This window comes from Varanus komodoensis, unplaced genomic scaffold (genome assembly GCF_004798865.1).
Source record: "Varanus komodoensis strain SLA01 unplaced genomic scaffold, ASM479886v1 scaffold3, whole genome shotgun sequence".
Taxonomy (NCBI): domain Eukaryota; kingdom Metazoa; phylum Chordata; class Lepidosauria; order Squamata; family Varanidae; genus Varanus; species Varanus komodoensis.
Window position 1 is genome coordinate 19,281,615 of NW_025335761.1, and position 144,179 is coordinate 19,425,793.

The 144,179-nt window shown below is 41.5% G+C and overlaps 3 protein-coding genes across 3 annotated transcripts in view; all 3 read left to right on the forward strand.

Annotated features, from left to right (window-relative positions):
* Window positions 1-22,698: 22,698 nt before the first annotated feature.
* Window positions 22,699-52,540, forward strand: LOC123026289 (cytosolic phospholipase A2 epsilon-like). The gene is made up of 20 exons (XM_044435725.1): window positions 22,699-22,771; window positions 28,327-28,463; window positions 31,388-31,519; window positions 32,763-32,803; window positions 34,539-34,581; window positions 35,051-35,108; window positions 35,724-35,923; window positions 36,005-36,091; window positions 36,722-36,759; window positions 39,054-39,201; window positions 40,155-40,291; window positions 40,947-41,169; window positions 41,964-42,078; window positions 42,215-42,352; window positions 44,655-44,762; window positions 45,836-46,027; window positions 48,540-48,706; window positions 49,868-50,054; window positions 51,439-51,646; window positions 52,405-52,540. The coding sequence occupies exons 1-20, from the start codon at window positions 22,699-22,701 to the stop codon at window positions 52,538-52,540; spliced, it is 2,568 nt and encodes an 855-aa protein (XP_044291660.1).
* A 1,655-nt stretch (window positions 52,541-54,195) lies between these two features.
* On the forward strand, window positions 54,196-89,902 carry LOC123026290 (cytosolic phospholipase A2 epsilon-like). The gene is made up of 21 exons (XM_044435726.1): window positions 54,196-54,343; window positions 56,786-56,914; window positions 64,794-64,894; window positions 65,616-65,688; window positions 68,352-68,488; window positions 70,894-71,022; window positions 71,932-71,972; window positions 72,451-72,463; window positions 73,670-73,727; window positions 74,220-74,383; window positions 76,967-77,004; window positions 77,596-77,731; window positions 78,938-79,074; window positions 79,828-80,050; window positions 81,206-81,320; window positions 83,452-83,589; window positions 83,940-84,047; window positions 84,865-85,056; window positions 86,205-86,374; window positions 86,493-86,676; window positions 89,703-89,902. Exons 1-21 carry the CDS (start codon window positions 54,196-54,198, stop codon window positions 89,900-89,902), a joined length of 2,634 nt encoding a protein of 877 aa, XP_044291661.1.
* A 13,117-nt stretch (window positions 89,903-103,019) lies between these two features.
* Window positions 103,020-144,179, forward strand: part of LOC123026366 (cytosolic phospholipase A2 epsilon-like) — a 49,561-nt gene continuing 8,401 nt past the window's right edge. The window contains exons 1-16 of the mRNA XM_044435899.1: window positions 103,020-103,046; window positions 104,222-104,308; window positions 111,072-111,144; window positions 118,626-118,762; window positions 121,381-121,509; window positions 123,378-123,418; window positions 125,166-125,208; window positions 125,783-125,849; window positions 126,403-126,572; window positions 126,695-126,790; window positions 128,115-128,152; window positions 129,484-129,619; window positions 131,828-131,964; window positions 132,853-133,078; window positions 133,693-133,807; window positions 137,476-137,613. Coding sequence (XP_044291834.1) covers window positions 103,020-103,046; window positions 104,222-104,308; window positions 111,072-111,144; window positions 118,626-118,762; window positions 121,381-121,509; window positions 123,378-123,418; window positions 125,166-125,208; window positions 125,783-125,849; window positions 126,403-126,572; window positions 126,695-126,790; window positions 128,115-128,152; window positions 129,484-129,619; window positions 131,828-131,964; window positions 132,853-133,078; window positions 133,693-133,807; window positions 137,476-137,613 — 1,660 coding nt within the window. The remainder of the gene's footprint in view (window positions 103,047-104,221; window positions 104,309-111,071; window positions 111,145-118,625; window positions 118,763-121,380; window positions 121,510-123,377; window positions 123,419-125,165; window positions 125,209-125,782; window positions 125,850-126,402; window positions 126,573-126,694; window positions 126,791-128,114; window positions 128,153-129,483; window positions 129,620-131,827; window positions 131,965-132,852; window positions 133,079-133,692; window positions 133,808-137,475; window positions 137,614-144,179) is intronic.

The window sequence follows — 144,179 nt, forward strand, 5'->3', positions numbered from 1 at the left end:
AATGTCCACAGTGCAATATGTTGCTTGCAGTATGAAAGAGGTAGATTCAGTATTTCTACAGCTGAGCTGAAGCGTCTTGGAAGGGATTCTATTGAAACTGCTCTGTACTGTTTGCTTATTCTTATTTATTAGATTTATATCCCACCTTTTTCTTAAAAAACAAAACTTGAAGTGGCTTGCATCATTTGCCTCCTGCTGCTCTCAATCATATCCCCGCAGCAACAACCCTGTGAAATGGGCTGGGCTGAGAGTCTGTGACTGGCCCAAAGTCACCCAGCTGGCTCCATGAATAAGCAGCTTGTGCTGTACTGCTTTTGACAATGTATTTTAAATGTAATTTAAATTGAGATATTAGTGTTCCTATGAAAACCATTTAGTTTTTTTTAATGACCAGCATAGGAATAACACAATAAATCTATAAATCAAGTCTCAATATTTTCTTGTTTTTCTTTTGCCCCCTGCCAGCAAAAGAGGGCAATTTTGCAAAATATATTTTATCATGTTTGGGCAGTGGTTGCCGTTTCCCCCCAAGAGCCTGAAAAAAGGGTTTGCGCTCACATGAAGCAGTGCAAATCCCAAAGCTCAGGCACAGCCGTGCGAGGAGCAGCAAATTGAGCATTCCCCCACCCCAGCTTCCTCCAGCAGATGTGCTGCAGCTCCACTCCAGCCACTCTCCCACCATGGCAGCAGGACAAGAGGGAAGGGGGCTCCCACATGTCCCACAGAACTACAGCAGGGATGCTTTCATGCTGTGGCATTCGCTGCAAGAGAGGATGAATGGCAGAGCTACCAGGAGCAGCTGCCTGTTTGGAGGCACGAGTGAGCACGCGACACTCCCGTTCTGGCAAATGCTGCAGGGAAAGAGCAGCTGGCAGGGGCCCTGCAGCAGATAACTGCCCTCTGCTTCCCTCTGAGGGCAATGCTCAGAGTAATACTGAGGACTGGGAGCTGCTGTTAGCCACACACCGTCCGGTTCAGGCTGAGAACCCTTTCCACAAGAGCTGTGGATGTGCAGGCCCTCTGGTGACTGCGCTGGCTGGAGGGATCAGCCAGCGCAGGTCTTCAGAGGGCAGGCGGTGGCAGCAATGGGGTGCCGTGAGCTAGGCGTCCCCTCCCAAATGAGACAGGCACTTCAGCATTTATTAAAAGAGTCTTTATTCCATACAGCAACAATGTATTCACAAACTCCGAAACACGCACTTCAGATGGAAAGTTGATCCCTTGCTCTGCCCCTGTTCACCCAAAGCGCTGTTTATGAATCCTTCGGGGCTGTTCTCTGGACCGGGGCACACTATGAAAACTGACTTTCTAATTGGTCAAGCTCGCGAGTGCATCAATGGGCCCTCGCGTCCATGTCTCCCGGGACATCAAGTTCTCCTCCTGAGAACCCCTCTCCAGCCTGTTCTCCGCTGACTTCTTTCCCACAATCAGGAGTAGGAGGAGGACTCAGTGGTTGCCCTTGAAGTGCTTTGATCCAGAGCTGGCTTGGGCAGGCTCACTGGAAGGGTTTGGACAACCGGGGCCTCACTCGTCTCAACAACTCCAATATCAGAGTGAGAACTCTGAGCCATGGCTGATTCAGCTATCCACTCCCCCTCCTCCGAGTCTAAGCCGCCATTCCCACCATCTGAGCGCATAACATGGGGTGAGGACATGGCGTGACAGGAGGGGATGTGCGGTGGGGGTGAGTGTTGGCAGTAGCAAGTGTGCATGGATGGCTTTCTGCCTCAGGGAGTGGCAGAGTGTGCACCAACGCGGACCCCAAGGGTGCTCATTCTCTGCTGCCATTGTTGAGGGTACAAACACAATGCCACCGAGCTGCCAACACCGTTGCTGCTGCTGCTACTGCAGTGGCAGCAAAACAAGCAAACCAATAAAAACTTAAGGATGAAATGGATTTCCTGTTACTGCAATCCTTCCCCACTGCCAGAAACTGATGCAGGATTTCCATTCTTGTTGGATAATTTTTGGTGAAATGGTAACCCACCTTCAGTAGTTAAACATAGGATGGAAATTTGCAACAGCCATTCTTGCTGATATGTGATATTTTCAGAGGAATTCACTTTGCCAAGCAGAAACTTATTTGCATTTTATTTTCCTGGATTTCTAACCATCCAGATTGGACTAGGAGAACCGAGTTGCTACATTTACTATCATATCTTTAGTTACCCTTAAAATATTAATATTAAAATTAAAATGTACTGTTAGGTACAATGGCATCTATGTTGTAAACAGTAATTAAATTGCCCAATTGCCTCCATGTGGGTGCAGCTATTTGAATCCTTCACAAGTGGATCCTCAACACAAGGAAACTGTGACACAAGCGTATTGTAGAACTTCACATTACAAGGCACCAAAGATGGGAAGGCAACCTCAACATTTATCCCTTAATCCTTGGGAGGACAAGTGTATTAGTCATAGGAGCCATGATGGATCAGACCAAAGGCCTGTCTGCTCCAGCATCCTGCCTCCCACAGTGGCCAACTAGATGCCTCTGGGAAACCCACAAACAGGATGTGGGGACATTGCTTGCTGTTGTTCCTGAACAACAGGCCTGTTGTCTCTGATCCTTGAGGTAGAATCTAGTCATCATGATCACTTAGTGGCCATTATGATTTTTCTAAGCAATCTGAAACCCATCTAGGGCTGGCACAGGACATTTTGCTGGCTAAGGTAACAGACATATTGTTTCTACTTCATTTCATATGCAGAAGTCAACATGGGTGGACAAGTTGATTGTTTCCTTAACACTGGTGATAGTACAGAAATTCCTCCTCCTCCTCCTCCTCCTCTTGTTGTGTGCCATCAGGTTGCCTCCAACTTATGGTGACCCTATGAATAAAAGCTCTCCAAAAAGTCCTTTCCATGATATTCCTGTTCAGCTCTTCCAAGTTCAAGGCTGTGGCTTCCTTTATGGAGTCAGTCCATCTCATATTTGGTCTTCCTTTTCTTCTTCTGCCTTCTACTTTCCCTAGCATGATGGTCTTCTCCAGGTAGTTTTGCCTTTTCATGGTATGTCCAACGTACCTCAACTACTAGGGAAAGCTCTGGCCCGGTTTGATCTAAGACCCACTTGTTTGTTCTACTGTTGGTCCAGGGTACTCACAAAGCTCTCTTCCAGCACACTAATTTTCTTCCTGTAGGCTTTCTTCACTATCCAGCTTTCTTACCCCGTACACAAGTGATCAGGAACACAGTAGAGTGGAGGCAATAAAAAAAATTAGGGGCACATATTGCACACAGCCAGGTCTTCCAACACTTCACCACCACGCTCCAGCAGTGGCCAACTCACTCACGTGACTGCCTCACGCTAGTCGGGCTGCCCCTGCTCATCACAGTGAAGCCCATAGTAACGTTCCCAGTAAATCCCCATGGGCTGCGTGAAGAAGTGCTTCAAGTGCTTCATACATATCATCAGCCTGGATTTAAACACTGTGATAGAGCTTTTTTTCAGCCATCTCTTTCCATGTTTACTTTTCCTGGGTTTCACTCCTGTTTTGATTAGAAGATCACTCAGAAAACTGTAATGGGCCTTTTTTTCTGTCACGCAATGCACTTAGCTCCTTTCTATGCTGCATCTTAAGACTTCGTGCTTCCACATATGATATATTATGACCTGTGAGCTCAACTAGCCAGTTTGTTCAGGTAAGTGATATTTTCCCACAGTGTGGGATGTTGTGCATATCCTTTTGCATTGACATGGCTAGATTGCTTCATGACTTCCACAATATGTTGGCCAGCACTTCCCCTCTAAGTTGGTTTTGGAAGTGCACATCATATCGAACACTTCTGTAGCTGAACCAGAGAAACTACTGAAGAATCTCTGTCCACTATGTGGGTGATCTGGGCATGTTGACAGCATTAAATGAGAGCCAGAGATAACACTGTTGCACTTGAGGAGGAGCAGAAGGGAAACTCCAAACCATCATACTCTGTGTAAAGAGAGAACAAAGGTCTTCTTATCCAAACAGAAGCAGGCCTCCATAATTTATTTCCATTATATTTCTGAAAAAGGCCATCTTTGCTTTACACCGAGGTTCACTTGTTCTGTGTCTCTAGTCTTGTGTAACGTCACTTCAATTTTCACTTGCAGTTTTTGGTGTGGCAGCATTCATTGGGATGTAAGCAGAGCTGTGCTGGATCAGAGCAAATGCTTCTTTAGCCCAGCATTCTGCTACCACACCAATGGACTAGACGCCTATGGGAAGCATGCACCCAGGAGATGCGCGCTGTAGCACACTCCTGATCTGCGTATTCCTCAGCAACTGGTGTTCAGAGACATACTGCTTCTGAACCTGAGGGTCACATAGAAACTTTGTGACTAACACCTTTTGATGAGCTGTGTGGATAGGCAGGGTAGGTAGTCCTGCAGCTTTCATTTCATGACATGCTTTTGTTGGGTTCAGTGCAAGTTCATTTCAAATGTGCTTTAGCCCAGCTGTAATTTCTCTCAAGTTCCATCTGGCAGACACAGAGCATCCCTGCTATTAATATACCTCCTTAATCAAGTATATGCATGTACTCAAAAGACAGAGGTTTTCTAGATCATGAACCAAGAGGCATGCTGTGTTGCGAGGAGTTATCTTTTACTTCGTGTGTGCTATGTGCTGTCAAGTTGTCTCTAACTTATGGTTGCTCTAGGAATGAAAGTCCTCCAAAATGTCCTATCTCTAACAGCTCCACTCAGCTCTTCCAAGTCCAAGGCTGTGGCTTCCTTTATGGAGTCAATCCATCTCAGATTTGGTCTCCCCTTTCATCTTCTGTCTTCAGCTTTCTCTAACAGGATGACCTTATCCAGTGAGTCTTGTTTTCTCATAATGCCTCAGTTTTGTCATTGTTGCTTCTTTTAATTTATAAAAAGGAAAGAATAGAGATAAAATATCAACTAAAGCCTGGTTTACTAGAATATGCATTTCTGTGCATAACTAGAGAGCCTTGTCCCTTAGACATAAATGTAGATAGGTTGGGTGTGCAAATCAGTCGTGAAAAAGGTGAGATACATATTCTCCTCCATTTTGCCCTGTCTGAGTAGAAACTCCCTCACCTGGTGTGTACTTTGGTAGCTTCCACAGTCTGATGTTGGCAAGCCTTGCCTCAAATTACTCATGGGTTTCTCAAGCACTGGCTGTAAATGGGATAATCCTACCTAGAGGACGTAAAAAAAAAAATTATCTGAATTAAGAACTGAGCTGTAGGCTAGGGATATTCTGTTACATATTCTTTTGTTCCCTTTTAAAACTGGAAAGTAGTATCAGGAAATGGGAGAACTGTCCAATTTTCCCCAAGAAACCCCTCCTCCCCTCAGAATGACATTATATTTTGCCATTGCCTCATTGTGGGGGCATGAGGGAATAATGGTGACTGGCCCTTGCCGGCTGCTACAACAAATTCCAATGGCTGCTCCAGGTGCTGGCAGAAAGTAAATTGAGAGAGTGAAAGGAGTTTAAATGAGGGAACTACTAACAGTGCCAAGCTGATGGTGGCAAGCATGTCTCTGGAACATTTTTTAAAATAAAAATCCAGACGTTGCACATATTGAGGACATCTCTCACTCAAATTTTTGCCTCTGGAAAATAAGATAAGATTCTGTCAAGCTGGATTCCACTCAGGCTCTCCTTTTTTCTGTCATCATGATCATCACTCCATTTATACTTAGCCTTCTCAAGCTCCCCTACCAATGTCACTCCATTCTCAGGCTGTGGAAGTAGGGACATGCTTCTGGCCATTTTTGAGTGTGTGCCTGCATGTAGGCCCCTTCATGGATCACTGCCTTGTTGTGGTAAAGGGGCTTGTGTAGCTCAATGAAGCTATGAGCTATGCCGTGCAGGGCCACCCAAGACAGACAGGTCATAGTACAGAGCTCTGACAAAGGGTGATCCACTGGAAAAGGAAATGGCAACCCACTCCAGTACCCTTGCCATGAAAACCCAATGGACAGTATCAAAAGGCAAAAAGATATGACTTCAGAAGATGAGCCCCTCAGGTCAGAAGGGTCTAATATGCTACTGGGGAAGAGCAGAGGGCTAGGACTAGTAGCACCAGAAAGAATGAAACGACTGGGTCAAAGCCAAAAGGACACTCAGTTGTGGATGTATTTGGTGGTGAAAGGAAAGTCCGATGCTGTAAAGATCTATACTCCATAGGAACCTGGAATGTAAGATCTATGAATCAAGGTAAGCTTGTTGCTGTTGATGTTAGTTGCGAAGTCATGTCTGCCTTATTGTGACCCCATGGACAACATTCCTCCAGGCCTTCCTGTCCTCCACCATCCCCCGGAGTCCACTTAAGCTCACACTGACTACTTCAGTGACTCCATCTAGCCACCTCATTCTCTGCTGTCCCTTTCTTCTTTTGCTGTCAATTTTTCCCAACATTAGGGTCTTCTCCAGTGAGTCCTTCCTTCTCATTAGGTGGCCAAAGTATTTGAGTTTCATCTTTAGTATCTGACCTTCTAAAGAGCACTCAGGGTTGATCTCCTTTAGGACTGACCGGTTTGATCGCCTTGCAGTCCAAGGGACTTGCAAGAGTCGTGGTCAAACATGAGATTACAAGACTGAACATCAACATCTTAGGAATTAGTGAACTAAAATGGACAGGAATGGGTGAATTTAATTCAGATGACCATCAGGTATGCTACTGTGAGCAAGAATCCCCCAAAAGAAATGGAGTAGCCTTCATAGTCAATAAAAGAGTAGGAAAAGCAGTACTGGGATACAATATCCAAAACGACAGAATGATCTCAGTTTGAATCCAAGACAAACCATTAACGTCACAGTAATCCAAGTTTATGCCCCAACCACTGATGCTGAAGAGGCTGAAGTTGACCGGTTCTATGAAGGCCTACAACACCTTCTAGAATTAACACCAAAATGTGACGACCTTACCATCATGGGGGATTGGAATGCTAAAGTGGGAAGCCAAAAGATAACCAGAATAACAGGCAAGTTTGATCTTGGAGTACAAAATGAAGCAGGGCACAGGCTGGTAGAATTTTGTCAAGAGAATACAATGGTCATAGCAAACACTCTTTTTCAACAATACAAGAGATGACTCTACACATGGACCTCACCAGATGGTCAATACAGAAATCAGACTGACTATGTGCTCTGCAGCCAAAGATGGAGAAGCTCTATACAGTCAGCAAAAACAAGACCAGGAGCTAACTGTGGCTCAGATCATGAGCTTCTTGTTGCAAAATTTAGGCTTAAATTGAAGAAAGTAGGGAAAAGCACTAGGCCACTCAGGTATGACATTAATCATATCCCTGATGAATATACAGTAGAGGTGACAAATAGGTTTAAGGAATTAGATCTGAGTGCCCGAAGAACTATGGACGGAAGTTCCCAACATTGTACAAGAGGTAGCAACTAAAACCATCCCTAAGAAAAGGAAATGAAAGAAAGCAAAATGGCCGTCTGAGGAAGCTTTACAGATAGCTGAGGAAAGAAGGGAAGTGAAAGGCAAGACAGAAAGAAAAAGATACCCCCATGCATATTTGTCTCTTGAGAAACCTATATGCAGGTCAAGAAGCAACAGTGAGAACTGGACACGGAACTACTGATTGGTTCAAAATTGAGAAAGGAGCTCGGCAAGGCTGTATACTGTCGCCCTGCCTATTTAACTTATATGCAGAGCAAATCATGAGAAAGGTGGGGCTAGATGAATCACAAATTGGAATTAAGATTGCCGGGAGAAATATCAACAACCTCAGATATGCAGATGATACCACTCTAATGGCAGAAAGTGAAGAGGAACTAAAGAGCCTCTTGATGCAGGTGAAAGAGGAGAGCGCTAAAGTTGGCTTGAAACTCAACATTAAGAGAACTAAGATCATGGCATCCAGTCCTATCACTTCCTGGCAGATGATGTTTGTCCATCATTTTTGATGAGGACCTTGACATCTAATGGGTTGTGAGCTGTCCATGGTGTGTCCGCAGGTGGCTGATAAGGCCAATACAGGCACGGAGTGTTCTGCCACATGTCGGGCAGACATGTGTGGGCACCACTGTTGCAACATTTGCAACTCTGGCTTTACGGATTGCTTGCTTCTCTTGTGCTATGGTTGTCCTTCTGGCTTCAGATGTTTGGCAGCCTTGGTGGATCAGTGTGCGCCATGTCAATTGGTCTTGTGCCAGGGTCTCCCAGGAGGTGGTGTCGATAACCAGGGACTTGAGAGAGGCTTTCAGCGTGTCTTTGTATTGCTTCTTTTTTCCCTCGTGCAATCACTTTCCTTGAGACAGCTCACCATAGAAGAGCTGTTGGGGATGCGGTGGACTGGCATCCTTGCAATATGGCCTGCCCAGCGTGTCTGGGCTTTCATCAGCAGGGTGTGAACTGATGGCAGGCCTGCTCTGGAGAGGACTTCTGTGTCTGCCACCGAATCCTCAAACGTTTGCGGAGGCAAGTCATGTGGAAGTGGTTCAGTTGCCTAGTGTGCCTCCTGTATACAGTCCAAGTTTCACTGGCATACATTAGGGTACTTAGCACTACTGCTCAGTGGACTTTAAGCTTTGTAGCAAGGCTTATTCCACGGCGGTCCCACACTTTGGTCAGCAGTCTGCTGAATGCAGAGCTTGCCTTGGCGATTCTGCAGTTGACCTCAATGTCAATTGTCACTGTGCGGGAAAGGGTGCTGCCAGGGTATGTAAATTGATCCACTGCTTGCAGCTTTTGCCCCTTCACTGTGATGGTGGGCTCTTGGTGTTGGGCTTTTGGAGCTGGCTGATGGATGACTGAGAAATATAGTCAATTAAAGATACAAATGCATACGTAAATAAAATAGTGGTTCCTACGGTGCCATGGGAATGATGCTGTATCATGATGCAGCATCCTTCCACAGAGGCATTAGGGGTCAAAATTGATCCTAGTGCAGGCAGTGCCACAGTCTGCAGCACTGGCAATTTAAACAAAAAGAAAGAAATGGGAAATAAACCTTCCACTACCAGCAATTAGACACAAATTTTGAGCAATAACTTTTTAACTATTTTCTTCAGCTCATGGAAGATGGTTGTGCTTTTATCTACCCTTTTTGCCCCCCCCCCACCAAGCTATTCAACAATTTGTAAGTGGCCCTGAGTCAGACTTGGGTGGTATCTATGTATCAGGAATGTCCTTGCAGTATGTATACAAAATGCATGTACCCCTGTTCGGGTATAAGGTAATGATCAGAATGTAGTTTCTACTGTATTGACGACATGAACTTGTGTCACACCAATGCAACTGTGGGAGAAGTAGGAGGAGCCAGGAACCTGGGAAATGATGGGAAAAGGCCCTTTTAAAATGATAGATTCCCCCCCCCCACTATCATTTTTATGCACAGCGGCAAATGAGAAAAAAAGCAAAGTTTGTTCGAAAAGGAAGGGGGGATTGACAGCTCCTCCTGCCCCTTTGCAAAAAACTCATGGAAAAAGAGGGGGAGGCTGTGCTGCTGTTTTGTCTGGCCTGCATGACACTCCTTCTTGCAACATTACACCCCATTCCGCATCCCACTGAAACCACTCCTCTGCCCCACAGAACAGGAGCACAAGTTTAGCACACACCAAAATATGTACCATGGGACAAATGCAACATATAAAAAGTCATGATATAACAGGCTTGAAGAAGTCTGGGATATAGTGGCAACAACAGTGCAACAGGATGGTTTGGGATGAGTGTCATCTGTCTGGTATAGTTGGCAATAAAAATGCCCACCATGTTGTTTCACTATGCCTTGTCATGGACCAGGGTTTAAAATTAACCTTATAGAGTATGTTTTCTGCTACAGGGAAAGGGAAAAATAATAATTTTGTTTAAGTGCTCATTATCTGAGATGGATCAAAAGTTCCCAGGTATCTGCTTCATATGTTGCAAACACAGGAAGGAGAAAAAGAGGAGGCAGACAGCAGGAGAGAAATTCAAAGATTACCTTTCACAACATCATTTCTGTAGACAATGAGTCTCTTCCGTTTGCATTAATTGGATGGGTTCCCTCCTCCACTGGAGCAGGAGAATATGGGTTGGGATCGTTTCTCTTCTGCAATCCTGGAGGGCGGGTCTTGGGTTGGTTTTAATACAGCTTCTAAGCGACTCTTGCCAGCACAAAAGCTGTAAATATGTATCGGCAGCGTCAGCCAACTGCGTTAACGAGTGATGCTGCATATGCCTTGAAGTTGCCTACAACCACATCATGCTACAGTTCACATCAGGTAAGGGACTCTTTATGGCAAAAAGAGCCAATGGCTTTTCACTTCCAGAAATGCACATGCTGCTGCTGCTGCTTCTGGGGCATTCAGAAGACAGCAGAGATAGAAGATGTTGGAAGGGAAGCAGGTTCCAGGTGGAGCATTCAAGGATTCTGCTCCTTTCCTCCTCCCCAGCTGCTCAGACAGTACTGTGGGTAGCTTTGCATCCAGCCCCAGAGAAAGGTGGGGCACACAGGGACGCATGTCCAGATGCTCACCAAGTCTCTAAAGGTGAAGATTTTGCTTCTGTTCAGTATTGATCAAGAATGTACTCAGATTTGCAACATGCTCCATATTTGGAGCAAAGAGAAACTTGATGTTTCAAAACAATGAAATGTGGGAGAAAATAGACTGATGGGTTCATGCATTGAGGCACAGAGCTTGGAGTGCTTAGCTCTAGGAAGTCTAGCTTTAAATCTGGCTTTAAATTCAATCACGTTGGTGATGAACTAGAACAGCCACTTCTTGTTTCTTTTCTTTTTTTCTGACATGGTCCTGGTGCTTAATAGCTGTGCAGCAGGCAAGCACACCATGCCAAGGAATATTTGCACCAACTGAATTTGAATTTTGGGCAGATAACTGACAATTTAATTTCAGTTTGCTTTGGATCAGAATTTGCTGAAGTCATATTTTGTCTTTATGTGGATGAGAGAGAAAGTTTGACAATGGAGGATGGAGATTTTCTTTTGCCCTGTACTGTGAACCTTGAGGATGATCCACCATTAGTCCAGGAAAGATGTCAACAGATCATTTATTCTTAGATATTGTTTCCAACTGCTGACCTTTTGGCAAATTGAAGTGGCTTTTGATGCTGATATAGGGGCAGCCTAGCCGCAAAAGGAGTGCTGTCTATGTAGTTGCTTACCAGTAGGGTCATCACAGAAGCACCCAGGTGTTGAAGGAGGACCAGCTAGAACTTTGGGAATGGGAGTAGGGAAGCACCCCCAGGGTCTTCTGACTTAGCCAGCCAGAGGAGCAGGAGGGGAAAAAGCTGGAGCCCCAGTTCTTACTTAAGTGAGACAGATGTTTCCAGAAGTATCATCCACGGTGTGTTTCATTCATTCTTATCCCTCCCCACACACACAATTTAAATTGAGTGAACAGGTACCACTGAGGGAAGATGCCAGGTGAATTATAAAAACCCAAATCTTCATGCTGTCATCACTTAAGCCCAGGCTGGGTGATTTCAAGCCAAAGGACCAAATCTGGCTCTCCAGGGGTCACTAGCTGACTACAACCCCTTCCTCTAGCCCCCACTTCTTTTCCTCGCACTACTGATTATTGGGTAGTTTCCTTTTGTTCGGTACGCTTCTTCTGCAGGCTGGCACATCTCTCCTACAGTGTAGGGACTGGCAGTAAGAGCTTTAGGTGCAATCCTATGGCTGACAGTTGCTGTCTGGACGGCCTTAGGAAAATTCAGGGTCCCAGCTGCAGTCTTGAAATGCAGTTTCAAGTCCCAGAAATGCACTCTGGGACTTTGAATTCATCTAGTGTGATTCTTTCTGCACTGACCTGAAGACAGGTGACCAATCATGGAGTTGGCACTGGGAAGGCATTCTGCGGGTTGGGAGGGAAGGAATGTGGCTCTGACTGGCAGCACCTCATCCTGTCTCCTCATGAGCAGACGCAAAAGACTTGGGTGACAATTGGGTGTCTTCTGCAGCTGTGGAGAAATGTCAAAATGTTCCTCAGTATGAAGCTGGTGATCCTCTAAGTATGAGGGTTGTGGCTGGGCCACACTGCATCATTGCGTTCCATTCTGGGCTCCACATTAGAGGAAGGATATAGCCAAGTTAGGAGTCAGTGCAGTGCAGGGCCACAAGGATGGTGGCCGGATTGCAGGGAAAGCCATATGAGGCAAGACTGAGGGAACTGGGTCTTTTCAGCCTGGAGAAGGGGAGACTCCAAGGGGATCTGTTGCGTGACATATAGGGGATCTGTTGGTGACATAGGTACATGAGGGGGTGTCACGCAGAAGTGAGTAGAGACCTGTTCTCCCCTGTGGAGGGCAGGATGTGTTCCAATGGATCAAAGTTCAGGGAACCAAGGTTCACTTTGGATGCCAGGAAGTACTTCCTGTCAATTAGGACCCCAAGGGTACGGAATGGGCTTCCACAGGAGATGGTTGAAGCCCCATCAGTGAGGGTGTTCATGGACAAGCTGGACATGCACATGGTAGGTATGTCATGAGCAGAGCTGGCTGGAGCCGGGGGTCAGACTAGATGGCATAGGAGGCCCCTTCTGACTCGCTCTTTTTCTATATTTCCATACTGCTCAGTAAATTATGTTGGCATTTTGTTTCTAGTCTCACCAGCCCATGGAATAGAGTTACCAAATATTCTCCAAAAATTAGTTCAGCTCTTGAGCTGAAAGAGTTTCCTTACCCCTGACCTATGATGTATCACCACTCAGCTGTGAACCCCATTAGGTAAATTTGGACCAGTTACCCATTCTCAGCCTAACCTACCTCACAGGGTTGTTGTGATGATAACATGGAGAAAAGGAGGAGGATTGTGTAAGGCATTTTGAGTTCCTTGCAGGAAAAAAGGTGGAGTAATACATATTATAATAAATAATATAAATAATCTCTGCTGAAATCAGTTGTGTTCATTTCCGTGAAGACACATAAGAATTGTAATGTTCATTTGAAAAGATTGCATCAGGTCAAAGCGAAGGGTGCCCTTTTATCATTACTTTGTCCTTGACATGTCACTCAGCTTTCCTACTCCAAAACATACCTCCAAAGATCACCCACTCATTGGTTGCTGAAATGCTGGCTGTCACTTGTTACACCCAGGTTTCTGATAAGAGTTTCAACATTTATTTCTGTGTGTATTTCAATACCCTAGTATTAAATCATGATGAAGTTAGCTTATATGTGTTACCCCTCCCCCACTTTTAAAAACAGGTTTCCTCTTCTATTTCCCCCCAGGACTATGCTATGAATGCACATCTTAGGGAATGTACGGGAGCTGAAGCCTTGAATGAATGCAATGAAATGCAGTGGAATTATCACTGCAAGGTACTGTGAGGATTTGGAAGAGGGGAAAGGGTGGGATGGAAATATCAAAAGACAGAAGGATGGAAGGTGGGCAAATGGCCAAGAATTTGACTGTTAATGATAACAATAATTTTGCAAGGTGTGACTGAGACACCTTTGCATATATTTCCTTTGTCAGTATAGCTGCAGTAGGCTTCCTTCCTTCACAGTGGTAATGGCCCTACAGTTTTAAAGAATGTCTGTAGCAATGCTCTGATGTGGTAACTCATATTTAATAGCAGTTTGTTGGGTCATTCTCTCACTGGCAGGCTCTAAGACTTGTTCCGGGAAGCACTGCTGATTATGACTTGCACATTTGCTTGCTGTGGATGCATGCTCTACACAGCGAGGGTCATTAAAGAGCATTTAAAGATATATAGGCTTATGACTGAGGTGTGGAATTTAAAGGAACAGAGATGTTTGAGACATTGAAAAGAGAAAGACATGGACAGCCATCTGAGTGGGATGGTGTAAATTGGTGTCCTGCAATAGCAGGGGTTGGACCCGATGGCCTTCATGACCCCTTTCAACGCTACTATTCTATGATTCTATTAATTTGTTCCCCCCAGTTAACTCCACTCTTGAGAATGATAAATGCCTTCCAACTGTTGAGTGTTCAGCAAATAGCTGCCATTTGATATGTGAAAATTTTGCAACATCTAACGATATCTGAGAACTTCTAGAGGGATAGCTAGCTTTTTACAATATACTGTGAACAACTTGCAAGAAAATGTTATTGGATCTCAAATAATTTCATACACACACTCAACAAGTTTAAACAGGCCAGTTTTGCAGCTTGATGTCAAGTTTCAAAAAGGAACCTGTCCAGTGGCAGCTAAGAGTTAGTGTGGTAGGATGTCTGAGAATTTGGTTTTGATTCATTTTAATTAATTCAGATCTGCCCTGTTTGCATGGGAACACCATTTTCAGAAAAAAGCTCACATGTTCTTGAACTTACATTTGCTATACAAGTACTTTAGAAAAATGCACACTTTAAAAATGCACATTAAAAAATCTATACATGTTAAAGTTTAGCCTGCATGGTAGGGAGAAATGCACGTGTAAATAATGCATTGCTGCAATGCACATTCTTTTTGTTCCAATAAAAAGAAAAACAGATCACACTTGGGAGAGAGCTTCAAGGTTGGAGAAGTTCTGTAAACCTGACCATCACCTTCTCATTCCTAGTACATGGCTTCCAGTGCTGCACAGCAAATGCAGTGGAGAAGAGGCATGCAAACTTATCAGACAGAGGGCAGAATAAGAGCAGCACCGTGCTGTGTTGTGACTGCTGACTGGCCAGCAATGCCCCATGCGGAGCAGAAAAATGATGCCAGCGCTCCGTATAAGGAGGCCCTGGCTAGATCTGTATGACATGGAGACATCCAACCCACTTGCACTTTTGGCACCCTGCTGACTCAAGAGCTAAAAGCAGGCCATGTTGGGGAGCAGGTAGTACCATGGCTTTCATTTTGCAGGAAGATTGTGATTTATGAGTGCTGTTGCTGCTATTGCTTCAGCCAGGAAAATTAGTGTTGATTGGAGCCTGAATTCCTTCAAACGATGCAAACAGTGGCTAAAATATGCACAATTTGTAGACATTTTGTGCAAACTGAACACATTGTTGTGGGAACTTACATCAATTTCCCTGGCTGAAAAAAATGCAGATTGCAGGCACTTTAAAAGCAGACAACGACTTGTGGCTCAGCTTGCAAGAAAGCAAGTTAGCCCCAGCTCTGGGAAGAAAGGCTAAGGCTTGGAAGGCAGAGATAGGCCACTTGACTGGATTTTGACTCCCAAACAAATTTCTAGCACCTCCACATGCCATGTCAATCACCAGCTTCATGTTTGCTTGGCAGTGACCTTGCCTCCAACATCCCCAGGCAGGGATAGGCTAAAACCTTTGTGCAACTAATGGCAGAGCAAAAGGAAATAATAGCTGCATATTGGTGCTTTTGTTAATTCTTTATTCTGTCATGAAAATGTTGGTGACACTTTCAGCCTGCTTTCCTTAATTCCAAGCTCAGCAAATGGAACTTGACAGGATACACTAGCAATCATTCTGCAGTAACAGGCAATGAATTGCTATGGCCAGTGAGGCACAAGCACCAACAAAAATGACATTGCACTCACATAAGGACCGTCAGAGCAGTGCCAGGAGCACCGGTCCACTACAGGTTCCCCCTTCATCAGTATGGAACCTGCATGGGGCCCAAGGGGTCCCTTCTGGCCTCAGACAGGAGCATCTATGAGGAGGCCTTTGTCAGGTTGAGGGTTTCCCTCCGAAGGTTTGGATCAGCATGAGGAGGGCTTGGAGGTTTCAGATTTTAATTTTGTTTGCTGGAGGTTTTAGTTCTACCTTTTGGCTTTGGAGAGAAAGAGTAAAAAGACCAGCGCTTAAGCCTCTTTGACACCCTTGCTTGGGGCCTTTGCAGGAAGGATATAGAAGTACCTCAAGAAATTATTCCTATGCAAATCTTGTTACTGTCATGATTGGTGTATTAAAAATATGAGAGGAAGTGAAGGCTGAAATTTGAGGAAAATTGTACTAGGCGGATTTTGACAATGTCCTTGAAGAGCTAGATGGTAGGTCTACTTATATGTAAATTGCATAACAGTGAATAAGGGAAGGCCAGTTACACCAACATGGAGAGTATTACTGAACAAGATAAATGTGATTAGACTACTTACAAAGGTAGAATTCAGGAGAATGATTCCAGTATAATTCCAGTAAGTAGAAAAGAAAGGCAAGATGAGGTAGCAGAGAAGGTAGGAAAGTTGACTGACAGGGTTGCTGTACTATTAACAGTTGCATGACAGACAGAAATCCGCAGGGTGAGTTTTTCCAAATATGAGGCAATTGAAAAAAGTGTGTGTTTGTGTGTGTTTAGGACAGGGGGAATTATATCCTCTCCACCCTGAACTTTTGCCTGTCAGGTGACTGCCCTACTGTTTGCACAGTTCAGTGCAAAATAACATTTAATACTCCATATAATGTATTTAATACATGCAACAACAAAGCCTTTACTAAACAAAGGAAGTATTAACCAGAGATTCAGTCATCAGTAAGCAGAAGTTTTCCAATCTAAATAGTTTCTGCCTTAGATACTTTCTCATTCAAATTATGTGGAAAATACGAAGAATTGTCTTAAGAAAATGAAAGGACACAGGCAAAATTTCTTGTAAACTGCCTAGAGCCAATGGGAATATGGTGGTATATTAAAAATACAAATAATAAATAGATAAATGAATAGGAAGGGGAAGCTTACCAAATAATAATATATACCATAAAATACTTTATGAAAATAAGCCATGTGTAGTTGGGGAGCAGTCCTATGGGATGCCTCTGACTTGGAGGATTATGGGTGCCCTATGCAAAGAAGAGGTGGGTAGGTGGAGGTCACCTCAGTGCGTGTAGCTCTCTGCAAAGCAGCAAGATGGCCAATATTGGCTGTCTAACAGGAAAGGAGCTGAGTGCTGCCTGGGCATGGCACCTCTTGGAACACCGATCTCCTCCTCACCCCACCCCCTGGAATGCCTCCCAAATGCCTCCCCTGAGGCTGCTTTTGCAACCTTGCCAGTGCAGTTCTTTCCATGCTGGCTGCTGGGGATGTCAGGTGGGCCCTCAGCTCCAAGATCAGTGCAAATTTCTTGACATGGAGCTGGATCCAAACAATCCCATGGCCATCTAGGTGCCTGGGAACAAGTAGTGAATGCACTGTAGGACTGGGAGCAGACTGAACTATTCAACTTACTCCCCTGCCTGCAGAGAGTCAAAGCAACCATCACTGAATAATTGGAGAAACACTGAGGGTACAATCCTACCACACCTGTGGCAGATGCCCATAATCCTTCAAGGCTTATGAGCATCCGGAGGCAGAATGCTCTCCTGCCATAATACCTATTCATTAAACTAAAAGAAATGAAAGCAGTGTCAGGCAATTCCAGAATAGACAAAATCAAAGGAAAAAACTTGTGAAATTGTCATGTTTATCCTAGTCCAGTCATGTCTTGAGAAGCAACATGTCTGGTACAGGCATTGTGTTTCCCTCTTCCTATACTGGCTTGTATTTGAATGAAAGGCAGTATGTATGTACTCTGGGTGTGTATGTGTGTTTGTATGCACACACACAAAGTGGGAACAAATTTATTTCTCCAAATTCTCTCCTGAAAAATGTTTATGGGAAATATTGGGCTCCAGTAGGGATGTGTAAGGAATCCCTTTTGGGAATGAGGATCCATTGGATTCCCTGGGCTGAGCTTCCTGGACTCCAGTCCACTTGGACACAACTCTGAGTCTGAGTTCCTGGTGAGAGTGCCCTTTGTTTGTGCTGCTGCACATGATGCTGAAGTAGATGCAACCTTCTTTTGTGCAACTTCACTCTGTGAGTGTTTGTGGACATCCTCTTGGCTCAGCTTGCTTTATAAGTCCAGGCCAAGCCCAAGAGGAAGTCTGCAAACCCTAGCAGGATCGATTCCCTGCAGCTCTGATGAAACCCTGGTACCCAGTTTTATTTAAAGCAAAGCTATTGAAACAAATGGTATTTAAGTTAGGTTACCATGAAAAACAACCCAGTCCCTAAATAGCCTTTTGGTCCCTCAAGATTTGATGAGTGTGCTCAGCATCAATATTTGACAGTGAATCTTCTGCAGAATTGACATTTTACCATATTCTACAGCTGACAGTAGAATTTGAAACTGGCATGTCTCAGTAGTCCAAATCTGCAGGAGAAATGAGCCAATTCACTTACAGAACGGTTCTTCAGCTCCTAGGTAGCATCTAGAGGGCTATAAGATGTTTTATATTCCAAAATACCAGGTCAAAAGAGTTCCAACCTAGGATTTGGTGGTCCATGTTGGATCTGTCTCCCTCCATCCCCACAGCAGATACAGAACAATGCATACTGGTTACTTTTCCAAAGATGTAAGAATGACCTTGGACAAGACGTCTGGGGATATTCTAGGAGAAGGGAAGGAGAGAAGAGCTCCAGTGTCAGCAAGTGCCAAGTCCAGGCTGAATTATCTTCAGGAAGTAACCAAAGGAAGAAACCAGTCAAGTCCAGATGTCAGGCCACAGAGCTTCTCGTGGCAAGCATCCAGGTCAGGCAGATGTACCAAGAGAGTGGTCCACGTGGCTAGTTGAAGGAATCTGTTGAAGGTCAAGGCAAGTGCAGGGTTGAAATGCCATTGTCTCCAACAGGCTCTGGCTGAGCTAAGTTCAAGTATAGCTAGAAAATAATTTTCTAGCGTGCAGCTAGAAAACTGAAAATGGTTCAGGTTCAGAGAGTTAGATTGGCTCCCCATTGGACTGTGCTCTGAACAACAATGACATTTGTCATTTTGGATCAGAGTTGAATTCCAGTTTGTGGATATCCATTTTTGAAATTAGATTGATCACATTACCAAAAGAAGAAAAAAAAAGTGAGGTTCAGTTCTAGAATGTCAACACGAAAGTACTTGTTCTGTTGAAATGAATTTAAGGCCACTCTGGCACAAGATCATCATGCCCTGAGACTTAATGAGCCTTGCAAGGATCAGTCAATATGTCCTCAACCTGGAAATCTTCAAAGCTTGACAGCAGTTTTCCATTTACATGCAGCAGCATAACTGCTCATGAAAACTAAGTGTTTGATCCATATTGTACTTATTTTAGTTGAGTTGTACTGACAGCTGCTTTGTTTCCTGATTCAGCTCTGGTCTTAATTTTGAAAGTCCTAACTGGATCAGGATCTGGGTCATTACTGGGACACTATTCAGATCTTCTTGCCTCATCAAGCTAGCTAGGCAGCTTCGAGAACAGGGCAATATGCTGCCCACAGGCTCCAATGCACATTCAGACAGCAGGCTTAGAGCCCACCAAAATGTACCATCCTTCTCTCCTTCAAAAAAAGAAAAAATACTGCTGGCAGTTGGAATTGCCCTATAATACTTTTCTGTGAGTTCAGTGTGTTGGGATCAAACCCTACCTCTGCTTTGGGGCATATTACTTGTCCTTTACCACACCTTCAATCGCTGCCATTTTGTCATGGTGCTTGGACAGTTCTCCAAATTTCCAAATGTGTCCATGGCCCCACAAGATAATCAATTCTTGTTCTAGAGCTTTCTTGGTGGCTGCACTCACCAAGAAAGTCCTGGCAATAGAGATTTGTCAGGCTCCAAAAGTTTACTCTTTAAAATCATACATAAAAGGCTTTTAAGGTATTTGAATGAAAGTTTTAATAGCCCTTTAAGCATTTTTAGCCTTTATGTTGAATTGCTGTTTTTCCTAATATTTTTAATGTTGCTTAAATTAATGTTTAGTTTGGATTTTAAGGAGTATGTTAAATATTGATGATCTCTGTTTGACATCTTGAGTTTCCTATTCTTCTAATCTCTCTATTCTACCTTTTAGGGAAATATTAAGGGTATCAACCTTAAAATAAGTTTTAAAATCTTCACTGAGTGAAGAAAGTAATTTTAAAAAGAGGAATCCTTGGAATTAAATTAAATCTTGATTCCCTAACATACTTACTGATTTGACACAGTCCACACGGGCAGAGTATTCCTACAGCTGCTAGAGAACAGTGAGGCAGCCCAGAACTACAAGTGCTCTGGCTTCATAGCTGGGGATCCAGCCCTGATGCCTCTCTACAACCTTGGTGGATGCTCTGAAGCACTACACTCAGAAAGCCAAAGTCACCCTTCTATCACTTTGCAGGGTAGAGGACGCATGGAGATGACTTTCACCTCTGTGCTTCTGCTTTGTAATCCTCCAAATGCAGTTAGTAGGGTTGTGATGAAGCTCCATGAAATCCAGCCATTTAGCATTCATGGACTTCCTCTTATGCTCAGCCCTGAGAAGAACTCTGAGCACTTGGAGGAGGCTTGCTCAGAAAACGCTTGTGACTACCAACCATCTTCCATGTCACGTGTCACATCACGGGGGCATCAACAATGGCTGCTGCACATGGCATGGAAAGAAGGCACATCGCGGGGGCATCAACAAGGGCTGCTGCACATGGCATGGAAAGAAGGCACATCACGGGGGCATCAACAATGGCTGCTGCACATGGCATGGAAAGAAGGCACCATGTGCAGTGTTCACATGGGGTTCTATTCTTGGCAATGCTGGGTGTGCTCACCAAGGACTCAGGCTCATGATGGCTACAAAGTGGACTGGAGTCTGGGGAGCTAAGCCTAGGGAATCCAACAGATTCTCACCCCTAAAATGGAGTCCTCACACATTTCAAGTTATGAGTACCCCAACTGCATTGTGCCCTCAGTTACTTAAGGGCTAGATTGTCCTTCTCAGCAGAGTTCTTTTTATTCCCTTTGGTCAAAGCTGAAGTTATACATGACAGCACCTGTGGTCAAGAGGATAGGGAACAGGGGGACCCTGTTTCAATGTGGGATGAGTCATGGACTAAGAGTACAGCTTATGTTGAGGGTGAGAAAGACAGCTGCTCAAGGCTGCTTGGTTGGATTTCAAAGGAGGATAAGGAAGAGCAGGAGGAATGCTTGGAATGTGGGCCACTCCCAGACAATGAGATGAGAGAGGTGGACAGGCTTATCTCAAGGCCAGGCTCCCCAGGTGAGCAGGCAGTCTCAATAGAGTTGACAGGATGGAGCTTGGAATGTGTGTGGGGGGGGGAGGGTCAGAGACAGAGGAAGTGGGTACAGCTCTCAACCACATGATACAACACTGGCAGAGAAGGGTGGCCCAATTAGAGGATTGCCGTACAGAGAGGTGTGCTCATTTTCAGAAGGCCCCTCCTGGAGGAAAGTTCTTGGAGGTGAATACTAGTTTGACTTCAACAAACTGTTCTTTGCATGCTCAGAGATTCCTTCTGGGTGATTGTGCTTCTGGAAAATGCTTTGGTCAATAACGAACATTTTTCAAGAAAGGTCTGTGGCCTTTGAATGTGCGAAGGGAGGAACCCTAGTTCCCAAACCCTAGATCAAAGCATTATTTCTCCCCTCTGGTTCCTCATCTGTGCTAAATTAATGCCCTGCTTTACAGAGCAATCGGAAGACAAACAAGATAAAGTCTATTAGGTATTTTCCCTGTGTACAGGTCTATGTACATAATAACTAATAATTAGGTCAACAGGAACATACCCACTGACCTCTGTGTATTGAGGACTCACCCACAGGAAAGCATGCTTGCAAGAAGTACATGGATGTACAGTTCTTTTAAAGAGGGTTATGAGCAAATGTCTTGGTTACAGGAAATGATGAATGCCCATGTTGCATTTTATCAGCATGACCAAATAATTGCAGCACTTTTAAGGTTGCAGGAAACAGCTGCTTTTCTACATGCATCAAAAAGTAGAATAAGGCCACATATGCAATTAAGTTGTAGTTTTTGGCTGCATTCCACATTAATAAGATAAAGGATTATCTTCTCTCATGTGGTACACTTTGGCATTTGTCATAGTGACTAAGTAGGTTCAGCAACATTATGCAAACTTTATCACTTGATATTAGCCATGGATTGCAGCTGCAGATCCCAAAAGTTTCCTCTGAGTGCTGTAGTCAGAGGATAAGTAGAAAGTAGGCATTCCAGTATTGCTCAGTTCCCCTGAAGCATCAAGCTTGCGTACGTTGAAAGAAAATAAATGCACTGAGGTATTAAAATAATTATAATGCAATCAAGTTCATTTCAAAGGAAATAAACACTTCGACCATGCCAAATCCACTTTCTTCCAGTTTCAACACTGTAGTTGCTTGAGATCTTTATGGGAGGGAAATGACATTGGAATGATTTGGAACTGGACAGTGTCCATGCCGATGGTGGTTCTGATCCAGTGGAAGGTTCTTACTGATGGAATGGAGGAGGTATCTTTTCCCCATTCCATCCTCCACTGCAACCCTTTCTGACTTCTGAAACTTGGCTTGTCCAAGTTGGTGAGGGCTGTAGCTGGATGGAAGTATCAGTGAAAAGCATATCCTTCTCTCTCCTACCCTCTGCTAGTTTCAAGGGAACCTTTGTTGTAGATGGCTACATTTGGATACATAAAAAATAGAAACAGAGAAACAGAGCGAGTCAGAAGGGGCCTCCTGAGCCATCTACTCTGACCCCTGGCTCCAGTCACTTCCGCTCATGATATGCCATACAAAGCAATGGAAGGTAATGGTCCTCAAATATCTCACTTTTTGGTAGTTAAAGGTAACCTGAAAATAGTGGCAGTCAATCTTACCTACTGTTTAAATGTCACATGAGCATTTACAATGGAAAACCAATGCTGTCCGGCAGACAAGCCAAGGATGTGGATCATGTGTATTCTATTCTTCAGTCAGGACAATTGTATCACTGTAACTGGCCTTTTTGGCCCCTTCCAACTACATGATTCTATCAAACTACTTATGCAAGTTTAGTTTTCTCCTGTGACAGATAAGTGCTTTTAAAAATTCAATTTAGTATTTACCCTTTCCTCCTAATACGTTGTTTTACAGCCAATGGAAAATTTTCCCTGCAGTTTCCTTACAGTAAGAATCATCCGCATGAGAAATCTCCGCAAAGCTGATGGTGGTAAGTACTGCTCCATTCCTATTTTACATTGTTTTTCAGCTATACACTCCATGCTCACAGTTGATAATTATGCATCTGTAACCTCAGATCTGCTACAGGACTGCATTGTTGGCTCAACTATTGCACAAGGAACTTTATTTATGTAAGGGTACAAGTATGGTTTACACCTTCATGACTCATACATTCTTAACAGGGATTAGAAAAATATTTGCATTGTGGATGTGTGGAAAGCGGAAACAGGACAATGGGATGATGCTGTCCTGTGACTGAACAGGAAATGTGGCTAGAGGAGAATTTTGTTAATTGTGCATTTTGATAAGAGCTTTGAAATGCCACTCTTTCTGAATCAATATGCCAGCTTTTCCTACCTGATAGCTAAAATAATGGATTGGGAATGCTGGTAATCATAGTCTAAAATCTGGAGAGTTCCAGGCTTGGAAAGTCTGGAATATACAAACCAGAATGTTGTGCAGTTCTCTGAACAAAAGTATGCAAACAAAATGTATTTTATGGAGAAATGTACAATGTAACACTATATTACGGAAAACACCTTCAAAATTAAGTAATAATGCATACAAGACTATGCACATTTAGAAAAAGTATGCCCAAAAATGCTTGCAGTTTTTTGTGTAGACTTGTTTTTTTAAGTTACAAAGTAATGTGGAAATGAATGGAATGAAAACATGAGAAGTCAAAATTGATAGGTTCATTCATCCCTGTAGCGGAGCAGAAAATACATAAAATGCTAGAGGTAATTTTGGCTTTTAAAATCACATCTAGGTTGACTCCACACACTGAGGTTTAATTTTGAATAGCCATCAAGTTTCTCTGAAATTCAGAATTATCTGTTAAGATCTTTTGAATTATCTTGAAATCATGAGAGCTCCCTTATATTATTTGAACTGCTTTCCCTTGGATGACACAGGAGCTGATTTATAGTAGATCAGACAATTTATTCCATGATTTCAGCCTTCTCCAACCAGGTGGAGCTTCCCTGAGACATTTCAACTAGAGTTCCCATCTTCCTTCTGGCTGGCATTGTTGTGAGTTGTACTCTACAGTATTTGAAGGGTCCAAGGTTGAGGAGAGCTGATCTAGCCCCAAAGGATCTACTCTGACTGGCAGCAACTGGCCAGGGTGTCTGCAGGAGTTTTTCATCTTCACCTGTGACCCAGCCCTTTTTGAGCTGCAGAGACCATGGATTCAGCCTGGACCCTGTGCATACAAAACGTACACTCAACCCTTAGGCTGCAGTCCCTGCCCCTCAAAGTATCAAGTGCCATTCTCTCATGGGACTTTATACTGATTAGGTAAAATAAGGAGGATGGCTCCTAGGGTCCATTACATTATGCACCCAGATATGAAGTCTGACATATCAACCTCAGAGACAGTTCCTGTTGTTGCTATTTTAATTTCTTTCCTGACCTATAGCCAACATTCTCTGAGTAGCTCACAAGTTATAGCATTAGCAAACTACAACATAAAATACCACACAAAAATTCCTACATACAAAGTTAGAATAATTTAAACAGGTTACATTTTCAGTAACAATGCTAGATGTGTTAAAGAGGTAGCTAATAGGAATTCCCCATCGTGCCCTATTTAAATATTATTAATACCAAGCAGTTTAACCTGGAACTAAAAAGATGGCAGTATTGGTTCCAGCTGGGCCTCAATGGGTAGTTCATTCTAGAATAGGGGACCGCCACTGAGAAGGCCCTTTTCACTTGATGACACTCTCTGAGCTGCCCTCAGAGGAAGGCTATATATACTACTATCCCTGTACAGAAGACATCAGAAACCTATTTGTACCAGCCCAGCCACTCCAGTTCTACATGCTTCCGGAGTCACTGATGTTGGTATAAGGGTGCCATGCACAAAGTAACGTATTTACAAATGAGATATCATTTGCTAGGATAGTCTTCCCTACACTGGTACCCTCTAGATGCATTGGAATACAGTTTCCATAATTCCAAGCCTGCATGGTCATTAGCTGTGCTGCTGGGAATTATGGGAGTTGTAGTACAAAAACAGGGAAGTACCACATTGGGGAAAGCTGTGATGGGGCCAGTGCCCTCAAGAAAGTAATTCTGGGCAGCCTCCATGCCAGGGAACTTTCAAAATAGTTTACTATAGCTATAAAAATTACCAAATTCTAGATTTCAATAAACTGTAGGGGCAATTAAAGCAACCAGTTTTGTTAACTGTGATGGTATTTTGCTTAATTGCTGTACCAAAACATGTAAACCAAATGAAAAATATAGTATTCCCTGCATGGAGGAGAATGCAAACCTGTGTCTGAGAACAGGATGATGGAGCTTAAAGCTGTATTGCTCCATTTCCTTTAGCATTCATGTTCAGTCTATAAAATATATCAGTAAATCGCAGTATCACGTGTGTGGGCTGATGTGATACATTCATAAAGAGAGGGTTGTACGAACAGGTTGCACAGGTGAATTGCAATCACAAAAAAGGCCTATTTCTAGGTTGCTCACACCTGTAAATATCTACACTGGAACTACTGAACCATGAGGACAGCTAAACCTCAGCAGACATACTTTGTGTTTTTTGGAGACAGAAACAGTGTTCAGGTTAGGGATGCTAACATGCAGCCTTTTGTGACAGCAAGTAAACATGGCACAAGCTCACTCTATCAAATATGCTCTTCGTGTCATTAAGAGGTCTTTGAGGTGTGTTACTAGTACTTACAACTTTCCCCAGGGTAATAACTGGAAGAAATAGCATGAAAATTGAATTTCTTAAGTATATTCAATCTTCTATTTATTTTTCAGGGGCTAATGTCAGAAAATTTCATGTGTGGTGTAATAATTATACTATTTTTCACTGATTTCTGGACCTTATTCTGACACTGTACTATATCCTATGGCTTACACCCTGAGTTTGCTCCCTGATGGAGTTCCCCTCCTGGCCAGCAGGAAGTGACGGATGTGATCCTTCCCCCTGCAATTCTTAGTGCTACTTTTTCACTGTTTTGGAGCAGTTTTAGAGTCTGTAGGGGATGCAGAGGGTGAAGAAACTGGCATTTTTTAAAAATGAACAATACCACCTGCTCCATGACCTTTGCTGAAAAATTCCCCAGAAAAATTTCTGCACATTTTTAATAGAACACATTTCAAGGGAGGAAAAGAATAACTGAATTATGAAGCCAGACTATGCAACAGTTGGAGTCAAGGCAATGCAACCCTAAAAGCCCCCAGCAAGCTGAATGATAGCCTCTGCTCACGTAAAGAATGAGGGAGTGTTGAACCCAAACTGGAAAATCCCCCACCACAATTCCTTTCCTTTTATTCACACTGCAGGTCCACCGTCTGGGTGGCTCCTGCTGGTAGACAGCCAGTTGGCAAGACCCATGCAAGCCCTCTAACTGGACAGTTCATCTCTCCTGGGGGCCAGGGACTGGGCAAGTCAACAGCTCTCCATCCTCTCCTGAGTCTCCTCGCATCTCTTCCCAACCAGGTCTGCTCTCTCAGTCAGCTGGAGCCCTGAAGGAGCTTCAGAGGCTCCTGCCCCAGTTGCCTCTTCCTTGGTGTCCTCCCCTTCAGGGCCTTGGAAAGTTGGTGAAGAGTGAGTCCCCAGCACATTCCCTATGCCATCATCTGAAGAGCTGCGGGTTCACCACCCGCATTGCTGCAGTCACAGGGTGAGAGCAGAGGGGCAAGTGATGGCAGCAGCTCTTCCTGCCCCACTAGCGAAGGAACCCACCAGGATACCTGCATATCAGTCTGTATGAACAAGCAGATTTCGCTGCTTCTGCCCCTTTACTGTCCTGAGGTTGGCTCTGGGTTCTCCTTCCACAACTTCCATTAGAAAAACTTCTAGAATCAGACCTGGAACTGGAATAGGACCTTTTAGATCCACCAGCACATACGCATCTCCATACCACATCCTGTAAATCAAGAATTAACATCTGCACAGTGAAAAAGTTTGCATGGTGTAGACATTTTTCCCAAAAGTCTTTTTCTGCCATGGAGATCAGACACAGGTGCCATTAGCAGATCAAAACAGGTCGCAGGAAGCAGGAGTTGCGCAGCATGGGGGTTTGTGAGCATGCCTTCTGTGACTGCGGTTTAAAGGGCTTTGCAGTAATGTTAGGGTGGCACCATCCAAGAGCTCTGTCATCCACCTACTTGTTACAGCCTCAGAGCCACCTTTTATGAAATTGACTCCAATCGACTCCAATCAGTGAACCTAGAAGAATTCTGATGAACACTGATGGGCCAGCTTTATTTCAGCTGCTGAAAGCAATATCTAAACTTGCTGGAGGGCACTGCTTCCATGTAAATCACCTTTCCACACCATCAGAAAACCGTGGTAGAGGTATAGGTGTAGTGCATTGCATGTATAAACACCCTAGCCCTTCTTATTTCTCTCCTCTGAGGCATCAGGCAATTACTCCAGGCTTGGTAATTTACTCATCCCAGTTTGATTTTCACTCAAGGCAAAAGTGCATCTGATCTAATATGTAGCTTTGTTAAAATGCAAGTTGCATCAGAAGGGGGTGTGCATGTGATAATTAAAGGGATTAAAGCAGGTGTGGAGGGGGAAGTCAATTCTTGCTTCCTCAGCTGGGGCCCCAAGGAAAACCCCTCCTCTGACTGAAGGCAGCATTTGTATTGAGGAAAGTCACTGTTGGCACCAGTGGGGGAAATTCCTCCCAATGCAAATTCTGGCTTCAGGGGTTTTCTTCAGGCTCATATCAGGCCTCCAGAATTCCCCTTGCATTCCTGATCTGATTCTGCTAATTATCAGCCTGCCCAGGGAATATAATTTGCTTTAAGTTTACAGTTAAGATTTAACATCATATATAGTTTGACCCACAAATCCACTCAGTTGCATTTATCTGGAAAAAGGATTGTGGCTGGATGTGTGACTACAAAGTCCCAAGTAGGAACTTTTAAAACATCCGATTAAGGGCAATGTGGAAAAAAGATAATTAGTTAAGCTAATTAATATTAAATAAAGATATTAGAATACATCCCTGTTCTATACATGGTTTACTTTCATATGCCTTGTAATCTATAGCAAAGGTGGTTGACTGGCCAGAAAAAGAAATGTATGGTCTGATTACATTCAGAAACCAAGAGGAGATGGTTTGAATGACACAGAGCTAAATAGGATCCCCCCTAATGGCTCCTGGTTTAGGTGCTGTTAAAGGTTAAGCTGACACGGGCCAGTATCCAAAGGGCCCTTTGCACAAGGGGCCTCTTTTGCCGATGCCAGTGTGCAAGGAAGACACCTCGCTTTTGCAGTGGAGATTTCAGTTTTCATATGGGAAGCTCCAAATGAGCAGTAATACTTGTTTCTGAATAAGGGCAGATCAGCAGTACTACCTTATGCAAGCCCCACTAACCTGCCTTCTTCCGGAAATGAGCAGTGCCAGTTGCTTCCAGAAGTACTGAATCTCCATTCCAGAAGCAGAAGAAAATCAATGGGACCTGACTGGAATCAGTGGAGGTACAATTTCCTACTGGATGCTGCCCATGGTTTGGTTCAAAAGTTGGCAACCCTGGTTACGCTGTTCATCTTCTCCACAGTAAGCCAGTCTGACTGCTATGTGGTGCTCTGGCTCCCAACTGCCACATGCGAAAAGATGCGGACCAAAACTGTCAATAATTGCAAGAACCCTGTTTGGAATGAAACCTTTTACTATAGGATTCAGACACAAGTTAAGGTAAATGATGGTGATGGTGATGGTGATGATGATGATGATGATGATGATGATGATGATATTTGCTTTCAGCAGCCAGTGGTCAAGACTGTTCTTACTTGACTTCTAAAACAACACAACACAACACATTTGTGCTCATGGTCTTTACCCAATATCTGAGTCCCTTTATCTGTGGTTGCATGCACTGGCTGATGCTAAGATATCTGTATGGGTGGAGTTTGTTTGTCTGGCAGCATCATTGATCTTTTTCTACTGGCTTTGTAAAAAAGTGCAGAATGTATTGGCACTCTCCAACAGTGCTTCTTTTCTCTACTATCCAGCTATGTTGACTCCCCATTAATAAGCAGAAGCGAAGCATGATATTCCCTGGTTTTCCTTTCTGTGTACACTATTGCTGTATGAAATGAAGGGCTGCAGCTCAGTGGTGGAGCATCTGTTTGGCCTGCAAGAGGTCTCTGATTGAATTGCTGGCCTCTTTCGGTAGAGCCACCAAAGACTCCTCTCTGCAATCTGATAAGCCCGTCCCTCAGTGCAGAGAGATCCTGTATAGCTAGTGGACCTCTGGATACTTCAGATTCCCAGATTTGGTTTGGAAACTGAGCTCTAAGGTTGGATTCACACTTGGAACTAGGGATCCGTGTGCCAGTCCTCCCATCTGTCACAGAGAGAACCGGCACACACAGAATCAGCCCAGATGTAATCCTGGGAAATTAAGGTGACAGCTGTTAGAGGCTTCCACTTTGGTCTGAGGCAATCCTAGCTGGCACTAAGAAAATACAGATATTTTTAAAAAGGAACTGGGGGATGTAGGGTGTTCTGGTGGAAGTAAGGAAGGTCTTTGGGAGCACATGGATCATTATGGCTTATTTGCTGTAAGCCATCCTGAGACAATTGTCATAAAGGACAGCATACAAATGTTTTAAATAAATAAATAAATTACTTTGCCTATCCTTGCTGTAGACAATACTGAGCTAGATGGACCAAGACAGCATAAAGTAGGTTTCTAAGTGCATCCATGTTATGCCACTCAGAAGTTAAGCTCACTGTCTCCACTGGGACAGACTGTTAGGTAAGTGTGTGCAGAACTGCAGCCTAAGTGAACTTGGATCCAGTATGCTTTGACTTGGAATAGGAAGGCCGTACCCAATGTCAGCCCTACTTACACTAGACCTATTCAAATAGATGGCACTTCAATTAGACTAAGAGCAGATACAACGCACTAAATACAACCCTGGTGTTTCAGTTAAATTGCTGGTTTACCTCAATCAAAGTGTGGGAAAATTGCACAATTGCTTCTAAATTACAACTCCCACGGTGAAATGTTGAAAAAAGGGTTTGGAAGAGAGTAAATACTACTAGACAGCTGCAACAATAAAAATCAGGGAGGATTGTGGCAACTTAAGATATTTATCGCAGCAAAAATTGCATAGACAAAAGCAGATTTCAGCAGGTGCACATAATAATGTCTGCTATAATGAATGCACTAGACCATAGATGCCACAAAGCTCTACATTTTGTTTGGCAAAACAGACTAACTACACTGCCACAACTCTAATAATAAATACATGGGTCATATTTCAAAGCCATGTCACTCTATATAAAAAGTTTTTCAACTAGCAAACTCATGATAACTTACATGCTAGAAAGCACACACGCAAATATTTATTGCAACCTGAGTAGAAGTGCCCCATACTTTCACTGGATGGGGGAACCCTGCCCACATATAAAAGTTTGCAATGCAATGGGGTCCACATACACTGAATAAATACAATCAAAGCTTGTCTTTTTAGAGTTCATTTTAGAGTGAATGAAAATATCCTCATTCGGTCTACTGTGAAATAAAGGTCTTACAACAGACTTTAAAGCAAATTGAGAAGAATTTTTTTTTGATAGCATTATCTCCATAGTATAGTAGCACCAAGCTTTTTACACCAGTTTTTTAATTGTGAATGTCACTAAAACAAAATCTAAATTAACCCCCCTGCAATTAATGCATGTATGCATCTAAACATCAGTACAATAGCATAAATTCAGATCTATCCATTATACATAAGCTTCAACAAAGGCAGTCCAAAACTACATGTATATGTCTATGTGAGAGTGGCATTTGTAGCAAACTACATTGATACACACTTTTTTTAAAGTTTTCAATTGTATACCTTTCAGGAGGCATATAATAGTTTGAAAGCAAAAATGATTGCACCAAAGCAAAGCAACTGTTAGCACACAAGGACATAGCAGAAATCAGTGCAATGTTGGGCAAAATAGTCAAGCAAACAAACTAAAAAACAAACAAGGCCACTCAACAGGATATACTGGGGATTTCATGCATACTTCTCTAGGGGGAGAATTCAATTGCAGAGCTAATCATGAGCAAAGACTCTGCCCAACTATGTATTCGGGGTGCATGAAAAAATAGCTTCAAATTGTTCAGAATTTTTCCAGTTCGCACTTCCTGGAACTGACCTATGGATTTGAATACATTCTGTGGTCTGAAGCCTCTAGCTTGCAATGCAATGCAGGAAACAAAAATGCATTTTAGTCAATAGGAGAAACTGATGCAAGGTGCATCTATTTATACAAATGAGCAGGGAAATGTGTGTGAAATGTTATGTGATTGTCCCTCCCTTCACCAAAGCTGACAGTGTGAATTTCCAGGTGAATATTAAAGAACCTTGATGAATGAGCTTCAGTTTTCTTAGTTGTCCACTTCTACTAAATATGGGTGTTATCACATGAAAAGGAACACCACCGAAAGAGTCAGTGGTTACATTCATATCCTGTACATGTAATTAATCTTCCTAACCAAAAAGTTCCACACTGTTGTTATTCTTATTAGCCTTTCCACAAGGAAAATTAGAGCAAAGGATTTGAAGAGAATTTTCCTGTTTTTATCAGACATCTGATACATGGCTTCTTTCTCACAGAATATGTTAGAGCTGTCTGTCTATGACGAAGATGCCATCACTCCGGATGACCTCCTTTTCACTATACGCTTTGACATATCTCGGCTTCCGGTTGGAGAAAGAGTTCTCATGCATTTTAAATGTGATCCAAAGGTGGGAACTGAAATATGACACTTTTGGTGCAAGCCTGTGCATGTTTAGATGGAAGGAAGGCTTAACAATCATAATCATAAATGAGAACTGTAGAGTTTTGCTGTGGTGAAACATGCATAGAACTGCAACCTTTGACAGCTTGTAAGTGCACCACACTGAACTTTAAGCCTGTAAAACTATCTAACAAGCTGAGTACAGGCTATGAATGATGGCCCACCATGGGTTTAGTAAGCCACTTGTGGGCCTGAATAATTCAAAATCAATTACATGTTCCCTCTTGCTTGTGCTCTCACTCTCTTTATAGAATACAATGCTAGATATGTAGCAAATGGTGAATATACTGTAATTACAGTTCATGCATTATCTATAAAATAAAATAACTAATGCTCTGCTAGTCTAGACACAGAAAAAGTAATTCACATATTTGAGATCTGGGGGAACACTGTCCTAAATAATATGTTTCTGGAAGAGAAATGATGCTGTATGTCATATTAAAGGGTTTGCTTTAATATTTTTTCTAAAATAAGTCCAATTGAAGGAGTCACTTGCCCTTTTGCTGTCTTACCCACATATGACACAGCCTATGTGGTGAATTCATAATTTCCAGCTGCTGAATTGAAACATCTTTTCCTTGTTCATTGCTTTCTATAAAGATGGAAATGGCTGACAGTTAGTTATACACACTTGAATCCACCTCTGAATATTATTAGTGTTCCATTAGGTTTTGTAAACCTAGGATGGGATAGAGCTGGACTGGGAATAGGTATTGGCAAGAATGGCATCCTTGCTTCCGCCAATGGAAGTATCTACTCAGTCAGGGAGCTTAGGATCCAGTTTCTTATTGGAACTTGAACATGGAAAAATTGGTGGCTTTTTTCCACTTGCAAAATATAGCCAAAACTGGGTGTGATCATTGGAAAAGTGCCATAACACCCTTTCATTCTATGTTGCTCTTAACAGGTTAGCAGTAAAACTGTCAAATGTGTGCTGGCTGGTGAAAGATATGTTGGACTGGATAGTAAATAATGTTGCTTAATTATTAATAATCATTTAATTATTGCTATAAATTTTCTGGAGAGGTTTTTACAGTAGCTGGCAAAAACATCTTTTGCCTGGAGTATTATATGTCCTCTAACAACTTTATACAGTGATGCTATTTTATTAATATTATTTCAGAGGAAAAGGAAATTATGTGCCCATTTAATTTTTTTGTGGGGGGATTGTTTTGTTTTGTTGGGGGTAGGCACAAGAAGAGCTGGAAGTTGAATTTATAGTGGAACCTGCGTAAGTGTTTTAAATTCTTTATTTGTACTATAGAGTTCTGACACTGTAAATGAATAAATGGTAAATATATTCTTCAAATAAATCTATTTTTTCAGATGTAAAATGATGGCTGTGGTAATTCAGTAATAGGAATTATTTCCTTCAAATACAAATAAATTCCATTAGGGCAATAAAATGCTGGAAGACAAAAACCTGGAAAGAATTCAGACAGTATCTACACTCCTAAATTTATAATCAAAATGCTGTTTTTCAATGGCAGTTTCAATTTTACCAATATTCATTGTATTTTGATGGATGCTTTAAAAAGTTCCAATATCTTAAACCTGGTTGATAAAGGTTAAGTCAGAAATGCTGCATGTTAATTAGAAAACACATTGTATAGATACTTTGATAAAGTCAAGCAGGCTTGGGTCTGATTCTTACCTGAATGAGAGACTGCACACATGTCCTTGAGTTCTATGACAGAAGAAAATTGGGGTGGCACCTCCTGAGAATGTTGGAAAAAGCTAATTTGAGAAATAAAAATTTGCTGAACACAATTTAGCATTTGCTTGACCATATTCCCTCTCTAGTGCCAGCCCTACTCAGAAAGTGCTGGGAAGCAAGAGTTAGGCACCCACTGGTGGCACATACGACAGCACTGAAAAGGCACTTCTGGGCTCTTTCTTCTTCATAGTCTCCTGTTTCTCCCTTTGGCCCACACAAGGATGCTGGTGACAAGTATATGCCCACTTTCTTACTTGCTTTCTGCCTGCAAGGGGTAGCAATGCTGAGAAAGATGTTGATGAGAAATAACAGCTGGTGGCCATGGTGGTAAGACAGTAGACTTACTGAGTGCATCTTGCTGAAGGGCCATCAAAAACCTGGAGCCAGCAGTGGCTATCATATGCCTCCAGCGCACCTGCAATAGTGAAATAGCTGGTGCTGATTACTCATTTAAAATAAACTTCTTTCTCCAAAAGAGGTGGTCAGGACCATTCACTTGACTGGTGAAAGGTAATTTTTGCAGGAATAAAGTCTGAGGAAAATGTTTGAAAACTCTTGAAGACTGCCATTTGAAGACTACCATTTGAAGATTGCCAAATGTATTAAGAAATACATTTCTAGACTTCAGAGATGCAGAGAAATGTAATTGGAGTGTATCTACCTTCCATGCAGAGATGCAAGCAAACTCCCAATGTAACGCGGTGTAATGCAATGCTGTTAATTGTTGTTATTAAGTAGTTGGCATCATTGTCTTAACATATGTGGAACTACTCCCTGCCTATTCTACTCATAGGCAGGGAGTAGAATTTAAGGCAGCGGTCTTAGCCATAGACAAAAAGGGAGGAGTGTGGTCACAGCCTTTTTGGAGCTCTATCCCCCCTACTGCAACACTGTAGAGTCACAAGATAAGGGCAGTATCCATGTGAGAATATCCACATCGGTGTCAGAGGTCTGTTCAGAGAGCAGCAGCAAGGTTCTCCTATGCGATGAATCTTGTCTCTCTTGTGTGGTCTTTGCACGGGGAAGCAACTCCCGTATTGTTCCTCATTTGTAAGAATCATCGCCACATTTCTTGAAGCTAAAACTAAGGAGGTGTAATAAACCCAGGGTATTTAGATCCAATACTAAGCTTGCATTTTATTTAAAATCCCCTTTTGTAGGATCATGGTGAAAATAAACTCAATCTTGTCTCGCAGGAGTAATATTTTACTGTTTAGAAGTATGACCGAACTTATATCTTGTTTTCCAGGTCAGGCCCTCCTGAAACCATACTTACTAATGGAGTTTTAGTGGTAATTTTATTCTATATTTCTAGAGTCTATCAATAGTAAAAATGGGTTGGATCCAGTGCTGAGTTATCTACCAGCTAACAGCATGGAAACTGCAAGTGGAATGGATTTTTGCTTCTCAGGGCAGTCCCCGGTATGCCCTCCAAAGTTGCTACAGAGTGTTGAGGGACCCTCAGATCTGATTTAGAGCTCATACACTGCATGCAAGGAAGGATGGGACAGAGAAGCACTGTTGCACCAGTGAAAGTGCACTTGCACAATGTTGGATCCAAGTCAGCACTAGTTTAACTTAGGAAATGGAGTTGTTAGTCCAACTTATTTTTTTGCTGAAAGTGTCATTGCATTCAAAATCTTCTTGGGCCGTGCCATTGAATCCCATATTTATAGGTAGGTCAGCTAGTTGAATGCAATCTAGCAAAAATATACATATCCAGGAGTAATCTGTAGATTTTCTTGCTGCTTATTTTTACAGTGTCGTGAAGTTTGCACATTGGAAGCTGAGATAAATCAGAGGAAGCGACATAAGTCAAGTAAGTTTGCATGAGACCATTTACTATTCATAATTGACTTCAGAGCTGCCAGAGATGCAGAAAGAACCAAGTCTGCTGTGAAGGTGGAGGGAAATGTTCTAAATCAGAGCTCCAGCTCCAACCTTGGACAAGTGCTCTAAGGTTGGCGCTGGAATTCTGACCTTTTCTATGCCCATAGTTAATTTATTTTATTCTGATTAATGTTGTAAGCTGTCCAGAGACGGAAGTAATGGACGGCATACATATTTTATAAATAAATAGAGAGTGCCAAGGGGCTCTAGGATTATGTACTAACTGAACAGTGGTGGCCATCATAATTAACGTTCATTTTTCTTTTTATTTTTATTTTTGTTGCTCACCTGCCTACTATTTTAAATTTGGGATTGCATAATAATAAGTTTAATGATTTATTGAAATAGAACATAAACAAACAGAGAAATTTAAGTTTTGAGGCAGGACACATTTAGTATAAAGAAATCAATATATGTTCTAGGAATGAAAGGCCATAATAAGTCTCTGTGAAATGGATGCCCTGTGGGTTTCCCCGTTGATTGCTTCCTCTGAAAAGAGATAACTTGCTGATGCTTCTCAACCTTCTCTGCCTTCTGTGTTTAGAGAAAGACCTTTCGCTTTCAGTAAAAGGATCCTGTGAAGGCTCGTATTGTTTTAAGCTGGGTTCTGATGCTATTGTGACACCTCCATGTCCCAAAACCTTCCACTATGTCAAGTACAAGGAGTCAACATTGGCTGTTACACTACCAAAGAAAAAATCACGATGCAATCCTGTATGCTGCTGTCATAATCAAAATACCAATGTAAGTTTCTTTACATAATGATCAGGGCAACCTTTTTCAGCTTTTCAGCTCAAAGGGCTTATAATGTCTTCTCTGCCTTAGAGAACCTGCTCACGTAGCACCAAGAAAGATGTTCCACCTGTGATGTTGAATTCACTGCCCAGAGGGGAGAAAGTGCCAATAGTGAAGGTGAGTGCCATTCTTCAGCTTTTCACAACATATTGAAAGTAAGAATCAGTAAGAATTCTACTGAGGAAGAAGAATCATAAGATATTGTCCACATGACAGTTTTATGATGATGGTTAAAGATATGCATTTGGTGGCTCTGGAACTTAAGATTATCTTGCTTGGTCCCCAAGAACTTGCAGATTCTAGGCGATACTTTATTGGTTCGGTATTCCTCTAGTATTCGGTATTTATTTGTATTATGTTTTTATTACTATTTTTATTTATTTATGTAAGCTGTCCTGAGGCTCTGTGAAAGGGCGGCATATAAATATTCTAAATAAATAAATAAATGGTAGCAACATGTTCCTCAGGTCTCTGCTCACCCTGTCTTCTAGGCCATTAACATGAAAATAACCTTCTGGGTGTATGTTCCCATAGAATGTCTGGTCCCCCAGACTCACAAATTGTGCCAATTACTACCAGTCCTACTTGGGTGCAATTAGAGGGGCCCAGTGTTGCTGCACTGGGGACCTCTGCTGTATGTAATGGAAAGGTGTTTAGAAATCCAGGGATGATCACCCTTAACTCTGAATGGGGGGAATGATGTCACATACTGATTGCTCTGTATGATTCTTATGTCCCCCCTTTTAGGAAAAAAAGTATAATTTGCATGTGAAAGTGGATGATTGGTAAGATATTTTAATATTTAATCTTTCTTGTAGCTGGTGAGTGCCACATGATTCTGGACAGGGTATTTTAATGCCACATTTGCTCTTTAACAGTTGTCTCAAAGTAGCTCATGAATTAAATGAATGTAGTAGCTCATGAATCTCAGAGATTCCAGGTAATATAATGCATTATATACTGAAACATAATCTTATAGTGCAAATCTATATACACCTACCAAGGTTGGTGCCAGTGTCTGGGATTACTGGCACATTGCTGGTGATGGTCCCTTGCTGCCACCCATGTTTGCTGTGAATCCTCCTGCCTGTCTCTGCCACCAAAGGCCCAACTGACCCCTGACTGCCTGCCACCTACTCAGGCCACTGATTTCCCAAGCCCACCACCTCTGTGCCATCCCCTCAAGTCACCTACACTCTCGCCAGCAAGCCAGCACTTCCTCAGAGTGTTTTTCACCTGGAGCTGGCAGGGAGTGGAAAGACTCCTCCTTTTCCTTCACCTCACCCACTGGCAAAGCACTGCAGGACCTGACCCTCAAAACCTGCAGGTCTCCCAATTCATAGCTTGCATTTCAAGTAGAGTTACTGGAACTAAACAGATGCCTGGGGGAGGGGGGTTCAGCCAATGAGGATTTTTGAAGAGATCACAGCCTTCACTGGCTGTCCTGTCCTTCCAAAGCCAACCTTGAATTGGTTTAAGGTTACTACTACTCCAAATGTAAGTAAAAAGAATAGTTTAGAATGGGGCAGCAAGGTGCCTGAGGATCCAGCTGGTTGGATTGACAAGCAAGGACAATGGGGAAGGCTGATGCTTTTGCAGCAGGCTCAGGCAGAGATTGGCCCTTCTGAGTTGCTGGGCCCTTAGCTGCTGTCCACCCTTGCTGAATCTTGACACTGGGCCTGAAACCTGCTCAGAAGGAGCCCCCACTGAGTTCAAAGTCACATACTCCTGGGTAAGTATGTGTAACTAGGATTGCAAGCCTAGTCTGTTTTTAAAGTCCAACCATCTATCTATCTATCTATTCATTCATTTTATTAAATGCCTTGTAAAATTATCTAGGTGTTTTAAAGTTAAGTTAAAAGCAACAATAATACAACAAAAAAGAAAAGATCGATAAAACCCCACACAATGTAATGCATCCTTCTGCATCATATATTTTCCAGTAGATGGGCCTTGAATCCATCCAACAGAGTCGCACTGCTTGGGGCAAGAGAGGTCACAGGACAGAGCATAACCTGGCTTCTCTTCCTCCATACTTGCTTCCCCTTTTCCCTTCCCTGTCCAAGGTCATGAAACTGACCACAGAAGAGGAGCTGCTGCAGAGCTTTCTGCAAGGTTTGGGAGTGATGCAGGGTTGAAGATCTCAGCATGGTCAGGATTTTCACTCTGAAATCATTGCTCTGGCTGTTATATTAGGGGTGAAAACTGTCAGTATCCCATAGCCACACACAATGTCTGGGGACCATAGGATTACACCCTAAAAATTCTACACACTTAAAATTATTGAGACAGCAGAAGTGCCTTATCCTGGCATTGAAAAGAGAGCAATGTGGACAGAAGGCAGGGGGCTTCCTAGAGAAAACATGCCAAAACTAGGGCTAGGAATCACCAAAAATGCCCCCTTTTTTGTTCCAACCATCCGAATCCGAAGCTCCAAGAAAGGCTTTCACAGATCTCCTTAAGGCAAGGGTAGCTATGTATTAACATCGATGCCATTAGGTGCAATTATTCAAATTGAGTAGAAACCATTTTCAACCATTTTCAAGCATGTTTTTGCCATTTGGTCATGTTTCCTATTTTGTTCAGACTGATGGCAAAAATCATCAGTTATATTGGAGGTAGAAAATGCCATGAGCAGAACTAGGGTGGTGACAGCCCCTCTGCTGGTGGAGCTCCTCTCCACTGACACAAAAGCATCTTCATCCCATTCTAACCCTTTCTAAATCTGTAGTATTTTAACATTTAACTAGTTAATAGTTAAGTTACTATGGGTTAAAACAAGTTATCAAAACTTAAAGTTAATTTACTGGAGTGCAACGCGTCCTTAGCTCAGAACAGAACTGAGTAGAGTTCTCATGTCTCTTGGAGATATGTTAAAACAGGAATAATTTTCACACATCTATTGGACTTATGCCCAAACAAGTATTCTTAATGAGAGCGTGTGAGGGCGGGAGGTTACCATTCATACTGAATGCATTTCCACATTCTTGCTTGCTTCCCTCTTGCTGCATTTCCACTTGATAAAATTCTGTGATTGCTCATAGATTGAGATAACATATGATCTCTGTGTTTCTGGCAGTCACTGCTCCTGCCCAGAAGATCTAGACGTGCGCTTGGGGTATGGTCTGTGCCCACAGGAGCAAGAGTTCCTGTGCAAACGAAAGTGTCGAGTTGCTCATGCTCTGAAGCAGGTTCTCCAGCTAGATTATGACCTGCAGGAACATGAGGTATGTGACATGCAGTGCCAACTGTTGAGTATCTGAAAAGTCTAAAGGTGGATTTATTCCATTTCCTATAAGGAAATGGCCCAAATAGTAGATCCACCCCACTCTAATTCTCTGTCAAACTTTCTCTGAGTACAGCAGTTGTTTATAACTGACAGGGTGAATTATTTACTATTGCAAAATAATTATTGATTTGGGAAACCACTGGGACAGGTGCAAACTGATTTGAGATAATTTGCCTGAGAAATCAGTTGGCCACCTTTGCCTACTAAAAAATGTTAATCAATCCCAGTAATTTTTTTCTACATGTGCATATATAAATTAGTATATGCAGTGCTTTTTTTGTCATAGAATGCACTGGAACGGAGTTCCGGCACATCTTTTGACAGATTTTCCAAGTTTTAAAAGTAACTTTTGAAAATTTGTTGTTTGGTCCATGTGGATTTGAATCGCCCTGTTGAGCGTAGCAGGTTGTGCATGCAGGCTGCTTGTGTGTCAAATCCGATCCATGCGTACTTCGACTGTGCTGGTTGTGATGGCACTGCTCGGCTTAGATAAGTTGTGTGGTCATGCACTGAGTGCTTACTGCAGGCGGTGACTGTTATGTTTCGTTACACAACTGACGTGTGTGGGTGTGTGTACAGTGGTTGACTACATGCGAAAGGTAATTAATTTCATGAATTCTGACACCTTTCAGCTCTTCAGCCTTGGGCACATTCTCTATTGCAAAGTGTTTTTGGTTTTAATCACATATGCAGAAGGTATGGTATACCATTACCATGGCACTTTTGAATAAGCAACAACTGCACTTTAACATCATTCAATCTAAATGTGTCCAAAATTTTCCATCCTGCAACAGAAGCATCTATATTTGTTGTCTCCTAGTTTGTTTTTCACTTGATAGCAATGGCCATAATGGGCGATGCATGCATCTCTTGTGCCTGTGTGTTTTCCAGGTTCCAGTGGTGGCAGTTGTAACAACTGGAGGTGGGACAAGATCATTTACAACAACATATGGCTGTATGAGCGGTCTCCAAAGATTAAATCTCCTGGACTGCATAACTTACATATCTGGTTTGTCTGGCACTACATGGTAAGTGACATTCAATGTGAAATCTTTCTGAAATCTTGCATGAAGTGGTGGCATGCTGACAATTTCTGCCAATTTCACAATGCCTTTCTGCAAATTTATGGTGTGATCACACATGGAATATTGTATATACTTCTGCTCACCAATAAAAAAGGTAGAGCTAGAAGAGCAACGAAACCATCAGCAATGGTAAGAGATTCTGGATAGACAAACAGACATATTTTTCATACAATGCATGGTACATACCAGTGTGGTATAGTGCTTGGAGTGTTGCACAGGGACCCAAGAAATCCAGGTTCTAGTCCCCACTCAGCCATAAAGCTTACTGGGTAATTTGGGTCCAGTCACCCACTCTAAGCATAACCTGCCTCACAGGGTTCTTGTTGCTGTGAGGGTACAGCAGAGCTGTTGCAAACTGTATTGTGTCCCTTGCAAGAGGAAAAAAGGCAGGATATCGATGCAATATGATGCCAGTGATGGTAATGACACAACCCCATTGCAAATGTGTGTGAGGGAACACTATGAGGGCATCATACATGAGGACAAAACATGAGGGCATCATACATGGATCACTCTTGTGTCTGGATCAGCAATTTCAGCACTGGCTTCCATGTCGCCAGTTGCATGCTCACCCTTTCGTTTTATACTTTGTTTTTAGGGCCATGTCACAAATATATAGAGATGCTTATTGGTCACAGAAGGATCTGAGTGAGAAAATAAATGAGGCAAGGAAACAAGTGACCAAAAATAAGATGGAGATGCTTTCCATAAATCGTGTCAAATATTACCAACAACAGCTTAATCAACGGAAACAAGAAGGACACAAGACAACTTTTATAGATCTCTGGGGACTCATCCTAGAGTATTTGTTAAATGATGGGGTACAGTATCAAACCTTTCTTTTTGTCCTGAAGAGCTGCAGATGCATGCTTGATAAACATGTTGTCACTGGAAGGGAATTGCCTTTCATGTAAGGCCACCAGGAAACTCTATTGCAATCAATTAGATTAATTAAGCTCAAATATGAGTGATGCATCTCTATGTATACATCAGATGAGAATTCAGCAGTGAGTAGCCAGTACTAGAAACACCAGAAAAACAAAACAAGGTTCAAGTTTGTGCACCAAGTTCCCTGCTAATCATCAGTTGTGAACCTTACGTATCGCTCCACTCCTTATTTCCCACCGTTGAATTCCTGTCTGTCATGTCTGTGAATATGAAGGATTGTACCCACTTATCCTACACCATCTTTGACCTCCTTAAGATCAGCCATGGTGACTGGGATGCTGTCTGGTCCAACACATTTGAAGGTACTAGGTTGGAAAAGCTGATTTAAACTGCATTGAGATCCAGATAGGGAGTAAGCAGAAATGGTCCCTATAGTTATAGCCCAGGTATATCATGCAAATAGGCTTTAGTGACCTCTGGAAAGTACTGCTACAGAATGAAGGATAATACACAAATAAATCCATGTTTCATTTGTGTACATGTTTCAATAATCTCAAACTTATTCATGTGATCCCTTAGCATGAATATCAGAGCTGTAGCTCATTTCAGCTTCCTATTTATTCACTCATGTTCAAGTTTAAACACTGAGGTTATTTCCTAGCTTGTGTTATTTTATGAGCCTATTCCATGGCTTTGCATATAACATTTTTTTTTTGTTCAAAATTAGAAAAATAATCACAGACTGTCAGATGAGAGGGAAGCTTTGATGTATGGTCAGAACCCGTTGCCTGTCTATCTGGCTATCAACACCAGAGAAAAGTACAGCACTAATGACTTCAGAGGTAAGAGAAAATAATATAAAGCAGCTCATCTATCTGATATTTATCTTCAAAGAAATTAATTCTGGGTTGGGAACCTACAATATTTAAATGACAGAATCTCATGTCTTGGTCATCATAATTTACTTGTTCTCTATAGAATGGCTAGAATTTACTCCCTATGAGGTGGGATTCCTGAAATATGGAGCATTTATACATCCAGAGAACTTTGGAAGTGAATTCTTCATGGGCCACCTGATAAAGAAGCTTCCAGAAAGCCAGATATGCTACCTTCATGGTAATGTATTGAATTTTGGAGGGTATTGGTTCCCAGTGCAGCAACTGTGGGCTCCAGGGCACCCATGAAGTTCTTCCCTCCTTGCTACCTAAAAGAAGAAAAAGAATAACCTTGGGAGATGTTGGAGCAGTTGTCTTTCTTTTCCTTTCCAGCCTCTAGCTTTGCTCTTGCTCTCCCCTCTCTCTTTGCCTTGTTATTTCCCCCTCTTCTAGCCACTAAGCTCACTAACCCCACTCTGCTTCATTTACAACTAGCTAGGTCCCCACAGTTATGTAGCCACCTCTTCCATGGGAGCCTCTTGTAGTGGTGCCCACAGCAGTTTCTCAAGTTCTCAGAACCCAAGTTGAGATGCCTTAATTTACAGGGAAAGTCATAGCACTATGATAAGAACTTCATTAGCAGAAGTAGTTACTGTTCTATTTTTCTAGCATTCAGAAAAAAAGGACCACATCCTAACTACCCCTTGAACTATACTTACATTATATGAATATTTTTCTTGGTCTTGGAGCAGGTATTAATTCATCCTTCTGGTGTATGTAGTAAATGATTGCTTTTATTTCAGACACTTTAAGTGTCATGCTGCAGTCAAGCTATATACTGTGACCCCCAGCCACAGGATATTGTATTGGTGGCTGTCATGATCAGTGTTTCTCTGAAGTATCAGTCTCACCAGTGTTCCTTTGCTTAATGATCTTTATTGTTACATATTAGTCTCTGAGCACAAAGTGAAATGTTGAACCCCTTCTACCATTCATTTCCCAATACTCTCTTTATGAGCCCTTCTGAGACACAACTCTGGAGGGAGGTGCTGTGAAAATAGGCACCCTTCCCCTCATCCCAGTGTACCACTACTGGGCTTCCCTCCAGTGTTGATGGTGAGCGAATGGGTCTACCTCTTCAGCCAGTGGGAGTTCTCTATTGGAGAGACTTCCCACTTAAGTGTTTCAATTCCTCAACATTCCCATGGTCAGGTTGACTGGTCTCCCCACCTGCTCTTATACTAATTTCCCCACTGTTTCCCCCTGTTAGACCTTGAGCCACAGCTGGAGTCTGAGGCATTTCAAAAACAGTCTCATACTCAGAATTAGAATCTGAATTGTCAGCACAACCAGCACAGGAAGTCTTTCATGAGCACACCTAAAGTTTGACAGGACTTGTGCACACAACGGAGCCTGAAACAATTGCATGATCATGTTCCTTAAAGTTGTTTGCCAAATAAAATATTCAGCATCACACTGGATGGATGAATATGTCTTGATAAGCAATCCTGTGTGTTTTGCATGCTGCATGTCTTTTCTATAGATGGGTCTGTGTATTGGGCATGTTCAGTAAAATCTCTGCGTCTAAGGCCTTGCTTAGCATTAGTGCACTGCTACCCTATAATTACCTTCTTTATCTTAATTTTAGTTAATGCTTGCCGGCCCTAGAGAGATGGAGAAAAGACAAACACACAGCTCTGTTCTGCCTGAGATCCTACCTTATTGGGCCAGTTAACAAGCTTACATTTAGTATGCTCAGCTTAGTAAGCTTAATACATCCTACCATTCTGGCACATGGAGTGGGAATATTTGGGCTGCCCAGGATGGGAAACCTCCACTGTTATGTCTTGTGACAGGCTATCAAAGATGGAAAACTCCATGTGTTATAGAGTACAATTATGGAAAGCAGAGTATGGTATCTATTTCAGCTTGTTAATGAAGGAAACAAATAGTTTCACATTGCTTAGGTCACAGCATGTGTGGAACAGCCATCCCCTTTCTCATGGCTGACCTATATAAGCTGACCATTTTGCTTTGTGTATTGTTTGGACACCAACACTCACTGACCATCCATTCCAGTTATTTCTACTTCACACTGAGCATTATAAGTGACTTGCTGCTAAACCCTCTAGAATGCTAGCTAGTAATTTTCCTGTTGCGACAATAAAATCTCCTTGCAAGCCAACCTGGATCTAGCATCAAATCCTTTGCATCTCTCAAAACTGTAGCCCACAGGCAGCTTCATAAAGGGAGTGATGGCAAACTGTGCAGATCTTTGTATATCTGCTTCAACATTTTGTGATGTAGATTTCAGAAAACAGAAAGCTGTGTATGTGTGTGCACGTGTGTGGCAGCAGTTTACATTGTGATGCATATCCATTCAGGGACTGAGAACACAGATTAAGACATGTTGGAAGTAAATTTATTATATTCTTGCTATCATGGTGGAGAACTGGGCAAACTGAAAGCAAGTTTCTAAATAATTTGCTTCCAGGTCTATTTGTGCCTCATGAACTCCCTCTCTTTGTCCCCCGCTTCTACAGGTATGTGGAGCAGCATCTTTTCTCTGAATTTGCTGTATATCTGGAACAGTGTTAATAATTCAGAGGAATTTTGGCACAGATGGACACATGACAAGTTAATTGATCTTGGTGAGTGCATGCTTTGTTCATTTCTCTACTATTAATTGTTATTTATTTAAATAATTGAAGGTGTTCCGTGATTACCTGATTCTGTCACTGTTAACTGATAGGGCTTAAAACATTGTCACTGAGGGCCAATTTCTAAGGTGCCACAGCACCCTTTGTTGTCCAACTAGTATAACTCTTCCCAATCATTTTTAGTGCTCATAGTTCATAGTTTGGGCCACCACACGAAATTTGTAAATGGATTGACTAGTAGCGTGCCAAACCTAATGCACACTCCCATGAGCTTCACGCCAAGAGGTTTTGCCTGAACTTACAAGAAATAATATCTTTCCCTTTTGATTCATCTCAGGCAAGCATAGTACTTCCCACCTTAGCTGAAGGACAATTTGACAAAATCTTGAAGGAGCAATACAGTGTGGAATAAAGGAGAGCAAGTGTAGCATAGCTGTGTTGGATTGGGACTCAGGAGATCCAGGTTCTAGATGCATTTGGTTATGAAGCTCGCTAGGTGACTTTGGGCCAGTCACTGACTGTCAGCCTAACTTACATCACAGAGTTGTTGTGATAAAACATGAAGGAATAGGTTCAAGTATGCCACCTTCAGTTGCTTGGAAGACAAGGTGGGATATAAACATAACAAATGCACAAATAGGTGGACAGCTTTTAAAAGGCTGACACTGTTTCAGAACTGCTTAACAGCTGAATCTAGATTAAAACTGTAACATCTGAGGATGCTCACAGACTATATATAATATATTCATACATGCATGCATACCCATAATGAATTGTAGAATCTGTGAAGCTAAACTAGGAACTTGGCAGCAAATTTCATTGAAATCAGTTAAGCTTACTTCCAAGTTAAGGATGCTTAAGTGTGGCTTTTACAGTGATCTTATGGTAGGTGTACATGTACTTCTCAGTCTTATAAATGATTCAGCCCTTGTCTTGCTGGAAAAAACAAAACAAAACCTTGATTGTATAAATCCTTGCTTAGCCAGCACTGAACTATGCCCATATTAATGCCTGTTCAGATGCTGGGGGCCAATGCTTATGACACCTTTTGTGCCCTGTTGCAGATGAAGACCCTCATCTACCCACAAAGCCATATGAAATAAAGAGCCACATGTTTGTCCCAGCTGGAACACTTGCCAATAAATTTAGAGGGCTCTTGACAGATCGCCTTTCTGTTGCCCAGTATCACAACTTTCTGAAGGGGCTTCAGCTGCATGACTGTTACTTGGAGAATGAAAACTTTCAGAGATGGAAAGGTAAACATATCCACATGCTTGCTGAATGGTCCACAGTTCCATGTGAGAGTGCATGTGTGGCATATTCGAGGATCTTGGTCTGACGGCTTGGTACAGACATAGTTGGTACTCCTGGGACAAGAGACTTGGTATGGGGCAATTTCCCATCTTCGTTTAGCGTGTGAAAGTTGGACTGAAATGTAAATGCTCAAAGGAAGATCAGTTCTGGCTTGATGATCAGGCTTGTCCTCTAGATTTCAATCAGTTGTCAACAATCTTATGAATATCAGCCATTGATAATATTGTTTTTCATAAATATGTTGAATCCCTTTTTGAAGCTATCATTTTGCATATATGCCCTAGGTACCTAATGTGGAAATGGAGAGGATAAACTTGTCTATTAATACATAGACACTTGTTATTATATAAAGTAAATAATAAATTGAGCTTTTCAAAGATAGCTACCATAAATACTCCTATTCCCCTTTGGGGTGTCTAAGCTTCCAAAACAGGAAGAGAACAGAAATAGAGGAAATCATATCCCCACCATGTTCAGACTTTGGGGCGACACTACTCTGCAGAGGAGGCTGGTGACAAATGCATTATCCATTGCAGCTTTTATTCTGAGCTTTATAGAGCTGTCCATGGTACTGCATGGTGTCAATCCTATTTTGGGGTAGTGGTGGTGGTTCAGTATCATTCATAGCTCCAATGGAGCACCAATCTAAGTTGCACTGGGTGGGGATTGCCAGTGATACAGGAGCTACCAACCTCCCCTGCTACTCTGCTGCCACTGGGACCCCGGCATTCAGTAAGCCACGTGGCATTTGCAAAATGAAATGCTTTCAAAGCTTCAATCTTATATACACTCTGTGGAAGAAAATCCCATTGAAGACAACGGGCCTTAGTTCTGAGTAGCCATGCAGACAATTGGGCTACTGGCACATTTCTAATAATTTGCATGTGTAGGGAGGCAAGTTCATGGAATTAGGAGAGGATAGTGAAGTGATGACACCAAACTTTTTAGGATGGTAAAACCAACAAGACGTGGTGAGGAACTCCAAAGGGATCTCTCCAAGCTGGAAGAATGGACACGAAAACAGCAAATGCAGTTCAATATAGGCAAGTGTGGAGTAATGCATGTTGGAGCAAAAAATCACAAATTCAGGTATACACGGATGGGATCTGAACTAGCAGTGATTGAACAAGAAAGGGCTCCTGGGATTGTGCTGGACAGCTTGATGAAAGTTTCAGCGCAGTGCTCAGCTGCTGTGACAGAGACAAACTCCATGATAGGCATATTTAGGAATGGAACAGAAAATAGAACTGCCAAAATCTTCCCTCTCTTATACAAATCTTTGCTGTGACTGCATGTAGAATATTGTGTTCAGTTCTGGTTGCCTTACCTGAAAAAGGACATTATTGAGTAGGGGAAAAGTACAGAGAAGTGCAACAAAAATGATCAGGTGGCTGGAGCAGCTCCCCTATGAGGAACAGCTACAATAATTGGGACTGTTCAGCTTAGAAAAAAAGGAGATTAAGGGGAGACATATTAGAGGTGTTTAAAATAATGTGTGGTGTGGAGAAGAGACGTTTTTCTCCCTCTTCTTATATATAACACTCCAACATGGAGTTTTCCCATAAAGCTTGATTGGTGGGAGGTTTAGGACAGAGAAAAGGAAGTACTTCTCCGCACAGCATGTAGTTAAACTGTGGAATTCACTGCCACAGGAAGAGGTGATGGCTGCCAATCTGAATGGCTTTAAAAAGGGATTGGACAGATTCATGAGGGAGGGGGCTATCAGAGGCTACTAGACTTGCTGGCTACGTGCTGCCTCCTTTACCAGATGTGGCATGCCTGCAAACACCAATTTCTGAGGAGCTTGGGTAGGAGGCCTTGTACCCATCCTGCTTGAAGGATCCTGTGGATAGCTGGTTTGCCAATGTGTGCATAGAGTGCTGGACTAGATGGACCTTTGGTTTGATCCAGCATAGCTTTTCTCATGCCCCTATGCTTACAAATTACTCCAGATATTGTTCAATTCAACTTGCATCAGCTCCAGCCAGCATGACCAAGACCCAGGAATGCTGGAAGTTGTAGCCCAAAACATCTGGAAGACACCAGTTTGAGGAAGACTGTCTGAGCCTTTGTACACCACTATCGAATACTAAGTCTATGAAGGTGCATGGCATCTTAATATTAAGTATATTTACTTTGAACTAACACACACTGATTTCCCTGGAGCAGGTTTCCAATTGAGTGTGCTTAAGATCAAAGTCTACAGTATAATCCAGACCAGAAAGCTATTTCTTACACACCCAGATTTCTGATTTGAATGTAACTTTAAAGTGAACCCCACACTCTGATATGTCAGATATTTGTAGCTCACCTGAATTCAATGCAGTTTACTCCAGTGTGACACAGGATTGTAAGCTGGGGTGAACACTGACTAAACATTTTTAATGTATGAAGTTTCCAAAAAATGAGGGAGGAATGTAGTTTTCTGATAATGAAAAATTATTTTATTTTCAGGCACTGTGTTGGATTGTTGTCCCAACCAACTAACGGAACATGAAGACTACTTGGGACTGATAGATGCTGGATTTTTCATCAACACAAGTTGCCCACCACTTCTGAGGAAAGAGAGGAAAGTCGATGTCATTCTGCATTTCAGTTACAGTTCAGGCCCACAGGGCATGGTAATAGGTTTGAACTACTGTTTCTTATTTTTCTCCGGTAATAGAGATTTGTATGTATGAATGGGTAAATCTGTCAAGCTGAATTGCATACAGATTCTTATTTTCCCACTGCTGTGCTCATTGCATTTCAGTTCTCCATCTAACTGTATGGTTTTTATCTCCTGCACAGGAATTCATACATATTTTTTCTGCACATGTTCTACATGAATTCATTTTTATACAAATGTGTGCTGTGTGCATTTTTCAAAAGTAAACATTTACCATGTGCATTTTTCAAATCACTGCATGTTTTCAAATGCATATTTATTTGTTTTGCCAAAGGCATCCCAAACTTAAAAATGTAGCTATTGCTATTTCTGTATGTAGATCTGTATTTGAATTCAAGAAGTGCAAACTGGTTAATTTACCACCAAGATTGCAAAGCCAACAAATTTATCACCTATCCATACTAGTATAAAATATTCTGGAAGCTGTATACAATACATTCCTGGGGGTGGAGAGTGATGGGGAAACTAGCAAGTACTATTGACATTATGCAAGTGTTGGTTTCCACTAGTGCCATGTATTTATGCTAGTGGACAGACATTACTGATTCCTTGCCTGTGAGGGTTTGACTTGGGCATCCCAGTGAGACTTTTGACTATGCCCTTTGAATAACACAGTCTCAGGCCATAAACTTCAGAAAAGGGCTTGCATTATAATATGGATGGCTACTGCTTGACAAACACAGTTCAAAGCACCATGGACACAAGAGCCAGGGACCAACATGAAGGATTCCATCCTTTGAATGAAATGGGTGAAAATAAGATCATGGAATCTCATAATGTCACTGAGACATACATTTAAGCCCACTCATAATCTGTAAGCCATGAATTCCCAAGTTCAAGCAATATTAATATATATATATGACTGCATACAAAATTATTGCTCTTATTAACTATTAATTCTAATATTTGTTTTGCTACGTTGTATAATTATTCTGTTCAGAAATACATTCAAAGCCTTACATGTAATTTCTTTTGATCCTGAAGTTTCTAGTTCTAATAGTTTTTCTAGAACTAACTGCTATTTTAAAGCAATGTAACATTAATTGCTGGACTTCCACATGGTTCATGCTCAGTTCTCATGGAACCTCTGATTTTTACTTCCATGTGATTGTAGGCTCTAGAACAAGCTAGCAACTACTACACAAACCATGGTATTCCATTCCCAAAAGTTGTCCTTTTGGAAGAGGACAAGAAACAGATGAAGGAATGCTACTTCTTTGATCAGTCGAGGGCCCCTGGTTGTCCAATCCTGTTGTTCTTCCCATTAGTGAACGATACCTTCCGATATTATAAAGCACCTGGTAAGTCACTGGTATTAGCCAAGCAGCTGGCTACAGCTTACCTTGAGACTACAGTTTCATTTTTCATTTCACCCATTCGCATTTGTTAAGTCCTGCATGCTGTCTGGTTTAGCAAGCCCCTGGATTTATGAAGGTTGATTTTCTAGATGGTATATTTATACCTACAAACTGCAAACTATATTTACTAACAGGTAGCAAGCTATATTTACTTCTCAGTGTTTACTGTAGATCAGGGGTCTCAAACTCAACTTACCTGGGGGCCGCTGAAAGTAGAGTCTGGGTGAGGCTGGGCCACATCAAGTATTCCACCACCGCAGTGGTGGTGGGCCGCTCATCCGGAGGCCGGCCCGGGCGCCGCCAGTGCTTTGAAGGCCGCAGGGCCCCTCCCCCGTGCCCCGCCCGTCCCGGCAATTGGCCCGCGGGCCGCAAGTTTGAGACCCCTGCTCTAGATCAAGGATAGGAAAGTATGAAGATTCCAATTTGGTTTGCCAACCAATTAATGGTGGCTTGTTTTCAGGGTAGCTAACCATTGCATGCAAATCAGCCCTCCTTGTGGGGCACATTGCCTTTCCCAGCACTCTGTAATTCTAGGAAATGAGGAAAGTCAATCCTATGCATTTTCTTGTCCAGCAGGATTTTTGCAATGGAGTGGCGGATTCAACCTCACCACTAACAAAATTGAATGGCTTTGTGCTGATTAGTTCCAATGCAGTATATGCCATTTGTTATACATTTCAAAAATAAAGAAAAGGAAATCTCTCTGGCAACAAGCATGGATGGCAACTTCTGAACCTTGACTAGAGGACAGAACATTTTGGAGGATATTCATTCATAAGATCTAAAGCCATTAACTGGGCCCAGACAATACAATAACCCACACACAAAGGTTGAGTGTGGCTTGTTGCTGAAATATGCATTACTGTGCTGTCTGAACACAGCACATATAACAAAGCATGGTGAACAACCTACAGTTCATCTCCAACAATAAACCATTGGTTCTCTTCATGAATAAATCATAACTAACAAGCCATAGCTTGTTATGGCTGGGTTCAGGCAACATCTTTTAACAACCACCCATGGTTCAATGACAGTAATCATGTTGTCTAAACTCACCCACTGTTTCTTGCATTCATCTTTCAGTAAACATAAAATATTGTATAAACAGGTACAAAATTCAACATTAGAATGTTAAAAACAGCACACACAAATTATTGAACAAACTACTCTCTCAGAGCAGCTTTCTTCAACCTGGTATCCTCTGGTTCTGCAGGACTACAAGTCTTAGCATACCCCAGCCAACAATTGGGGGTGACTGAAGTATCAAAATTTCAATTAAATTCACTTTGTAATAAGCCAACAACAACCTGCTGTGCCTGTATTCTAGGTGTGAAACGCTGCCATGATGAGATGGCTGCAGGAAATGTCGACGTTTCTTCCTGTCGGACCCCATATTCCACTTTCTGCCTTACTTACAGTGAAGAGAATTTTGACAAACTATTGAACCTGAGTGAATACAATGTCTTAAATAACCAGCACTTGATTCTGCAAGCACTGCATACAGCTGTGGCACGGAAAAGGCAACAGTGCTGGAAGTAATCTGCATCCATCCATATACCAGAAGGGATCAACCAGGACTTGGTTTCTAATTCCCAGAACACCTGGGGCCAGCAGAGGATACTATAAAGATGATTTGCAATGTATAGTTAATTTACAAGTCTTGGTGGCATCAATTTCACTTTTCCTCTAGTGACTGTTTCATAAGACACCATTTCAGATTTACTGGGTGGAATGGAGAATTTGAGGGAGGGTAGCAAGATTCATCATAAGATGCAAAGGCCCACTCTTGAATATATTTAATACTGAATATCAAGAAAGCATTTTAAAAGCCCATAGCTTGCCTACTTTTTATAAAAACTATAAAAGCCTTATTAACAGCAATAACAATGTCATGTGGATCAAATGAACAGGCACACACATACACACCCATGTGCATACTTAAAGCAATGGGATGGCGCATAGATTTACTTGGATTGTTTTCTAATAATAGAGATACATTATATAGAACAAGTATTTGGCCAGATATAGGCCAGACATCTTGAGGGATACAAAAATAGTGGTCAAGGATACAGCTGGTCTCTTCCTATTCCCCAACTTCTTCCCAGCAATTCTAAACCAGACTCTGACTATATTATTTTATTATGCGAAAGTAGGCCAGCCTGGACTGGCTTTGTTATACCAAGAGCCAAATTGTGAGCCATCAAGTTAAAAAACCTGCTAAGGGTTGATTGAGGTGCCCTTCCTAGAAGTTGATTCCAAGCTGAATTCCCCTTATCCCTTCTTCACCAAACAGAGTTAGCACCACCTTCAGAGAGGTTCATGCTGTTGCAGGTGTGGCTGTAGGAAAGCTGGATGTTACTGAACTGGTCAGCTACCTTGATCTGGCGAAAGACAACTGGCGTGAACAAGATACACCTCTTTCCTTCTGACTCTCCCTGTTCTACAGAGTCTCCCTCATTTGTTCATATTCTCACCGGCAAGTTGGCTTATCCCAAAGCTCACTGACCTTTAATATATTATTTTGATAAAGCAACCTTATTCTGTCTTTTCACTGTGACATTCCTACAATAAGTTGTTTCCAGTACCTGTTATGATGACTCACCTTAGCATTATTTGAAAGTAGCAAAACTTCTGTGATGGTCTCCCAGACACAAATCCAGTGAAAACAGTCATGTTTCTGTCCCCACAAATATGCAAATCAGAGATTAGACTTTGTTGGTTTGTGTGATAGTAAGGCATTTCACAGTTATAAGAGGCCAAGGCATTTTGGAGGACATTCCTTCAGAGCCACCATAGGTTGAAGACACATAACAACAGCAACAGGCACTCTACTGGCCCACTTTTTCTTGCTGACATGCAGCTCCCAGGAAGTTTCCCATGTGGGAATAAAGCCCTCAGGACCCTCCTGTTATGCATTTAAGCACAATCCAGTCAAGGGGCAAGCAGATTGTCTCCCAGCAGAGGATTTTCACAGGGCTCAGGGGAGTGGTTTTTTTCCTGCCTGCTCCCCTCATTTTCATGTTGACAGGAAGCAAGAGAAACCACTGTAGAGAATGGGAAGTCTGTGCATGCCTTGCACCTCAGTCCAATCTTTCCTTCACTGCATAGTATACAGATAGAGGGCTGGGTGGATATCTAAAAGGCATGCACAGGCATCCTATTCTCTGCAGCATCCCCTAGTTCTGTTTGCTAATGCTGAGGAGGGATAGGTAGAATATGGAAAGTCAGTGTACAGAACTTGGGAGCTAACTACAGGCTGATTCCAAACAATTCTGATATATCAATTTTACTCATTATTAGCTTTGCTCCAGCAGCAGCCCATTGCCCTGGGGGTCCACTCCCACTTTGGCACTTGACAGTACACTGTGACTTTCTTTAGGTCCTGTAGCACCAGAGAAGGTGACAAGAGTCTTAGGCCATAGCACTGGGGAAAGTGCAAAACCCAGCATCTCCTGACCAAACACTGCCTGGGCTGAGAACCTGAGGAAGTTCTGGGACTATGCCATGATGGCTACTGTACTATCCCTTCATGCCACCCTTAGATTCACATAACGAGTGGCCCCACAGCTCAAGGAAGTACAGGCAAGCTCCATTGGCTTGGAGAAATGGAGAAATGGCCACCTGAGGAATAAGGACTCCTCATGAGTAGACCATTCTCAGGTGATGGTGATGGACTGCAAGTGGGCTCTGGGAGTGGTTTTGGAGGCTCAGGCTGTGCTGGAACAAAAGAAGCACACAGTTCTGGAACACAGTTTGGGTAACAGCTCACACACGCCCTTCTTGTCTTCCCACTAGTAGCCTTTTTCTTCTCTGGCCCTCCCTGAACTTGGACCATGGGCAATCAACTGACCTCGACTTTGTAACTGAGCCTTGGAGCTCTGACCTTGTGCCACTGCAAGCAGGAAATAAAGGCTAAATGACACTTAGAAAGCTGCACTGTGCTGATTTATACTTCTCTGGTCTCTGAGGCAAGATCAGAAGGTGGAAAGTGAGGCAGCAAGTACTCCCAAGGCACCGATGGAAAGTACTGCTGGGCATGCTCCTCAGCAGAAATGACACACAGCATTGGATACATATCAGAGATATGACTTTCATTGTCCTGGTTCCTGTAGGAAATGGTGTTCCAGCAAGGCCTAAGAGCATCCACCAACACAGCCTTTCTGTGGCCCAAGATAAATATCTGGGCCTTGGGGAAGGGGAAAGTAGTCACAGCAGCAGCTTCCAGGTTCAAGGTGAGCATAGCCCCACCTGACACAGTCTTCGCGCATGCCAGTGCTCACCCCAGTTCTCCCTGCAAACATTCAAATTAAGGCTGAGGCAAAATGTTTCAGAAAATAATTTTCTGATGTATGTTTGAAATGTTTCTCTTTTGAGCACCTTCTGAATTTTACCTCTCTCACTGCAAAAACCATAGAGAATTTGGAGGTGCCTTTTTTGCTCAGCTTCAGTGTGAATAGGCCTGATCTCCTATATACTGACAGTGCCTTGCTTGGGTGCTTGCAGCATGGTTATCCTCAGATCCAAGCAGCACAGTTCAAAAAGGAAAGATTTTGAAAAGAACATACAAAGATGATGAAGAGGAAACGCCTACACAGGCTAGCTTAGGAAACACATGGTTGTTTCATTTTAACTTGTGATTACCAAGTGTGGATGTTGTCAGTGTCAGCTGAAAAAAGGAGAAAAAGAACTTATTGGAAGACCTGCCAACACAGCCTATGATATGTTGCCTTTGCCTTCAGGCACTAACTCAAAAACAGCTCCCATAAAGCATTTACAAACCCCACATCCCTACTCCACATCTGAAGCAAAGCTTAAGTACATGAAAAGAGGATATTACACTGATTCCTTTTGACTGCACACCTTTCCCTGTGCTGCTACAACCCAATCTCACATGTTCATTTTACCCCTGCCCTGGTGTAAATTCTGGCTGAAAGCTCCCTGGGACAAGAACATGGAGTTTTGCTTGTTTTATCCCACAAAGGGCAAAATATAATAAGAATGGGAATTGGTGGGGACTACCAAATCCCAGAAGCATGGCAGAACCATAAGTGCATGAGCCTGTGAAGGGAACATGACACACAAGTCTACAGTGACCCAAAGTCAGTGAGGAGGTGCACTGCATTAACTCTTTATCTTCCAAGGAAAGGACAAGAACAACATGAATTTTTGGCTGAAAAATGGAAGAAAATCTTATTATTAAATAATAATTCAACAAAAACACAGAGCTGTCTTGGGAAGTAACAGAAACTCCTTTCTTGAAGGCATGCAGAGTTCCTTAAAACAGAATATCTTTTCTTAGAAATTGAGGTTCTTGGAAAAGATCTCCTGGATCTTTTTAATATTCAAAACATATGTACAAAATGTACAAAACTAGTATATTATGTTAAATTTCTACAACACAAGTAAATAAAGAGGGGAAAACATTATTTTGGCAGTGACGTTCTTCAACTGAAGAATCTTTGGGAATCCTTAAAATATTGTGGAGAAATGAAACAACACTTGACACTAGAAGCAACTCTGCCCCTTGAACTATTTTTCGAAAATGCAAGCAGATAGTAATGCATTCTCATTATTTCCAAGTTCTCTTCAGAAACAAACAAACAAGATATACATACAGAATATACAGGGCATCAAAATAAATGAGTATGAGGAAATTGATTATAGGTCATTTCTTTAGAAGTGTGAAGTATCTTACTTTAATAGTAGTGGTGACTGCAGAATGTACCTGCCAACAGATATGTTGTAATGCCACTAGTGCAGCATGAACATGAAAGAATCATGTCCTCACATTTAGGATTGCATCTGGCTTTTGCAGGGAGTATTTTGTAAGAATGTGCATACCAAGAAATAAATCCAGAAATCAGTGTTTTATGTGGGACACTTGCTGTGGTATAATAAACAAGAGTAGATGTACTCAAGGCATGTGCAAGCAAGAATTCCCAACTTACATTTCCTCCAGTGCCATTCTGCTACCCGACCTTGATATAAACCAAGCTCAGTGCAAAGGAAGCTATTAGAGAGGTTTCCCTTGGAAAATAGAACTCTTGTGCAAATGTGAAGAACAAAGGGGAGCACAAACTTGCACAAAGAGATACGAAGAGATAATGAGATTGGGGGAAAATAAAAGAAATAATTTTGAAGAACATATTGTTAGCAACATCAAGGACAACATTAAAGAATTCTTTAAATATATTAGCAAGATAAGGAATTTGTGCATAAACTTGATAAATTTTTCTTATTCTAATCTGATTATTCTAACATGAATGTTTAAAAAGTGATCCAAGGGAGATCCAGGAAATTACAGGCTGGCTAGCTTAACATCTGTTGCAGGTAAGTTTGGTGAAGGCTTTATTAAAGATAAATGTGGAGGACAAGCCATGCTGAAAAGTAATTCATGTCTGTCTAACATTTTAGATTTCTTTGAGTGGCAATAAACATGCACTGATTATTTGGACTACTTTTTAATCTTTAATATAGCCTCTCACCAAAGATTCCTGAGCAAACTTAGCAGTTGTGGAATAAAGATATCCTTATGGATCAGTAACTGCTAAAGATGAGAAAGCAGAGAATAAATTCTCTGAGAGGTAAATTCTCTCAAGTGAAAGATGTAAACAATTGGGTTCCACAGGGATCTGCAATAAAACCAATGCTTTTTGATGTGCTTATACATAAAGTGGACTTAGGAGTTAGCAGTACTGTGAACAGGTTTGCTGATGAGACCAAATTACTGAGTGCAGCTGAAGCAAGGGACTTCATAGAACTTCAAGAGTATCTCTCCAAATTGGGAGAACAGGCATCAAAATGTAAGGACAAAAAAATCCCATCTTCAAGAAACAGAGAAACAGAGCGAGTCAGAAGGGGCCTTCTGGGCCATCTAGTCAGACCTCCAGCACCAGCCGGCTCTGCTCACAACATGCCCACCATGTGCATGTCCAGCCTATCCGTGAACACCTGCACCGATGGGGCCTCAACGACCTCTTGTGGAAGCCCATTCCACACCCTCGGGGTCCTAACTGTCAGGAAATGCTTCCTGGCATCTAAATGGAACCACGGTTCCCCGAGCTTTGCTCCATTGGAGCGTGTCCTGCCTTCCTCTGCAGGGTAGAACAGCTCTCTACCCATCTCCATGTGACATTCCCTCACATACCCGTATGTCACCAACAGATCCTCTCTGAGTCTCCTCTTCTCCAGGTTGAAGAGACCCAGTTCCCTCAGTCTCGTCTCATACCCCATCCCCTGCAAACCGGCCACCAACCTTGTGACCCTACACGGCACTGACTCTAACCTGGCTATATCCTTTCTGTAATGAGGGGCCCAGAACTGAGTGGGTGCACCAGAGTCGTATAGAGTGGTAGTAATACCTCTCTTGATCTAGAAGCCACACTTCTGGCTATGCAACCAAGGGTGGTGTTCGCCCTCTTGACCACCGCATCACACTGCTGACTTATGTTTAGCCTGCAGTCAACCAGTACCCCGAGGTCCCTTTCACAAGTGTTGCTCTCCAGCCACTTGTCACCTAACTTGTACTTATGACACCTATTCCTATGCCCCAAGTGCCTTGCACTTATCCACATTGAACGCCATCCTGTTGTCTCCTGCCCGCTTCCATAGTCTGTCCAGATCCTTTTTGGATCTGGAGTACCTGCTCCTCAGTTGTGGCCACTGCTCCAGTTTTAGTGTTGTCTTCAAATTTGATCAGCAGACTGTTCACCCCTTCTTCCATGTCATTGATGAAAAGATTAAACAGGATCAGCCCCAGGACAGAGCCCTGGGGGACCCCGCTTGTCACTGGCTGCCATCCTGATGATTCCCTACTAATGGTTACCCTCTGCTTTCGGTCAGTCAACCATGCCCTAATCCACCGGACAGTGCTTTGGTGTATCCCAAAACGCCTCAGTTTCTCCACCAGGATATCATGGGGCACTTTGTCAAAGGCCTAAAAAAGCTAGCAGCAGTGGGATTCAAACATCAGAAAAAAATGATGAGACGTGAACTAGCACTTGCTGCTCAAGATAGACATCTTGAGGTTCTATGGACAACCCAGTGTGCAGTTGCTGTGATAAAGGCAAATGCCATGTTAGATATAATTAGAAAAATAACTGAAAACACAATGCCAGTATCATACTGAGTTGATGCAAATCTATGGTGACCACACATGGAATAAATGTGCAATTCTGCTCACTGCACATGAGAAAGGCTGAACCAACTGCCTGTGAGAAAGTGCTACGATATCTGGGACTGTTTAGCTGAAAGAGGAGAAGAAGGTGAGACAGGAGAGAGATGTACAAAAGTATGTATGTATGGCTAAAGCGAATAGGGCAACATGTTTCTCCCTTGTTATAATACTGGAATCCAGGAACATCCCATTAAGCTTTTTGATGAAACATTAGGACAGATTAGGACAGATAAAATACTCTTCATACAGTACAAAATCAAACTATGGAAATGGCTTTTGTAAGATGCAGTGATGGCCACCAATCTGGGTGTTTTCAAAGGAGGACTGGAGGTGGCTATCGATGACTACTAGTCCTAGTGGCTATATACTACCTCCAGTAACAGGACAGTATGCCTATGTACATCCACTGCAGAGAACATGGGCAGGAGGGACCTATCCCTCGTGTGGGTTTCATGCAAGCAACTAGAAAGCTACTGTTACTTCTAGATGGACACTTGGTAGTTTGGTATGGCTGTTCTTATGTCAGACTGGGTGGTATAGTCAACCCCAGTTCTTGGTAAAAAAAACATTAATAGCTTAGCTACTGGTTTTGCCTGGAAGATTACTATCTGTAGCTTTTTTCTTTTGTTGTGAACCACCCATAGAGCTTTGGATACAGTATAGGAAAGAAATTAATAATAGTAATAATACCTGGTAGTATTATTAATGCTTAAGCACTTAATTCTATTCTTCTCCAGCACTTGATGTTTTATCCACAGACTCCACCTGCTGGAAAGACATAAGAATACCCTAGGGAAGCAGATGATGAAAAAAATGAATGGCCCCTACTCCTAGTTGCATACTTGCTTGCAGCTATACAGATTTGTTAAGTGGCTTTAGAATGTGTAAGTGGCTTTACAGTATTTTTAAACCATGGCTTGGATCCAAGCTAAGTCATGCCCAGAGGGAACTGTCCGTTCCAGCTTTGATGCAGACAACTGAGATTTTTGCTTACTTCTCTGGTTAAAACCTAGACAGATGCTGATTGGAAAATGAAACAGGAAATTTAGACCTGCCCAGATTTCATTACACTCTTGGGAATATTTAATCCTAGAGATAATGAATGAAATGATTACTCTAAATTTGTGTAATCCGATTAATGAGATCTTACCAGATACGGATAGACAAGCATATTTAAAGCTGAGTTTATGGGTAGAGCAAATAAGCTTAACAGGAATGTAATACCTCAGATTGTTTCTGTTTTACATGATATTCCTCTATTTATACTTCACAACTATTTCCAAACATTCAGTGCTTTGTTATGTAAATTCCTGCGGTCCCACTCCACCATGAATACCCTTGAAAAGGATGCAACTTTTGAAAGAAAAGGATGGATTTGGCTTCCCCAATTTCTCATTATATCATCAGGCCTATCTGTTGACTTGCACTAAATTTTGGTCTTCTCTTGATCCTATTAGACTTTTGTCCCAGTCGGTTTTGAAATCTTCATGTATGTAACCCCAAACATTGGATTTTTGCTATATTAAAACAGATAGGGTATCTCCTACAGGTATGGGAATAAGAGAGGTACAGTATGGCACACATATCAATCAGAGTTTCATTTATTTTTACAACCCATATTTAATGACTGGCAAGAAAACATTTGTTTGGAAGGCTTGAGCAGATTGGCTTGTAGGTCCAGATAATAACTTTCTACCATAATTGAGTACTAAAAATGATTTTCCAGCTATGGCCAAATGGCAATACATGCAGTTGAAACATTAGTTAGAATATAAATTCAGCCCTGATGTTTTTACAGTTCCAGAGACTGAACAGCTACACTGGCCCACAATCCATGTTATAGATATCTATTGTTAGCGAAGATATATACAGGGTCTTAAGCAAGAATGGAATAAAGAGTGCTCCATTTTGACCAATCAATGGAAGAGGGGTTTTTTTGGCATCTCTCTCAGAAGAAGTAATGGATATTAATTCAGTGGTTAAAATCAGATTAAAGTAAGTGAACTGATTTTTCAAGTATATTGGATGTTACAACATCTCTTCAATAATGATTTATTCAAATCAGCCAATTGTAGGAGGTGTAACACAGCTAGTACATCTATAATTCATATGTTTTGGCAATGCCTCATGGCTGCTTCTGTTTGGGTAATAATATTGACACACTTTGTGATAGAAAGTTCTTTAATATTTATGACTAGTCATGCCTTTCTAAACTATCTATCAATTTCTTGGAACTTTATGCAAGGTCAATGTAAACAGATTGTTGATGCCATTTTGACAGCAAAAATACTACTAGAACATTGGAAGGACAAGTAGCCACCTTCACAAACACAATGGGTTGAGGATAAAGCTTTCAACTTTTGAATGGGTGTGTTTTAGGCATAATTTATGGATGGACAAATACATTTTTGAGAAACATATTTTTACTGTTAGTGCAGAACACAGAAATCAATAAGACTCAGTTTTGCCATGGCTAACTTAACATTCATCAATCTCAGTATATCTGCTTGAAGCATGGCTAAATCTGAATCCAACTACATGCCTCGTGTGCTTTGTAGTGTTTCCACAGGCAGTGACTAATAATACAATGCAAGAAACAGTTTCAGCAAGGGTTGACAAACCAGCCTAGGAGTGAGTTGCCACAGTATCACTAATGATTCCTTAGTTTGAAACTTCTTCCAGGCAAATGGCATAATAGTTGCTCTTTATTACAAGAAGACATCCACATGACTCTGGAAGTAATCCATAATCAGTCCAGAGGCACAAACAGTTATTAGAACAAAACTCACTGAGTGCTCCCTAGAGAAAATTGCCATGATTGCATTGTAGTTTTGGCTTCATATTCATGTCACATTGAAGACAAACTCAAGCAAAATATACATAGCTTAGCGTGGTTTGTGATAACTTAGCATGAAGCCCTGAATGTGATTAGCAGAAAAAACACAGGTAAAAGGAAAAGGAAATATTTCTCCACACAGAATATGGTTAAACAGCAGAATCTGCTGCCATGAGAAGTGGTGATGGCCACCGATCTGGATGGCTTTGAAAAAGGATTGGACATGTTCCTGGAAGTAGAGACTATCTGTGGCTACTAGCATTATTGGCTATGTGCTACCTCCTTCACCAGCAGTGTCATACCTGCATACACCAGTTGCTGAAAGCTTGGGCAGCAGGAGGTCTTGCACTCATCCTACTTAAGAGATCCTGTAGGCAGCTGGTTTGCCACCATTTATACAGAGTGCTGGACCTTGGTTTTTCTTATATTCTTATGTTCCCCCCACCCTTTTGAAAGGAAAATCCATTTGGCAAGTGCCAAACTTCCACTGGCAGACTTCAAGGTCTCTTTAAAAGGTGGGGTGAGTGGCACACTCGCAGGGTAGGTTTGTCATGAGTCATGTTCTAGTCCCAATCCACCCATCTGGAATGAAACAAACCCTATAACCTTCCTCAGGTTCTTACTGTGGGTTCACCCAATACAACCACCAACCATCGACTGTTATTATTCATTGGTTGTCTTGTTGTATGAACCCATCCAGTGTCAGGATGACTGGCTAGATGGACCAAAACCTGAATCAGTTGCCTGTGCTTCACACTTGTTCTGAATGTATTCTCCAGAAACAGCCACTTTAGCCCTATTATGCTTGTACAGGTTTCAACAGTCTCTTCATGCTCCAACCCTTCCCTTAACTGACTCCACCAATTCTTTTCACTCAGGATGGGCTTGTCACAATTCCTAATATTAGCTTTTTAAATTAAGCTATAATTGCAAGCACGTCCATGTCATAACTGAAGTTGAAAAAGCAAGCTTTGAGGTCTCCAATACTTGTTATACAAGTAACATTAATTTTAAGCAGATGACTCTGGTTCATAAAAAACAAGAAAGCAAGCAAGCAGAATGTTTTACTAGCATCTGGCCATCAATATATATCTGGTCATCACTCTGACAAACTCAGTCTTGGGACTGGCCCTCAAGCACTGAAAGAATGAACAGGCCCCATTTCTCTTGCAGCACCTTCTGGAAGATCAGGTGGAGTTTGCGATCTGCCCCACATTCTACAGTAAACTATCAGTTATATTTAGAAGCTTTAAGCCACTGAGACACAGCTACCCTTCAGATGACCTACATCTATTCTTCCTATTATTCTGCTGGAATATATATAACTTAAAATACAAAATCAAGACAGAAGAACAAAACCTTCAAAGCTCCAAATTAATAAAAAAAGGTCTTCTATAAGGAAAAGCACCTTATTGTAGTGGATTGAAATCAAGTGGGTTTCTTCTTAGAGCTGAGCTGAAATTTCTCAGAAGACATTTATTGGAGAAATTGCTTCCCTCCCCCTCACATCCCGGATGAAAGGAGGCCACTTTGTAGCATTTTCTTTGCATAGGCTCCAACATTTTTACGCATGTGCTGGTGGATGCCGGTCCTTTCTACAGTGTCTCAGAACAACAGGTGAGGTCTCTGTGGCAGATGCAATGTGGTCACCAGGCTGCCAACACTGGGGCTGCTCTCACTATAAGTGGCAGAAGCAAAGAAGGGGGGGGGTGAGGGAAAAAAGGCACAAAGCTGTGCTACTGCCACTGCAAATGGTGAGTCTGATCCCTGAGAAACTGATGGAGAATTTCTCTTCTCCATGAAATGCAAAGTGCGGAGAACTGCAAGAGGCCATTTGCACACAGTGGTTTTTCATAGCCTGATACTATGACATGAAAAGAAGATCACTTCAGTACAGCAAAAAAGATCCATGCAGAGAACCTGGTGAGGAGACAAATGAGGATGTAGGTGCCACTCAAATGTACAACAGTCATTCTTCCAAATCTAACAGATAAATCTTGATGAAAAATGGTACCCCCTAAATACATTTCACTCAATTTATGCTAAGAACAGGAAATACGATCCTGTCTCAAGTCTACATAAACAAAACCATACATAATGAATCCCCCCCCCCAAAAAAAAAGTGGAGTGACAGAGTATTGAGGAGAGGGGAAAGGACGTAATAGCATAGTTGAGAAAAAAGGTACAGCTGCTCTTAATGCACAACTCCATGCACATTTAAGGACATTGCTTCACCTAGCATTTGTTCCAAGCAGCAACCTAAAGTAGGAGGAGGGAATTCTTTTTGTTTCAGAAATGAGAGGGGGTGTGGCTCCGATTCACTTGCGAAATAACTACTTCTCCACTTCTGCTTTCTTAAAGAGTGTAGAATTGTGCGCGTATTCACAGTGTTATCCTCCACTGCCATCAAGAATATCTGGCTGGCACATACTTGCCAGTGAAAACAATGGAAACATGTGAAAGTGTATCATATCAGGTAAGAATCACAACTAGGTGGGGCAACAGAAAGTCTGTGGCTTTGTTTTCAATGAGAGTCGTTAAGCATTTTGCTATACAGGTATGTGTGTGTGTGTGTATATATATAGCAGTTACTGCTTCTGTCAAAGAAATCTGGGAAATTAGTTGAGCAAGAGGCTGTTTTACAAAATAATGTGGTAAACAGTACCAAAATAGATGGTTTTCAGTGGAATCTGGCAGATTAATGAAAGGTAAGGCTCTCAGTGTTTACCAGGCACTACTTCCAGGCCAGAGGCAGCATGCCTCTGAAAACCAGCCATTGGGCAGCTATACTGGGAAAGGGCGATTGCCCACTTGCCCTCCCTGTGGGCTTCCCAGATGCATCTGGTCTGGCCAGACAGGATACCATCTGTCTGAGCCAGCTTGCCTTTTCTGATACAGATTCTTTCCCTAATCTCTAGGTTAAGATTCCCAGGATTTCTTGGGAGACAGGAGATGATTATTAATTCAATTCATATCCATAGGATAAATATAATAGCTTGAGGTATTTACATTGAAAATTCTTGCTTTTATTTCCACTGTTATTTCTACTGTTCCACTGTATATTTTGTTATTTTAATCTGTTGGTCACCTTAGGCATCATTGGCAGTTATTAGGGTGTTGGATTGGGATTCAGAAGGTCCAGGTTTTAGTCTATGTTGGTCCTAAAGGTCACCAGGTGACTCTCAAACTAACCTATCTCACATGGTTGTTGATAGGTATGTATTACTCATACTCTCACAAGGATTACATTATGTAAACTGCTTTAGGGTCTTTACAAGAAAAAAAGAAGGGATCTAAATTAAATAATAAACCAACTAACTAATGAAAGATGGTATTTTCTAATCAGCACAGAAAGAAGTTTTAAATGTGACAAACACAGGTCAGTGGATAGATGTGCACTTATTTCTTATTTGTTGCTAAGTCTAATGTAAAGTGCTGCTTTTGAGGGTGGCCTTCAAACTGCTAAATGATCCAAGCCTAGGACAGCTGAAGGATTTTAGCTGCTTAATATTTTTTTTATTTTATGGTTTGGGATTATTTTGAAAGTTTTTAATATTCTCTGGAAGCTGCCTTGGTTTAGAGACAGAATAGACATGCCATTCATAATAATCAAACCCCTTTGAATATGACACTGTAGCACTGGGATCTTTTTTTTTTCCATTATTTCTAGATGCCTCTACTAGTGGACAGCTTTTGGCCTATAACTTCCATCATCCTTCACTGCTGAGTATTCTAGCTAAGCTAAGGCTTGATGGGAGATGTATGGATGTCGTACGTATAGTCACAAGTTGCCCACACCTGATCTTAAAAAGGCACAAAGGGACATATAGAAATGTTTCTGCAATGGTACCCTTTGGGTTCTTGCTGGAACTTTTAAGGAAAATAATAGTTTCTCTTTCAGAAGGCTTAATTCTGATTGTTCATTAAATTTCCACAGATACTATGAGCTGCCTGTTGTTTATTGGTTGTTGCTATGTCAGCATTTTTAATATGCATTTGTTTGCTATGAGATCCATTGAGGGGTATGTGTATTTCAAAAGTTTTATAATTATTATTTACAAAAGTGAGGGAGACATGAAGGTGCAAAATTTCAAATCAATCACATTTTTATGATTACTCTTACCTTCATCAAAAATATTTCTAAAATATTGTCTTATAGTACAGATAGGAAAGATCAGATGCATGAAGTACATGACTTTAAAACTCCTTCCAGTTTTATAATTCTGTCTATAAAACTGTTCCCAAAACTTGAAAGACAATTAATATCCAAGAACTCCTTCCTTATTTTGGGGCATATCCTTGGCTCAGAAAACTGAATATGACCTAAAATGTAATCCTAAAATTTTCTGGGAAAATCCTTGTTTTATCTGAGCTTTTACGTACTCTTTTGGGTTTATGATATTTATTCACTGCAATTCTCCTATCAGGCATTTACATTTCTTGCTCACAGCTCACATTTTAATGTTGCCTTTTGCATACCATTTTATTGCAGGTAGAGGCATCACCTTGTTATTTGCTTAGGGTAAGAGCAATCCGAGCAAGGAATGTCCGGAGAGCAGATACCTGTAAGCATTTTTATTATTCTCTTCTCCACAGTGCTGGGTTGACAAAAAATCATGCAGCCTAATTAGGTTTACAAGGGAGAGTTGTTCTTAATTTCCTAATCAAGGCAAGTGAGCCATGGAAGGCATGAAATAATAATAGGTTAAGGGAAACCAAACACAGCAAAAGCCTACATTCTGCAGCCATTTCTTCCCAGTGCTGAAAATCTGATGTCTGCACCTGAACCAGCTGAGGCTGTTCACTTCAACTTCATACACACACACCCACACCCACACACACACACACACTCATTCATTCATTCATTCATTCAGACCAGGTAGCATCTACATGAGTACAGAGGCTCATTTTGTTCTGTTTACTTTAAAAACCACATGGTCCTTTTCTGCAACAAAATGGTGCTTATTCCCAAGCAAACTGACAAGGTAGCTGAAACAAATTCCATTTTGTCCCGTTAATGATTGCCACACTGAATTGAGTATAAAATGTGAAAATCCACATGCTCTGTGTTGACAAACAGTCCGTTTTTTTGCTCTAGTGTATCAGAAATATTTATTAGATTTATATCCTCCTTTTTTTCTTATGAACTCAAAGTGGCTTACATCATTCTCCTCCTGCTGCTCTCAGTCTTATCCCCACAACAACAACCCTGTGAGGTAGGTTGGGCTGAAAGTCTGTAACTGGTCCAAAGTCATCCAGTTGGCTCCATGGCCAAGCAGGGACTAAAATCCAAGTCACCTGAGTCCCAGTCCCATGCTCTTAACCACTACACCACATGGAGCAGTGACAAGGTGAGGGAGAGAAGAAAGATGCTAGTTGTGTGCTTCACATGGTTATCTAACCTGGGAGGCCTGCAAAACCATAAAATCCAGGGTCTAAATTTTCCTAGCTGCACTACTGTTTCTTCTTCCACCTTATAACATGAAAGAACTATTAGCTTCAGAACTCATGGGTCATTTCCCTGGGAGGAACCAGGAAGTAACAGCATCTCCCATTGCTTCTGGCCTAAGGAGAGAGAAGTCATGGCTTGAGCAAGCTTGGCATGCATGCCTTTGTTTAAAGGAGACTCAGAAGTTTGCTTGTAACAGAGAGTCAGTCTGAATCTGTGGGTACAATTCCACAGACTTACCTCTGCAAGACTTCAAACTGTTTGGGGGAATTTCCCCCAACCCACACACACACACACACACACACACACACACACACACACACAGCTTAAAGACTCTTACTGAAAGACGGAGAAGGGAATTCAGAGAGTTCCTGCCAGAGGGGCCATTTTGTCCCGGGCTAATGATCCCCTTCCCCATGTTCCTTTAGTCCAACTCACAGATCAGTCCAGCTCACAGCTTGAAGCAGGGCACAGAACCTCTCTGAGCCTGAGGGCCAGATTCCATTTTGGAGACACTCTTGGGCCATATTCCAAGGGTGAAAAGGATCAAAAGGGTGGGGTTCAGAAACCTGAAACTTTGCAGGTTTACCAGCTAAACCATCCATAACACACTCACCATAGGACAATATGAAGTCCTCAGACCATGTCAGGTTTGGGGACTTGGGTACAATGCTTAAGCAGTGGTTGTTTCAGCAGCTCCCCACAACTTTACTGAAAAAGAGAAGGGAACTGCTGTTGGCCAGATCCTCTCACACCTTTTATTTTGCCTCCCAGCAATATCTTGAAAGGACAGGAAACATCTACACAATCTGCAGTAAGCCTCCTTTGCTAGGATCAGTAATGAGAAGATCACCTGACCTGTCAGTGTCTCTCTTTCCCCAGACAGCAAAACCATATAATTCAGCCTCTACTGTCTAGTTCTTACCTCATTTTACAGCACTGATATTCTCTGCCTGATGACTTACAATGTAGGAAGACATGGCACTCAAAGAAAAAGTGATGATAAGGAAGGAGGGGGGAAGATTAAGCAGTGTTTGAGCAGGGCTGGTGGAATGGGCCTGCTTCCCTTCACATTCCCTCTCTCCAGCTTGACTTATTTACATCATGGCCTCTTGTGGTGCCTGGACACATAACTGTGGCTTATCTCTGGATTGCTTTTGTTACTTACCTTCCCTGACATACTGCTCAGACAGCGTGGAAAGAATACACTGGCTGCCACCCAACCAGTTTGGGGTGATCCAGGAGGAGAGGAGCCTGGGGTCACCAAAATATGAGCTAGCCTAATGGCACCCCGGCCTCCTTCCCTCCTGCTCTAAAGTGCCTCAGCTAGACAGCCAAACTTGGCAATCTAGCTAAAATGCAGAGTGGGAGGTGCAGTGGGGCAGAGGATGCCTCCATCACTTTCCCTCCTTTGCCTTGGATGCATCTAAGCCTGCACATGCAGGCACTTCTCAGTACTGAGGGTGAAATCTGTAGGAGTGCACCCTAAAGCAACAAAGCATGATTAACATAAAGCATGACTTACTGTTACATGTAAATGCAGCCAATAACATTTAGCACTATGCTATGCTATCAAATGTTTGTTATTTTGAGCAGGATTGGAAATAGTAACATATGCACATATGCATGCATAGCCTATTCTATAGAGAGAAATCTGAACATGCACTCTCTTCCCATCCTCCTGATTCCACAAGCAATAGTGGCAGGGTATATTATATCTGTGATTAATTTATGTGATTAATTTTATAACTTCAATTAATTTCTAATTTCTCTCAACAGTATCTCAGAGTGATTGCTATTTGATCCTATGGCTGCCAACTGCTTCCTCCCTTCAGTTCCGAACAAAAACTGTTCAAAACTCAAAAGATCCAGTCTGGAATGAAACATTTCATTTCATGGTCCAGCGTAGAGTGAAAGTAAGGAACTGATTGTCCCTTATGATTGCTGAGTTTTGATGTTCCTACCTTCTCCTTAAAGTAATTTCTCAGGAAGTTAAAATACTGCAGATCAGTAGTAAGGGGAATTAGAATGTTTAAAATAATGAGATTTTATTGTGGCTGAAAGCTTATTTTTCTCCTCCTGAAAATCCTTTGGAAAAAAAATTCAATCCACAAGGCTAACACACAAAGCTTACTCACTTGATTCTATTATATATGTTGAAAGGACATGGAACATCTACACAATATTTACTCTTTAGCTAATATTCTGGTATGCCAAACTTACATTTAAATCCTCATATTATGTGATATTTATATGAAGAAACACAAATCCTAACTGGTAATGTTAACAAAACATGGTTCATAGGTCAAGCTTAGATTGTTCTTCATGTTTGTCTCTGTATAATAAGCCCTGACTTTTGATCTACTGAAAGCAATACAACAAAGCTGAGATGTATTATTAGTAAAAAAATTTTTTGCACAGCTGGCATAATTAAGCAGCCAAATGGCCTGCTGCCAGACATTTTTTTACATTACAAGACCGTTTCCACATTTAGAGGTGCCTTTGGATTGCAAAGAGAGGTGATAAGAGGGAATTAGACATAAGAGGAACCTTTGCAGGAAATGGACACTGGAACAAGTGGACAAAAGGTTATACCGGGAAGAGGAGGCTTGTTGCAGAAGGATTCTTTGCAAGGCTGAGAATAAGCTTGATTATGAGCTGAGACTTACAAAGAATATCGGAGTGACAAAAAGGGCTTCTATCAGCATGTAAATAGCAAGAGGAAGGGGAGACAGGTGGTGGGATCGCTTAATAAGGCAGAGCGGGGTTTGGTGACTGATGTGAGGGAACAGGCACAGATGCTAAATGATTATTTTGCCTCTGTGTTCTCCCTAAAGCAGGATGGTGGGGGGGGCACATGAGGCTGGGGATTTAGGGGCACAGTTTAGAGTTACCCCCCGACACACACACACAGTAGTGAAGGAGCTCCACAGGGCACTAGACATTACAAAGGCGCCAAGCCCTGACAAGTTATACCCAAGGGTACTTTGGGGGTTGGCAAGGGTTCTTTCATGCCCGTTGGCCTCCATTTTTGAGCCCTTGTGGAGAATGGGCGAGGTTCCAGAGGACTGGAGGGTGGTGTCAGTGGTCCCAATCTTCAAAAAGGGAAGTAGAGGAGACAAGGGGAATTATAGGCCAGTTAGCCTTACATCCATTCTGGGAAAGATGATGGAGAGGCTTATCATCTGTTCAATCTTTTCATCAATGACCTGGAAGAAGGGATGACCAGTCTTGCAGACGATACTGAAATGGGGGCGGTGGCCACTACTGAGCAACCGTTATTTCATATCTTGAAGGTCTGACACTTGGGACACAGGAATAGGTGTCACAGGTAGGGCGGGGCGGACTGGCTGGAGAACAGCACTTGTGAAAGTGATCTCAGGGTACTTGTGGATAGCAGGCTGAACATGATCCAGCAGTGTGAAGTGGTGGTTAAGAAGGAAAACACCACCCTTGGATGCATAGCCAGAAGCATGGCTTCTAGATCGAGAGGGGTATTGCTGCCACTCTATATGACTCTGGTGTGCTCACAACTGGAGTATTGTGTTCAGTTCTGGGCTCCACTTTACAGGAAAGATATAGCCAGGTTGGAATTGGTGCAGCGTAGGGCTACAAGGATGGTGACCAGCTTGCGGGGGAAGGCATATGAGGTGAGACTGAGGGAAATGGGTTTTTTCAGCTTGCAGAAGAGGAGACTCTGAGGGGATCTGTTGGCAACATGAGGAGGTGACCCAGGGAGGTAGATAAAGACCTTTTTCCCCTGCAGAGGAGGGGAGGACATGTTCCAATGGAGCAAAGCTCAGGGAACCAAGATTTGAGGTGGTTGTCCGGAAGTACTTTCTGACAGTTAGGACCCCTAGGGTATGGAATGGGCTTTCACGGGAGGTGAAAGCCCCATTGGTGAGGGTGTTTAAGGATAGGCACATGGTAGGCATGTCATGAGCAGAGCTGGCTGGAGCCGAGAGTCAGACTAGATGGGCCAGAAGATTCCTTCTGAATCCCTCTGTTTCTATATTTTTGTGCCATGCAAAACTTCCCTCTGCACTTTAACTGGAAAAATTAAAGTGCAGAGAGAATGGGTCTGGTTTTCCCAGAATCCAAAGATCATGAACTGCTCTACAGAATGGAACACATTATGCCCATGTGCCTAAGAGAACTAGGGTAAATCATGCCTTGCCTGTATTACCTTCACTTTTGTAAACTAGAGAGACCAAATGTTTTACATGGAAGGCATTCCATGCCATTTTTATATGGAATCTTATATCTTTTTTACATGGAATGTACACAACAACTGTATGAATAATTCTCCCTTGCCCCTCAGAACATGCTGGAGCTGAGTGTCTATGATGAAGATATCTGCCAAGATGAGCATCTTTTCACAGTGCGCTTCGATATAGCTAGACTCCCACTCAATGAAAAAGTTCTCATGTACTTCAATTCTGATCCAAAGGTTTGTATAAACAGCAATAATATTGGGCATGTTCATTCTTAAGAAATCCATTTAGTTCACATTTTAATATAAACCAACTTAATTGCATGTCCAGAAATAATATGGGAAAACTTTGGTGGGTGAGAAGTGTTTTTACTTCTATGAATTTTGTGATATAATTCTTGGATTAAAATGTGTTTTCTATGGCAACACGCTCACAGAAATTCAGATGTTGGGAGAAGTGCATACAAAAAGCCATCATATGTTTGTTGTATGCATGTCTCTTCATCAGCTCTGCAGGAAGAACTGATTGGTGGGATTTACGCTTTATATAAGGGCTGCATCCCCAACCTTAGCAGCCTCCACACAAATGCCATTGGATCAGGGTAGTTCAGGCTAAAAAACATGTTTCAGTGAAATCTGTGGCAAATCTGTCATTTACTCTGATGAAACTGGGTTGCACTTCTCCAGTAAATAAGTGAGAAAGGAAACAGGGACAGGCTTTCGTTTTGCAGAAAAATGCAACACTGAATTAGCAAAAACATCATTGCATTTAATACCCATCCCATGTGATTTCATATTGTCCTAGTCTGACTACCCATTGTTTTCATGAATTTTATTTATTAATTTATTAGATCTGTATCCTGCTTTTTTTCAATGAAAAAGTGCCTTACATCATTCTCCTCCTGTTGCTCGCAATCTTATCCTCATAACAATCCTGTGAGGTAGATTGGGCTGAGAGTCTGTGACTAGCCCAAAGTCACTCAGTTGGCTCCATGGCTGAACAGGGACTAGAAGCCAGATTGTCTGAGTCCCGGTCCCATGCTCTTAATCACTACGCCACACTGGCTATTCAAGATTGCAGAATGTGTGTGCAATGCAGGAACAATTTCTGAAGCCTTTGGTTTAATTCACTTACTTTTATCACAGAATAATGAGGAGCTGGAGCTGGAGTTCGAATTACAGAATAGGTAAGTAAAGTCAGTTACTAAGGAATCCCTAATCCCTCCATCTTACACATCCAGAATGCAAATCTATGAACTAGATGGAATTACTAGATCTAGGGAGACATCGTAGTTTCTCTCAGTGAGAACAAAATAAACATTCTGTTGCCCTAAAATCACTGGCTAAGAAGTATGACCACATAATTGCATAGAACTGAACTACTAGTAACACTCCAGGCCTGGTCTGGACATTCACAGTGCTCCATATATTTTAGATTTCCAGTTGCTCTGTTCTGTGTTGTCTTTCTCGACATTTCCAGGAGTGACTCTAAAACTGTGTTCATAGGAAACATAAGAACTGAAAATAATATTTTGCTATAGTATATTAATGTACCTTAAAATCAGGATATTCCATGTTTTTCAGTTCCAGTGCTCCTGAAATCATAATTACGAATGGTGTTCTTCTGGTAATGTTTATTTTCCTTTCTATTTTCTTCCACTTTAGATATTCAATGCAGGTAATATAAAGAGATTACCAATTAGATCAAATTCACCAACTCATTATCTTATTTCTCAGTTTCCTGTTTACTCCTACATAGATGCAACCATAGATAATCCATTTCACTTGCACAAGAAATATGATGTAGCAGGGTGTTGAGTTTGGTACATTTTAATCCCTCAGTGTTGCCCCTGCACAATATCAATTTGATGAGACTAGTCCGGAAGACAAAATGAGTAAGAACAATCATTACAGTGGGAGTAAGTCCCATGGCAAAGATGCCCGGGATCAAGAGGCATATTACAGCCACAGCAACATACTATTGTTTAGATACATTGTTTTAAACTTTTCATATAAAGCTGAAAGACAGGTCACTAAGGTTGCAGTATTCTGGCAGATAACATAATAATGTCAAAAGAGGGTTATATGCTGTCTGTGGTTTGCCATTGCTGGGGAATTGATTGCTTTCCATTGGGTTTTTCTGCTTTTGAGAATGAGTAGTGAGATCTCCTTGGGTAAGAGAGGGAGTATCTGAGGCAGGGGAGCATCCATTTCCTCTGCTGGGTTCATGCCAGCAGAGTAGAGTAGCAGGACATTGCTTTTTGAGGAGCTTTGGCAAAAAAACATTTCCTTCCTGCTGATTCAAACAGCCTAATGCAGTTTGCCCTTCCCACAATGCATGTGGTGTGTTAGGGGAACAGGAGAGCTCTGGATCCATAGCCTTTACTGGGAAACCCCTGGAAGGCCTCTCTTTGCCTCCTCTAATACTGGAAGAACACTGGCTGCAGGGTTCTGAACAACCTCACAGAGAAGGCTTAGGAAGCCCCTTCTTCCACGACAGAGATTTTTGTCTACATCTACCCTGGGCTGCCCTTCTAGGGATCCTAGAATGCAACCTATGTCATGATTCTTTTTAAATGCCATCTTTTTTCTACTATTTATGGATTGACCTTCTGAAAATATAATCAACCAATGCAACTCTATCAGGTGGCAAACCTAAATGCACACTCAAAAATCATGAAATCCATGCAGCATTACTATTAAATATTCTGATTAGGCAAAGAGGCCATTTCATGCAGCCACTTATTGGGAATGTCCAGCACTGGTGAAGGGATTCTGGTTCTTACACAATTCTGTCTTTCATGGCCCACCATTCAGAAATAGAATATCAGTTAGACTCTTAGCTTTAAATATTTTTTTGGTCTGGTTCCTTGTGTTCCTACAGTCTCGGCAAGTTTGTTGTACGGAAGTTGAGGTGGAGAAGAAAAAGACACAAAAATCAAGTAAGATAATCATGACAATAAGGGTGTCAAAGTTATCAAAGGTTTAAACCACCAATAATCCTTGTGAAAAACATTTAACACAAATTCAGAGTATGAGGCAAAATTAATTGCTAGGACAAACATATATGTAAATCTATGTGGAATCTGCCTCCTTTAAGTCAGACATTGCTCTCTTTTTTTTTTCCAAAGTTTTATTGTTTTCTACTCACTAAACAAATAATTATTCCAAAGACTTCAAATATACTGTGTACAAAGTCTTATTTCTTTCTACAAATGCTATGTATTTCAGCCCATATTAGAGTTCCGATTCTGTAGCCACATCAGACATTTCTCCATGTACTGACCCATAGACTGGTAACTCCTGAGAGAATTACTGTAGTTCATAATACATTGAAGATGGGTGGGTTTTATACACCTTCTTGCAGCTTAGCACAAAAAATTGCTATGTGCTGTATGTCTTTTGTGAACCTTTTTTTTCCTTTTCTCTTTTAGGACTAGCCCTTATGGTGAAAGGATCCCATGAAGGGCAACAGGAGTTTAATTTTGCCTCTAGTTTTGTTGCGAAACCCACACGCCAGTCCACATTCCACTTTGCCAAATATAAACATCCAACACTAGATGTTAAACTACCAAAGGAGGATTTATATTATGCCTTTGTAAGTTGGCATAACAATGGCAGTAAAAAGATTTATGTGGTTCTTTATCTCATAGATGTTATATTCATGGCTATTTTGATTGTGTAATCTGCACTGAGATTATGCTGAAGACTGACATACACATTTTAAAATTAACTAATGGAATAATCCTGTGGTTTCTAGAACTTGCCTGAGGGACCATAGGATTTTCTGGATTCCCAAATCCAAGGTCAGAAATGGCACTCTGACTTTGAACCAGGGACCAGCACTCGAACCCCCTTCCACTGTCCATTGGTGTGGAAAGAACCAAACTGGCTGCTCCCCAAGGTCAGGAAAACAACCTTGGAGAGGGGTAGAAGGGGACATCTTGGGGGGCAAGGAAGGGAGGAGATGGGGAGGCCAAGAAGCAGGTTTTCCTATGGCATCTCCATCTTCCTTCCCTTCACCTCTGACACTCTGTCGCTAGGCAGCAAAAATGGCTGTCAGGCAAAATACAGAGTGGAAGGAACAGGTAAGCAAAGACTGGCTCCTCTGCTCCTCCTGCTCAACCTTGATAGCTTATGCTCATCTCCATAGGATTGTGCTCTAACTAAATAAAATGGATAACATGGCATACAACTTTTCAGTCCTTCCAACAGCAAAACATATTTATTTTTCCAGGGACATTGCTTCTATAATAGAAAAGAAGGATCTCTTAAAGTAGATATCAGTTCCATTCCTAGAAACAAGAAAATAGTACTAGCAGAGGTAAGAATATTGCATATTGCATTGAACTGCTTCATTTGGAAGCAAAGTGGCAGATTGCGTTTTCCTAAATGTTATAAAATGAGCAAAACATAGGGCAATTGTTGTCTTTAAGTGTGGACATGACTATCTGTACTCTGTCTCTAAAAGATTTCAAATATTCCCCAGGTAAACCAGGGTCTACAGTCTGGATCAATTATTGGTCAGTATTGCCTGTTTTTGAGGGATAAATGCATCTGTGCAAAAACAAAACAAACAAAAAAACCCCCACCATCATGCATGTAATTTACTCTTCTAACAAAATGCTGCACTGAAAATCATGTACAGATGAAACAGATAATAGAATAATAGCTTTAGCATCAAAGATGATGGTGAAGATGATGAATCATATTTCTTTCCTGTTTTTTTCCTCTTGAACCAAGGCAGTCACAGTTCTCCTCCTGCTCCTCCCCATTTTATCTTTTCAACAAGCCTGTGTGGTAGCTGAAGCTGTGAGTCAGTGATTAGGTCCAAAATTGTTGGGAACCTCTTATATATTTGGTTACATGCAATTTCAGCAGAGGTAAGCATTAAACAGTGGAGTTTGAGAGATTATTGCTTGAACTTGAATCTGTTAGAATCTACTTGGAGGGGGTACTTCTTTTTAATAGAAGGTAAAAAGGTACGTTTGTTTACTTAAAAGCAAATTATATGTGAATTGCATGAAGGACAGAAATTAATATTTTCATACAGAATATTTTCTGTCATTGTTAGCTGCTTAGCTTAAAGAGGAGGAAAGTGAAAAACACATGCTTGTTTGGGCATGGTGAGAGGAGAGAGAGAAAGGGTGACCTTTTGTCTTTCCAAGTGAGGCAGAAGGAGTGAAGGGGACACAATTCAAGCAGAGAGATCAGAGTCTTCTGTCGATGGCATTAATGCCTTCCCTCCCACTCTGGTTAGCGGACAGAACCATGCAGCATTAATGCAAGCAATGTAACCTGCACCTAACAAAAGTCACCCTGTGAGATTCATGGTCTAGTGGGAACTACATCCCAAGTCCCAGACCAACATTCTAACCGTGTACTGCATGAACAGAACATACATCTATTTGCATGAGAGGAGGGGAATGCCGGTGTGCTTCCCCCCTGCTCCTCCCCCCCCCCCCCGCATCACATTAAGTGTTAATAAGTCTTAGCGCCCAGAAAAAGGCTTTGCAGAGGACGGGCAGAGGGATGCAGCAACTCCTCTGTGCATGAACAGCAGTGCCTCTGCCTCACACAGCAGGGTCTTGGGATCCAGGCAACTGAAAGCATGTCAGAAATCAACAATGACATTCATAAACCTAGGAAAGTCACCACATAGCTGAAATAATGGATCAGATAAAATAATAAACAGAGATTACTTACTGTAAGGAATGGATCAAACTTTTTAAAAACTTGGCAAGAACAGGGACTGTATCCTCAGTTAGATATTTATCTAAACCTGTGATGAATTTGTGCCTGCCGTTCCCAGTCCAGCAAGTGATATGAGCACCAGGGTGCCATGGTGGTTAAGCATGTTGGACTGGAGAGCAGGGAGAAGCTCTTTGGAGACTTTGCGCCAGTCATGGATGCCCAGCCTTGCTACCTTACAGAGTTGTTGTAGGGACTAAATGGAGCTGTGTAAGCTGCCTTCATTTCCTCACAAGAGGGATAAAGATGGGTTATAAATAAAATATAATAACAACAATATACATATATAAACTTTTTTGTGTGTATGCAGCTCCTAAGTTGTTAGAGCGTCTATGTATACCATTTTAAAAGAGAGGAATTACAGTGGAGTTCTAGGAATGAAAAGTATCTATAACTCAATGAAATTTATGATTGTATTCTGGATTTTCAGAATAATAGTTTTGCCCTGCATGTGAAGGCAGAAGACTGGTAAGAGATCGATCCTCTCTGGGATAGTAATGGTTATAATTTGAACTATTTCCCTTTTTACCCATCAGAAATACATTCCTAAGAGATGTTAGATGTGTGTGTATCCATTAAAAAAGGGGTATGAGTAGCTTTTAATGAAAATGGAAATGAATAGTATGTATGTTCTGTGGTGTTGTGCCAACCATTAGTGTACACTTGGTACATTACGTGCACACTAGTTTAATAACAGCTGCATTTTGGTGTGAAAGATAATGCACCTAACATCTTCAGGGCTGTAGCCATTCACTCTCCTTTACTATTATTCTGCTTAGTTCTGACTAAAGAAGAAAATCTGTGTATTAACATTGCATTAATTTTGTTGGCTGCCTTGTAAAAACAAATGACATAACCTGTGATTCCTCTCTGGCCCCATGTTGTATTGAGTCAATGCATAACTGTTGAAAAGGCATCTCTAAACTTAATTCAAGACTTGCTTGATCCTTTGCACTTCAGGTTCTGAGGAAGACCTTGATTCACTGTATTTTTAGAAATAAATATATAGCAGGATGCTATAGATGTGCCAATGTTTCTTCCTCTGTGTGGATATTCCAGTCAGACTGGCCTAGATGTGCGCTTGGGATATGACCTTTGTCGACAGGAGCAAGATTTCCTATGCAAAAGGAAGAACATTGTGGCTGGTGCTTTGAAAAAGGTTCTTGGTCTAGAAAAGGACCTGCAGGACCATGAGGTGTGTGATAAAATTATGACTATTCCTACTATATGAATTGGCTCAATTAGTTGCATTGTATGTCATGATAAACCATTGTTTATTTCAATGTGAGTGAAGCTCACCTCTTCCTAGGAACTTGGAAGTTTTTGTTTCCATATTTTATGTTACATTATTCATTACATTTTATTAACCTTTGATTAGGATATAGGATTTGTGGCCTAACAAAATTGTGCTGGGAACAGACAGAGAAAAGGGACTGCTTGAGAAAAGGCATAGTCTTGGGTCATTCTCATCATAATAAACGATAGTTAAGAGCAATGTCCTTTCTGGTCTATTAAGTGGAATAAAAAATCTCTTTTTTCCAAGGAAGGCAATACAACAAAAGATGTTGGGTATTTTGTGCAGTATCCAGCTGAGCACTATGCCTACCCAGTTGACAGAGCACTTGCATAAGCACAGTGGCCCAAATGATGATTAGTGTAACTGATGGTTACTTAAGTACCACAAACAAGGTGCTATAGAGCTTTAAATATAATGCTAACAGAGATATTATATCCAGTTCCTCCTTTAGATAGTTGTCCTCTCTACATCTTGGCTCTGATCCCCTCTTGGAAGCAGATCACCCTAATGCTCCACTATGTTGTCATTTCAACTACTTTTTGTTGAATCCTACCACAATTTCTTTTTCATAATTTCTTTTTTCCCAATCCCATGTTCCTTTGTTTGTTTGTTTTATGTCTATGCTGCCCAATAGCCAAAGCTCTCTGAATGGTTTGCAACAGTACCATAAAATACAATAAGAAAACAATATAAAACACAGATAACAGTATGTCTTATACTACAGAATTAAAAAGCAGATTTAAAACTGAAGTTAACTATAGTAACTAATACAGATTAAGATAGTCACCTGTTTGACAGGTGACATAACATCCCTATATTCTATTTAGTGCTGATTAAATTCCTTGTTGTAGGCTGACACTGAAAAGATGGTAGAGTGGATGCTAGGTGGACCACAGTGGCAAAACTGGTGTGGGGAGACTCTGAGAAGGCCTCTTCCTTGTTCTCACAAACCAAGCCTCCCTCAGAGGTGGCAATCAGAGGCTTGATTTGCGGTGTCTGGGTAAATTACACCTGGGAGAGGCATTCCAGTAGGTGTTGTGGCCCCAAGTTGTGTAGTCACGCATGATTCCTCTGTGCCTTAGCCTGCTTCTTTATGTATTTCAGGTTCCAGTACTGGCAATCATGACAACAGGGGGCAGTACAAGATCACTGACAGCTCTCTATGGAAGCCTACGAGGTCTTCAGAAGTTAAATCTCTTAGACTGCGCTACATACATAACTGGTTTGTCTGGCACAACATGGTAAGGACATGAACATATCTAGAATTGTGAGAGTTCATTTTGTTCAATCTACATCTTGCTTGACTGAATATAAACAGGAACCACTGACCTTCTTCAGAACCAAAGGCTGTGGCCTCTCTCAGTGCCTTTTTAACTTCATTTGAGTTAAGAAGCATGAGCAGATTTTAGCCCTGTATATATGAAGGAGATGTACAAGAATTTCATTCCAGTTTGCAATCCCAAATCTGAGCAGGGACACAATTTTCAGGTCATTTCTCACAATTTCCCAAACTTATGGTTACATTCACAAGTGTGTACTTGCACAAATGTGTATTTGCATCAGTCCCCCACCCCAGAATTTGCATTTTCTCATTTTAATCAATGTTGGAAAATACAATTTTTCCAATCAGGAAAAAAGACATTCCTGAAACACAAATGAGGTAGCATGAGCTGTTGAATGCATTTCTTTGTTTGGTCTCTCAATTGCACTACCTTCTTCCCCCTGCAGCCCTTCTAACTCCCTGAAAATGTTACAGGGAGCGATCAGGAGGCCTGATCAATGGCATAAACCATGGAGTATCAGGGAGGATTTCTTAGAACTGTTTATATCCTTTGAATACAGTTAAGAAAGGAATACAGTTAAGAAAGCTGCTTATGGACCACTTGAAGGCACCCATCTGGAAAAGAGATCTCAGACTAGATGGACTTTTGGTCTAACCCAGCAGGGTGCTAGTTAAATTCTTATGTTGTCCTTCCACACATTTCTTTCCCCAGGACCATGGCAAATTTGTACAAAGATGCTTATTGGTCAAAAAAGGACCTGAATGAACAAATCAATGAGGTCAAAAGACATGTGACCAAAAGCAAGCTGGATTGCTTTTCAATGGAGCGTTTGAAATACTACAACAGGCAGCTGAACCAGCGGAAACAAGAGGGACAAAAGACATCCAGTATAGATCTGTGGGGACTTCTTATTGAATATTTATTGAATGATGGGGTATGCCATGGTTGTTATTTCTCGTATTAAACAGCACTCATGTACTTTCTATTACACATACAGCTGATGATCCTTGCATAATGTAAGTTAGACATTTTAAAATTCTTGCTTTTTGCAATCTGGGAAGTTTAATGTGTATAAACTACACTTGGACTGAAAGTGGTTTGAGACAGAAGAAACATTTTGCATAACTGTATAGACACTTTTTTTTTTTGGCCAAATGGTCATTTCTGATCAAACAGCTTTTTCAGGTATCCAAAATAATACAGACCCCTGCTAAACCTGCACCTTTGTAGTTCTGAATCAATGTGTGAACCAAAACTCAACTATTCTAAATTTGCACTTTTCCTAATTTTGCAGTGGAGTTCTCCAGTCAAAAAGGGAGTGACCATGTTGAAAAATTTAATGTTAAAATATTAGGAAAATTGCTTGCAAAATTACAAATTGCATATAAAAACTTTGCATGCATTCATATGGCTACAGACAAAAATGTATATGAACTTCCACATGAATTTTTTAAAATCTCAAAGCTCAAAAGGAACCAAATTTAAAATTAGAAAATGAGTTTGGGACAAACTGAACTTAAAGAATGGAAAAAACATGGAACTGACAGAAATCAAAATTGCCCATGAAGCTGATTCAGGCTAAATGCATGCTTGTTTAAGGCTAGTGGCAATTAGAGTATACACTAATCTTTAGGCATTAGTGCTTGAACCCTAGTATTTTCTATGAATCCTTGGAATGATATTGCTAAAAATACTAACTTTCTTGGGCCTCCTTCACATTAAGTGTTTCAGATCCAGTCTAATTTGTTGATGGGCACATGAGAAAATTTCAGTAGGATACCTTGTAGTGCATTAGCTGTAGTAATAAAAACCTTGAGTATGTGTGGATTCCAGCATTTGCTAAATCATCATTCTAGAAAGGAATATTTGAGCTTAAGTGGACTCCAGGAGATGGTGGAAGACAGGAAGGCCTGGAGGAATGTTGTCCATGGGGTCACAATGGGTCAGACGTGACTTTGCAACTAACAACAACAAGAATGGAATATACATACACTCCTGTATAATATCCCACAATATGATATATTGAATATTGTTCTCTAGCATTTTAATCCATTCTTAGTCAATCTTCTGTTTCTTTCAAATATCACAGAAAGACAACCATAAACTCTCTGATCAACAAGAAGCAGTGAATGAGGCCCAGAATCCTTTGCCAATCTACACTGCAATCAATGTAAAAAAGAAATACAGCACTATGGATTTCAAAGGTAGTAGCAATGTCTGGGCATCTCTGGGCTTGGTATTGGGACTGGGCCCTCATGTCCTAATGCTTTTGTGCAACAAGTCAAGGGGATGGGCCATAGCCTGCTAATGACTCATATTTTGAAAGCCATCTTGAACACCTTGGTGGGACACCCATTTCATACGTGCACATAATCCAAAAGCAGTATGGAGATGATAGCTCGTGAAGGCCCTGCAGATGCAGAACCTGGGCATTGTAATCATGCAAGAGATCAAACTAGTTTACTTTTGGATCCTTCAGATTTGTGTAATGATTTCCATAAATGTATGGATTTAGTTTTATGTTGTCCTATGCCCAAGAAACTTGGAACAGCATGTGTTGCCCCAAGTTTTATCTTTATGAAGCACTTTAAGATGAGGGGAAGTGACTCGTCAAGGTCATTCATCAAACTTCATCATAGAATGGAAGGGAGTTTGAATGTGGGGTTCCTCAGCCTAAGGGGTTGCCTAGAGACCCAGTCTCTGGGAATAGGTGATGATGATGATGATGATGATGATGATGATGATAGTGGCAAAACTAGATATGGCATTATTCATATTTTAGCCCTTTGTGTTGTGAGTTAGATGTTCCCTCACCAGCAAGACAGACTTTCCAGCACTTCTTCTAAGTGTCTTTATTCTACATAGAACTCTCTAAGTGTACACGAGACTCTGAGCATACACAAAGTGAGATGCTAAACCACCTCTGTCTCCCTTTACCCAAAGCTTTGCTTATGAACCCTTCTGGGCCTTTCTTGGGAAGAAGGGGTTCTGTGGAACCGGGCGTGCCTGGGTTTCACATTCTGAGCCCCTAAGTGGGCCAGCCTTGGGTCCACCTCCTCAGAAGGTTGCGTTCTGCATCTAAGAGACTACCCGTTTCCAAATCCCCTCCCTCAGAATGCTTTTGCCCTTCTTCTCCTTCATTTCCACCAAGGGGGAACTGGGCCCCATGGCTGTCCTCAAACTACTTACATCCAGAGCAGGCTCAGGCTGGTACTGAGAAACTGGGGTGGCAGGTGCAGGCCTGTCCATTAGAACAACAATTCCATTATCAGAGTTCAAGTCAGCCAACTCCCCATCATCCTCAGACTCTGAGTATCAGTCTCACCAAAACAGTCAGCTTCTTGTGTGTGTGTGTGGGAATCTCACCAGAGTGCACACACATGTCGTTTTGTGATAGATAACATGTGTAGAAAGAAGCAAATTGGACCAGGACCATGGTGCGCATGGAAGTTTCCACCCCCAGCACACTATTTCTATATAAAAAATTATGCAAAGACTAACAACTTGAGTGATCTTCCTTCTAGTTCGGTGCTAAGTCCCAAGCACACTGAAAACAGTAGGATTATTTTTTGAGTTAGCCTGCATATGATTAGTTACACGCCCATTGCTCTCACCTCTAACCCATGCTAGTTGCATGTATAAGGTTTTAAAATAGCCAAACACTGAAATGTAGAGGAAATCTTTCTTTGAGAACCCCATTTCTGAATAACAAAAATGTCTTTACTTACTGGTATACACAAGATGCCAAAGTCCCACCTGCTAATTTAAAATTGTGATAAGCAATCCTGACATAGATTTTCCTATAATCCTTTGAACATGTAAAAGATTAGTAAAAATTCTAAAAAAGCAAATGTGTAGGTTTTAATACAAGGAATCACAGTGAGGTGCGTGTAATGATGGCAGCTGCCAGTGGAGCAGAAACTGCTGGCAGAACAGATTCTGTCCAATATCTGTCCCATGTCTCCCAAGTCTGTTCTGGAGGATCTGGGTCTCTCTGGAGCAAATTTCAGTCTCTTCTATCTGGGTTATCCACCCACATCTAAAAGCCAACTACTACACTACATAAGTAGATACCTGATAGAGAATGTTAAGACTGGTTTGGTGGTGGCAGCCAGAATGGGAGGGGTGTTTACACATGATGTTGGGAAAAGGCAAAAGGAAAGGAGCAAAATAGATTGGGGCACTACTTTGCCTGTTTTTTGGTCCACTCACAGAATAGGGGGTATAGCACAACAGGGGGATTTGCATAAGCAGATGATGACTCATTTGACATAGCTGCATATAGCCGATTGATAGAAATTTCTTTCATTTCTGGGTATGCGATTCTTTCTGCAGAATGGGTGGAGTTCACACCCTATGAAGTGGGGATATTAAAATATGGAGCTTTTGTTCGCACGGAAGATTTTGGAAGTGAATTCTTCATGGGCCGACTGATGAAAAGGCTTCCAGAGACTAGAATCTGTTACATGCAAGGTAGTAATAATAATTGTTGTCTCTTTAATAGAAAAAACAAGCAACAATTGTGCAGAAACACTGTGTATCACCGCTTTGCACCCAGCAGACTAGGGTTTGAGCCACAGTGGCACAACTGGAGGAGCTATAAACTGGGATGGTCTTGGTGCACATATGGATCTATGCAAGTTTCTTGCATATGGATCTATTTACAAAATACATTTGGTAAAACAGAGCATATGTTTACAATATTTTGCAATTTTGCAAAAACAAACAGTGACATGAACAACTTTTCAATAGACATATAAAATGTTTTAGCACTAAGCTTTGTCTGCATAGTTAATGTTTACACATTCTCTCTCCCTTTATAGGCATGTGGAGTAGTATATTTTCCCTGAATTTGCTGTATTTCTGGAATACATCACACAGTTCGGAGGAATTCTGGCACAAATGGACACAAGATCAAATAGCTGATATTGGTTGGTGACTCCTATGAGGCTGTTGCCTTCTTGTTCATGTTCTGAATATATCTGTGGATATTTTTTTAAATATTTTGGACTTTTTCACCTGCAAAGAAATTTGGCTTCTGGAAAAATTCTTCTCCAATTTTATATATCTATTTGTATATCCATTTACTTGACAGGGTGTGGGCAGTATGCAGCTTGGGATCCACGGGTAGATTAGTGGGTTGTTTAGGGTTGATATACAGGGATTTTCTAGCTTTAATAATACCAAGGAGATTAAAACATGCTAAGCCACCTCTACCATTCTTGCCCTTGTGCTAATTTTTTTCCTTCAGCCTTATTTGTACTCAGTAAATGAATTTTGACCAAGTCTTTGTTCAGCTATCTTTTGCAGTAGGTAATTCAGATGTACAGGTGTATATAATCCATATAGGGCTTGTGGGGTGCAGTAGATTATCAGCTTGGCCCCCTAAGCTACTATTCTGTGCCAGGTTCTGCTATTGGTTCTAGTGGACCTCAGCACTCTAGTAAAAAAAATCCAAAGCAGACTCTGAAAGCCTGAAATCTGTCCCATCTTGTATTATGCTACTGAAATTATGAATAGCAGAGCATCTAATCATAAAATAACATATTATCAAACCATAACTTTGAAAGGGGGTTGTTTTCTGCTTTTGTTGATTTAGCAATCATTTTGATAAAATACTTTGTGTTTGCATAGCATTGCAGCTTAGGAATGTTATACCAAACATAAATAACCTCTATACCACTTCCCCCCAACCTAGTTCTCTCCAGATGTGTTGAACTACAACTCATTGCTACTATTCCTTTCTAGATGAAGAGCCACATCTGCCTACTAGACCACATGAGCAAAAGACTTATCTGTACACACCTGCTGGGCCTCTGTCCAGTGCTTTTCGAGATGTACTTACTGATCGCCTGTCAGTTGCTCAGTACCACAACTACATGAAAGGTCTCCAGATGGACAATAACTACCTGGAGAATGACAAGTTCTGTAAATGGAAAGGTATTTTCATGCAATCTTGCAATGGTTATTCACACTACTACAGCCTTCTGTTTGCATAATTGCTATGTGTTGTATGTAGGGTCATTGTAGGCTGTCATTGAAAAAAGTCTGGAAAGAAAATGGATTAACATTGCAAAAGTATATTCCCTGAAAGGGCAACCCAAAGTTCGTAGTTCATAGGAAATGTTGCTCTCCCCTCTGGAGCAGGGAAAGAGATCTCCCTTCAAATGGGAAAATCCCTTCAAGTCAGCTTCTTCTTTCACAGCAAAAAGTGAGGTGTGCTCAGTGTTATACCAGAAGTGGCTGTAAAGCCACCAGACCAGTAAGCTCATCCAGGCCCCAGACATATCCCCAAACTGCAGATCTACATCAGCCCAGTTGCTACTAATTAATTCCCTCCAGCTGGTTTTGTGGAAGGGAATTTATGGTAAAAGCTGTCAGGAGAAAAGACAGAAACCAAGATGTTTATCCTCCTTCACTTTGACCCTGCAGCTTAATCCCTGAAGTGGTTTGGATTCTTCAGACGCTCCAGCAACAGAGCTCTCCACACCCAACATGAAGCCATACCTGCAGATTCACAGTGTCCCTGGGCTTGTCCATGGGCCCATCGCAGTGCATTTCCTTTTCTGCTTTCTAGCATCCAAACTCTGATGTGAGACAAGAATGTGTCTCAGAGGTTTCCCAGGTAGCAGGGCAGTGGTGGAGTTCAAGGCTGGATCACCCCTGCTGAGGGCAGCCTCCTCTTTCTACCCTTGAAGGGGTAGATCCAGTATTTCCTGTGGACCTCTAGGATGCACTACCAGGGTTCATAGGATTGAAGCATTAGAAATGTGCGTTTTGAGAAAAAAGTATAATATACATAGTATGCAGTATATTTATTGTACATTTTAGATTATGTAATTATATAATATTATTATGTCATTAGAAAAACAAATAAATGTTTAAGTTTGTATGTGTGAAACAAATTCAGAGGTTACTGAGAAAATAGGATGCAATGGATTTATGGCATACCACTACAGACTAACTCTGGAGATTACATTAGGTGACACACCTACAGCTGTACCCATAAGTAAGATCAGCTGCACCTGGACAAGTGCAGAACTGTTTCAAGCTTCAGTTCCTCTTACCACAATTGTTCTGTCTTTTAGATACTGTATTAGACTCTTCTTCACCCAATCAGCTGACCCCAAGTGAAGACTATTTATCTTTAGTAGATACTGGATTCTTCATCAATACTAGTTCTGCACCTTTGCTGAGACAAGAGAGGAAGGTCGATGTTATCCTGCATTTGAATTATAGTTCAGGATCACAAACAATGGTGAGATCCATGGATTTTCCACTGACATGTTTAACTTTACATGGAGTCACTGCCTCCTCCATTACACATCATGTTGTACCTCATCCCCATATTTACCAATCTGTTTTCCTTAATCTAGCCCCTGGAACAATCATGCAAGTACTATGCAGAACAAGGGATCTCATTCCCCAAAGCTGTGGTGAATGAAGATGACAAACATTTAAAGGAATGCTATTTATTTGAAGATAAAGATAACTTGGAAGCACCGTTGTTGCTATTCTTTCCACAAGTGAATGATACCTTTCGCTATTACAAAGCACCTGGTAGGCTGTCAATATCATCCTTATTTATCTTTATGAGCATCATCTCTGTACGTGATGATTTCTAGAGTGACATAAGAAAGGCAGGTACCTGTTTGAGGACCACATGACCTAAATGTTGTTAGAGGGAGAAATACCACTACTACTTTTAAGTGTAAATGGCCATCCTTCCTAATGGTGCCATTTTTATTTCATTTTGTTTTTTTTAACCCTCCCAATGAAGCTAACAATACATTAAACTCAGATAAAACATTTCACACAAAAAAGTAACAGAAAGACCGTAGTAACAACTAAGTACAATAAGCTGCTAAATAATCAATATTCAGCAGCAGCTCTGAACAATTACTTTTTTCCACTTCTAAAACTACCCAGTTTTTACTAAGTGCTGGAAGGCAGTTGATGTTTCTTTGAGTGTTTGTTTATTATAGTTATTCCACTTTTTTCCTGCAAGGAACCCAATACAAACTTCCTCCTCATTATCTACATTTTATCTTCACAGTGACCCTTGAGGTAGGTTAGGCTCAGAGTTACCCAGTGAGCTTCAGAGCTGAGTGGGGACTAGAACCCAGATCTCCAGCACTTCGACCACTATACACACTGGCTCTCAGCCTAACCTACCAGTTTGTGGTTAATGGCCAACCAATAGTTTTAAAATAAAAATACTACGAGCCTGGAGTATCTTATCCAGAAGTGCAGTTATACAATTTTGTTGGCATTAATAAGCCTAGCTTCAAAGAAAATACCACCAATACCTGCCTGAGCATGGAAATCTTGCTAACATTTACCGACGAACTGATTATAAAAAAGATCTTGGACTATGCCAAAATGGACAGATTGACTCTGTCTCTGAAGGAGAAAGAAGATACAGACTTCTATCAAACTTGGAATTCCTTTTATTATTGGCTAGAGAAACAGGACTATGCATAGACTTAAATATGTTTACGGATTGCCATAAAAAGAAAAAGTATGGGGGGCTGACCCAGTAGGCCTGAAGTTTTTTAGTTTCTTTTTGTTAGGTTTGTTAGTTAGTAGAAAATAATAATAAAACTTATTTTTAAAAAAGGAAGTCTTGCTAACATTGTCTGAACCTAAATTGGCAAGGTATCAACAGGAACAACCTCCTGTAAGCTGAGCCAGAAATGAGGAACATGTGCTCCTCCAGATGTTGGTAGCTTACAACTTCCATCTAGCCTAGCCAGTGGTGATGGATGGTAACAGATGTAGCCTACCAGCATCTGGTGGGCACCATCCACCATTTTCTAGAATATAAGGGGATGGGAATAAATAACCATGCAGAATAGCAAAGGATGAGGTCATCAGACAAACAGAACGAGATTCCATTTTATACTTGTAGTCATTATGGTGTAATGATCTAAGTGAGGTTACAGTACAGCACTGCACATGCTCACAATATTACTTTATGTCAAAGTTCGCAAACAAATTGTTGTTGTCTTCCATTTAACTTACTGAGAATGCAAAAGGAGCTGTAAAGTATGAAATGACAATTGTGGTGTGGGGGAGAAATGTTAATTATATGCTTCAAAACTGAAGCAATTCATGACCATCTAAAGACGACCACCCTGAGACCATTCAGTCCAGGTTGTAAAATTACCCACTGCATCACTGTGTGCCACTCTGTGACACATACCTTTCAGAACAAGGGAAGGGGCTCCCCCAGCCCCGTGTCATGGGCTGCCTGCCAGTAGTGAGCACAACCAGAACCAAAAATGTGTGGAGACACTACTTTTTCCTTATTTTTGCCCTTCCTGTTTATCTTTCTTCCACTCTTTCTCTCTCTGCCTGCAACCCATTTTCTTTTTCTGAGAACCCCTTCTCTCTCTCCATCCTCCTGTTCTCCCTCTCCTTTCTCTTCTCTTGCTGCCTAGGTAAGGGGCACATTCTTCTTGCCCGAGGTCCAAACTGTTTGCTTGTACACATCTTTTGATGTAAGAGCTCCATGCTGTTGACTCTTGAGTTAGAATATAAACAAATTTATACTAGTTATGCTCAGTAAAATCAATCTACTTGCCAAATAGAGTCCATCCTCTCATTCCTGGATAGTTTGATAGCCTCACACTGATCTCACAGGGCCCATTTCATATCATTCTGCATTCATGATGTCATATGAAAATTAATTGGTTAACAGGTGACAGAATATGCTGGTAGGTTGTTAACACTATAATGATCATGGATTTGGCTCTCTGGTGTAATGGGACTGTAAAAATACCTTGGCAGTGCAACTCTATTGGGTTCCCACCAACTAGATGGAAGCCTCTGATCTTGGGGGTGTCCAAGATTCCTCTGCTACCAGTGCAGAAGGAGCAATTAAGGCATACTCTTCTAATATTTTTCTTCTAGACAAGCTTCTGAGCCATTTGAAGAAGTCTTGCTGCTAGGGGCAGGGGCAAGATGCCATAGGATTTTTTCCCTCCCCTCCCCTCCCCTCCCCCTGTCATCCCAGGTCAGTTGGTGACATCTGAATCAAACAGGAAAAAATACAGGTCACCCCAGGTCAGAAAAAAACCCTCAAAAATACATCATCTGGAGTAGAAAAGGAACATTTTGGATGAAGAGAACTGTCAACCAAAATGACTTTGGGAGGTGGTGTCACACTCCTTTCTGTGCAGTGGCTGCGTGTGGAGGAAGAGGGATTGGGTCTTGAAGTTCACTTCCCGAAGTCACTGCAGTTAATATTTCTCTTCCAAAACCTTGATCTTTTCTAGATTATTTAATGTATTGTGGCAGGGGAGGGGGTCCCCCTGCCTGAATCAAAGATGTGAGGCAAAGGCTAGCACTATAATAATGAGACTGTAACCTGGATACACACTTCTTCATGAAGGTGACTATGATTCAGTGCTAAACAGAGGGAGGGAACTGACCACAAAGTGCCAGTAGTTCAAGAGGAAAACTATTCTCTTCACTCTAATTCCAGGGCAGAGGTATGCCCTTGTCCCTGTCCATGATGCACGTGTACATGCACAGACATGATTGTGGCCTATGCCATTTTTACAGCCCTATCTGTTTTTTAGGTGTAAAACGCTCTGAGTCAGAGATGAAAGATGGAGAAGTGGACATCTCCAGTGACTACTCAACATACTCAATGACATTCAGTATGGAAGAGTATGACCGGCTGGTGGAACTGAGTGAATATAATATTTTGAATAACCAGCAACTGATTCTGCAGACCCTGAATATGGCAGTGGAGCGGAAAAAACTACTCAAGAAATAATCTTCTTTACTGAGTGCCTTCATGTACAGAATAAGATGCTGGAATGTGGACCCAAGTTCTGATCTGTTCATACATCTAATTGAAGTTCACTTTAACCCTACCAAGGGACTATACGAAATAAACCAAGCAATTCAGTTTTGGGCACTGACAGAAGTCACATTTTTCCAGCACTAGCAGTCCTTTAGAGTAACTGGTATTCTAAGTCAGCAGACTAGATATCATTAATGTGGGGCACCTCCTCCAACTATTAATTCCACTCTCTGCAGTACTGTTTTTATGCACTTTACTGGATATATAGGCTAGGGTGGCCATGTGTCTTGTTTGATGGGCTGGCAGAGGACTGCCTTCTATTCTGAAGATGCCCTCAGTTTGAAGGGCTATCCAGTCCATGCCTGGTACAGAAATAAAGAACCATGAAAAAAAGAGGGTAGCAGAGACCTTGAACCACTCATATCACCTGGACAATTGACTGAGTCTTCTGTATACCATGGCAAGATATAGCACATTTCAATTTAATGTGCAATAATTCTTGTTAAATGTGCATCTGTATGCATAATGTAGCAAATTCTAGGATTTCTGGGGACTGGTACACTTTTTTGTCATTCCCCACCCAATCCGTGTTTCACAATGGCTGCCCTAGCTGACATCACAGTTACACCAGTGTTCAGGACAGGACTTACTACAGGACTACAGTGCTTCACAAGGGCTGGGAGAGAAATGTGCTGGTTTCACATTTTAACCCAAACAACATAATTCATTCTTCCCCAACTAGCATACAAACCAGAGTGCAGTTATTTTTCAATTTTTAAATTTCTCTAATATTTTGGATCCAGTCCTCCAATTAAAAGAAGTATATTGTCAAGCATCAGCAAGCATATTTAAAGGCATATATTAGGGAAATTGCTTGCAAGAAAGCATGTGTTGCATATAACAGTGTAGAAGTTGAGAGAAATGCATAAGGAATTGTGTACAATTTAACCAAAACTTCACAAATTGATGCAAAAACTAGTATAGAAAAACCATGTGTTTAAAAAATTCAAGAGTGATAAACAGCAAAATACTCTGATTCATCCTTTCCTAGTTTTCTGTACCACTTTTCTAGACCCCTTGCTTCTGACTACCTGCACTTCTTCCTTAGGCCACTTACTGCACTGCTGCTCATGGCAGCATGAGGTCTGCTTCTGATTCTGGTATGTTAGAACTTTGAACTGGCATCCCCAGCCCTGAGAGGGGGCCTGGAGGGAGTAGATCCTGTTAAACTATGGGGAAATTTAGCAGCAGTCAGAATGACACCCCCTCCACATCTCCCGAGAACAAATGAGCCTGCCCATAGGGTACCGGTGAGCTTGAGAATATCCAGACTAGCAGGGGGCAACACGTAGATGGGTGACATGAGCCAAACTTGGGAATATAGGTGGTTGAAGGGAAGTAAGCGACTTGAAGAGTGTGCCCCACATGGTACTCATCCTCTGAGCCCAATTCACATTTCAGCCCCAGATCCTTTAATGAGGCTGTAACTAGGTCTCAGCAATATTTATCCTATAATTTATATGAGGGTTTTTTTTGTTTTTTTGGTTTTTTTTGCTGTTTGTTGTACATCCTGTGCAGTATTATTGGATGAGGTTTATTTATTAATTATTCAATTTATTTATTGAATTCATTTGAGAGCCATCCACTAGTGTCATGCTTTCCAGGTGGCCATTACAATAATAAATGCCAATAAAATAACATTAGATAAAAGCAATACAGTTTAAAATACCATAATGAAATAGAAAAAGATAAAATTGCAAAATACATAATTAAGTTAAAATATAATTAATATAATACGGTGCAATTAGCCAGGAAGATCTAAGTAGTGCCATAGGCATGCTGAAAAAGAAGGTTTTTGCCAGGCGCCTAAAACTCAGCAAAGTAGGTGCCTGGCAAATCTCATGAGGTAAAGCATTTCAGAGTTGGGGTGGGGGATACCACAGAAAAGACCCTCCTTGCAGCCACCCCTTTAACCTTCTTGAGGGGAAGAAGTCAGAAGGGGACTTCAGTTGATGACCTCAAGCAATGGGCAGGAATATGTGGAGTAAGACACTACCTAAAATAATGTTGTTCCAAGCCATTTAGGGCTTTGAATGTCATAGTCAAGACCTTTAATTCTGTCTGGACTGGAGCAGAAGGATGGAGAGGTGTGATATGTTCATTAGAACTAGTTCTCATCAACAACCGCACTGCCCTGTTCAGCATCATGTGAAGAGTCCAAATATAGAGCAATAGATGGCAAAAGAAGAAGGGGATGACACAGAATGAGGTGGCTAGATGGAGTCACTGAAGCAGTTGGTGTGAGCTTGAGTGGACTCCAGGGAATGGTGGAGGACAGGAGGGCCTGGAGGAATGTTGTCCATGGAGTCACAATGGGTCGGACACAACTTCACGACTAACAACAATAGTTCAATCTTACCAGTGCAAGAATAATCATGGCAAGACTCAACAACAGTACTTCCATCTCATCAAGGCTGAGCTTGAGTTTATTGGCCCTTATCCAATCTATTACCAAGTCCAGACACCAATTAAGTGCAGAGGCCACCACACCTGGGTCAGATGAAAACAAGAGATAGAGCTGAATATTATCAGCATATTGGTGACACTTCAATTCAAACTTCCCAATGACTTAACCCAGCAATTTCATTTAATTGTTGAAAAGCATGGGTGAAATCAAGCCCTGTAGAACTCCATAGCATCAGTGCCCTGATGCAGAACAATAATCCCTCAGGACCACCACCTGGAAATGGTCCACCTGCTAGGAGCAGAACCAGCACAATGTGGTCTCTCAGATTCCCAACCCAATGAGTCTCTCCAAAAGAATACCATGGTCAAATGTATCAAAAGCTACTGAAAGGTCCAGGAGAACCAACAGGGTCTCACTTTGCCTCTCTCTCCCTCATCAAAGGACATCCCACAGGGTGACCAAGGCAGTCTCTGTCCCAACATCAGGCCCGAAACATGATTGAAATGGATCAAGATAATTCAAGATAATTCATTTCCTCCAAGAGTGCCTGGAGTTGCCCAGCCTCTACCCACTTGATCACCTTGCTCTATAATTATTCATGTCACCTGGGTCCACTTTAGACATTTTTAGGAGTGGTATAACCATGGCCATTTTTAATGTAGCTGCCACCACTCCCTCTCTCAGGAAGGCATTCACTGCTTTCTTCTCCTTATTTTTCCTGGCAGAAGCTCTCCTCTGCTGGAGCTGAGAGGATGTCATCCACACCCAAAAGGATGGGTCTCTGAGATTTGTGCCTATTACACAAAGCATATTACCAGATGAGGTTCCTATTGTGCAATCATTGTGACTCAGTCATAAAATTTTACCACTCCAGACAGCAGCTCCTTACATTTGTTACTCTTCCAAGTTTTACCATCTCTTTGTCCATCTGTATTCTGGCTAAAGGTAATCCCTCAAGGAGGGAAAGATTGAATAGGTGCAAAGCTTTGCTTATGAACCCTTCTGGGCCTGTCTCAGGAAGGAGGGGCACTGTGGAATTGGAGGCACCTGTGTTCTGTGCTTTGAGGCCCCAGTTGGGCCACCCTGTGGCTGTGACAGCAGACCTTTAGGTCCATCTTCTCAGGAAGCTGCAGTTCTTCATCCATGAGACTCCCCATTTCCAAATCTCCTCCCTCAGGATGCTGTTGTTTTTTACCATTCCCACAGGCAGGTGGACTGGGCCTTGTGGCTGTCCTTGAAATAATCTTGTCTTGAGCAAGCATAGGCAGGTATTAAGAAACTGGGTCTGCAGGTAGAGGCCCGTCCGTTACCACAACAACTCCATTATCAGAGTTTAATTCTCAGCCCTGCTTAGGTCAACCAACTCTCCATCGTCCTCAAACTCAAAGCTGTCATTCTTGCCAAAATGGTCAGCTTCTCATGCATTCCTTGCCAGAACATGCATGCATGAGAGTTTGTTTGTTCATTTGTATTGTTTTCCTGAATAAGTATGGCTAACAAAGGAGGAGTAAAGACTTTTCCTATTGGCAAGAAGGAAGCAAGACATCTTTGACATCTTTGAAATTCCTGCTTAGTGGAATGAAGGATATAGGAAAGAACCAGCCCATTCTTCTTCATTTGATATATTTGTTCATTTGCATTATAGAGATTTCTATGTATTCGCTGAATAATCATTTCATAACTTTATAGACAGTTTTGGTATGCAACAATTTAATCCTAGGCCTGTCTACTCTTGTAAGTGTCTCTTATAAGATTATCTGAAAATCTGGTAAGTTTTAATGTCTGCTGGTGAAATTTTTTATTTTCATTCACTGACAACATCATCCAAAAATATTATTTAGGGATGTAGAGATATTATCATTTTGACATTTAAGGAAGTAAAGGTTTTGTAAAAATGTGCATGCAGACCTTCCCATTTCCAAGCATGCTCACTAAAGCATTCCATCCATACATCCCAAGGAAGCAAATGAAGCTAAGAGCTATTGACAGAATGACTTCCTCACAGCTTTCTCTTAGCAATTCACCAGAGCTCTAACAAAAACATCCTTGGAATAGACCTTCCAATTTTGGGACTGGGTTTTGTGTGTTAGCATTAAGTAGTTAGTATTTGAGCACTTCCAAATTAAGATTTAATGTGCAATTACTCTGCCTCATTCACAAAATTTTATGGAGACATGGTCCAGAGAATGACAACTTCCATTTGTAATCCTCCCATGTTTTCTTACCACAAAAAATCCATTAGGGTGCTATCCTATGATCTCTTCACATTGTCTGGAAGGCTATAGGATTCTTTAGAGTCCCAGCAATAACATCCTGCAGTCTTATACCATCTACCCCTTTGCAGCTGGCATGGAAAGAATAATTAGCTGTGCCCCCTGAAGTCACAACTGGCTCTGGGGGTGGGGTTGAGCATGCCAGGGGCAGGTAGGGGAGGTGGCTGGGTCTTAGAGTTGTATCAACTCTAATTGGTCATCTAACCTCCTTCCTTGCCTCCACCCCAGAGCTAAATCTAGATGGATAGCAATGGCTGTCTCGAGAAAATGTAGGGTATCACCACACCTTGCTCCAGCCACAGGATTCTTGAAGGCTTCCAAGTTTGGAGGTTTACGTGTATCTGCCAATAAGGAAGGGAAAACAGAATACCTAGGCAATATATTTTCATTAGTAGCACTAACAGCCCCTCTACTGGAATGACCCTAAAGCATCCATGAGAGTAGGAAAGGGGTTTTCTGGAAATGCATTTGTCAAGCTCCCACATTATTACTAAGCAAGTCGAGTGTTTTCTGATCACTTGAATTTCAGATTACTTCCAAAATAAGAACTCTTACTGTTGTTGCTAGTCGTGAAGTCGTGTCCGACCCATCACGACTCCATGGACAACATTCCTCCAGGCCTTCCTGTCCTCCACCATCCCCTGAAGTCCACCTAAGCTCACGCCGACTGCTTTAGTGACTCCATGTAGCCACCTCATTCTCTGCTGTCCCCTTCTTCTTTTGCTTTCAATTGTTCCCAGCATTAGGCTCTTCTCCAGAGAGTCCTTCCTTCTCATTAGGTGGCCAAAGTATTTGAGTTTCATCTTCAGTATCTGGCCTTCTAAAAAGCAGTTGGGTTTGATCTCCTCTAGGATTGACTGGTTTGATCGTCTTGCAGTCCAAGGGACTTGGCAGGAGTGTTCTCTAGCACCAGAATTCAAAGGCCTCAGTTCTTTGGCACTGCCTTCCTTATGGTCCAACTTTCACAGCTATACATAGCAACTGGGAAAACCATAGCCTTGACTATACACACTTTTGTTGGCAGGGTGATGTCTCTGCTTTTTAGTATACTGTCTAGGTTTGCCATAGCTTTCCTCCCCAGGAGCAAGCATCCTTTAATTTCTTGGCTGCAGTCCCCATCTGCAGTGATCTTGGAGCCCAGGAAAATAAAATCTGTCACTACCTCCATTTCTTCCCCATCTATTTGCCAGGAAGTGAGAGGACCGGATGCCATGATCTTAGTTTTCTTAATGTTGAGTTTCAAGCCAACTTTTGCTTTCTTCTGCTTCACCCGCGTCAAGAGGCTCTTTAGTTCCTCTTCACTTTCTGCCATTAGAGTGGTATCATTTGCATATCTGAGGTTGTTGATATTTCTCCCAATAATCTTAATTCCAATTTGTGATTCCTCTAGCCCTGCCTTTCTCATGATGTGCTCTGCATATAAGTTAAATAGGTAGGGCAACAGTATACAGCCTTGCTGAACTCCTTTCTCAAATTTTGAACCAATCAGTGGTTCCGTGTCCAGTTCTCACTGTTGCTTCTTGGCCCGCATATAGGTTTCTCAAGAGACAAATAAGATGGTCTGGTACTCCCATCTCTTTAAGAACTCAGCACAATTGGTTGTGGTCCACATAATCAAAGGCTTTAGCATAGTCAATGAAGCACAAGTAGATGTTTTTCTGAAACTCCCTAGCTTCTCCATGATCCAGCGTATGTTGGCAATTTGATCTCTAGTTCCTCTGCCTCTTCAAAATCCTGCCTGTACTTCTGGTAGTTTTCGGTCCACATACTGCTGGAGCCTAGCTTGTAGGATTTTGAGCATAACTTTGCTAGCAAGTGAAATGAGTGCAACGGTGTGGTAGTTTGAACATTCTTTGGCATTGCCCTTCTTTGGAATCGGAATGTAAACTGACCTCTTCCAATCCTGTGGCCACTGATGAGTTTTCCAAATTTGCTGGCATATTGAGTTTAACTGTATTGTCTTTTAAGATTTTGAATAGCTCAGCTGAAATACTGTCACCTCCACTAGCTTTGTTGTTGCTCAGACTTCCTAAGGTCCATTTGACTTCACATTCCAGAAAGTCTGGCTCGAGGTCAGTGAACACCCCATCGTGGTTATCAGGGACGTTAAGCTCTTTCTTGTATAGTTCTTCTGTGTAATCTTGCCACCTCTTCTTCATCTCTTCTGCCTCTGTTCGGTCCCTGCATTTTGGTCCTTTATCATGCCCATCTTTGCGTGAAACGTTCCCTTCATATTTCCAATTTTCTTGATGAGATCTTTGGTTCTCCCTGTTCTATTGTTTTCTTCTGTTTCTTTGCACTGTTCATTTAAGAAGGCATTCTTATCTCTTCTAGCTATTCTCTGGAATTCTGCATTCAATTCGGTGTATCTTTCCCTTTCTGCCTTGCCTTTGCTTCCCTTCTTTCCCCAGCTATTTGTAAAGCTTCCTCAGACAGCCATTTTGCTTTCTTGCATTTCTTTTTCTTTGGGATGGTTTTAGTTGCTACTGCTTGTACAATGTTGCGAACCTCCATCCATAGTTCTCCAGGCACTCTATCAGATCTAATTCCTTAAATCTATTTGTAACCTCTACTGTATATCCACAGGGATATGATTCAGGTCATACCTGAGTGACCTAGTGCTTTTCCCTGCTTTCTTCAATTTAAGCCTAAATTTTGCAACAAGAAGTTCATGATCTGATCCACAGTCAGCTCCTGGTCTTGTTTTTACTGACTGTATAGATCTCCATCTTTGACTTTGTGTTGTGCAGCCAAAGGCCTCTTACAACAACCACTCAAAAGGCAGGATTCTCCTCTTAACAGTTCTTTGGGGATAAGAGGAAAAGATTGACACTGTGGAAGAACACAAGATGACTACAAACAGATGTCTATATCATCAAATGGACACCCTGTTTCTGTGAATGAGGGAAAGCAGAATCACCATCAAAGTCTAACCTGGAAGCACCCTTGACATTTGTAGCCCATACAAGTTTTAGCTGTTTGGCTGGATAATAGGCCACTTTATATTTGCTTTTTTAGAACTAGCCTCTCAGTGGTTAATCATATGTAAAACAATCCCACATTGCTCAGTTAGAACCTTGAAGGTCCCAACCACAACCTTTCCTCATAGGCAGGGAAGGGTGAAGTACCTAGAATCATTTATCTGACCCACACACATTCCTTCATGTTCCTCAAAGGAGAGAAGTCCACACAGTGACATACATATCTCAGTAGGAGGAAACATGGGTTGGGTTTCTCTTCCTTTTTTGTTTTTCTTGCAAAGCAGCTAGCTATCCATAGAAGATCAGAGGCAGGAACAACATGGAGTAAGGGCTTCACTACATGAAACTATTAATCTGCCACTTTATCAATACTTCTGCTTCCAGATTCTCTGTGGAGTTAAGAACAGCTCCTTTACACACCTTTACACACCACTTTTCATAGTGGTGGTCTATGTTCTGTATGTTACACAATCACAAACTGGCTCTGCAGCACCATGGAATTGCAAAACTTTTCATTCTGGTTCATTCTGCTATTTTCAGAATGTACTATACTTTCCTTGCTCTTAAAAAAGCTACAGAAACACTTGGAAAACATGAGAGGCCTTAGAGGATAATAGTGTAACAAGATAACACTCACAAACTATGGTGATTGAGGAATTAGATGTGGATTCTAAATGTGTCATGTACAGAAAGCCAGTTGATTCTTCCATCTGCCATATATACCAATTAGAATATACAGTGATAAGTCAAGTGAAGGAAATATGAGCCAGATAAAGCTTTGTTCTCCACTGGATAATAAACTTCACCAATGAAATTACCATTTCTCAACAAAGAAAGTAGCAGGAGCCCTCACACAAGAAGCCCCCCTCTCTGAGAGCTCAAGAAAGAATACGGTGACAACTACAGTTTTTTCCAGCATGAGAGATAAGTACTAAGAGATCATTTTCAGGATTCTATAAGCCAAAGAGTACAATGTAGGACTTGGCTTCTTTTTTATCTAAGCCTTTAAAAGGAGATGGGGTACAAATTCAATTTTTTAAAAACTTACAGTCTTCCTCTTGACTGCTTATCAAGGAATGGTGCTCAGACTGAGTCAGTTCAGGTGTACCTTGGCAAGGTAGTTCTGGCTTTTAGCTGGGAAGGAGAAGCTGCCTCTCCCTGATGACATTCTCCTGAGAAACCAGGGAGAAATGAATTTCCATCACCCCAAGCAGATTCTTCTCTCTCTGAATCAGGTTCTTCCTCTGAAATGATGGAAGCAAAATAAGGTGAAACATACTGTAATTCTGGGATTACTGCTGTCACATTTTGCAAAAAGTAAACTTTGGTTCAGTTTTTAAAGTTCTCCTAAAAAAGTACAGTCATCTGTCAAACCAGATGTACTGCAGCTAATAATGGTGATAATTAACACAGCTGACATAACCCATCATATGCAATTAAATGCTATTAAATGTCTGGAAATAAAGGGCAGTTTGACCTGACACCAAGAACATGATAATATCAGTGCCAGGCAGACCTCAGTGGGGAAACCATTCCATAATTGGAGCGCCACCACATAAAAGTCCCTCCCTCCCTCCTTGTTACCTCTTCCTGGGCTTCCCTTGGAGGTGACAGTTGGAGAAAAGCCCCAGATGCAGATTATAAATTCTCATTAGACTGAGGTAGGGTGGATAGACTGACATTCTGTCAGGTGTTGTGATCCCAAGCCATGTAAGGGTAGGTTAAGCCCAACAGGTTGAGCTGGGCCCAAAAGCACAGGGGCAGCCAATGCAAGCTGGCCAGAATTGGTATTATATGTTCAGATCTTCTAGTTCCAGATTTAACCTGGCTGCCACATTTTGCACATGTTGCAGCTTCCACATAGTGTGCACTGGAGTTATCTAACTTGGAGATAGTTTGAGTGTAGACCATGGGTCCTCAAACTATGGCCCGTGGGCTGGATCTGTCCCGCCCCAGATGTTTTGCACTCAGGCACATGGCAATCGGTTTGGATTCGCTCGGAGAGATGATCTCCTTGTGAGCAAGCCAGTGCCTCGCCGTGTGCGCACCCAGCAGCAGCTTGCTTGTGGGGAGATCATTTTGGACTCGCTCGGAGGAAATTATCTCTGCTCAAGCAAGTGGCTACCTCGCCCCCCCCCCCCGCCCCTGCCTAGCCCCACGCGCCCCGGTCCACACCCCCTCGCCGGCACCACCTTGGCAGCCCATGCCCACTGCGGACACCTTTCAACTGGCCCCCTGTTGGAAAAGTTTGAGAACCCCTGGTGGAGACTATACACTATAAACTAGGCCATCTCTGTTCAGATAAAGGCATAGCTGGCCCACCAGCCAAAGCTGGTAGAAGGCACTCTGTGCCACTGAGGCCACCTGAGCCTCAAATGACCAAGACAGATCAAGGCATACCCACAAGCTATGAACCTCCTCCTTTAGAGAGATTGCAACCCCATCCAGACCAGGTTGAACACCCACCGCCCAGTCAGAGGAAACACCTACCAATATTCCCTCAATCTTGTCTAGACTGAGTTTCATTTTATTAGTCTTCATCTAGTCCATTGTCACGGGCAGGCACTGGTTTAGCACAGCCTCTCCTGATGAGGATGTAAAGAAAAGATAGAGTTGTGTGTCATCAGCATGAGATTAGATAGCATGGGGGATAAGACAAACCCTTGAGGAACCACATACTGCAGAATCCATGGGGTTGAATAATATTCCCAAAGCACCACCCTCTGGAGCCAGTCAGAACCACTGCAAGGCAGCTTAGCCAGTTGTCCAGAAGGATATCATGGTCAATGGTACTGAAAGCCACTGAGAGTATACACAGGATTGCTTTCCTCCATCTCGCTCCACACACATCATAAAGGGCAATCAGGCTGTTTGCATGCAATAACTCAGCCTGAACTCCAAATGAAATGGGTCCAGATCATTGTCATCCAAAAATGCCTGGAGCTGGTTGGTCACCACCCACTCAAGAACCTTGCCCAGGAAGAGAACCTTTGACACCAATCTGAAGTTGCTTGGATCTTTCTTGTTCAGGGAGGGCTTGCCAAGGAGTGACCTAATTGCTGACTCTTTCAGGTGATGTAGGGCCACACCCTCTCTCAAGAAAGTATTAATCACTTCCCTGGCCCAAACTGCTGCTCCATCTCTACTGTTTTTAATTAGCCAAGACAGGTAAGAATATAGAAGAGTCAGGATACGTTCATGAACTTGTCTAAGCACTTTGTCAACAGCTCAATGCTGCACCAACTGAAACTCATCCAATAAAATTATATCAGACTGTGTTCTGGGAACTTCACCAGATTCAACTGCTGTAACATTGGAGTCTAACCCATGGAGAATGCAATTGATTTCAAATGGAAGTGCCTAGCAAGTATGCTACAGAAGGCCTGAAATGGGTCTAGAACATTCTTAGGGTCCATATGTAGTAAGCCCTGAATACAGAAAAACACCACTGGGTGACAAGTAGAAGATTGAATAGAAGCAGAAAGATGATGATGTTGTGCCATTCCCACTATCCCTAAGTATCATAGAAACATACCAAGGCTCAATTGCCACCACTAGGAGGTTTAATCCATTTGCACTGAAGTCTTTTCTTGTTTTGCTTCATTGCTTTGATTCCAGGGTTACACCATGGGGCTGTAGAAGATCTCCTACAGAGAGGGAACTCAGGGAGATCATATCCACCACCCAGGTCAGCTCTTTGTCCCAGGGTTTCAACAGGACTACCCATCACATCAGCTTGGAAATTCCCAAGAGCCTTCAGAAAACCTTCCAGATCCTTTAGCCTTCAAGGATAGACCATCTTAAAGGGTTTCCGAACTTTGAAGAGGAGAAAAGCCTCCATCAGACTAAACCTCACCAGGTGATTACCTGACCATGACAAAAGGACTGAATCAAAATCCCCCACATTCAGATCACCATCCTCACATGTAGCTGAAGAAAACAGATCTGGGGTGTGCCCCACTATGTGTATTGGGCCACTGATATTTTGGTCCAGTCCCATTGTTGTCATGGAGTCCATAAAACCCTGAGCTGTCCCAGTCAAGGTGCCCCCAGCCTGAATATTGATATCCCCCAAGAAAAATAACCTGGGGCACTGCAGCATTACCTCCACAGCCACCCCTGTCAGCTTATGTTAGATATAACCCACAACATTTCAGGAGCTCTGGGTTCTTTGGACAGAGAAAAAGATGGCATGATACACACAGTCTGATCTACTTCTGAAAAAACATGCCTAGGATTAAGCCCTAAAAGCTTTTAATTTTGGTAATCCTTTTGTCCAGAGGATTAAGACCACATTGCATTATATATCCTAAGCAATGACAGCTGGGGTTGGAAGACAGAGGGAAGCCAACCATAGGTGGAACCATATCATTGCCTTAGGTTAGGCGGAAGCATGTTGTAAGCAGGAAATCAGTACACAGAAAAGACAAACTGAGGCATACAAATTAACTTCAGGATGAGTTCCAAGCAACAGATATTTTGTGACTGCCCACATTTGCCATGGCAGCCATTTTATGAAAGTGTCAACAGCACTTTATTTGGAACAACATAATGTTTGGAAACCCCTATCACAGATGGTATCTATTCATGGGAATTTGAGGTTAGCAAAAAGCCAGCTCTTAATGGAGATGGACTATTTTGTCTAATGGTGAGAAAAGCTCCATGTCTGATGTTAGAAGTCTAGCTGGCTATTCAGAAGATTGTTTCATGTCTGAAACCATCTACCTACATTTCAAAAGAGCTAGTTAGTTCTGTCTCCCTGCATTTTGTCTCCTTGTAACCAGACAAATCAAGAATCCAAAGATGATCTATCAGAGCCCACTCTCTGCAATGAACTCTGCCTGTGTTCTGAAACTCCCCTTTTCTCCATCCCTACCCCATATATATATATATATATATATATATATATATATATGGACATTGGGATGCATTATTTTAAAAGGGAGTATTTCATTAAAGCCTTCCTGACATGCAGGACTGCATGGTTACTCAGCTGGGTTCTTGGGATTTTTCACAGAGTTTTGTTATGTTCTGTGTCTGATAGACTTGGATCATACAAATACAATGCACATTTCTCTTAATAAGATGCAGTTCTCACAGTGGTTACTCAAATGGGGCTGACTCCATGGTGGAATTCCAGTTCTACAGTCACCATGTGGAGACAAAAATTCTTGCAACAGATCAGTGCAGTATGTAACCTAAGTAGCTGTTGATGCTTTCTGCTTTTGAAATCCCCAAAGAGGCGGGTCTATGGCTCAGTGTTTATAATAGTGGCTGAACAGCTTTTACTATGTTAAAATCTGGAGTCCCATCTAAAGTCAGAAGTACTTTGAGTAGAACGTGACTTGAAGGTAGTGCTTTCTATGATGGGATCACCTGCTGCTTTCCCTCAGGTAAGTAATACAAAATGGAATGGCTGCTCTAAAATTCTGGATGTGCTGCAATTATCAATTTGCATGCCATTTCCTTCTCTTATCTACAGGGATGTTCACATTAGGAATTTGCTTCATGGATACTAAAAGCCATATGAAGTTTCCTCCATGTCACACATGCCTCTCAAAGTCTCTGAACCGCAAGAGGAAGCACTTTCTGAATGCTTCCAGATCTTTTCCAGATACTTAAAATGTGGGCTGAACAAGCTTTAAAATGTCAGTGGATGGAGGCAAAGCAAAAATTGAGTGCCTTTGATATAGAGAGGCCCTTGTTAAATAGCATGAGCAAAAACAAGCAGCATATTTGATTGAGAGACCAGAGGAGGAATTCAGGCTGTGTGGTCATTGCCCCTGATGCATCAGGTTTCCTCTGTCGCTCAAACGCTCTACCCCCATCTCTGTCTTCAAGCTAGAACTTAGTCATGTGATGTTGGAAGATTATGACAAGGTTCATTTTAAGTATGTGCTTGATACTACAGCTGCTTTAGAGCTGTCTATTGCATGTCCCACCACCAAAAGAGCTGATGTTGGCAGGAATGTGTTCCCAACTGTGAAATTTCCTTCCTAGGGAAATCAGATCGGGTCCATCTCTATTTAGCTTTAGATGACCTGTAAAAACGTTTATATTTTGTTAGACTTGCAATTGCTTTAAACTTAGTTTCATTCTACTTTCTGGTATGTTTTAAGGATAGTGCTGTTATACTCTTAATTCCTCAGGTGTTTGTTGCATCAGTTTATTTTAAAGTCTGCTTATTGTCTTGAGGAGCTTTGCAGCAAAAAGGCAGTTCATAAATATTTTTGTTAGTAAATAAACAAACAGAAGATGGTTTACCGCTCTGAATTTTCATGGAACTCACTGCTCTGAATTTTCATGGAACCCTGAAGAAACCTACAGTGGGCAGTTGTAGTTTCTTTGCTGTTCAGCTCTTTTAGACATGTCAAGCTGATAATTTTCTATCAGGACGAAATGGTTTTTATCAGCCCACATTCTGTGGTACCTTGTGGAAAAGCAGCCATCTGGCAGTGCATCAAGGGACCACCTTTGGTGGAATAAACATCTTTAAAGAATGGTATTTATGAGAAAAACTTTAAGGAAAAATGAAGAAGAAAAATTTAGTGCTGTACTTTTCTAACAGTTTCTATACAGCAAAACAAAATCAATGGGCACCCTAGAAACGCAGTGGATGCAGGAACATACTGTGCAGCAAGGTGCTGAATGTAAGGTACTGTACATGGTGGAGATGTCTTAACTCTGCTTTAAGGATCATGAGAAATAGGTGTTTGGCCATTATAATTATGAAAATACTAAATAATAATTTAGCAGTTGGAAGAATTTCATTGATGCATCTTTATCTTTTTAATTTAATTAATTTTGCTGTAGTAGTTTGATTACTTCTCAGTCTAAAAGACCCTGTTTGGACATAGAAACTGAATGAACCTGTGTGTAGGATTGCAGCTTAGGAACTTTTATTTGGAACCAAGTCTCACTAAGTTCCAGGAAACTGCAGGTGCAAATTAATGGTGTCAAAAATGCGTGTAATTCCTTGGTTCGAAATATGAATGTTGGCTATTCATAATGGTCACCTTCAATACAAAGATGATCATTACAGGTGGATAACTCTTCCTCACTTACCTGAGAACACTGTACTGGCAACAACAGCAGCAACAGAAGAGGTTTTCACCCTGCTCCCCACCACCGCCTTCTCTCTCTCTCTTGCTCCTTTTGCCATTTTCCATTTTTCTGAAATTTAGAATGCTGCTACTATTCAGTTTTCTTGGATGAGTTTCAGCTGGTGGAGCTCAACAATATTGCATGGACATGTTCATGCGACAACTTCTGTATTGGAACTCTGCCCCTCTTACCTTATAATAACTGGTAAGGAGGGAACACTTTACTAGGCTGCTCCCTGAAAAAGTGCACCTGGGCCACCTGAAAGAGGCAGTGGTGAGGCTACTCCTGAAGAATCCTCCTTGGATCTGGAAAATCTCAATTTTAGTCCAGTAGCAAGTGCTCCTTCCTTGGGCAAGGTCCTTGAGCAGGTAGTTGCCAATCAGGTTCTTATACTTGTATATGAGACTGACTTTCTTGACCCATTTTGAATGGGATTCCGGTTTTGGGCTAGAAACACTGTTACCAAACTCAGACAGTCAACAGCTAGGGCAAACCTGGGTGGACCCCAGACCCAAGCCAAAAGGAGCCTGAGACTTAGAGCCAAAATCAGCTTTATTCTAGTGCACTATAGAATAAAGGGAGACATTCAGCCCAAAGCAGTGTCTCAAAAGTTGCACCCCAGTACATGTGTTTTATACCCTAAGTAACCAATTAGGTCACCTAATACACATCTAATACATCGATATGTCAATGTATGCACCCCCTCCCATGCTGGAGAAAGAGTCCTTTCTTCTGTCAAGGACCAGACATTTCCCATGTCTATTTCTTACCTGCTCGACATTCACACAGACTAGCCATGTTCTTACTTCCTGCACATTTGCAACTTTCATGGCTGCTAGAACTAGTTTTCACTGTCCCTTTGATTACTGTATTCGAGGTCAGGCTAGCGTGTTAGCTGTGGGTTACACAAAGTTCATTTTGTTCTTATCTGCCCTCCCATCTGGGACAGTATAACTGTGGTGTTTTTACTATGTGGCCTTCCTCTGGCCAATTACTTTTGGGGTGTTTTGGGGTGCTGAAATTGGCAACAACACTTTGGATACCTTATGATGACCTAGGCCCTGAGAGAGACAGGAGAGTATGAGCACTCCTTGAGTTCTTGACAACTTTCAGTACCATTGATCATGGTATTCTTCTGTGACAACTGTTGGAGATGAGAGTAGGGGGTACTGCATTATAGGGGTTCTGCTCCTACTTGGAGGGCCAGCTCCAGTAGGTGGTGCTGGTCCTCCAACATTGTTTGATCCCATGGATTCTCCATCATGCAGGGGTCAATTCTGCCCTCTCCCCATAAGCTACTGAGCACACATGAAATCACTGAGTGAATTCATCTGAACTTTTGCAGTGTGTTGTCATTAGTACAGTGATCAGAGATAGCTCTATTTCATCAGGAAAGGCTGTGGACATGCTAGATCAGTACCTGGATATGACAGTGGACAGTATGAAGTCACAATTGGGCCTTGGAAGGGGTAAAGGGGATGCACTAAAATGGCCATAAAAATAAAATACATGTCATGAGGTATGGTGCCAGTAGTAGAGATGGCTCCTGTCACACCTCATTTCTGCCACTGGATGCTTGTATGACTCTAAGTTCAGAAGTTGACATCCATTTGCCACAAGGGTTATGGGATTGTTCCCTAACTTAATTTTAATAATTATTAATAATTTTAATAACAGGAATGGGGAGAGATACTTATGGAATTTTCTGCCTCAGGCTCCAGAGTAACTTGTTTGGCCTTGGATAGTAACTACTGCACAATGGCTTAGGTAGGATGGAGAGAGAAATTTCCTCCTGTGTCTCAGGTACCAACATCTGCTGGGCATCTTGAGAAGAAGAGAGAGTGAGAGAAACAAAAAGGATATTTTAAATTGCCCTATGTCTTCTCCTGTCTAGTCAATCAATTTACAAAGCAAACTTTCCTCTTCTTAACTAGCATGTGCGCGGGCGCGCGCACACACACACACACACACATACGTGACCCCTGAAGTGAAAATGAAGTGGCAGAAGCCTATTATCTTGGGGCAGAGGTGGGTCTCTAAGGTATTGTAAAGGTGTGAATGGAGGCTAGGCCCGCAAAAGTGTAGGATAGTGAAAGAGGAGAGAAGCAACATTTTTTGGCATCCTAATTTATCTGCTCTAGCAAAGCCTCTGTCTCTGAGCATTTCTGCTCGCCAAAACAAAAAAGCTTTCTTGCCCCCTGCCTGTTAGCAAATTTGTTGACGGCCGCTAGTGTCCTTCAGTCTCTTGCCTTTGAATATTCTTCCCATTTTGGCCATTGACCCTAATACTGTCACTTAAATGTACAATATAGATGCTCATGATTTAGTCAACTTCATTCAGCACAACACTTGACAATAGCAATGGATGGGCTATCTAAGGGGAGAGTATGACGGAGTGCTTTTTTAAAGTGAGGAGCAATGAAGTAATGGGTGCTCATTTTTTAACCCTGTACATTTTCTACATAAAGTTGATTGGTGTTGTTTCCTACATAAAATCTATTTTACCTGGGTCTTATTTTCAAATAGAAACAATTGGAGTTATTTCAATATGAGGAACTATCTGCAAAGGAGCTCCAGATGTCACATATCCATCCTAAAGGACCAACACCTTTCAGGGTTTTCATTCTAAGCTTTTGAGTCCTTGAAATTTCATCTGCTCTCATAGCCCTTTTTCATAGCCAGTCTGAGACCTATTCTGAGGCATGGAGACAGGGAAGACATTCCCCAAAATTTCAGCCTCTAAAGCAGTCTTTCTTGACCAGGGCCCCCAGGAACCCTAGGGTTATGCAAAATGTTGCTGGGGCTTCTGTAAGAGATCATGAATATATTTATAAATATAAACACAAGTTATTGCCTTAGAGGCCCTTCTACTCAGGCCGGTTGCCTAGGAGACGGGAGGCCTCAGGCCCAGGCAGAGCCCCAGCCCCTGATTGGAAGGGGTGAGGGCAGGAAGTATGTCCACTTTCAGCTCATGGGGAGCAGCAGTGATTCTGTGTGCCTGGCATTAACCCACCAGGAATGGCCCTTATTTCACATGCCCTCTGTGGTATACAGACAGGTGCTAGTCACTGAGGTGAGGGGGTGAGAAACAGGCTGTGAGTTGAGGAACTGGTGGGCCCCTGGTGAAGCCTCCATGGGCAGAGGTGGTCTATCTCTGGGGCATAGTGCTGGGATAAAGACAAGGACGGGGCTGCTAACCTTGCATCTGACTGGTGGACCCTTCTCACAGGCAGATCCAACCTTTCTTCTCCTAATCTACAAAGTAGTTCTTCTGGGAAGGGTGGGATGTCACATTAATAAAAGAAATAAAACAATAATAATATAAATGAGGTTAAATTTCACAGTACTGGTGGGTGCTTGTGCATAGATTGGACTGAGGGGTCCATGGGGTTTGGAAGATGCTGCAAAACCACCATTCCGTAACTTGGTGCCCTCAAGATGTTTTGACTACAGCTTCCATCATCCCTAACTGTTGGCCATGCTGACTTGGGTTGATGGTTTATACAGTCTGAAACATCTGGAGGGTGTTTGAGGAAAGCTGTGCTAGGCCACTGTTACATGGGCTCCAAGAGTATTATTTTCGTTGTAATGAGCCATTCCTTTCTCTTGTTCAGTTTTGGGGCTGATAAGTATTACTGAGCTCTAGTTAGATTCAACTAGATTTTTAGAGGACAGCTCATGTAATGAAATGTAAAGAATATTGATTTAACACAGAACACTTAAATAGAAGGCACGGACAAACCTCTGCTATATAGAAAGCAAAATTCCTTGCAAATGCATGATCCAAAACATCAGCTCCTTGAATGTAAAACTTAGTGATAAAGCAGTGGGATATATATTGTTCTAATAACATAACATTCCAAAGATCCTGTTCAGTGCCTTTGCTTTTTATTATCTGGGTTCAGCCATAAAACACACTGGGTGACTTTAGGCCAGTCACTCACTCTCAGACTAAGTTGCCTCACAGGGCTATTGCTGTGCGGATAAAATGGGGCTATGTAAGCTGTTCTACATTCCTCACAAGAGGAAAAAAAGGCAGGAGATAAATGCAATTTAATAATAATGGAATAGTTTCAATTACATTACTAATTACAACTTTTATTTACATTGATTGCATGGCCTACCTTTATAGTTATTTTTATGCAGGGATTTCCTGAGACATGAAAATTAATTCAGGGGTTCCTCTAGGGTAAAAAGGTTAAGAAACTCTGCTCTAATGAAATATGTAAGTAATAATCGGCAGTTGATTATAATAATCTGTTACTGTTCCCTGACAAATGCCAGGTGATGTGGCTTGGGAAAGCCACTTGCTACATGAACCTGCCAATTTGTTCAAATTATCAGAGGCTCCTCTGTTGGTCACTCCACTATCCAAAGTGATGCAGACTTCTTAGCTGAGGCACCCAAGCTTTGGAATGTTTTCCCTAGGAAGACTGTGTAAGGGCCACATGGGTGGTGGCTGGGACAGGCAAAATGCCAGGACCAGGGTGCTGGTGCAAGACCAGGTCCTGCAGTTTAGTAGGGCTAGAGGCTGGTAGCGTGGTTAGCAGTCCAGGGTCAGGTCCGTGGCAGCAGGCAGTCCAATATTATACAGGCGAGAGAGGATGCATGGTCCAGAAAGAGTCCAGTGGTCTGATGCCAGGGAAACAGTCATGTAAGGGTGGCCCAGACAAGAGTGGGCTTGAGCAGGGCACGAACAACTCGAAGCAAGCAAGAACACCCAGGAGCAGGGCAAAGGCAAACTAGGGTACACAGGATCAAACAGGAGCAAGGCAGGAACAGACTAGAACAAGGCAGGAACAACTACAGCTGGCAGGAACAGATCGGAGTAAGGCAGGAACGAAGTTCAAGGAAGGGTGGTGCAGAGGGCAGAGAGTCCTGGAGGCTATTTGCATTGCTGTGGCAAAGAATAGCAATGCCAGAAAGCCTTTTATGCTGGTCTTCAGGACCTCCAGCTGAACTGCATAATTTCTCTTCAATTGCACCCTGCAAGAGCCTGCAAGGGTGTTCTTGGTTCTGTAGGCACTTGCAGGGTTACTCAGACCCTGATTCTTGAAGGACTGCACTAGTGCCAAATCTGATACCAAATCCGATATCCTTTCAGTACCAGAGAAGAAGGGTTTTTTCTGCTTGAACTTTATTGAATAGTTGCTTTGTGGCCTGATTATTATGTTTTTATATAAATGTGAATAGAAGGACTTTGGTTTAAAAGGCAGTTTAGGAGTAAACTAAATAAATTAAAACAAGAAGAAATTTTGGGCTGATTCTAAAGCATCTGGCAATGCTGCACCCAGGAACAGGTTTACTGAGATGTAGATGCTGAGAGCTCTAATGTTATTCCAAAGATGTGAATATATTGCTAAAATGATTTTATAAATGCTGACCAATTAGAATACAAATCTGCTGGTGTTGGCATTTACATTTATGATTTTACTGACCCTTGGAAAATTTAGGGTGTAGGGTAGGAAAATGGAAAATCTAAGGGTTATTGCAATGTCAATATCTCTTGAGAGAAACATTTCCAGGGGGATATGGGGGCTTACCCAGATTTCCAGTGCCAGGTGATGACCCGAGATGGGAAGAAGGGAGGTGAAGAGAAACCCCCTTTGTTCCTTCTTTCCCACCAGATCCAGAACCCTGATCATAGTGCTGCAGCTAGAGGGTATTGTTTAAAAGAAGGGAACTGGGAAAGAGAGTTGGTGGGCAGGTAGATAAAAAAAATAGTCTCCAGCATGGATTTTAATCTGAGCTAGAGTAGTTTAGGGATCTTAAGCTACTCCTTCTCAAGGGGGTCAGCAGGATGGCATATAGAAGGGGGGCCTTCTCAGTGGTTGTGCCCCATTTATGGAATGGCCTTCCAAAGGTAGTTCACCTGGTGCCATCTTTACAATCTTTTCAGCATCAGGCAAAAATGGTCCTCTTTTCTAGACATTTTAACAATTGATTTTATATTATGATGTTATTTATACTGCTTTTAGTTTTAATATATTTTAACTTATTGATGTTTGACCCCTCAGTTGTATATTCTCTGTTTTGTTGTATGTTATATTTAGATGTTTCAAAATTTGATGTTATTTTATGTAAAAGTTGTAACCTGGTTAGAGAGTCTTCAGACTAGTTACAGTGCAATGTAAGTTGAACAAGTAAATAAATAAAGTTGACTGTTTTTCTGAAATGAGAGTATAACCCACCCACCCTCCAGTCATATATGTGGGCCTATGCTGAACCCACATCATAGCATTCCTAATTATATGTTGATGGAAGTACGTTTGATACTTGAAAGGTTCATCTGGGAATTTTTCCTTGTTTTGCAGCATGCAGAATCACCATGTTCTATTCTTACTGTAAGAATTATACGAATGCGAAATCTTTCCCGGGAAGATTATTGTGAGTATTTTTATTCTTCATCAGAATCCTTGTAATTCTTAAGGTATTGAGCATATTTGAATTGCACTGTTGTTAATCAAGAACCTAAAGGCCTTATTGGCCCCTTCCAAGGTGTTATTCAAGGTTGCTATTATTTAATTAGTTATTGCTTTAAAAGTTCTAGTTGCCTTGGTGCCAGGGTATTTTTAAATATTTATTTATTTTATTGTGCAAAACAGAAGCAACCAAAGCACACCATTAAAGGGTTCAAGACTGTGTCTTCTTTCATGAAATCAAGCCATCTCTTCTTTGGTCTTCTTTTTCCTCTTCTGTCTTCAACTCTTCTACAGGGACTCTTGCCTTTTCATGATGTGCCCAAAGTATGACACCCCCAGTTTTATCATCTTTACTTCCACTGAACGCTCTGGCTTGATATACTGCCCACTTATTCATCTTTTTGTAGGTCCAGGGTATTCACAAAGCTCTCTTCCAGCATCATGTTTCAAACACATCAATTTTATACCTGTCAGCTTTCTTCATTGGTCAGCTTTCACACCCATACGGAGTGATAGGGAATACAGTGATGTGAATTACCTTGACCTTCAGTGAAACATCCTTACATTGGATGACCTTTTCTAGTTTCTTCATTGCCGCCCTTCTAAGTCTTGGTCTCCACTTGATGGCTGAGCTAAAATAAACAAAATCTTTTACAAATTCTTTTTCTTCATTGCTGACAGTAAAGTTCTGTAATCCTTGATAACAATCATGATTTTTGTTTACTTAATATTTAACTGCAGCCCTGTCCTTGCACTTTCATGTTTCACTTTCATCAGGAACCATTTCAGTTCATTGCTGCTTTCTGCCAGTAAGGTGGCATCTCAAATTAATGATGTGTCTTCTGCCAATTTTCACTGCTTCCTCTGATCCTAATCCAGCTTTCCTTATGGCATGTTTTGCGTACAGTTTGAATAGACAGAGAAAACATATGACCTTTCTGACACCTTTTCCAATAGGAAATGATTTCATTGACTGTGATACAAGTTACAAGTGCTGAGGCACACTCATTTGTCAATTTAATTTAAGCCTTTATCAAACAGATGTTGTAGAATCCAGCATACTTGAAACATCATTTTTTGCTGAATAAAGCCATCAATAAAGAATAAAAGAATTTCTGAATAAAGCTAAGAACAATGGCTTCTTCTGAAATATATAATGAAGAAGCACTCCATTGATTGGGCAAGCTGGGATGCTCTATTTCATTATTCCATTCTTGGTTGGGACCTTGTATATCATAATTGTTAACTGACAATAGATATTTATAGGCATGAATTGTAAGCTGATGCAACTGTTCAGCCTTTGTCAATTCTTGCAATAGTGCAGGCAGCCCTGAAGCTATAAAAGCAACAGCACCTAACCTCAGTTCTAAGAAATGTTTTAATTATATATATATTGCCATGCAGTCTAGCTGGCAATTTATATTTGGCACTCAAAGTGGAAAATTGTCAAAAAATATTGTCAGGACTGACAAGCTGATCCAAAATACAAATCAAATCTGTCCCAGTCCACCAAGAAAACATTTTCTTGCCAATTTTAAGTCTGGATTTTCCCATAAAGTTAAACAGCAATTGACATGCAAGTATAAACATAGCTCACTAGCTGCCACAACTGCAGGTAGCACATTATATATATATTGATATGACAAGAGTCCAATGAAATCCAACAGAGGATCCAGACATAAAGATTCCAGAACTGATCAAGAAGAGAGATCTAATTTAAGTGAAAAAGACCAAAATCTAGTACAAGTCAACAAATAGGTCTAATGGTATAAGGAGAGATCCAGGAGGCCAAATCCACTGTTTTTGATTGAAAGTTTCTTTTGTGATGGAACCCAATAAAAATTTGGAAATTTTTGGAAATACTTCTGGAAATACTTGACAGGTATAAATAAAGGAATATCACATGACACATAAACAATTTGAGGTATTACATTCATTTTAAGTGCATTTATTTATTTATTTAAAGTTTTTACCATATATGCCATCCAATACTAAAAGTCTCTGGACAGCTTACAAAAAACAACCCCCCCCCCCCCACACAAAGGAATCTTTTGCAACAAACAACACACAACAATTTACCCTACCCCATAGACTTAACATGTCAATCTGTCGGTGTCCCTTAAGAGCTCTTTAATGAACATACTCAAATTTAGCTTAAAATTATCTCCCAAAAACATGAATAGCGACATTAATGTAATAGAATTTAATAGATAAATGGCCAAAACCATTAACTGACTGCATCAAAGCTAGAACTGATTAAAAATATGAGATAGATAGAAGACAGCACTGTCTGGCTCACCAAGTCATTCACTCATGCAGCAAGTTGTCAAAGCTATAGTTAAAAATGGCAGTGGAGAAATCTCTGATCTAAACAAGGCCAATTTCATTTGAATGCAGAGGGTAAACTTGTAGGAATGGCTTCTCCCAGATCAACTTACTGTTCAATAAGTCAGGGCCTCCTGATTATTCTGTTGCCTGTTCCTGTTCATTTGAAGGCATTCAGGGGAAGGCCTTTTCAGTTGTGGTACCCTAGAGCTCTCTTCCCAGCCCCCTGAAGTACAACACCAATCCTGAAGGTGCCTTAGAATTGTTTAAAACTTCTTTGTGCAAAACAAGCATTTGCTGATTTTAATACCTAGCTTAGTGGGACTCCTTTTTAAAAATCTATTTAATTTTTAATTGTCATTTTAACAAATTTCACAAACCTCTCTGGAATTTGTTGATGAAGAGCAGTATTTAATTATTCTTGAAGCTGATTAGATGGGTTCAAAGTGGAAGACCCAAGGCACAGTGAGAATGAATAATGAATTTGGGAAATGTGGAAAAAAAGGAGGTAAGTTTATCTGGTAGGTAGAGTTTGACAATGGGTCAAGGAGGAGGGTTGTTTAAACTGTGGGAGAGAATGCTGACTTTCAGTATAGCAAGTGATGAAACAGAGAAAGATCTTGATTCTTGGGAGGGGCGCAATAAAGAACCAAGTGGAAGATATCAGGAAGAAAGAAGACAAGGCAAGATTCATGGTCAGCTGCCAAAGGAGACAAGTAGTGTGAGAAATGAAAGCTGAAGTTAATGGAGCAATAGCAGGGAGGATCAACTGGATGCTTGACTGAAACGATTTGGCAAGAGGCAGGCCGGTGTTAATACTAGGAAATGGAGATAGTGTCAAGGTGTGGCAACCATGTTCATTAAAGGAATTTTCTCATGTACACAGATGGATTTGGATATTGAGCTGTCTACAAAGGGTAGCACTTAATGCATTGGATGAAGTAGACAGTAGTCCATGAAAGTTTAGGTCACAATAAATGTGTTAGTCCTTGAGGGGTCATGAGATGTTTTATTGTTTGTACTTCAAAATAGCAGTGAACTCATTAAATGCTAACCTGATTCTGATTTTTGTTTTTTGTTATACTTAACAAAACAAGTGTCATGCAACTGGGTGCAGAAAGCAGAATTCAGTTTTTATCTTCTTTGTCTCTTGGCTGGTGCAGGGTCCAAAAGAACAACCTCTAAATTGGGGATAACATGAGGATCCCACAACCCTCTGGAGTATATTTGGGTGGGGAGTGTGTGGCATTTCAGAGTAGAGTGGAGGATGGAGTAGGGTTTTTTTTGCCAGCAGTTTCTGTTCCAGTAAAAAACAAACACTGTTGGATCCAAGTGAAGTGCTTTTACTTAGTGCTTTTACTTTAGCCACTTAAAAGTAAGCATTTTGTTCAATATTTAAAATTAGCATTGTTTTCTTTTGTTCTTACAAAAATTACACACCTCCAAGTATTTCTAAGTATTTGAACTGTTACCTACATAGTTATGATTTAAGAATATCATACTAAGAGTAAAATGTATGAATATTTTTCTATTTTTCTTCTTTTTGGTCTTTTTACTTATATCTACATGTGATTTTTCTTTCCTTTGAGAAATATATTAAAGATCAAAATACATCTAGTTACAAAGAGAATGTATATCTCTCTGCTGTAGCAGCTTCAAGATCATGAAATCTAAACAACTAAAATGTAGCACACATACTAAGAATGCCATCAGAGTTATTTACTTTTAAGTAATCAGTCACTTAATTTAAATATATCAGTATGTAGCTTGCAGTACCATTTTCAGTCACTAGGTGGAAGATTTCCCCAAACAATTAATTGCTTTGCAATCAAAAGAGTTTGAAGCAAGGTAGAGGGGAGTCTTGGGAAAGATTTATGGCTTCCCCTCCTGCCCTGGGGCAGCTCTCCTCAGGTGAATGGAATGACAGACTCCTCAATTGAGTGCAGCATGGCAGGAGCCATGCATAGGAATACCAGCTGCCATTGCTTTGCTCAGACAGGGTGGGCACAATATGTCTTACTCTGGAAGCTGTATAACTTTGAGTGGTTTGGTGTATCATACTAAGAGTTATTCCAATCCATGCAAACCCATTTCCTCAAAATAAAAAGAATATATGCAAATGTTTGGAACTTTATCCTGGATGCTTCTTATATCCATCTTCTATACACTCCCTTAGTCAATTATGTCCTGGAAAAGTGGAATTCATGGAAATATGTTTTACATTAATTTGTTCTGTTTCCTGTTACCTGATTCAAAAAACATAGGTCAGTGCTTCCCATAAAATGCTTTATTCATTTTCCTGGAGTTTTCCTGGGGGTCAAGTTCATGACACATTATACTTAGAAGCATTTATTCTGTTGTGAGTTCATGAGCTGGACATTATGCTGAAATAGGCCATCATAATACCTAAGCTCACGAGAGCAACACAACATAGCCCTGATTCACAGAGGGACATGGGCACACGTATTTCCTGTTTTTAGTACTCTCTTTACACCCTAAGTACAAGAACAGGAGTCTGTTTAACCTTTAGGTTGCTTTGAAGTGATAGGACATCAAAGGGGACCCTTTCCCAGAGACCTAGCACCTGGCATTGTAAGAGAACTTTCCATGTGGTGAAAGGTGGAAGGAAATTTCTTTGCAGAAAAAGGCAGGGGGCATTATTCTGTACCTTCTGATGCATGGAAAAACTGCCATGACATTAGGCCACAGGGCTTCAGGGGAGTGTCTGCCACATGACATCATCCAGCACCTGAGGGGTGAACCTGAAAGCAATCCAGACCTCTGAGCCTAAATATTTCTCCACCCTTGCTGTAGTGCTTTTGCTTTTGATTGACAGGTGCATGGTCATAAGTTACTGCTCAGGCAACTGCTCTTTCTCCATTAAGGGAAAGACGGGAAATGCTCCGTGAGGACAAAGCACTTGTCTATCAGGGACTGCTGTTATCTCTGATTTCTTATTGGCAATAGCAGCCAGTATTCCCTTCTTCTGCTTGCCCATCCAGTTCGGAGAGTGCACAGCTGTTGGAGGGGATTCCCATGTTATCAGCACTTGGTGATTGGAGGTCATGATGGGGATTGTTCTTCAGGGACTGATGTTCTTCAGGGCATGAAGTCAGATGGGGCTATGGTCTGGGTAAGGAATCTCTGTAGGCTGGACTAGGACTTTCCTATTAGGACAATTTATCATTTGTTCTTGGATGACACTTCACTGGAACAGAATTTCATATGTTGCTGAATTTGTATCTTTAGGCTTCTCTGCTATGACCCTTTGATTCTGAGGAAAGGAGAAAACTTGGTTTCCTTCATTTCCCCTTTCCTCAGTACTAGTGAATGGGAAGCTTTCTTATCTGACTCATACCATTCGTCTATCTGGCCCAGTATGATTGATATTGATGGGCAGCAGCTCTTCAGGCTTGCAGAAGAAAAGAGTTCTCTTTTTCAGGGAAAGGGAGTTCAGCTGTACCTGGAGATACCAGGGAGAAGCATGCAAAGCAGGTGTTCTACCACTAAGCTAGGGGCTCCTCTCTGCTGAGTGAAAAAGCAACACAACGCTACACTATGCTAAGCTCTGGTGACTTCTTCCCTGTACTCCTTGCATGATTCTGCTTTTGCATGCATTCACCCATAGTCAGATAAACGTTGTGGCTGTTTTTCCATGACATGATAAGAAAACTCCACTGTAGGCAATGCACTGTGGAGGATGTGGGGACACCACTTATTTTCCTATAAGCATGAATAGAAACTCACCCTGAGTGGGCAAAAAGATAAATTGAAGGAACATAGTTGGTGAGAAAAGAGATGTTTCATCATTCCATACTAGCTTCCACCTGCTTCATGTAGCCAGTGCTCTGAGGTGTACACTGTTCTCAGGAAACAGCTGCCAGTCTTTCAGAGGACTTTTCCAAAGCAAATCCATGAAAATGTCTCCCAAATGCATCTTGATCTTATGCAATAGATCCTCATGTACATTAACCATGCTACCACTTTTCTATAGAAAGCAGAAGCTATCTCTGATGAACCAGACAGGTGACCTTCCAGGGGATTCTGTTTCTTCTGTGGTCTACTTCTGTTCCTGTAGGTCAATAGCCCTGTAATGCTGCAAGGAAACAACAGAGTAATTACGTGATTTTTTTAAGTGCAGTTTTTATAATACTATAGTAGGCCAATATCCAGCCCACAGAAAATGAATGGCAGAGGGGAGTAAATGCTGCAAAACATTTATAAGTAATGCACACTTATAAACTCTCTGCAGCTGAGCATGAAGACATAAAGACCTAAAATAGGAATAGAAGTTAATGATCCCTCACCCAAACCAAAGTGGATTTTACACCTACCTTGAATAGATATGAATCTATCATCTGATTTTGGTTACATCCAAAAATTCCCCTTGCCATGCAGGTACTAAAGGGTGGCATGTTAAAGGCTCCAGGTGCTGACATTTATTTATTTATTTATTTATTCGATTTATATCCTGCCTTTTTCCTACAAAGGGCTCAAGGCAGCTTACATCATTCTCCTCCTCCATCTTATCCCCACAAAAATAACCCTGTGAGGTAGGTTGGGCTGGTTTGTGACTGGCCCGAAGTCACCCAGTTGGCTCCATGGCTGAGCGGGGACTAGAACCCAGATTGTCTGAGTCCCAGTCCCATGCTCTTAACCACTGCACCACACTGGCTCTCTCACATGACTCTATGACATAAAATATTTAGAACAAAATAAATAAAACCAAACCTCTGAAATTATCAAAGATGTTCAAATACCAAACATTCACCTTGGAATGACCAAGAGCCAGTGTTGGATTGGGGACATGAGAAATTTGGATTCTAGTTCCCACTCAAGCAAGGAAGTGACTTTGGGTGACTTTGGGTCAGTCACTTACTCTTAGCCTAGTTCTTACACTGCTGATGTTATAAAAATAAAGTGAAGTGAAGGAGGACAGTGTAAGCTGCCTTGGGTTCCTTGCAAGAGGAAAAAAGGTGCGATATGAATGTAACATAACAATACTAATAACAGAACAAGAAATGCATGTTTCATTGACTCTGCTCCCTCTAAGGGATTAAAGGAAAGGTTCAATCTGGCCCAGTATAAAAATTCTTTATTGTTCTATGCTTTGCCCTACAGTAAGTGAAACAGATTGTTATGTGACCTTGTGGCTGCCTACTGCCTCGTCTGAAAAGGTTCGAACTAAAACGGTCAGGAACTGCAAAGACCCTGTGTGGAATGAAATGTTTTACTTCAGGATCCAGAGTCAGGTTAAGGTACAATAAAAGGTGGTGTGCATAATTTTCATGTGATTACTGGTTTGTTTGTTTTTTGTAGTTGCTTTGCACATGTGGCTGTTCTCAAATAGTCCTATTCTTCTCAGTCTCTCTCACTTTATTCTGCACGCTTAGCTGTCTGTTTCCAGAAAATAATTGTATTGCTAGGCTAACATTGCAGCAATGCCCTGTGATGGAAGAACATTGCCAGCATGTTATGCTGGATGCCTGACCTCTTATGAGATCTACTGTTATGTCTGACTCACTTCTCCCTGGGAAGAAAAGTTCCCAGGACTGGTTTCCTATGGAAGGAGGTCATTAGCTGCTTTAGGCATTTTGAAATGTTTCATGTTTAATTACAAATATACAGTGGTAGAAATTCCTGGCTGGGTACACATGGTGATTTCTTATGCTTGTTGGTTTGTCATACCACCTGGACCCAGTCATGGTGTTTCTATGTGGTACTCTTAGTTTCCTGAAACAAGCAGTCTGTTGCTTCATGACAATTTGTCCAGTCATCTGGACCCAGAATCTCCATTTTGCCATTGTGACAATGGAAGCAGCATAGAGTCTTGTGGAAAGAGCAGCTGCAGAAGTGGCCACTCCTCCATCTGTTCTTTACTGCCTTCAGCTCCTTAGCAACGCACAGATTATCACCTGCTTTATCCTGTTAGCTGAGCAATGTACCCATGTCTTTGTTTACTTTCAGAAATAGGAAAAAACATGGCGAGAAGAGGAAATTGCAGCAAAAGTGTTTGTTGTGATTTAGTAAAATTTCATCTGGAGATTGAAGTGGCAGATACATAGATGCAGGTACACTCAGGAGAGGGAAGGGGAAAACCCACTTCAGTGGACCAATGCAAAATATTTCAGTGGGCCAATGCAAAAAAGGCTGCTGAAGGTCCATAGAGAGCAACAGAGTATGGAAGGAGATGGTAAAGGTTTCTAGGAAGTATGGTAAGAACAGGACAATGGAGTAGGGAAAACACATTGCCTAGGAAACTGCACAACCACCTGACTACTAAATTCAGGCAAAAGTCTGCAAAGGATGGAAACAGCACAGAGTTGTTTGCCATGATATGTGATTCTGTTAAAATTCCAATGGACAGCTAAAGTCCACTGTTCCCACATCAGATGTCTAGGGAAGCAGCCAAAAACTTAAGTTAAGCCAACAACAGGGCCCCATACGAGGCATTCTTTGTTCGTTTTGAAACTGCAGAGACCAAGATCACAGGATTTGCTCATATGAGGGAAAAAGGGAAAATATACTCCTTTCTCTGATGGTTCTCCCTCTTCAGAACATTCTCCCAAATGCTGTTGAATTCAGAAGTGATGGGCTAATCATTCATTTCTTGTTGTTTTAATTCTTGTTAAATTCATGTAATACTTCTCCTGGTCTTGATTTGGCAGTGAGAATGCATTTTTTTCCATCTTCTACTTCCAATTGCTGGTAATGTCCATGTGTATTGGTGCCTGGAATACGTATTAGCAGGAAACAGATTGTAGGCTTCACAGAATGCTATAAGTCGTTCTCCTGCTTTGTTCCTGATCCCTTGGCCAAATTCCCCTACAGCATGTGATTCTGCTTTTTTTTCCATTTTTGCATTCCAGAGGATCAGCATGCCCTTGTGTGTGTGTGCACGCGGGCGTGTGTGATCATTTTCTGCCTGGATGCTTACAAAAGAGCTTTTAATTTCTTCTTTGGCATCTTGAATGCTGGTTATACTGACAGGTCTTTTGAGACATTTGACTGATATGATACAGTTGGATTTTGCAATTCGGCCCCTTACTGTATGTGCTACATCTTGTCTCAGTATTAGAGCCAATTTGTTTCTTCTGAGTTTGTCATCTCTACAGTAAAGCACTTTGTGTTTGTATGAAAATGTCCCATTCCAGTCCTCTTTAGTATGCTCACACAAGGTACTGTGATGTTTAAACATTTCACTTTTTGCTTTATGTACGGTTTCCAATTTGCCTTGAGTCATACTTCTCACATTCCCTGTTCCAATTTATGTACTGTGTACCATTGAACTATATTTTCATCTCCATGCATGTAAGCCACTAGACTTCCTTTCTGCTTTGATCTATTTGTTTCATTAGCAATACCAGTATTTGTACATGTCTTTCCCCAATAATTAGTTGACTTTCTTCTGACCTGGGAGTCTCATCTTCTGGCATGATGTCTTGATTTTTTTTGAAGCTTCATCGTAGGGTTTTCAAGGTAGGAAAATTCAGAAGTGGTTTACCACTGCTTTCTTCTGTGCAGTACTAATCAGTACTTGGCTTGAGCATCACTGATGTTGTCTGTGAAAGATCCTCCATCAGTGGATCCTTCCACTACTGCTGCTGCCCAGTGGTTGCCCTTCAGAAGTTTCTCTGACCCCATCACATTAGAGATATCCATTCTCTTTTGCTGATCTGACCATTCCTCCTGAATCTTAGACTGATGTCTCGACCATTCCACCTTGAGTGAATTTGTTAGGAAAGTGGCCTCATGAGAGAATCTGGCCTCCTGGCAGCATTGCTCTTAGCTTCCTTGGCACTCTCAGCCCCCTCACCATGTTAAAGTGTGCATCCAGGAGGGAGATTTCATTAACATTATTTTTTTTCTTTCCCAGAATGTCTTGGAATTGGCTGTATGTGATGAAGATGTCATTCGAGATGATGATTACTGTATCATTTTATTTGACATAGCTAAAGTCCCTCTAGGAGAAACCATCTTTATGAAATTTGAATTGAATCCCCATGTGAGTATATATAAGGACTGATCTTTCTCTGTGCTGACTGAGATTTCTAGGCACTCTTCATCATTTGTCCTACTCCGCTACTAAAAGAAATGCTTTTACTGCAAGATCAAACAATTATACATCTTTCTTTCCTCTCCCGCCATCCTGAGCACACAACGCTTTTGGTTCATTTACTGATCAAAACAAATTCCAGGGACACATACCTGACTGGTGGATAAAACAGGATGTCTTTGATCTGATCCTGCAGAGTTTTTCCTATGTTTTTAACAAGAACTGCCAGTTGCATGATTATCATACCTAGTTTGGCCAGCTGCTTCTAAAAAAATATGATTTTTCCATCTAAATGGAACTGCAGACAAACATTCTAGCACATCTCATCTAAAATTTAGCAAGAGTGCAAATACAATTACTTTCAGGAACAGTTCCCACCCAGAGACCACCCCTGGTTCTAACTAAAGGTAGTAGGGTTGAAACCAGTGTTGAGCTTTGCCAAGCTCTAGGTCCAATAATCAGTATCAGTTGCTGGTCAGTCCATTAATTCTTCAGATGGATGTGAAAAAGAGTAGACTGTGAGTTTCACCTGGAAGGGACCAGATGGCTCTGTTACTATCAAGAGACCCTATTCTAGTGCTATCCAGGTTTCTTTTGAGCAGCTTCAAGCTGGGAAGATGTGTGGAGGAGAAGCATATAATTCCTATTCTTACCTTTACTATAGGCCATCCCTTTAACTTTCACAAAGGCACCCATCCCTGTCTTAACTATATCAAATCTAACTATATTATTTGAAAATACAGTCTTACACGGAAAGGAACTGTACATCCAAGTTAATGCGCAGCAATAAACTATTTGCTGTGTTGCCTTACTGCCGTTACCTTTGCTTCTTTTAAGCTAGTGCTGAAAGAAGAATTTGTTCAATGTGTAGGACTGAAATTTTAACAATAGCAACAAATCAGAGTGTATTGCATATTTCAACATATAAACAAACTTTGCAAACTGGAACTGAATTTCACATCAACTTGCAAAAGTCCTGAACAGACATGAACACAGGAGTTCTGGACTGACTGACTGAATGAATGATTGATTTAACACAGAACTGCCCTGATGCATAGAAAGAAGTGTTTGACCACATTTTTAAAATAAGTAGGTGTATAGATGTCAAATGCAGAGCCTTCCCTGCACAACTGACATACACACAGGTTTTGTTCCCTACAGTTTTACTCCTCAAGCACTATTCCCCAGCTGAGTTCCAATACTGTAAAGTGCAATCCTAGGTATATGTTGACAGAAAAAGTCCTACAACTTCAAGCATGCTGTAGGGATTTTTTTACCTGCCTAAACATTCCTGCCTTCCTGCCTTGGAAGCCAACCCGAGGCTTATGCGAATGGGATGGCATACAAAAATTCCAAATAAACAAACAAACATGCCTACATGGCTTAAGCTGGGAGAAAAGGGCTTGGAGTGAGAGGTTGTGAAAAGGTAAGGAGCAGGCAGGGGAGGTGGATTTGATGGTTGGGGCTATGGTGTTTCAGGAGAAGTTGTCTATCTTTCCATTCAAGTGCTTCCCATCTCCCCTTGCACCCACCCTGCCATCAATAGCAGCTTCAGAGGAGTGATTTATATTTAGGTAAGAGTGTGGAAAAGTCATTTTGCCAAGACCTTTCAAGTTCAGCTTTGGCTTTCCATTTTCATTTCTACACAAAGATTAAAACAATTATATTTCACAGGACACTTTTGATTTACCAGGAAAGAAAAACTCTTATGTGAAATATGTGGGAAATCCAACATAGGTACAACAGTTATTTATACCTATGTTAAACAGTTATTTAACAGCAAAAACATGTCATTTCTGTTACATTTTAATTTTCAGAAACATGAAGAATTGGAGGTTGAATTTACCCTGGAGAGCATGTGAGTAGCTTATATATTATACAAAAAATGAAGACAGCCGTGGTGTTCAGTGTTATAGAAATCAATATTTATATAGAATAAATTACATATAGGAGTAAATAACAGAAGTAACTGATAGGAGTGTTGTCTCTAGGATAAGGAATCAACAATGAGCCCCATCTTTCAATTGCCATTCATTAAACCTCACAATTACACAATTCTAATTCTAATTACTCCTTGGTATACTAAGTAAGAAAGTTAAAATGTTATTAATGAGATGGGATTTTCCTTTCTTTCGATACATGCATATGAGTAGGAATTCAGATCCACTTAGAGTGTTTCCATATCTCAGCCTTACCAACAGTAATATGCAAAACCTAGAGAGCAACACAGTATCTCCTACCTGTTATGAGGAAATCAGCTACAATTGTGAATGGGTTTTCATCATACTTGCTTTTCCCCTTGAGATGATACTATTGGTACATTAGGACTAGCAGACACCAAACTCTTCTCCATCAGAATATAGGTATGCACTGATTCTCTCATGTGATCTCTGTTTTGCATGTGTCTGACATACCGGCATGTCCATGCTCCAGATTCTCATGAAAAAACTATGATTGCTGGACAAAGTTCACTTCAGCATATTTTCCCCAAAATAATATTTTTCCCAGAATAGAATAGTTTGATAGAGGCATATTTAGATAATAATCAGAATCTTTCCCTCTGGTCAACAAGGAAGGAAGGAAGGAAGGAAGGAAGGAAGGAAGGAAGGAAGGAAGGAAGGAATATTAAGTCATTTGGGGAAAATATTTACCAACATTATTTGGAAAGAATGGTCTAGTATCTCCTAAAAGGATTAAGCTGTCAATCCAAGACAGAAGTTAGGGATTAGTCCTGCTGCAGATGGGTGAAGCCAAACAATCTTGGTGTAACATGATGGGCAAACCAGGGTGGTTTTTCACAAATTGTAGTCTTCTTGAGAAGGTTCAACCCAACCATGGGTTATAAGTCTGGATTATTCCTTCCCCAACAATTCACAATCTGGGTTTAGTCAACACAATGTACACCCCAGGGAAGAAGCACCTCTGGATTATTTAGTTCAGTGAAAACTGATGGGCAGCCAGAACTCAGCACATTCCAGCACTCTCACATGTCACAACTAAACAGTGTTTAAAGAATTACCTAGGGTTTAAAGACATGTATGCAGGTATGAAACCAATAACCAGATTAGCATTGCCATCTTGTATGAACATAATATATTGGATAGTAGCCAGATATAATTAAAGGCAGAGCAGACTCTTGAAATCAACAAGACTAGTAAATTGCATCTAACTTAAGACTGGAATGGGTCTACTCTGAGTATGGTTAAGTCTGGCAAAAGCCCATTGCTAAAGTCTGGCAAAAGCCCATTCATTGTACTTACCAGTCCTCAATATCCAAACACTTGCCTTTGATTTTCCAGTCTTCATTGGCACTTGGTTTTGGCCTTATGAAATCCTCAACAGTAAAGGATTATTTTTATGAAAAGAGGCACCTGCTCCAACCCAATATGCCTCTTGCTTCCTGTGCTTTTCACAAGAACTTCAATGCAATTTCATTGAAGCCAAACTTCTCATTCTGCCTTCAGAAGCCGCATTTCTAGGACTGACCAAACTGCAAAAAGAAAAGAGCAAAGTAAAATGCTACAGCACTTGTTGAAAGACTCTGTCTTTAAGATTTCTCCTTAAAGCATTCCAGTTGTAACACTAGGTATCTCTATGTTTTCTAGATGGGGTCCACCTGAAAAAATAATAACTAATGGAGCAGTGGTGGTAACTTTTGTTTGTTCATTCACTTATTCCCTTTCTTTAGAATTATGCAAGTATGGTTTTACTAGGTCTAGAGAACCTGTAAAATATCCTTTGTCACAGGCACAGCTCTTGAGATGGCACACAAGCAGTGCAGTGTGGCATGTAGTGGGTACATCACAAATAAGAGTTTGCTATGAAGAGAAACTTGTTCAACAGGTTCTCACACACCCAAGGATGGTGATGCCTGCCAAATGGGAAAGAAAACAATGCCTGCTGTTGTTGCATCAAGTTGTCTCTGACTTATGGCAGCCCTGGAAACAATGTCTAGGATCTCACAAAACAGGCATTCTACCATACAACCAGAACAAGCTTTTAAAGAAACCTGCTGTTGAGTTTGCATATTTCAGATCTGTTGCTCATCTATTTATGAACAGTGATATCTGTCCAGAACTCTGTGGTATAATTCAGTTATCTAAATTCCCCATGTCAGACCAGAATAATAAATGGCATTTGGTTCAGGAAATAAGAATTACTGTTTACATAATTTTTCAGACCACAATAAACAGTGAAATTGGGAAATGTGTTTCTGTTCTAGTGCCGTGAATGTTGCTCATTGGAGGTTCAGGTGGACCTTAAGAAAAAGAAGAAAAAGTATTTTAAACGTGAGCATATTGTTTCATTAAATGCTAATGCATACTGATTACAACCTTGAACATCAGATGGCAGAGGCTTCAAGATTGAACTTCAAGTTTCAAAGTACCATGATATGCTATGAAATGCCCACAAAAGTCACTAAGATCCCAAACCAAAAGGGTTAGGTTAAGTTTAATGTCAATTGTCTCTGAGATAAAATCCAGCCCAGGGTATAATTCCCCCCGCCCCGCTCGTATTCATTTTTAGAGTCATCACATACCAATGATGGAATAATGTGGAAAACTTATCTAGAAATCAGAGTCTGAGGACAAGGATGGATACTCAAATCCTATGCATACTTACTTGGTAGTAAGCCCATTGAGCTCAGTGGGACTTACATTTAGGAAAACATGAATGGAATTGCATTGTCATTTATTCATAAATGTTTATATTGCTTTTTCACACTAATGTTCAACTTAACATAAAAATTCACATATGTACAACTCAAGCACGGGTGTTGATTTTATCTCTAAAGGTTATGGTTTCTTTTTCTTAATGTGTTATCGTATACTCTCCCTTTAGAACAACATGTCAAGTGTACATTGAAAGGATCCTTTGAAGAGACCCAAAATACTTTGCTAGCCTGTACCTCCAGGTTACATTTCACGGAGCCTGCTGTCTTCCACTTTGCCAAGCATAATCAAGGAGTACTGGATATTCTACTTCCAAGGAAGCGACCACTAGTTTCCTTGGTATGTCATAGATTTGCATTTTAATAACTAGCTAGAAATGCCTTTTACTGGCTTTTTCCAAAGTACTGGGGGTTTTTTTTCCAAAGTAACACTGTTTCTTAACAAGTGGCCTTTCTTTTCAGTGTGCTTGTGTGTCTTGTGGAGCAAATGTACCAAGAAACATGAATGTGACTCTGCCTGTGAATGCATTTCCCATCAATCAGGAAGTAATAAAAGAGGTCAGTACTTGCACTGCTTTTAGAATTTTTATTTATTTTGCATGGAATTGAATTGCACATTTCTACCAGCAGAAGTGGGTAGGGTCAATTCCTCCTTCCTCTCAAAATCTTCATGGGAAAGTAGGAGGACTTTCTGGTGCCAATCTGCTTGCTTCTTCTTACCACCACCATCCTCTAAGGTAGAGTAAGATGACTTTTTCTGGCCTAAAGAATGGTCATGGTGAAAAGACCGCTAGTTTCCTTGGTGTGCAATAGATGTGCATTTTAATAACTAGCTAGAAATGCCTTTTATTGGCTTTTTCCAAAGTACTGGGTTTTTTCCCCAAAGTAACACTGTTTCTTAACAAGTGGCCTTTCTTTTTAGTATGCTTGTGTGTCTTGTGGAGCAAATGTACCAAGAAACATGAATGTGACTCTGCCTGTGAATGCATTTTTCATTGATCAGGAAGTAATACTCAGTTGTGAGCCGCCCCGAGGCTTCAGCGAATGGGGCGGCATAGAAGCTTTCTAAATAAATAAATAAATAAATAAATAAGGAAGGAAGGAAGGAAGGAAGGAAGGAAGGAAGGAAGGAAGGAAGGAAGGAATAGATTCAACCTTCTGCCTGTCAGGCAAGCAAGTGGTAGCAAAGAAGAAAAATAAGACAATGAGCACCAGTAGCAGGTAATAATGGTGGTGAGAAGGTAGAGTGTGTGAGTGAGTGGGGCTCATTGAATGTGCCTTGCCATAGGGCCCACAAAACCTATAGCCAGCACTGCATTGGCCAAAGTAATTGTTTATAATAAGAGCATATCAGTGGTTTTAGCAAATGACTCTTCCTTCCTCTGTATCCATAAGATAACTTGCCAGTGTTGTGATGTCATCCTGTTGTAGTTCCCCTACCTATCTTAATGGTAGCCACTGTGGAATGGAGATGGGAAATGCACAACATTTTTATTTATTTATTTATTTATTTATTTATTTATTTATTTATTTGTTTATTTATTCAATTTGTATGCTGTCCAATTATTTGAGTCTCTGTTGGTGTTGCAGCATGTATGTGCCTTTTTGAACATAATGGGGGAGAGTGTGATGTACAGCCACTGTTTTCGAGATGAATTTGCAGTTAGAATCATGTAGATGTTGTTGCAACCTCAAAATGCTCATCTGTCAGAATGTTTGCACTGATTTTATAGCTTAACCCCTATTTTGCTATTCATAGCAGCAGATGCTAACCTATCACAGAACAGGTAACATAGTTTCTCTACACTGATGAAAGGTATGAAAAATTCAACAATATGAGAAAATTAGGGATATTTACTCGTTTTCTTTATGGCTTTTCCAGGACAAAGAATGCAATTTACAGTTCAAAGTAAAGAACTGGTAAGATATACATTTTGTCTTTGGATATATTTCTTGCCTCTTTGGAGACTTACATTTTAACTATTTTTAAATAATCCTAAAAATACAATTTTGTAAATTTACTTCAGAAAACAACTTGGATTTGTGAAGCTTGTATTCTGGGAATAAGATTTTGGATTGAGAGAACTCATCACAGATATGCATTTTTTTAATAATTTGCAAAATGTAACTAGTTGAGGCATGCCAAAAGTATAGGATCCCAACATGAAACTGTTTATCACTGCCAGCGTGACCCTGAGATCCCCTCTTTGACTTTTGTAGCTTCTCTGCTTCTCTGAGGCAGTCATGTTTTTGCTTTCTTTGTGAAAACAGTAAGAATTTTAGAAAAGTTGTGTAGTATGCAGTGCTTCAGGGCTTACCTTACCATAACAAGGTGGCCATACTGTTGTGTGTGTGTACACACACATTTGTATGTGCACCCTCTTAGGTCTCATTTGTCTGTGTGTTGCAGCCTGCTTGAGAAGGCTCAAAAAGCCTTCTTTTTGAGAAGCCCCCAGAGGACCAGAACTTCTTCTCTTAAGGCTTCCTAGTGCTGCTAACTGTGGCATGGCTGAAAGCCAACAAAGAAAAAGGTGGTGGCAGTGGTGTCCTTTAAGAAAAATCATGTCTTGTTCCACTTTCAGGCAATTAGCGGACTGCAAAGTTCCTGAAATGCTCATCCCTTCCCTCAATGTGTGGATATGAATTCTTTTTGCCACTCCCCACACATCAAATGGCCAAAAATAAACTGATCAAAACAACACAGCACTTGAAATTATAGTTTTGAACCCTTTTAACTATTGAGCTATTTCTGTTATCTTTGTTGGGTTTGCCCCAGAGTCTCCAAAATGAAGATGGAAGTATGGTAGCAATACTGTGCTCTGGTTGCCCTTATAGAGGTGGAGGAAGTTATTTTTGCTATTGTGTTCAGAGTTCAGGTTTCTGCATCCCTGTGACTGTCTGTCATCCAAGGGTGTGAGCTAAACTCTGACACAGCATCTGCTGTTCCAGAGTCACACAGTTGTCATACAGTTGCGTTATCAAAGTAATGTTAATTTTTGAGAAGAAACACTATTGTACTCGGTGCAGCTTCACCCATGAGGCCTGCCTCACTCACACCATGCAGCGGAACTGGCAGGTCTTTGCACAAATATTGGGCAGGGTTCCAACCAAAAGAAGGCCTGGGCAACCTTTCTTGCCTTGTCCCCTTCACCCATTGTGGGGTCAAAGCTGTGACCATTTCTTTGACTTCATTTATTCAATATACACATCATCTTCAAGTTGAGATGCAAACCATATATTCATCTTTACAGCACATCAGGGCCAGATATACGCTTGGGCTTTGATCTCTGCCCAGAAGAAAAGGAATTCCTACAGAAACGGAAGAAAGTAGTTGCTGCTGCTTTGAAAAGAGTCCTTCAGCTTGAGGAAGATCTGCAGGATGATGAGGTTAAGAGACCAACATTTGGCATTTTTACTGTGAATGGCTGTGATTGGCTGGAGGACAGTGTGTTTTGTTTTAAGTTAACAAGTCATAAAGTTTGAGAGAACTTCATTGTGATTGTACATCACCACAACCTAGAATGTTATAAAGAAAAACACTGAATTGCCATGAATGGGCAAAAGTAAACGCCCATTTCCCAGAAGGTTGATCATTCATACGGCAAGCAGAAGGAGCCAGACAACCCAGGAACTCTTGCCCCTGGTTTATTTATTGTGATGTCTGAATCTGGAGCTCTGGGTCCTGTGGGAAGAATCATAGAATAGCAGAGTTGGAAGGAGCCAAGAAGACCATCAGGTCCAACCCCCTGCTCATCCCACTCTTGCTCTCCTGGTTTTCTGTTCCCCTACTTCCAACATTCAGCATTGCATCACTATTGAACATACTCAACCTTACTGGTTTTGTTTGCTTGCATATCTTTCAACAATTCAAAGTTGTGGGTAAACATCCAAACCCACAGCTATCATTGGCTGCAATAGGAGCAATCAAGCTACTAGGAAGCTGTATGCTTGCTTACCCCTGCTCATGCATGATAACCCAAGGTTCAACATTGGCTGAATTATTGTGATATGCTACCACAACTAATGGGACTCAAACTTGATCATATTACGTGTTCCCCTTAACATGCCCAATCCTATGACTCTGAGCTGCTCCATATCTGTACCTAGGTGCTGGATCTCACCCTGTGTTGTATCTAGCCCCATCTTGTACACAAACAATGGCTATTCATGAGACATCCAATGCACAGAGGGACAGCAGGGCCATGCCCACTGGCTTAGCCCTCAGTATCTACTTATTGCCAAACTCCACCCACAGAATCTGTCTGTTAAAACTGGCAAGACTTTATGTGCCATACATATGTTGGTGCTCAATGGCAGCAGACTCACACAGAGCTCCTAGAGGTGTGGAAAGCCTATGTGAATACAGCCAGTTTATGTGTAGCCTCTCTCTTGCTGACATTTTCTTTGGTGAAAGGACACTGAAGACAGAGTACTCAAAGCTGAGGTGCAGGTGCAGTTGTGCTCTCCCCTCCAAGGAGAGGGTTTTTCAGTGAAGACTTCTACTCTTTTTACGTAACCATCAGGAACTCATGACTCTTTTCTTTCATATTTAAGGCTAGTGTGCAACACACAGTTCGGGAAACTCTTTATACACTTAGTAACAGTAAGACTTGGGGTGTTGCAGATGAAGGAATCCTAGCACTACCTTCTGAAGGCATTTTGTAGCTATTGTGTGCTTTCTAAAAATGGGTTACTGCAGTGATAAAAGGTATCAGTAGCAGTGGAGAAACATGGGAGGGTTACAAGTAGAAAATGCTATAATTTTTACTCCCCATAAAATCTGCAAATGAGGCATAAAAGCAGCTGGAAGCACTATTTATGCCTTCTCTGCTTGCTTGCTCTCTCTCTCTCTCTCTCTCTTTCCGAAAACATAAACATGCATGTATGCAGATAATTTGGTTGAGATAATGCTAGCATAATGCAGATATAAAGACCATAAGTACTTCCAGGCTTGCTATCCTTTGGCTGCTCCCATAGATGGAATTGTTTACATATTTTTGAGCCCCATTCTAGGGATAAAGAGACTTGTTAAATTGATTCCATCCATGTTTGATGTCTCTTGTTCCAGGTGTGTCTTGTTCCATTGTCCAAATCAGATTTTTAACACCAAAATTCCATCCTACTTGCGTACTTGCACACTAATACAATTGCATATGTTCACTACTTAAAGTAAATTAGTTGTTATTCATATTAACCTGTGCTTTAGCAGTTTAGTACTAATGTGTACTCAAAGTAATGTGCATTAGCAGTCATGCAGATCAGTGCAAATCCATATCAAATCCACATGACTTCAAAAAATCCAGTCTCCTGAGGACCACAGAGGACAGATCATGGAAATCCAAATTCATCTGAATCTGCTGCAGAATTTTCTCATGTCTGTAGTCCACATGTCCCCAGCTGCCTTGTCTTCATGTAATAGTACTGCTGACAACCTGAACCTGGCCTCACAGGAGCCTCAACTTGAAATGTTATCCATGTTACTCTTTAGATATTCAGCAATAACAGCTTTGCTCCATAGTGGTCTGATTTCTTACCATGCTTAGCCTTCCAAATAAACCATCCTAATGAAAGTTATGCCTTTTGTTTGTTAAACAGGTGCCTGTGGTGGCAATTATGACAACTGGTGGTGGGATGAGAGCCCTTACAGCATTGTATGCCCACTTGCTGATTATGCAGAAGTTAGATGTTCTGGACTGTGTGTCCTACTTCAGTGGTTTATCTGGCACAACCTGGTAAGGAAATGCGAACAAGAGTGTCATGGTAATCCTAGCTTTTGTACATGAAAATGAACTAAAAAACGTTCTGAGTCTTCTTATGAGTTGTAACCATGGCCAAATACTGGCTTCTTTAGAAGAACTAAATAAAGCAAAACAGACAGAGAGATTCCATGGAGATTAAGGGAAAAGCTAGGTCATTCCACCAGCTCTGCTGAAAGGCCTTCCTCACAGATGACCCTCCTCCCTTGCTGCCACTATTAGCAGCCACGCAAGCAAGCTGTACAGCAGGGAATCAGAGGAAGAGCATAATAATAACAAGAAACATCTATTCAAGGCAGAGAAATAAAACAATACAATGTCACAAAAATAGTTTGAAGTCATCAAGTAAAGCACAACTTAAAAGGCAGTACGAGACTAAGACATCTACAGCAGCTTGCTGAAATAACACTGTATTTCACAAATATCTAAAAGTAGGTGGCAGTGGGACAGGATACCCTCTCTGCAGAGGCTGTTCATGTCTAGGGCACAAACATGTAAGTATTTAAACCACTCTAATCTCCCTTAAAATTCATCTGATTCTGAGGTTGGGGATTTTATTACATAAAACAGTGCATAATTATTGCTTATAAATAAAATAAACAACTATCCAGATCATCCCATGCCAATTGCCTCTACAATACCCTCGGGCACTGAAAACACCTGTCCAAGGCATGGAGGTATGTCAGTCTTGGCTCCTTTATTTCAATGGCAGAGCTCCTCAAACTTTCACAGACATCCCAGAACATAGAACTCTAGAAAGAACTCACAGTGGATTAAAAAAACCCCAGCAGTTTCTCAAAGCATCTACATTTCATGATATTCTTATTCTGAAACCCAGTTTTTCTTTACTGTGTTTCTTTCCAGGACAATGTCCAATCTATATAATGATCCCAACTGGTCACACAAGGATTTGGAAGTGCCACTCCTGGATGCCAAAAAACATATGAATAAAAACAAGTTCTTTGCCAGTTTTGCCCCAGAACGCCTGAAATACTATGTAAAGGAGCTGCGGCAGCGGTCTCAAGAAGGACACATTATATCATTTACAGATCTCTGGGGACTCATTATTGAGGCCATGCTACATGATGGGGTACTCTATCATTCTCTCTGAAATGTCTGCTTCCCCATATAATGTCTATTTCTGGCTAAAGGCACAACTGAGCAAAAGTGAAGCACCTTCAAGTCCCACTGGTTCCAATGGGACAAGGTTTATCAACTATGGAACAGTCATCTGTACAAGATGATTATATATGCCACAGAAGCAATGGCCATGCTGGTTGGGAATGATAGGTGTTCCAGTCATACACATGTGGACAGCACCAGGTTGAGAAAGGTGGCCTTAAACTATTTTTTAAAAAATGTAAGGTGTAATCCTATGCATGCTTAGGTAGGGAAAAAGTTAACAGCTCCTGACTGGGACATGCTGCGAGTTGTAGGCTGTTTCCTGTCCAAAACGTGCAGGATTGTGCCCTTAATGTTCATTTCAAATTAGATTTAACTGAATTTAATTATATTTATTTTACCCACCCCTGCTTTTTTATGGCATGAACAATTGGATCAGAGTAGGCTGTTTCAGACAAACTAACTTAAAACAGTAGTTTGAATTTCTGTTCAGAAGACACCCTGGCTAATATATCAGTTCCAAATTCCACAAAAGTTTGTTTTCTGCAGCTACATTAACTGTTTCCTTCCTTTCACAAACAGGAAGTTCATCAGAAACTCACAGATCAGAAGCAGGCATTGAATCATGGCCAGAACCCTCTGCCTGTATACCTTTGCCTCAATGTCAAAGAGAAAGTAAACAGTCGGGGGTTTAGAGGTAATTATTATATTCTAGACTGGCACCTGCACTTAATCCTTCAAAGATATAATCAAAAGCTACAAAGACTGATTTTTCTCATTCAGAAATACTCAAAGTTATTGATTAAATGTTTTGAATATGAAACCTCTTCTAAGATTGACCATAAATTTGAGAGTAGATTTGCAAAAGTAATACCACAGATTCAGAGTCCAATCCTAACCTGCAGCTCCTCAGTGAATTTGCATGGGGCAAAAGTGCCCCTTTGCCAGAGGACAGAAGCTCCAGTGATATGGAAACAAGTCCACCATGGAGGACCCTGGTTCATTGTTGTTACATACAATCAAGTTGTCTATCCAACTTAAAGTGACATTAAGAATAAATTAATGTCCTCCAAAATGCCAGCTGCCAAGTCTCAGCATTCTTCTAATTTCTGGGCTGCAATTTCCATTTGAATTGATGACTGAGCCAAAGTATGGAAATATTTCACAATTTCAATTTCTTCTTTGTTGACAGAAAAAGTGTGTAATTCTTCTGTTGTAATGACTTGTTTTCTTAATATTCAGTTTCAGTACTGCTTTTGCACTTTATTTCATTTTTAACAGGAGTTGTTTCAATTCATTGCTGCTTTCTGTCAGTAACAGGATATCATCTGCAGATCTTAAATTATATCTTCCACCCTAATCAAGCTTTCCTTCTGATACGTTATGTAAGCCGTCCTGAGGCTTTTGCAAAAGGACAGCATATAAATATTCTAAATAAATAAATAAATAAGTTCTGCATCCAAATTGAACAGAGAGGAAGATAAACTACATTCTTGTCTGGTGCCTTTGCCTATAGAAAACCATTCTGTTTCTCCATATTCTGTCCTAGCAGGAGCTTTTTCTTCATGATACAGGTATGCATCAGTACAATCAAATCCTAAGGCACACCGATTTTTCTAAGGACCATCCATAGCTTCTTGTGGTCCATAAAGTCAAATGCTTTGCTATAGCCTATAAAGCATAGACTGATCTACTACTGAATTTCTTTGGGATGCTTTGCAATAAGCTCTCAAGTACCTCTTCCTTTTTGGAATCCAGATTGGACATTAGGCATTTGTTACCACATCTTGAGCATCATTTTGCTTGCATGGTGAAATTAGTGCAATCGTGCTAAAGATGCTGCACCCCTTAGCATTTCCTTTCTTGTGCTATGTTTTGAATGCTTTCAACCTGTGAGCCATTGTTTTGTTTTCCATATTTGTTGGCAGATTAAGACCCTGCAGCGGGGAATAGTTTTATTGGGATCCTATCTACTCTGGGTGTTTTATTCCTTCCAATTGCTTTGAGAGCAGCTTTCACTTCACTGTCTAACAGGTACTTCCTCATCAGATTCCAATTTGAAAGAGTCTGTCATCATTTCATCTCTTATGTATATCAATATATTGTTTTGACCTTCTCTAACATTCTTAATCGAGCTTTGAATTTCCCATTGATCTTCCGGAAGGGGTCCCTTGTTTTCCTCTTTTGTTGTTCTCTTCTGTTTCTTTGCACTGGCCATTGTAATAGTTCTTTTTGTGTCTACGTGATAGTTGCCAAAAAATTACATTCAGGATTTGGTCCCTATTTTTGTCACCTTTTGCTTTTGTTTCTTACTTGTCCTCAGCCACTGTGGGTGCTCTTCTGTCATCCATCTAGGCTTTTGTTTCTGTTTGCTACAGGAATCGTCTTCTGGCATTCTTCCCTAATAATATCTCTGGTTTCAGTTCAAGATTCTTCTGTTTCACAGTTAGTTAAGATCAGTAAAGCATCTCTGATCTTTATCTGGACTTTAAATTTCCCTGGAATGTTATTGAAATTGTATTTTGATACTATGTTTCTTTTAGTGATCTTTTTCAGGTTTGCACTGAATTAATATTTTTTATATTAATAGTTCAGGCTCACTACTGCAATCTGCTCCTGACCTTGCTTTGGCAGTAAGAATACAGTTCTGCAACTTCTGATTCCAGTCACATAGCCTATTTGATTTCTGTACTGACTATTCGCTTTGATCATGTGCACAGTCATCTGACATGTGGCCTGAAGTTTGCATTTGTAATAAACAGATTGTAGGATTCACAGAATTCTATTTTGTCCTCCTGCTTTATTTCTGACCCCCTAGATCAAATTCTCCATCATTGTATTCTGCTTTGTTTCCCACTTTTACATTCATATAATTTTGTCTTGTTTTGGTGTGTTATCAAGTTCCCCTTAGCTGCACAGACATTTTTGATTCCTTCTTCTTCAGCATCCATTGTTGGAGCATAGATTTGAATTATGATTAAGTTGATAGGTTTTCCACAAATTCTGATTGATATGATTTGGCCAGATTTTGCATTACAGCTGCTTACTGTCTGTGCTACATCTTGTTTCAATATTAGAGCTATTCTGTTTCTTCTGAGTTTGTTGTTTCCAGATTAGAATACTTTGTGTTTGTCTGGCTGAAAGCGTCCCATTCCATCCCTCTAGTTTGCTCACACAAGTACTGCAATGTTTTAAATGTTCCATTTCTTGCTTTATGGTTTCCAATTTGCCTTGAGTCATATTTCTCACATTCCATGTCCACTTGCATGTGCTATGCAGTATCAGACTTTCCTTTCACTTCTGTGCATGTCGGCCAATAGCCTTCCTTTGGTGTTGATCTAGTTGTATCATTAGCAACAACTCCATTTGTACTTGTCCTTTGCTCTTCTCCAGTAGCTGATTGAGTACCTTCCAACCTGAGAGATTAATCTCCTGGCACTTTTTCTTTCATTTTGAATTGTTTCATCATAGATACTTCAAGGCAAGAAAATTCAGAAGTGGTTTTCAATTGCTTTCTTCTGTGCAGTACTAACCAGAGTTGGCTTGAGCATCACTGATGTTGTCTGTGAAAGATCCTCCACTAGTGTCATCTTCAGCTATTGCTGCTGCCCAGTAGCTGCCTTTTAGGAGTTTCTCTGTCCCCATCACCATTAGCTATCCATTCTTTTCTGCTGATGTGACCATTCCTCCTGTAGAGGGTGGATGTATCTTAGTCTGGTGTCTCAGCTTTGACCATTCCAGCTTGGATAACCATATTAGAAGACCAGCCTAGTGAGAGAATCTGGACTTCCACTTGGTATCTCTGACACTCCCAAATCCCCTTACTACAATATGCCATGCATGCAAGAGAGGGGGCAACCTGATATACCTGCAAAAAGTTTTGTGGGCATAGATCTATGACTTGCAGTGTGTCTGCCAGTGCTGGGCCCCAAGACCATATGTTCTAGTGGGGCAGGAGTGTTGGAGGCAGACTTAGATGTACTGGATCCAAAACTCATTCATTCCCCAAGGGACTCCAGGGTCAGACTGAACAACTATGTCAACCATGCCCTGTGAATTGGTTTCAAAAGTGGGAATCAAAATAAGGATCCATCAAGCCTGTATTTGAAAAAGTATACCCCATCTATTTGGCCAAGCAAAGCTGATAGGACCTTGGAAGTGGTGGATCATCTGCCACTTCTTTCTCTGCCCTCTGCATTTCTGCTTATTAATTTTTAGGTGTGTACAACATTGTATTACATGAGTTATATGTGCCTGTTACTTAAATCCAGTGGAAGATTCTACAAAATTAATCTGAGAAAAATTTCTCTCTAACTATGGAACATTACTACAGCATTATTCTATTATGCTCCCCCTTTTTTTTAGAATGGCTGGAGTTCACTCCGTATGAGGTGGGGTTTCAAAAATATGGAGCCTATATCCGTGCTGAACATTTTGGCAGTGAATTCTTCATGGGCCATTTGATGAAGAAAATCCCAGAATCACGGATCAGCTTCTTGGAAGGTAATTTAATTCTTGATTAAAACATTGATGAGCATGGATGCTGACATGCTATTAGTTTCACAGGTGAAACAGTAGTCATAACATCTTTGACCAAAAGATAAAAGGCATAAATGAGATGGCAATTAGCTTGAACTCTAAAAAAAGATAAATATAGTTACATTCAGGGATATTTTGGGGAGTTTGAGGCAGAAATATACACAGCCCTAGCAAATAACAGATTGCTCTGTATACATGAATTTCTGATGTGAAACAATGCATAAGTCATTATGCATTACCCTTTCTATAGAAGCCTGTGCCTTCATAAAATACAATATAAAAAGCCTAACTTGCTTGGGATAGAAAGCATCCATTGTTAAGCACATTCCAATTAAGATTGTGCTTAACTCATACCCAGTGTACTGAATGGGGCTTAAAAGTGCATAATTGTGTCTGCACTGTGTCCTCATTGTTTATGGACATGTTATATCTCCTTATTTCCTTGCTGTTAGTAAATAGATTTTTTCCCCAATAAGCCATATGTATATGTTTGGGGATGTATTTTGTATTTGTACCAACGGTGATGGTAGGTTTAAAATTGTTTTGGAGTCTTACTGAACTGGCCTCCTAATAATCCAGTCCTATGCATGTCTTCACAAAAGTAAGCCCCAGTAAATCTGAGGGAGCTCATCTGAAGGAAACAGAGGTTATGGAGGATTTCAATTTCCCCAATAGCGGTTGGAAGACAAATTCTGCTAATCATGGCCCTTCCAAGAGATTCCTAACATGTGTCATTGATAACTTCTTCCAACAGAAAGTGGAGGAAGGAACTAGAGAGACAGCTATCCTTGGCTTGATACTAACCAATAGGAAAGACCTAGTGGACAAAGTGGCAGCTACAGGAACTCTGGGGGCAAGTGACCATGCCATACTTGAATTACTGATTCTAAAAGAAGCAAAAGCCAAATGTATCCAAACCTGTATCCTGGATTTTAAGAAAGCCAATTGTAATAAACTCAAAACAATGATAAGTAAAGTCCCATGGCATGTGGGACTTGTCATGAGAAAAGGAGTCCAAGATGGGAGGGAATTAAGAAAAATTCTAAAGGCACAATTGCAAGCAATTCCAACAAGGAAAAAAGGGTAAAACAAAAGAAACCCTTGTGGTTTCACAAAGAGCTTAAAGATTATCTGAAAACAGAAAAGGATATGTATAGGAAGTGAAAGGAAGGACAGGCTACAAAGGAAGAATATAGCCAAGTAACATGGAATTGCAGGGATGGGCATCCAGAAGGCTAAAGTAGGAATGAACTGAGGCTAGCTAGGGATGCTAAAAGCAACAAAAAAGTCTTCTGAACATATGTCCAAATTAAGAAATGATCAACTACTCAGTGTGGATGGCAAAATGAGAACAGATGACAAAGAAAAGGCAGAAGTGTTCAATTCCTACTTTGTCTCATTCTTCTTCCAAAAGATCTATAACCTTCCTGATGAAGGAGAAGTACAAGCTGAGGGGCAGGATGATTGATCAGCAAATGATCTATCACAGATAGTCAAATAGTCAAGATCATCTAATTGGGCTGAATGAGTTCAGATCACCTGGGCCCAATAAACTCCATCCTCGAGTCATAAAGGAGTTGGTGGAAGAACTCTCAGAACCTCTGTCTATTATCATGGAGAAATCATGAAGGACAGGGGAACTGCCAGATGACTGGAGAAGGGGAAAATATTGTCCTTATCTTCAAGAAAGAAAAGAATAAGAACTTGGAAGAACCTAGTCGATCTGACATCAATCCCTGGGAAAATTCTGGAGCAGGTTATAAAGCAGTCAGTCTGCAAACACTTTAAAAACAATGTAGTGATTACCAAAAGCCAACATGGATTTTTCAAGAACAAATCCTGCCAGACTAATTGGATTTCATTTTTTGATTGAGTAACCTCCTGATGGACTGTGGACATAATATATCTTGACTTCAGCAAAGCTTTTGACAAAATGCCCCATGATATCCTGAACAGCAAACTAGCAAAAATGGGCTAGATGGAACAACAAGATCCAAAGCTGATTACAGAACAGAATTCAAAGAGTGCTCATCAATGGTACCTTCTCAAACTGGAAAGAGGTAACAAGTGGGATAGCACAGTCGTGGGCCCAGTGCTCTTCAACATTTTCATTAATGATTCAGATGAAGAGGTGTGGGGAGCAATTATGAAATCTGCGGATGATACAAAATTGGGTGGGACAGCTAATAGTCTGGAAAATAGAAAGAAGATTCAAGGTGACCTTGATAGTTGGAGCTTTGGGCTGAAAACAACAGAATGAAACTCAATAGGGACAAATGCCAAGTTCTGCACCTAGGAAAAGAAACCAAATGCAACGTTCCAAGATGAGGAATACTTGGCTCAAAAATAGTGCAAGTGAGAAAGTTCTTGGAATTGTTGTAGATCACAAGTTGAATACAAGTCAATGATATGATACGGCTGCAGAAAAAGCAAATGCTATTTTAGGCTGCATTAATATAAGTATCACTTCAAAATCAAGTGAAGTACTAGTTCCCCCTTCCTCAGCACTCATTGGGCCTCATCTGGAATACTAATCTATGATTCTATGATAGAACTGCTGCCTTAGGGGTACCTTATAAACGATTATTACAGAGCAGATTATATGTTCTATTCTTATTTACTGAGATGGCAATGTGTATTTATATGATGTATGAAAGGTATGAATAATACATTTCAGTTTGATTTTGGTTAGTTCACACCTCTTAAATACAATCTGTAGGCAAAGTCCATAATTACTCAGTTTGCAATGTGATTTCTGGACCAAAAATGCATGCAGAAGAAGCATGTTGTAGATTTATGTGCATGAAAAAGTGTACTCTTGAAAAAACACACAAAGATGTGCACAAGCAATGCATATATTTAGAAAAATCAATACAAATCCATAAAAATGTTCATGCAAAAAGGAAAGAAAACAAATATCATTACCTGATACAGACATCAGGCAGAACAAACTTCAGGACAGAATTTGAAGAACTTTGCTGTGCTCAAGTTTTGTTTATAAGCATATCCCTATATAATGTTGTGATATAATGAACTCACGATATTAAATATTGTAGAAGTTTGTTCAGATGAGCAAAAGTTCCTTCTGTTAATCATTCACTGTATTTGGTGGTAGTGCAATTGGGGAGACAATTTTCCAAATATTTTCCAAATGAGAGAACTTCTCCAATGGTTTTGGTTTGTCTTGTCTTGGCTTGACTTGACTTGGGCAGATCAGCATTGACATTTTTTTTCCTTTTTTTTGTGGGGGCAGGGGTATGTTGTTGCTGTTGCTGCAAGTAATGGCACTGGCAACCATGCTGACATCTTGGCCACCATTTCATCTTCCCCCTAATGGTCCAGACCTGGTAGTATCCAACTGTGTCCCAATGCTAGCACTAATAGTGTTGCACAAATATAAATCATCATTGTTTTTCCCCTTTATTTATTTATTTATTTATTTATTTATTTATTTAAACCATTTCTATGCTGCCCCATTCGCAAAAAGCCTTGGGGCAGCTTACAACATTAATAAACAAACATAACTAAACAGTTATATAATTAGACTTTAAAAACTGGAAACATCTCAGCACGTACATAAAAACCCAATAAATACAGTTCATAAATGAACAATTAAAATAACTTTTAAATTTAAAGGTCTTGGCCTGGCGCCGAAAAACAAATAACAACAGTGCCAGGCAGACCTCTCTGGGGAGCGCATTCCATAGGTGGAGTGCCACCGCAGAGAAGGCCCTCCTCCAGGTACTCACCCTCCTAATTTCTTTCACAGAGGGTTCCCAGAGAAGGGCCTCTGCTGCTGATCTCAGGGGGTGGGAGGGCATATATGGATGCAAGCGTTCCTTTAGATAACCAGGTCCCAAGCTGTTGAGGGCTTTATAGTGATAACCAACACCTTGAATTGGGCCCGGACTTCAATGGGGAGCCAGTGAAGCTGATGGAGAACTGGGGTTATATGAGAACAATGCCCAGTCCCCGTCAGCAACCTGGCAGCTCTGTTTTGCACCAATTGAAGTATCCGGACCGTCTTCAAGGGTAGCCCCACGTAGCGCACGTTACAGAAGTCTAATCGGGAAGTTACCAGTGCATGTGTCACTGTCACCAGGCAATCGTTCTTCAGGTAGGGACACAGCTGATGGATCAGCCAAAGCTGAAGGAAAGAGCTCCTTGCCACCGCCGTCACCTGAGCTTCTAATGACAGCTCAGGGTCAAGGAGCACTCCCAAGCTGCGGACCCTGTCCTTTAGAGGGAGTGCAACCCCATTCAGGACAAGGTCCAGGTCCCCCACCCTGAAGCCCGAACCACCTACCAACAGGACCTCCATCTTGTCTGGATTGAGCTTCAGTTTATTGGCCCTCATCCAGCCCATTACCTCGGCCAGGCACCGGTTCAGTACAGCCACTGCCTCACCTGGATTGGTTGAAAATGAGAGGTAGAGCTGGGTATCATCAGCGTACTGATGATTCCACAGCCCACACCTCCTAATGACCTCTCCCAGCGGTTTCATGTAGATGCTGAATAGCAAGGGGGACAAAATGGACCCCTGTGGAACTCCATGGCATAACTGCCATGGCGCAGAACCATAGTCCCCCAGCACCACCTTCTGGAATTGGCCATTGACATAGGAGTGGAACCACTGCAAAGGTCTGAAGCCGGACTGAAACGGGTCCAGATAATCAGTTTCACCCAAGAGTGCTTGGAGTTGTCCCGCCACCACACGCTCTAACACCTTGCCCAAGAATGGGATATTGGCCACCGGTCTATAATTGGCGGCCATTTCTGGATCCAGGGATGCCTTCTTTAGGACTGGCCGGACTACCACCTCCTTTAAAGGGGCAGGTACCCAGCTGTCCTTTAGTGAGGCGTTGACAACCTCCAGGATCCAAGTCCCTATCCCATCCTTGGCTTTCTTGAGTAGCCAAGATGGGCAAAGGTCCAGTAAGCAGGTGGTAGGACGTACTTGTCCAAGCACCTTGTCCACATCATCAGGCCGCAACAACTGAAATGCATCCATCAATTTTGCACCAGACGGCAACATTGGCACCTCCCCCGAAGATTCTGAGTCACTAGTGGAGTCCAGCTCGTGACAAATCTGAGCGATTTTCTCCTTGAAATGCTTGGTGAAGTCGTCACAGCGGGCCATTGAGGGTGGCATGGGATCTTTTTTTTGGGCCTGGATGAGCCAGCCCCTGTACCACCCAAAAGAGCTCCGCCGGACGGCATTGTGAGGAGGCAATGGAAGCAGAGAAGAATTTCTTCTTCACCACCCTCACCACCACAGCACAGGCCCGATAATGGGCTCTTAAGTGTGTTCGGTCAGATTCATCCCGTGATTTTTCTCCACCTACGCTCTAGACATCTCCCAACCCACTTCATCACCTGTAGCTCAGGTGTATACCAGGGGGATGAATGGGCTCTGCCAGGTGGGAGAGGACGCTTAGGAGCAATCGTGTCAATAGCCCTGGTCATTTCCCCATTCCAAAGTTCGACCAAGGCATCGGCAGGAGCACCAGCCTTATCAACCGGGAATTCCCCCAGGGCCTTCAGGAATCCATCTGGATCCATCCGGCTCCGGGGGCAGACCAACACAATCGGCTCTGCACCCTTACAGAGGGAAAGGCTGCTCTCGAGCACAAACCTCATGAGGAAGTGATCTGACCATGATAGGGGTGTCAGACACAAGTTCCTCAACCTCAGATCCCCCTCTTCCTGTCCCATCGAGAAAACCAAGTCCAGAGTGTGTCCACATTCATGGGTCGGGCCAGTGACATGCTGAGACAGCCCCATGGCCGTCATGGAGGCCATGAAGTCCTGAGCCGCCCCAGTCAGAACAGTCTCGGCGTGGAGATTGAAGTTCCCCAGGACCAACATCCTGGGAGTCTTCAACACCAAGTCCGAAATGATCTCCATCAGCTCAGGCAGGGAGTCTGTTGGGCAGAAGGGTGCACGGTACACCAACAGAATCCCCAATCTGTCTCGGTCGCCCAACACCAAGTAGAGGCACTCTAGACCCGGCCTCGAGAGAACAGGAAGCCCCGTGAGGGAAATAGAGGCTCGGTAAACCAAAGTGACTCCCCTCCCATCCCCTCCAGGTGTGGTCGGTGCTGGGGAGACATCCCCCCCCCTCTCCTGCACAGGTCTCTGTAATGCAAGCCAGGTCGGCCCCCTCATCCACGATCAGGTCGTGGATGAGTGATGACTTATTTTGGACTGACCTGCCATTAAGCAACAGCACCAACAGGCCCGGAGGGCGGTTGACAAGCCTACCTGGAACCCGCTGGCTGGGGGAATAACCAGAAAGAGGAACAGGTGTTAACTATCTGTCCCTCCTTCTTCTACGCAGACTCATTAAGCCCCAACGCCATAACGTCCATTGCCTGTAACCACCCCAATGGCAGCGCCTACATGCTCCCCAGGCAACCCCATACTCAAAGCCAGAGATGAATCCATTAAAACACTTAAAAACACACCCACAATCCCCGCTGCCCACATTAACCAATCCCACCCACCGGCCAACAACAAAGACCCTGGCC

What these genes read in the sequence shown, in the direction of transcription:
- LOC123026289 (XM_044435725.1), top strand. Translation starts at nt 22,699, where the DNA reads ATGGAAAATTTTCCCTGCAGTTTCCTTACAGTAAGAATCATCCGCATG. An exon ending in ATTTTAAATGTGATCCAAAG is followed by an intron (nt 31,520 to 32,762) that starts GTGGGAACTGAA and finishes TGTTGGGGGTAG; the next exon opens with GCACAAGAAGAGCTGGAAGT. An exon ending in GAGGAAGCGACATAAGTCAA is followed by an intron (nt 35,109 to 35,723) that starts GTAAGTTTGCAT and finishes TTCTGTGTTTAG; the next exon opens with AGAAAGACCTTTCGCTTTCA.
- LOC123026290 (XM_044435726.1), top strand. Translation starts at nt 54,196, where the DNA reads ATGACTTTCATTGTCCTGGTTCCTGTAGGAAATGGTGTTCCAGCAAGG. An exon ending in CAGCAGCTTCCAGGTTCAAG is followed by an intron (nt 54,344 to 56,785) that starts GTGAGCATAGCC and finishes TTATACATAAAG; the next exon opens with TGGACTTAGGAGTTAGCAGT. An exon ending in CATGTGAAGGCAGAAGACTG is followed by an intron (nt 77,005 to 77,595) that starts GTAAGAGATCGA and finishes TGGATATTCCAG; the next exon opens with TCAGACTGGCCTAGATGTGC.